Below are 121,189 nucleotides of genomic sequence, written 5' to 3' on the forward strand. Positions count from 1 at the left end.
AAATTTTTCTATAGGTAATTCAATTATTTTTTTAAATTTTAACAAAATTCTTTACAAAAATTCAATTATTTTTATAAATATTAAAATTCTTCTGACGAATTCAAGTATTTCAAAAAATAATAAAATTCTTGTAAAGAATTCAATTATTTTTATAAATAAGTAAATTATTTTAGGGGATTTCAATTTTTTTTTATAAATAATTAAATTTTTCAGGGGAATTCTTGTGAGGAATTCAATTATTTCAAAGATCTTAAACAATTTTTTGAAAAGAATTCAATTAATTTCATAAAAATAATAAAATTCTTCTGAGAAATTAAATTATTTTCAAAAATAATAAAATTGTTTGCAAAATTTGAATGATTTAAAAGATTTTAATCTATTTTTTGGTCAAGAATTCAATTAATTTTCTAAATAATAACATTTTTCTGAAGAATTTAATTTTTTTTCCAATTAAAATCGTTGCAAAAATTCAATTATTTCTATAAATAATAAAATACAATGGAGAATTTCAATTATTTTTTCATACAATTTTAAATGAATTCCGCGAAAAGTGCAATTATTTAAAAAAAATTTTATTAAAATATATTTATAAAATAAAAAATCTGATTTAAAAACGAAATTCATTTGTTCGAAAAAATTTTTGAATAAAAATAATAGAATTTTCAAATAATTGCAGAAATTCAATTATTTGAAGAAAAAATTCTTGTCCTAATTTCAATAATTTTTAACAAATTTTCTAATTTTAATGATTTTCAATATCTACTATTTTAATAAAATTTCCCAAAAAGAATTCAATTATTTAAAAAAAAGTTTAATAAAATTTTGTGCAAACATTTAATTATTTTCATAAATAATAAATTTTTTTTTAAGGAATTCAATTATTATTTTCATAAAAAATAATTTGAAATCCTAGAAAATAATAATTGAATTAAAATGATGAAAATAATTTTGATAAAGTTACAGTAACAATATTTTTATAGTGTAAAATAATGATTTTATCTCTCGATCATCTTTAATTATTATAAAACATGAAGATTTTAATTTTAAGATTTTAATTTTTTTTTAATTTTTTTTTTTTTTCTTCATGTTTTATAACAAATTCCTGTGTTAAATCCTGTTCCAAAAAAAAAGATTAAAAATAAGATTTGTGCAAATTTTTTTCTTCTTTTTCTAAAACAAAATAATAATTTTGTTTAAAGAAATTGTGACTCATAAACAAGAATAATGCAAAATAAATAAATTTTCTATTTCTTAATCACAGTTGTTTAACAATTTTCTAATTTTCTTTATAGAAGTAAAGAACAAAAATAATTTCAATTTGACAAAACATAATATTTTAGAAAATTTTAGTCTTTTAATGAAAAGATGTGAAAAAAATTCTGATGATTTCTATTTGTCATTATAATTTTGAATTAATTATTATAAAATAAAAATAATTATAACATAATAATATAATATGTATACAATCTTTCTAATGTTAACAAAAAACAAAAGTATAAATAAAAGACAACTTCAGAGTGTGAGGGACAGAAAAAGTGAATGAATGAATGAAAGAAAGAAAGAACTTTCAAATTAATATAGTTAATTAATTAATTAATTCTTAACGCTTAGTTGCATTCGAGAATCTGTTCTTTCTTTAAAAAAAGACAACTTACGTATTCTCTTGTTTTCCATGTATTTTTCACAAGATTCTCGTTTTTTCGATTTTTTACGAGCTATTTTGCGCTCGAATGCATCACCAGCCCAATGGTACCCACATTGTACCACAAATTCATTAAAGTCATCATGAATAAAACATTGACAAGATATACTACATATTTCCTCCTATGGCGGACTAAATAATTAATAAGTATTAATAACGATTAATAACATCAAAATATACCAAATAATAAGTATTAATTAGATTTACTTAAAACTTTTTACTTGGGGCATTTTGAAGGCGCTAAATTCGATTCTCAATTCTTTTCAAAATTAAAAATGAAGAATCCAATATAACGGATGAAAAAAATTAAAAATCACTCTGATTGACTTCAAAATTGATACTTAGGGACTTTTGGGCTTCCTGACTTCGAATTTGAAGTGAGAAATTTAAATTTCAAAATTCTAAGTTAAAAAGATTAATTAATAGTGTAACATTTTACCACAAAATAGTCAAATTTAATTAATTGAATTAGTTCACAGGAGTTTACTAAAATTATATTTGTTTTGATATAGATAAATTTTCAATAAAAATTTAGATAAATGAAAAAGTAAAATAAGAAATATAAAATTTTGATCAAAATATCTGAATAACGAAAAATAATCACATTGCCTTTGATGCAGTATGAGCTCCTAATTAGTACCTGCTTTGTTCATGTTGAAACTTGCATCGATATAGGTCACCAATCTTCTGGACTCTTGGTGCTCATGGTCAGTATTATTTTATCGATTATGAGTAAAACTTTGATTCACTTTCTTAAAATTTACTATATTATTAAATTATTATTATTGTTAGTGAAGGTGTCTTACAATGTTGAAAGTAGAACTCCTAACTTTATATCGAAAGATATTATCTTTAGATAAGATTTACTGGGGGGCTGAAAGAAAGATTTCTATTTACAATGATTTGAACTCATTTTACAAAAAAATTTGTACCTGTCAATTTTTTAAGGATGTAATCAAAACTATGACTTTCAAGTTAATTAAAAATCTAATATTCAATTTGTTTATATAAAATCCTTTGCCTATCCCGTAGTAAAGTATAAAGGGTCACTCTTCTAAAATAACACATACTTCATGAATGACCCCTAATCTACTAACGAAATTTTTTCTTCATTCTGATTTCAGATGATCCTGTCTCGTTTAATCATGTCCACATAAAAGAAAATTTTTTAAGTCCGCAAGGAATAATTGTATATTAATAAAAGACATTAATATTAAAATATTAGTATTTGAACATTTATTTTCATAAAATTTAAATAAATTCAAAGTAATTTAAAGACAAAAGTTGAAATGTAATGCCAGGTACTAAAAACCCCTCGAAGACGGGTTCGACAGATAGTTTTTAATATAAATATTATTGTATATATTTTGTACTTAATCTTTGTTAATAATTTTCTTAATTTGAATTAATAATATAAATTGTAAGAAAGGAAATAGGGATAAAATAATAACGAATTATTACAAAACCTTGCATATTATTTTTAATAAACGAAGAATCAGTTCTAAAACTATTGTGAGATTAATCATATATTCAATTTACTTTTCTTTATTGAAATTCTTTATATTTTCTTAATCAAGTGTGTTATTAATTTATTTTATCGTACTGAAAGTCTTCACCACGTGTTCCTTACAATAATCCGCTATTATTGTATTATTATATCCGCTATTATTATTCTTCATTTTACTAATAATTTAAAATATACACGCAGAGCACTACAAATTCCGAACAAATATTAATTTACATTACAATATTAATAATTTCTGATTTTATATACAAAACCTATCAATCATTCAATAAAGTAACGATGGAGAAAGGAAAATGATATATGCTAATTATGTAAACTTTTCTGATTCAACATTATATCTATTGTTAAATCATCATTCTTTTGTTCAAATTTCAAAAATGACTTACCTAATAAAGAATATTTTTAAACATAGAAATTAAATTCAGTCCTAAATATGCGGTAAAGATTAAAATAATTGTTAAAATTGAAGTAGGTTTGAAATATTTCCTTTAAATAAATAAAATATATATTAAAATTCCATTAAAGCATTAAAAAATTATCAAAAAGTAGCTTTCAAACTAAAAAAGTAGCTATCAAAAAATTAAACTTGCCGACTAAAAAGACTCCTTTTAGAAACTTCACAAAACTGACAAAAATTACATTCTATATTTTATTTTACAAACTTTTTCCCAATTTTCATCAAAAATATTTACTTCTCTCTTATCCTGCAAATAAATTCAATTCCTGCAACAAATTTTATTATTCATGAAAGAATTTATATATTTATAAAAATAATTTAATTCTTGCGAAGAATTTTATAAATTTTTTTAAATAATTGATTTCTGTCGACATATCTTTATGCAAATTCTAATTTAAATAATTAAGTTTCTGAGAAATTTTGATTATTCATGAAAATAATTTAATTCGTAAGAAGATTTTTACAAAATTTTTTTAAATAATTGAATTCTGCTTGGAAATTTTATGAAAATATTAGATATTAAAAATCATTGAATGGCGAAAAGTTTTTAAAAATAATTAAATTTTAGAGAAAATTAAATTAAAATTTTTGACAATAATTGAATGTCTGTGGCATTTTATTAAATTTTTTTGAAAATAATTGAATAGCTATAAAAAGCATTTTATTATTTATGAAAATAATTGAATTCTTGAGAACGATTATTTATGTAAGTAATTGAATTCTTGGGTACAATTTTATTCAAATCTAAAAGAATAATTAAATTATATCAAGAAAATTTAATTGAAATTGTATTTAAAATAATTGATTTCTTTCGAACAATTTTATTAAAATATTTGAAAATAATTAAATTTCTGTGAAAAATTATAATATTTTTGAAAATTATGAAATTCTTCCAAAGAATTTAAAAAAGACATTTTTTTAAATAATTGATTTTGTCGAGGAATTAAAATTAAATTTTTAAGAATAATTACATTTTTTGAGCATTTCCTGTAAAATTGGATTAAAAATAATTGAAATCCTGCGATGAATTTTATTATTTATGAAAATAATTGAATAGTTGCTAATAATTTTATTAAAATTTTCTAAAATAATTAAATTCCTGACAAATTTTAATTATTCATGAAAAAAATTGAATTCTTACGAAAATTTAGACAAAAAATTTTTTAAATAGGTAATTGAATTTCATTTGGAAATTTCATTACAATAGTAGACATTAAAAATCAAAGAATTGCGAAAAGTTTTAAAAAAATTAAATTTTACAAACAATACTATTAAAATTTTTAACAATAGGTAATATTGAATATGCATCGACGTAATTGAATTCTTTTGTAGAATTATTTATGTAAATAATTGAATTCTTGGAAACAATTTTATTATATTCTAAAAGAATAATTGAATTATATCAAGAAAATTTAATGGAAATTGTATTTAAAATAATTGATTTCATTCGAACAATTTTATTAAAATATTTGAAAATAATTGAATTCCTGCGAAAAATTATAATATTTTTGAAAATAATTGAATTCTTTCAAAGAATTTAAAACAACACTTTTTTAAAATAATTCATTTTTTCAAGGAATTGAAATTAAACTTTTAAGAATAACTACATTTTTGAGAAGTTCCTGTAAAATTGTATTAAAAATAATTGAAATCCTGCGATGAATTTTATTATTTATGAAAAAAATTGAATACTTGCAAAGAATTTCATTAAAATTTTCAAAAATAATTGAATGCCAGAGAAGAATTTTGTTTTTTTATGAAAATAATTGAATTCTGTGAAAAATTTTGTTATTTTTTTAAATAATTGAATTCTTTATAAGGATAATTGAATTCTTGTAGAAAACTTTATTTGTGAAAATAATCGAATTTTTTGATCAATTAATTTCAAATAGTATTAAAAATAATTGAAATTCTTCAATGAGTTTTATTATTTATGAAAATAATTTAATTATTGTGAAGAGTTGTATAAAAATTTTGTTAAATAATTGAATTTTTGATGAACTTTATTAGTTTCTTTTGAATAATTGAATTCTTTTGCGAAGTTTAATGAAAATACTTGATATTGAAAATAACTGAATTTCGAATATTTTTTTAAAATAATTGAATCGTTTTAAAGAGTTTGATTATAATTTTTTGATTTTGATAGTTTCTTGATTTCTAGTATTAGTGAATTTAAAGTAGTGGATATTTAAAAAAAAGAACAGAAATAGTAGCTTTTAGTGGGTGAAATCTAAAAAGAAAAGTATCCAAATAGTAGCTCAACGTAAAAAAGTAGTGTTAATATAGTACATATTGTGCAAAAATATTTTTACATTCTTTATATATTAAAATAACTTAACCAATGTAATTTCTCATAGAAAACTATTGAATGAATTTGAATTACGAAAATATTTAAAATTAAAGAATCGTTATAATTTTTTATATTCTAACTTGTAAATTATCGACATTTGCTGTTATCAACATATAAAAACTGGATGTAAATTTTGGGAATTAGTTGGAGAAAACTGGATGGCCTCTGTCCTACAGAACAAGATAGTCTGTAATTATTTGGCTTTGGTACTCCATAATTTTCTTTAATCACAGAACAGAGTCAACTCTCTTTGATGGTAGAACAAGGAATTCATGCGAGTCTGAATACACCAAGGGATCCACGACTAAAATGCAACGAATAAAAACTCTAGAACTGTAAATGAAAACTTTAAAAAATAAAAAATAGAAAGAAATGCGTTCCACTACTGACGGTGTATAGGAAAGTTTATCGAATTACAAGATCTTCAAACTACATTATTAATTTTTTTGAAAATGTAATAATATAACGTTTTAATTTACTTGTGTTATTCTTTTACTGAAAGTTTTATAACCAAAAGACTAAAGATTGACATTAAAAAATTGGTTTCTATCATTTTTTGCTCAAATTGCAGCATAACGCAAGGTAAAATGTTTTCATAGTTTAAAAATATTATTTTTATTCCCATTTTTGTACCAGCAAACGGTTTTTCCACGACTTTCTCCAAATATAATTTTGTAAGATTTGAAATTTGAAATAGTTTGAAAAAAATATTTTGGACAAGTGCTTTCTCACGCACGTGCATTGGAGGGTAAGAGTCAAACACTTGGCACCACCCGGTGCCGAGTGTGTGACATGAATATTTGTTTCTAATAAGATACGATGCAACGTTGTACCTTCATTGAACACAGCTCTATGTATAGGCACAAATGCAATGAAAATAGTATTAGTGGAAAATATTCTCAAGGAAGAATCCATTTATTTATTATATTTTATTAGTAAGAATTTTTTTTATCTTTTTTTTTTATCGCTCCTGAATTGCAGAAAATCAAAGAACTTTCCTTTCAGATTGTCCTAATCTGATAAAACAAAACACCGTTGAAACTTTGACGACATCCACAATCTCAAGATTGTGGTCCAAAAAGAAAAAGTTTGAATTCTAACTTTTCACTTCAAAATAACTTCAACAAGTCAATTCTGGAGAGGCTTTAAAAACTTAGCAAAATTGAGTAAACAAACGCACTTCAGTCAATGACAATACAATAAATAAAAATTAAATTAATAACTATTCTAAAAATAATATTTCTTTTAAATAAAAAAAACCATTTTTTTTTTTTTTGTAACCTTTTGAAGCATATATTTTTCTAGTCAAGGAATGTAATGACAAAAATTCCATTTCATATTTTTTATTCTCCTGACTTTTCCATAATTTTCATAAAAAATATTTACTTCTTTCTTATCCTATGCTAATAAATTGAATTCCTACAACGAATCTTTCTTCATGAAAGAATAAAAATATTTATAAAAATAATTTAATTCTTGCGAAAAATTTTATAAAAAAATTTTAAATAATTGACTTCTTTCGACTAATTTTATGCAAATTCTAATTATTGCAAAAAGTTTTTAAAAATAATTAAATTTTACAAAGAATTCTATTAAAATTTTTGACAATAAATGAATGCCTATGGCATTTTATTAAATTTTCTTGAAAATAATTGAATTCCTAAAAAGCATTTTATTATTTTTGAAAATAATCGAATTCTTGTTAATACGATTTTATTAGAATTTTTTCAAATAATTGAATTTCCAAAAAGAAATTGATTACTTTTAAAAATAATTGAATTCTGGTGATCAATATTTTTATTTATGAAAATAATTGAATTTTGCAAAGAATTTTATTATTTATCGACATCATTGAATTCTGTCCAAGAATTATTATTTATGTAAATAATTGAACTTTGGGAAGAATTTCAATAAAATTAAAAAGAATAATTGAATTATGACAAAAAAATTGAATTAAAATTTTATTTAAAATAATAGATTTCTTTCCAACAATTTTATTAGAATATTTGAAAATAATTGAATTTCTGTGAAAAATTATAATATTTTTGCAAATAATTAAATTCTTCCAAAGAATTTGAAAAAAAATTTTTTTTAAATAATTGATTTTTTCGAGAAATTGAAATTAAATTTTTAAGAATAATTTCATTTTTAGAGCATTTTCTGTAAAAATAGATTAAAAATAATTGAAATCCTGCGATGAATTTTATTATTTATGAAAATAATTGAATAGTTGCAAAGAATTTTATTAAAATTTTCAAAAATATTTGAATTCCTGACAAAATTTGTATCGTTCATGAAAATAATTTAATTCTTACGAAGATTGAGACAAAAAATTTTTTTTAAATAATTGAATTCCATTTGGAAATTTTATGAAAATAGTGGACATTGAAAATCATTGAATTGCAAAAAGTCTAAAAATAATTAAATTTTACAAAGAATTGTATTAAACTTTTTGACAATAATATTGAATGTCGGTGTGGTATTTTATTAAATTTTTTTGAAAATAATTGAATTCCTAAAAAGCATTTTATTATTTATAAAAATAATTGAATTTTGCAAAGAATCTTATTAAAATGCTTCAACATAATTGAACTTTCGGGAATAATTCTATTATTTTATTAAAATATTTGAAAATAATTGAATTCTTTCAAAGAATTTAAAAAAAATTTTTTTTTAAATAATTAAATTTTCGAGGAATTGAAAATTAATTTTTTCAGAATAATTACATTTTTTGAGCAATTCCTGTGAAATTGTCTTAAAAATAATTGAAATCCTGCTATAAATTAGCATTATTTATAAAAATAATTGAATAAATGCAAAGAATTTTATTAAAATTTTCAAAAATACTTGATTTTCTGTGAAGAATTTTATTATTTATGAAAATAATTGAATTATTGGGAAAAATTTCATTAAAATGTTTAAAAAGACTTGAAATTCTGTGAAAAATTTTTTTATTTTTGAAAATAATTGAATTCTTCAGATAAGAATTTTATAAACATTGTTTTAAAAAATTAATTTTTTCGAAATATACTAATTATTATGAAATTTTTATTTTAAATATTTAAATTCTTGTGGAATAATTGAATTTTTCGATTAATTAATTTAAAATAGAATTTAAAAATAATTGAAATTCTTCGGTGAGTTTTATTATTTATGAAAATAATTGAATTCTTGCTTAGAATTTTATTAAAAATTTTTTTAAGAAATTGAATTCAGATGAAAAATTTTATTAGTAAAATTATTTGAATTATTGTGAAAAATTGTATACAAATTTTTTTAAGTAATTGATTTTTTCGAAATGTTTTTGAAAATGCTATTCTAAATTAATTGAATTCCTGGGGAAATTTTATTATTTTTTAAAAATAATTTAATTTTGAATGAATTTTATCAATTTTTTTTTAAATAATTGAATTCTTTTGCGAAATTTTATGAAAATTCTAGGCATTGAAAATAATTGAATTTCGAATATTTTTTGAAAATAATTGAATTGTTATTAAGAAATTTGATTATAATTTTTAGAATTATAGTTTTTTGATTTCTAGTATTAGCGAATTTAAAGTAGTGGGAAATAAAAAATAAACAGAAATAGTAGCTTTTAGTTGCTAAAATCGAAAAAAGTACCCAAATAGTAGCATAACGTAAAAAAAGTAGTAAATAGTAGGTTTTAGTAGATGAGTGCGAAGCCTGAAAATAATTTTGTATATGTTGTCATGATTTCTACCCTTCTTTAAAAAAAACTAATTGAACAAAACTTTTAATATTGAAGTATTGAAAAAAATTTTGTCATTAATTTTTACATCTTTTTTAAATATTTGTTTCTTTTAGAGCCAGTTTCACCAACTTCCGATTAAAAGTTAATCAATGATTAAAGACAGTTTAAAGGCTTCTGATTGGTTAATTGAGGATTTTATCATTGATTAACTTTTAATCGGTGTTGATGAAATCGGCCCTTAATAAAGTAAATAGGTTTTTAATTAAAATTATGAGTCTGAGATTTTTTTCTAAATGTACAAACATGCAAAATTTTACATGGGAGTAATAGGAATAACCCCCTTGCCCCTCACCACCATAACTGTACATTAATTTCACAAAATTTTCATTAAATATAATTTTTAATTTGGTTAATCTTCTCTACAGATAAAATCAGAAGACTGTCAAAAAATATTTATTTCTGAATACAAATGCGTCTTTATATAAAATTATAATTTATTTAAAATTTTAATTTTTACTCTATATTGTTTACTCTATACTTGCTTTCGAAAGTAAATTTTTAACCGAATACTGGTACAGAGCTGCATTCACACTTTTTAGATTTTCGATTTCCTTTAAAGCCGTTTTCAACTTTTCAGAATCATTTTCTGATGAAGAAGCAATTGCAGTTTGATTGCTAAAATACAAATCCGGATTCAATAGAGTCGTAATATTATCATCCTTTAAAGCTACATGTATATGAGCATTTTGACTACTATCATCACTCGTTCTTTGCAGAGGTCTCACATTAACACTTGGCTTAAGAGTTCTTGTTCGAAAATTGTCCAATGATTTCGCAAAGAAAGCCGATACAATAGGTCCCTTGTGTTTAATAGTCTTGATAATTTCACGAGCAGGAATGTCCCAAATATGCACCATGCCATCTGTTCCTCCGGAGACGAGAGTCTTACAATCAACAGAAACCGATAAAGTCACAACACCTCCATCGTGGGCATTTATCACCGATTTTTCATTATCCTGATCCGTCGATGCAAAACGCTCAATACTACGAGGTGGATCGTGAAGATTAATTTGAATTATTTTTCCATTCGCAGTGCCAAGAAACAATCGACTTTCAATTATGTCCATTGTCACTGACAAGAGAGGAGCATCACATGGAACGTTTAGAAGAACTTTGCCAATACAAGCGTCGAAGATTTTTGCCGTACAATCAGCGGACACGGAACATAATCTACCTTTTAAGCCGAATTTACCAAAGTAAAGATCTTTTATTGCTCGTGAATGAACTGTGAACGATTGCATTGGACTCGTTTGCCCCGTTGCAACTTGTGCGAGAGACCAGAGGAAAATTAAACCATCTTCACCGCCACTTGCAAAGACAGTTCCGTCTGAATTAAATACCAGACAGGTCACAGTTTGGAAATGTTCAGCGAGAGTTGCGAGGAGCCTACCTGTGCAAACTTGCCAAACGGAAATTTTCTCTTTTAAACCTGCTGCAAGATAGGATCCATTTGGAGTGGAAGCTAAAGCAGTGACTTTAGCAGGAGTTGAGAGATGGAGATTGGGAACTGTATTCTGACTATTTAAAGGCCAGAGGTGAAGCGATGGCTTCATTGCGTCAGCTGCTAATAAATAACTATCGCCAAGAAGTTGAAGTGTGTGAAATCCAAGTGCCGATGCATGTTTGTATGTCGAAAGAAGTGATGCTGTAGTTGGATCCCAAACGGCTGCACTGTAATTCTCTCCGGTACTGTCACTCGTTACAATAACTTCCTTCACTCCCCTCATTTTTTTTTATTTATCGAAACTGAAAAATTAATAAAGTAGAATACCTAAATGAAATGAATATTAAATTTTATTCTGTTGAAGAAAGACGACAGTATATCGCTATTTACTTTTCTAGGGGAGTGTGTCTAGGTATGAGACGGGTTTTGTCTTTTACCCATAAATTATAAATGGGTAAACGAAATTGTAAATAAAATATACCGTTCGAAAAGTATCTTAAATACACGACTTTTATTCAAAGAAAGTATACTGTTCAGATGGACTCAAAAAAAGTTATGATCAATTATCCGAGCACATCGCTTTTGTCAACAGTGTCCAGTTGTGAGACACTTATTAAAAATTGATAAAATTTAAAAAGTTTGACATAAAACGTTATGTTTAGTAGAAATAATTAAATACATTAATAAAATATATTATTATATACTAAATAATAATACAGGGTTGCCACGCTTTTACTCATTTCAAATTCCCTGACTTTTCCAGGTTTTCCAGGTTAAAAAACGAAATTTTTCCAGGTTTTTAAAACTACATTTATATTTTACAAAATTTTTAATTCAAACCTTTTTGAAATTAAACATAAAATTGTTATAAAACATGAAAATATCGATCACTCCGAGTCTTCGACTCGGAGCAATCGATATCTTCATGTTTTATAATAATTAAAAATGTTGGACTGATAAAATCATCATTTTATACCTATTATAAGAATATTGCTACTGTAACTTATTCAAAATTACTTTCATTATTTTAATTCACTTATTGTTTTCCACAATTTTTAACTAAAATTCTTCTTTATAAAGTGTAAATTAATTATTATTAATAATTTCTGAAAAATTTATTTCAACATTTTCAAATCCTTTTGTTTACAATTCAATTTTACGAGATTTCATCGATTATTCACGTATTCGGAAATTCTTCAATCAAATATATATTAGAAAATAAAAACTTGAAATAACTTCAAAAAAATTCAATTCAACTTTTACAAAAAAATTAAATCTACACAATTTTAAGTTAAACGTATGAACAATTCAAACATTCAAAGATTATAATTTGAGACCTGCTTTTCAAAACTCAATTATTATCTAAAGTTTTAACTGAAATTCATATTTCAATCAATTATTATTAGAAAAAAAATTTATTGAAGAATTGAATGTTTTTTAAAATTCAACTCTCATTTAAAGAATTTTATCAACAAATTTTTAAATAGGTAATTAAAATTCTTTTGACGAATTTCAATAAAATTTTTAAGAACAATTTCATTTTTCGAGAAATTAGATTAAAAATGTATTAAAAATAATTCAATCTCTGCAAAAAAATTTCATTGAATTGAGAAAAGTTTTTGAAAAGAATTGAAAATTTGTCAAGAATTTTATTAAAATTTTTTTAAATAATTGAAATATTGCCAAGAATTTTATTAAAATTTTTGAAAATAATTGAATTTTAGAGAAAAATTTTAATATTTATAAAAATAATTGGAATTTCGACTATAACTTTTATTAAACTTTTGACCATAATTGAATTTCTGCTAAGAACTTTATTACTTTTGAAAATAATTGAATTCTTGAGAAGAATTTTTTAATAATATTTCTTTTTAAATACCTAATTATTTTTAATACAAAAATAAATAATTTATTGAATAATTGAATGTTTCTCAAAATTGAATTCTCATAAAAAATTTTATTAACAAAATTTTAAATAATTAAATTCTTATAACGAATTTTAATAAAATTTTAAGTAAAATTACATTTTTCGACGAATTTGATTGAAATTGTATCAAAAATAATTGAAATTCTGCAATGAGTTTTATTATCTATAAAAATAATAATTGAATCCCTCAAAAAAATTGTATTACATATAATTATAAAAATAATTGAATCTCTGTAAACATAAATTGAATATTTTTAAAAATAATAGAATTATTGCGAAGAAATTGATAAAAAAATTTTTAAATAATTCATTTTTTTTTGGAAAACTTTATTGAAATAGCAGATATTTATTAAAAATCATTGACTGGAGGTGAATTTTTGAAAAAAAATTGAATTTGTTAAAAAGAATTTCATTAAAATTTTTAAAAATAATTGAATTTTGGAGAAAAATTTTAATATTTATAAAGATAATTCAAATTTTGACGATAAATTTTATTACTTTTGAAAATAATTGAATTTCTTTGATGAATTGAGGCCTTGGATCCAATAACTCGCCCGACGCTCGGAGGAACGCGCAACTGCCAGTCAGTGAGCAGTGAGCGCCTCTGGGCCACTCACTGCTACCCGACTGGTATTAGCGCGTGGCTTCGAGCGTCGGGCGAGTTATTGGATCCAAAGCCTCAATTTTAATAAAATTTTTAAGAATAATTATACATTTTTCGAGAAATTCCATTAAAATTGTGTTAAAAATAATTGAAATTTTGCGATGAGTTTTATTTATTTATTAAATTAATTGTAAATCTATAATTTTTTTTATTATTTATGAAAATAATTAGAAAATTGATTTAAAGAAAAATTAAATTTCAAGAATAAGCACAATTACTTTAGAAAACAATAATTTTCAAGAATTCCAATCAAAATTCCCTGACTAGTATTGCGTGTTAAAAAAATCGACTATCTCACAACTGAACACACTCCCCTACTTATGTTTTTGGAATATTTTTTTTGCCTTGTAAATTAACAAAAGATTCAAAAAATAAAAAAAAAATTCAAATATAAAATTTTCCGATCGTTTTAACGAATCGAACCCTGCCATTTATAAAATACAAACTTAAATATCAATGTAAAAAGAAGTGTAAATTTAAATGTAAATGTAAATTTAAAAAAGAAGTGTAATATGAAGTAAAGTAAACAGTTGTATTGTATCTCAATATTCAGTGCAAGACAATTCTGTCTCAAAGTTGAGTGCAAAATAATGCCAAGTTAAGCTGCGTACAAAACAATTCTATCAAAAGGTATTCATAGCGGTTATATATAATATAATAGAATTTTGTATTATTAGTATAATATTCTAAACGCATTTGTATCGTATTACTTTTAGTAATAAATTATTAAATTTATTCAAATTAATTTTATAAAATATTACACTTACGCTATTCTGAAAGACTATGATTTTACTTTATAAAAGAAACATTATTTTATTTTAAGTTTCATTTTTGATTCTTTTCTCTTTATAGAAATCTAGATAATATTAATATAAAATAGTATATTTGGGGGAGCTTTACGTAAATAAAAAATATTTTTCTGCAAACTTTGAAAGTTAATAAATAAAGTCCTTAAAATTTCGAACTTGCAGCTCGAAATTCGTTCCATTTTTTCAGACTTCGCACTCGATAATTAATTTTAAAAAAGTAGCAAAAAGTAGCATTCAAACTAAAAAAAGTAGTAAAAAAAATATTGAAAAATTAAACTCGACGACCAAAAAAACTCATTTTAGACACTTCACAAAACTGACAAAAATTATATTCCATATTTTTTATTTTCCTGACTTTCTTTTAATTTTTATCAAAAATATTCATTTCTTTCTTATCCTACTAATAAATTTAATTCCTGCAACGAATTTTATTATTCATGAGAAAATTTAAATACTTATAAAAATAATTTAATTCTTGCGAACAATTTTATAAAAAAAATTTTAAATAATTAATTTCTTTCGATTTATTTTATGCAAATTCTAATTTAAATAATTGAATTCCTGAGAAATTTGTATTGTTCATGAAAATAATTAAATTATTCTTCTAATGAATATTGTTATTTATGAAAATAATTGAATTTTGCAAAGAATTTTATTAAAATGCCTCAAAATAATTGATTTTTCGGCAATAATTTTGTTTTTTATCTTTAATAATTGAATTCTTGTGTAAAATTCTAAAATTTTTGTAAATAATTGAATTCTTCCAAAAAATTTAAAAAAAAAACATTTTTTAAAATAATTATGATTTTTTTGAGGAATTGAAATTAAAATTTTAAGAATAACTACATTTTTGAGCAATTTATTCCTGTAAAATTGTATTCAAATCCTGCAATAAATTTTATTATTTATAAAAAAAATATTTGAATAGTTGCTAAGAATTTTATTAAAATTTTCAAAAAAAAATTGAATTCCTGAGATGAATTTTATTATTTTTGAAAATAATTGTATTCCAGTGAAAAATTTTATTTAAATGTTTAAACCGAATTGAATTTCTGTGAAAATTTTTGTTATTTTTGAAAATAATTGAATTCTTCAGATAAGAATTTTATAAATATTGTTTTAAATAATTAATTTTTTCGAAATATACCTAATTAAAATTCTGAAAAATTTTATTTTAAATAATTTAATTCTTGTAGGAAATTTTATTTGTAAAAATAATTGAATTTTTTGATTAATTAATTTAAAATAGTATTAAAAAAAATAATTGAAATTCTTCGACGAGTTTTATTATTGATGAAAATAATTGAATTCTTGCTTAGAATTTTATTAAATTTTTTTTAGAATATTGAATTTCTATGAAAAATATTACTATTAATAAAAATAATTGAATTATTGTGAAGAATTGTATAAAAAAAAATTTTGTTACTATTATATATAATATTGTATTGTTTGTTATTATTGTATTGTATTGTTACTACTACAAAAATTTTGTTGTTATAGAAACGATAAATCCATATTTTCTTATTCCGAGAAATTTTAAAATAAAAAATTTCCAATAATTTATTTTGATAACAATGTTTTTATATTTAAAACGTTTTGTTTTTCATTAAATTTGTGATATAAAAATAAATATCAACAACTAATCGACTAATCATATAAATAAAATACATAAAAACATAACCTCTAAAAGTGAAAAATTTTACCACATAATTTTTTTCACTAATCATTAATTACAGATCTTTCAAAAATATTTCTTCCTAGAATAATTTTCTATATTTATGGAAATCAATGTACAAATATCATTATATCTTTAAAAAGGAATTGTAAAAATTCGTAACTAGTTGGTAAATATATGAAATATGAAATCAAAACAATCATATAAATAAGAACTTTATTACAGAATAATTAAATAATTGGTTTTAATAAAAAGTATGTAAATAATAAAAGTGTATTTATTAACCAACAAAAGAATGTCTAAATACAAGAAGTATTGTATAATATTTTATGTATGTATATAAAAAGATGATATAATAAATTGTATTGTCAGACCATTTTTTAAGGAAAAATACATTTTTGAAAACAATTTTGAAATATGAAAACATACTCACATGTCAATAATTTATAACAGGACGCACGTGTATGACAAATAAATGTTTTTTTTCAAACAAGTTTAGTCATGAAACATTGCAAAGTATAAGATGTCTGCATGCAACTACTTTTTATACTTTCGACACGAACATAAATGCATACAATTCACTAGATGGAACTGCAGTCGTTTAACACAAAGTTTTTGTCATGGTGCATTTACACCTCGTCCGTAAAAAAAATACCAAAAAAAAATATTCCCGAATGCTTTACGCCTAGGTTGAGTCCACAATAGCAATCTTGACCGTAACGTAACGAAACAGTAAACTTAGCATTAGGCTGTTTTACTACATCGAGATATTTCGAGTTCGAGTATGACGTCAGAGCTGGAAAGAAAACAAGCAGACGACTCAATGTATTTCTCATGGGAGAAAAATTTGGAAATTTCTTTTTCAATGTTTTTCATATTTAATGGATTTTAAACAGTTTCTGTCTACATATATACGGAATTGAAAAGAATTCTATAAAAAAATTGTAGTGGAATTAACACTTTTTACTTCACAGGAACTTCAAAATATGCTAAAATATATGTTTTGAGGTTAAGAACCTTTGCTTACAACTATTTAAACCATTTCTATCTTGGTGATTTCTATACACAATTTGTCTTTTAAATAATTCTTAATTTTCTTTAAAAAAAAAAAACTTTTCGAAAAATTATACTGTTTAAAACAAAGAATTTTCATTAAAATTCAACATACAAAATTTTAAACTATATATAACGAAGTGCGATAAAATTTCAATACACCCCAGTGTATATATACACACCTTGCTAGAAATTATACCGATGCCACCTGTGTATGTGTTTTTTCAGATTAGAAAACTTAGAAATGCAAAAACCAAAAAGATTTAAGTTCAGTAGAATTGTAGTTATTGTCCGAACTAGAATTATTAATTTTTATAAAAAAATAACAATATAACAAAATGGAAAAATATGGTTTCGTGAAAAACGCGTTTAAAGCTTTTGTTGTAAATTTACATAGCTTCTATGATTGCGCTCAAATAGCAATGAAAAAAATATATTTAGAGTGCTGGGATCTTTCAAAAATTTTTATACATTTTTGAGAAATTTTACTTTCGAAATACGTAATAAAAATAAATCGATTTTTTGAAGTTGACAAAGTGCTATGAACCCTTAATAAATTCCTGTTTGCTTTTACCGCACGAGCATCTACATAGTTGAGTGAAATGCTGCCAGGGGGCTTCAACACTTCACTCAATGCAAAATGTCTCTCGCAAGTTGTGACACAAAGTCGATGGTTGGTATATAAGGACAAACTGAGTTCCACCTTTCGTACTTGCTTCGGCAGTACATATACTAAAATTGGAACGATACAGAGAAGATTAGCATGGCCCCTGCGCAAGGATGACACGCAAAATCGTGAAGCGTTCCACATTTTTTGCCATTTTTTATTTAATGATTTTCGTAATTTACAATTTTTAAAAGTTTCATCATTTTTTTTATAGTCCCCAACTCAATTGATCAAAACTTCAATTTAAGAATTGTCTTTAATTGTAAATTTTTCTTTTGAAACTTTAATTCACCAATGTTAATTTTTTTCTAGTGATTAAATCACTATGAATATAATCTATCTATATTAATAAAATCAGACTTCTGTCTGTACATTGCTCTAAACTTGAAAATTTTTATATATTTTTTCGTTTTGAGACATTAGAATTGGAAAAATGTGAAAAAAGAATTTCTGTCTGTATGCAAAATTTTGTTCGCGCATCAATTGAAAACGGTTTACCCAATTAAAGTGAAATTTGGCAGTTTATTAGGTATTAACGTAACTTAAAATCATAGCCTTATCCGATTAAAAAATATTAACTTGAACGAAAGTTATGACATTTTTCCAAAAAATTCGAAAAATCAAAAAAATGCAAATTTTTTATTTTTTGTAAAATGAATGCAAAACTATTCTTAGCTAACTTTTTCAGATAAACACAACCCATTTCTACAATAAAATTTTTAAAAAAGACGTATTTTGAAATTTTTTTTTGTTTTTTTAGATCAACATTTTTCTAAAAAATAGTAATTCTCAATTTTTAAGCAAGCATCAAGCTGGTATTGATATTTTCTGATTAATTAATTTGTATTTTTGGTAATTCTAATTTCAATTTTATCATATAGAAAAAAATGAGGTATTTTAAATCTAAAATTTAAAAATTCAAATATTATCATACCTATACAGAAATGAAAATATTGATAAATAATAATCATTTTCATTCTACTTCCCCAGTACCCAGTAAAAAAACTAATTGAAATAAATTAAAAAGAATTCACAAAGAGCTTCAGTGAATCCCGCTTTGTGACAAATACGAATTGGAGCTATGTTGCAATTTTCCTGAATTCGTCAAACTGTATTGAAATCCCAAATCTTCTATTCTTACTAATTCAATGGACAAAATTTGGGGCCTTTAATTTTTTCTAATTCGCCGTTTGAATTAGTTTTTTTTTACTGGGGTAGCACGTAATGTTCCAGTAACATTCGCAACATTAAATAAGTAAAGTGTTTTTTAAGAGCCCAAAAATAATTAAGCTAAATGCAGTAAATGAGAAGAAAAAATGTTCAATTTTAAGAAATTCGGTTTTACGAATATTTGATAATTTTTAATAATTTTTTATTTTTTACCAAAGGTTGGAGACTATTTAATAAGTAAAATCTTTTCAAAGAGCCCAAAAATAATAAAGCTAAATGCCACAAAAGAAAAGAAAAAATGGTGAATTTTAAAAAATTCGGTTTTTCAAATTTTTGATAATTTTTAATAATTTTAAATTTATTACCAAAGGGTAGAGACTATTATATAAGTAAAGTATTTTTGAAGAGCACAAAAATAATAAAACTTAATGCCACAAAAGAATAGAAAAAATGTTGAATTTTAAGAAATTCGGTTTTTCAAATATTTGATAATTTTTAAAAATTTTAAATTTTTTACCAAAGGGTAGAGACTATTAAATAAGTAAAGTATTTTATCAAAGAGCCCAAAAATGATAAGTCTAAATGCCACAAAATAAAGGAAAAAATGTTGAATTTTAAGAAATTCCGTTTTTCAAATTTTTTATAATTTTTAAAAATTTCTAATTTTTTACCAAAGGGTAGAGACTATTAAATAAGTAAAGTATTTTTGAAGAGCCCAAAAATAATAAAGCTAAATGCCACAAAAAAAAGAAAAAATGTTGAATTTTAAGAAATTCGGATTTTTGATAATTTTAATAATTTTTGATTTTTTACCAAAGGTTGGAGACTATTAAATAAGTAAAGTATTTTTGAAGAGCCCAAAAATAATAAAGCTAAATGCCACAAAAGAGAAGAAAAAATGTTGAATTTTAAGAAATTCGGTTTTTCGAATTTTTATAATTTTTAATAATTTTTTATTTTTTGCTAAAGGGTGGAGACTATTCAAATAGTAATATATACAAATTGAGGATTCAGACCTCATACTAGATTCTCTCTGCAAAACGATAATAATAATAATAATAATAATAATTTATTGATTATTTTTTGTTTAAAAATAATAATTTAAAAAAATTTAAATTCTATAGGTACTGAAAAAATGTTATATTTCCAGTTTCAGACCTTATTAAAATTGTGAATTAATTTTAGTATTTGGTAAAATTTTGCAAAAAATTTGATAAATTTAATTTAAATAATTGCTAAGAAACTTGACTTTTTTGACTAACACTATCCAGAATATTGCAGAATCATTTCCTCCTTCGCAAGAATTCGATTATTTTTACATGTAATACAAACAATATATTAAAGGGTCTAATTGTCATTGGAAGACAATTATTTTTCATTGAAAGTAAATATTTTAATGAAAAAAACATTCTAATTAATAATAATTTTCTTCAAACTCTGATACAATGAAAATATATATCCTACGGCCGGTTTACCCCACAGGCTCATTTTGGGAATTAATATTTGTTTAAAAAAACCGCTGTGCAAAATCATCAAAGTTTTGGTGGTAAATATTCCTGAGGTGTGTACCTTCAAAACCTAAGACCTAATATTTAGAAATATTACACGATTTCCTCAGAATTTTCTTAAGAAAAAATTCGTAAAAGTGTAGAAAAAAAATTTTAAAAAAACTTTTGCTCCCAGCGTTACACAAACAAAAGTTTGTTTTTGGTTTCAGTTTTTTTTAAATTTCTGTTTTTTAGGTTATCGATTTCGGTTATGCCATCCCTGCTTTTGATCAATTGAGTTGGGGACTATTAATAAAAATTGTGAAACTTTTAATAATTGTAAATTACGAAAATCATTAAATAAAAAATGGCAAAAAATGTGGAACGCTTCACGATTTTGCGTGTCATCCTTGCGCAGGGGCCATGCTAATCTTCTCTGTATCGTTCCAATTTTAGTATATGTACTGCCGAAGCAAGTACGAAAGGTGGAACTCAGTTTGTCCTTATATACTAACCATCGACTTTGTGTCACAACTTGCGAGAGACATTTTGCATTGAGTCAAGTGTTGAAGCCCCCTAGCAGCATTTCACTTAACTATGTAGATGCTCAGTCGATACACCATGTAAATAATTTAATTTTTATTTAGATGTAACTTTTGAATAATTTAATTTATAAATTTTAAGAAAATTTGTTTTTTCAAAAAATGTAATTAACATTTTTTGAGGGTAATTGAATTCCTGTAAACAATTTTAAAAAATTGAAACAATTGAAAATTCTATATTTTGAAAATTGAAAATTCTGTCTTCTGCATTTTTAGGTATTTTATTTTTTACTTTTTATAATTATTTAAAAATATAATCGTAGTTTTTGAAGAATTTTAACTAAAAATTTGGAAAATAATTAAATTTTAAAAAATATTAAAATTGAATATATCAAAATCTTATTTGACAGAATATTATACATTACGGCGTATTCTAATCTATCGAATTAATTTTAATTTTCTAGAAATTTTATCGAACAGAATGTCATTTAGACGAATTTTTAATAGACATAAAAAATATTTTAAAAAATTCCTGCTTGGCCGAATTTTTATTTCTCCGAAATATTATTTACCAGAAATTCCATTTGAGCAATTTTGTATACGTACAATTTTTATTTGAACAAATTGTTACATGGGAAATTTTCCACTTTACCGACATCTCAAGCTTACAAAAGTTTATTTGACAGAAATTTAATTTGTGCGACAAAGCCCTATTATTGAGATATGTTGTTCTATTACTAATTGAGCTTTGTCACACAAATTGAATTTCTTTCAAATAAACTTTTATAAATTTGAGATGTTGGTAAAGTAAAAATTTGCCAATATGACAATTCGGTCAAATAAAAATTCTATTAATAAAATTTCTAACATACACACGTAATTGTGTACTCTGTCAATTAAGATTTTAATTGTGAATAAATTTTGTACTATAGAAATTCGTTTAAATGAAAATCATAGTAAATACGCAGAAAAGAAGTATCGATTGAAGAAAACTTCTGATATGACATATAAAATTCTATATCTATAAAAAATTATAGAAAAATTGCTTTATAGAATAATAATGCGTCCCAATAAAATGTAGTTTCACTATTTTGGTAAATATTAATATCGTGAATAAGAAACAAATTTATAATTGATTATATTTTGTTAAAAAACGTCATATGTTTTAGTGTTACATGAAAAGTCTCTATAACCGACTAGAATTTGTAATTGATTTAGTAAATTTTTTTAAATGAGAAATATTTTAGTTTGGAAGTAATTTGTTGAACAAATTTAATATCAAATTACAACAATTTTATAGAATTGTATAAAAACTATTATAGGGTAAGTGTACCAATTGCCGAGGGTGTCCCATTTGTCGATGTTACCATATTATGGTAATAACCAAAAAATATTGTCTAAAATGTCTCATTTGTTTGTGGATATAATATTAATATATTTTTTTCACATTTATAACGCATAAGAAAATTGTTCAGATTTCATAAGAGACCTAATTATGCGGTAAGTAGAGAATAACTTATTTTAACATGTTAAGAATATCAAATACCTAAAATCATAAAAAACGTTCTCAAATATTTATCCTAGCCTATAAACTCGTAATGAGATAAAAGTTATTAGGAAAAGAGTCAAGCTTCATTTTGTTACTAACGGGAACTTGATTCATCTTGCATACTTAGAAAGTTATGGCCATTTCAATTCAAAACAAGTTTACATGTTGAAAATATCAAATTTCTAAAATCATAAAAAACATTCTCAAATTTTTATCCTATCATAATATACTCGTAATGATATAAAAGTTAGGAAAAGAGTCAAGCTTCATTTTGGTACCAATCGGAACTTGATATCTTGCATACAAGAAAAGTTATGGCCATTTGAATTAACAATAATTTTACATGTTGAAAATATCAAATTCCTAAAATCATAGAAAACGTTCTGAAATATTTATCCTAGCCTATACTCATAATGAGATTAAAGTTATGGAAAGAGTCTAAGCTTCGTTTTAGTACTAACCGAAACTTAATATCTTGCATACAAGAAAACTTATGGCTATAGCCATATAATTATATATGATTGAATTATCAATTAAATTATTTTTAATTCTAACAAAAATGCATTTTGAAAAAAAAATTTTTGGAAAATTAAATTTTTTCCGAATTATTAAATTAAAGTAGGAATTTTGCTTTTATTTATATTTTTTTAAAATTTAATTTAAAATGTAACAAAATTTGAATTTATTTTTTTTTATCTAAAACTTGATTTTTAAACAAACAGGTAAATGAAGCTTTTTCTGTGTTTCAAACAAGAGTAAAAATCGTAACATGCTTCGAATTTTGGTTCTTAGAAGAGCTCATAAATATTTTACTATCTTGACTAGCATTAAAGAGTTTGTCCGAACACTAGACGCGTCGTTACGGCATGCAGCTACGCAATAATAAAACCCCTAAGTAACTTTCAAGCCAATCCAATCGATTTTTGTTTTGTAGTCCGTCATATTGCATCCACCATTTTGAATTTTGAAAAATTAATGTCTGATTCATAATCAACGACCCTGAGAATCCCCAAGTATCCAGATTCATGCGAATTTGATCAATTTTGAAAAGATTTCCGCCATATTGGATCCGCCATTCTGAATTTTAAAAAACTAATATCAGATTAGTAATCATCGACCCTTAAAACCTTATAATACCAAGCTTCACAAAAATCCATTAAACATTTTTTTAACACATTTTTGGCCGAAACAGTGGGAGTTTCGTCGACCAGCCAAGGGGTTAAAATTTAAAATGGCGGATCCAATAAAAGGTAGACGAATTTTTTTAAATTGGTTGAATTCGCTTACAACTATGGTTACTCAAAGGTTTTTTGAGTTGCTGATTACTGCATCTGAAAACGTTAAATCTAAAAAAACCATAACTTTTATAATTTTTATCGAATAAAAAAATTAAAAAACACGAATTTACTTATTTTTCATATAGAATTCGAAAAAAGATGTTTCAATCAAAAAAATTTTTTGAGTGAAAATTACACTGATAATGCCCCATATGTAGAATATTGTTAATTATTTTTAATATACACTATTTATTAACATATCATAAAATAACACATAACATTAAAAAAGTAACAGAATAAATAATAATTATAAAAAAGTCATAAAATAATTAATGGAATTTAAATGGAATCCGATAAATTTGTAATCACTGATTACGAATCTGAATTTAGTTTTCCGAAATTCAAAATGGCGGATCCATTATGATGGCCGAATTTTTAAAAAAAATTATCGAATTCGATTAATATTCCTTGCTCAGGTGTTTTAAGGGTCGCCGATTACAAATCTGAAGTTTCATTTTTAATATTTTAAATGGAGGATCCAATATGCTGGGATATTTTTCAAAAATTCATCGGATTCCATTCAAATTCCATAAATTATTTTGACTTTTTTATTATTATTTATTCTGTTACTTTTTTAATGTTATGTGTTATTTTATGATATGTTAATAAATAGTGTATATTAAAAATAATAAACAAATATTCTACATATTTAATTTTTCACTTTTAAAAACACTATTTTTAATATTAGAAAATTTTAGTTTACTATTTGTTTCCTTTTGAATATTTATAAACTGAGTAATTTAAAAATTAAGTTTAATTTTTAATGGAAATTATTTATATTATGTTGAATTTACGATTTCTTATGTTAACTAAACGTAATTCGTTCTTCTATTCTTTGCAAAGATTTCTTCATTTTAAAAAATTCGCGCGTCTCATTTAATAGTTCCAATCATATGCATTTTATAGAAAAATTTCTACAGGGATTATTTAAAATTGGAAATGTTGATAAGATGAAAAATATTTTTTTTAAAAACGGAGTTAATATGTTTTTTGGTGCTCTCTCTTCTTAATATAAAAAACAAATCAGAAACGGCTTTTACAATTATACATTTTTCAACAATTATTCTTAAACTTGTTTCTTATATATAATTTTTATATAAGAAAAATTTTAATTTATTAAAATCTGTTTTTACAAATTTTAATATTTTTTTATAATTAAATAAATTTGTATTGTTCAGAACTTTTATTTCACCAACTTTTTTATTATATCGAATTTTCTTTTGTTTCAATTTTCATTTATTTAACTATGAATTCGTCATTTCAGTATATAAAAACTGTTTTTATGTAGATATAAAAATAAATAAACGTTCTATTTTCAATTTTTATATTTTAATAAAAATAATTTACAAATCAATAATTAAATTTATTAAAATTGATTTAATAGTAAATATTTACAAAAACAAATAATGATGTTATTTACTTTACAGTAAGTATAGAATTTGATCTTAAAACAAATTTTCAGGTTGGCTAGATAGGTAATCGTATTCTAATTTTGACAAGTCTGCAATTGGGGCACCGTAATTAGGTCAAGCAGCTTTTTCAACATTCGGTAATTGGAATATACCTATGCAATATTTTCATTGTCAATTAATTTTTAAAACTATTTTAATATTACATCCATTGAATTAACTCAATGACAGTCTCAACCCTGCATAATGCAGAGAGCAATTCAGTAATTGCAAATTTTAACCCAATTCGAAAGACATCATTTTTAAAGTTAAATCACTTTAAAAATTTTGCCTCATACGTAAATAATAGGTGTTATTGCAAAAAATGAACATGTACATTTATAAAGTTTTATTAAAAGAATATAGTATAAACTCTTAGGTCGCCAATGCGTTTCAATTTCTTGCGTATTTTATACACACTTCGATTTTTCACGCAAGCATCGATAGTCATAGCTTTTAATATTTATCGGTTTTATATATATAATAATATACAATGTACATAATATTATATAATATGATTATGTAATATTATATACATATACACTATATTATATAATATACAATATAATATATAATATTTCATATACTCTTACGTCACTTTCTCTAAGTAACTAGGGGATATCTTTACTGGAGAAATACTTGGCAATGCACGAGTAATTAGTTACTACGAAGCAATTTTCTGACCACACACGGTAACGCGCAAGTTGAGCGCACGTTTTGATATGTTACGTCCTTCTTATGTCAAATATTTATTTTCTTCTTTTTTGGAAGTTAAAGCGTAATGCAGTGAAAAAGTCATCATTTCTTCTCTGTCAGGATTATTTCCAACTGTTTGCTGAAAGAACATAAAAATACACCTGTTAATATTAGTAAAGTATGTACGTAGTACCTGGGAGATTTTTCTGAAAGTGTCATTTTGGATGTCTTCATTTATTTTAGAAAATCTACTTTAGAATAATTGGATTTGAATTGGATTTGAAAGAATTATTGTAATTTAAGTGTACATAAGTTCATCAAGTGTATCAACTTTCAGAAGAATCAACTGTCTGTGTGATAATTGTATTGACTTATTAATAATAGCGAGTAAGAAAATCAGCAGGAGGATTTAAAAATTGAACTATTGATTCATTTTGGCGAGAATCTAGAAATTGAAAAACTCATGTTTTTTTTATACAGAAGTTTCAAGAATATCTAACTAGTTATCAAGAGTTTCAAATTTTAAAGAAATATTTTTTCGTTAACTTAAGAAAAATATTAAAAATATAAAAACCAATCTGATGATTATTAAATTTTTTGATGAAATAGTATACAATAGATAGTAAATAATTTTACTTTCTATATAAAATAAGTTTTATTTGTAAATCGCTCATATTCCTTTCATCTTTTATAGCTCGAACAGTTTGAAATAGTATGGCTCATATATAACTCTTGTTACACTTTTTTACTTTGTAATAAAGTATTTTGTTTCACTCTTAAGGGGTTACACAACTCTAAGCGCAAGAAATAAATGGTTCAGAATTCAAATGGTTTTCAGAAGTTTTTCAGGAATTTATTAAGTATAGAACTTTTAATCATTTATTAGTATTTAATACGACTATTAAGATTTATAAATTATCAAAAGTGCTTCTAAAAAATTAAAAGTGATCTAGGTATATGTGAGCTTTTCAGGTAGTGCTGTAAAACTCAATCGCCTCTCTACTTATTCTTTTAATTAAAGACCCAGTTGGCAAGGGATAACCAAGGTTTTTTTTTGATATTCTGAAGACATCTTATGATTCAAAGATTTCTTTTGAACATAAGGTGTCTGTGGAACGTTTTTTAAATGGACATAAGCTCCTAAAGACATCGTGATGCTTGGATTATAATTATTATTAACTTAATTAATTTTTAATTAAATTATTAAACTCTAAAAAGTGCTTAATATTTTTATATTAAAGTATCAATTAAATATTTAAGAAATTTTAATGTTATATTCCATGCTATTGGGGTTAACCTTTTCTATTAAAAAAACCTACCTTTGTAGTACGCATCTCTGTGCATAGTTGGACAATTTTTAGGTCCCTAAAACAAAGTAAAATAAATTAATATAACCAATTCTAATATCCGTTATTTTAAAAATCTGGCTTTAGATTTAAGCGTTCATTTGTTTGAATTTTATAGGAAAAATTTCTGCAACATTTACTTCATCTTTTGAGTTACTTAAAATAAATTATGTAAACATATGTTCTTTACCTGCACATTAAAATTTATATTCGTTCGAACAGGTCGATGATGAAGAGGTTGCGGTGGTCTATAATTATTTCCAAGAGGCGCTTTTGGATTTTTCTTATCACCTTGCATTAATTTTCTCAAAGCGAGAAGCTGGGAAAACAAAACAAAAAATAGAAAAGATTAGATTTGATAGCTGACACAAGTTAAATTTTATTTAATTTTACTCGTTTGTCCACGTTTAATTTAATTTATTTGCTTGTGTGTTTATATTATTATTTATTTATTATTTTTTAATGTCTTGTGTGATAATAATGTTTTGTCTATTCATGGATTTTATTTTTTGTGATTATTGTGAATGGATTTTTTCTTTGTTGTTGGTTCGTAATTTTTTAATTTTTTATTATTTAATTTTTATAATTTTTAATTTTTTAAATTTTTTATAATTTTTTATTATGTAATTTTATTATTTAATTAATTTAATGAATTAAAAATTTTCTTTTATATATTAATTTCAAGTTATTAGTAGTTCCAATTTATTATTTACTTTAATTTTGATTTTCACTCTATTATTTTTCCATTTTAGTTATTATTGACTCCAATTCCTATTGTTTTCCAACGTTTATGGGTTTTACGTAATAATTGACAAATTTTATTTTTATAACGATTTTTATATTTTTATGTCGATTTGAAAAAGATGATGTAAACAATATCACTGATTTATTTCGGTAAGAAATTTCAAACTCTTATTATTTTGTATTTATTATAATTCATAATATTGTATTAATTTGTAAATTTGTTTATCACATTTTAAAATTTTTATATTATTGTTTGATAGACTCCCTGAAGAGGAAATCGTTGAGATTTCGAAACGTTGGAGAAATATATAAAATAACATTTGATCCGAATGAATTCGTTTTTATTTACCTTACAAATAACTGCTCGGACGTAAAAAATTGATAATTAAAACAAAAAATAGTTGTAAATTCGATATATGTCGATTGCTTTAATGTACAATATTTTCTAGAAAATAATAATCCGCATCCCTGGTAATTTAAAATTTACCTGTTGTTTAGTAATGTAGATTGGTTTATTTAGAATAATCCATGTTGTAGTTTCATGACAAGCTGGCAGAGTAATTGAACCGTCATATGTCATGTAATGATTCGTATCCGGCAAAAGTTCTCGTACAGCAAAATTCAAAATATCCATAGAGTCACCTGTAAAATAATTGCGATAAATAAATTATATTTTGAATGATTTTCAATAATTTCATATACATAATAAATAATCATACCTCCGTAAACAATTTTGTCTAATTGCTCAGTAAAAATTCTTAAGCCTGGATTCGAGAGATCGCCTACCTAAAAAAATTCAAAGTATCGTGACGTATCACTTAAACTGATCTCGTCGCTGAATAATAATCAGAGGAACATGCGATATGTATATTGCTGAAAGATAAGTCACGTACTTGTAGCAGGAGGGATACTGCTACTATGCCTTGTGCTCGATGTAAGGCTTCCGAAAAATTATTATACAATTGAGAGTTAAATCCAAAAATCTGCATCTGAAATTAAAATTTCGAACATAGTTGAAAATTTTTTAAATTTTACTTCAATCAAATTTTACTTCAATTTAAAATAACGTCATATATTATGAAAATGTTCAAATAGAAAACGTGAAATATAATTTTTAATTAATCAAGTTAACCAATTATTCACTGTACATAAAATTGCTTGGATGAAATATAAATAATAAAGAAATATTGACTCACTTCGGCTGGAAATGCATATCCATCGACTGTATGCTCACTCCCGCTTTCATCGTATAATCCATAGTGAAGGTGAATTTCATGAAATTGATATCGGTAACTGAGAGAGCCGCCAGAAATATTTACAGGATGTCTTGTTTCATTATCCACGGTAAAAACTACGCTGTGTCCGGTGTTGGTAAGAATGCCCTTTACGCGATGTTTATCCAAATGAAGTGGCTGAAGATTGGGGTCGAATAATAGTCTAGACGGTTCCAAATTTACAGGAGATTGTCTCCTTCCTTTATTGCAGAGTGACCATTCGGGATTTATAAGACCCCAGAAAGCAGGACCTGTTACATCAACGTTTTTATTAATCAAATTGATAAGAAATAGAAATTTTTGTTTTTTGCTTCGGATTTCTATATGAGTCTTATTTATTAAAAATTTTCAGTTTGTGTAAATCATTTATATCCCGAACCTAATCGGTTTGTTCCGAATGCATTGTTCAGACAATATTGCATAGAATATTCGACTAATTATTAAAAATTCGTCTGCCAATATAAACGTATAAACCAATATTGTCTGAATATTGCCTGAACATTGCAAGTAATATAATTTTCGCTGAAGATTAAAATTTAACATTTCCCTACACATGGACAACAACCACATAAGGCCTAAGCACAATAGGTTCGCGAAAGTCGTTCGCGAACGCAAAGCATGAGTTAGAAAAGGACAGAGATATATTTGTGTCCTTGTCTATCTCATGTGTCTCGTTCGCAAACGACTTTCGCGAACCTATTGTGCGTTGGAGTGTTCATGAGCTTCGCTACTCAATATTTCTAACCTCGCTGAGCGAGGTCCTATATTGGATTACAAAAAAATGGTCATGTCGTGTTTATTTAAAATTTACTGTGTTTATTGAAAGTTTAGGTGTCACTGAATAAGAATATACCAGAAAAACTTTTTTTCATTCGGTCATTCCCTTAAAAAACGAGTTTAAAGTCTCAAAAAACATTATTTTTAGCACTTTTTGAGGCAGCGTAACAAAGAAACGCAAAAATCTCTACAAAAGCTTAAATAAAAGCTTAAACCTTCAACTTTATGGCTCAGAACTGAAAAGTACTTAAATAAGCACTTCTATAGGAATTAAGATTCTCAAATTCAATAACTTATGAGAATATATTATAATTCTCTGATTATAATAAAACATGAAGAAATCGATCACTCCGAGTCTCCGACTCGGAGTGATCGATTTCCTCATGTTTCATAATAAATTTAAGATGACAGAGTAATAAAATCATTATTTTATTTCATAAGAATATTTTAACTATAAATTCAATTTTTCAAAGATTTTAATTTTAACCCTTTTCAAAATTCAATTATTTCTAAAAATTCACGCTATAATGTTTTTAATATTCAATAATTTAAAATTTTAAGTTTTTTTATCTTATTTTTTTTTATTTTTTTTTTATCAGTTTTAATTAGAAAATTTCCCGAGACTTCAATTATTTAAATACAAAAATAAATAATTTATTCAGTAATTGCATATTTTTTAAAATTGAATTTTTATGAAGAATTTTATCAAAATTTTTAATAATAATAATTGAATTCTTTCGGCGAATTTAAAGAAAATTGTAAGAATACATGCAATTTTCTATCATTTTATTTAAAATTTTATAAAAATAATTGAAATTCTGCGATAAGTTTTGTTATTTATGAAAATAATTGAATTCTTGCAGGCGAATTTTATTAAAAATCTTTTTAAAGAATTGAATTCATGTGAAGAATTTTATTTGTGAAAATAATTAAATTCCAGAGAAAAATATTATTATTTATGAAAATATAATTAATTTCTTGTGAAGAATTTTATTCAAATTTTTTTAAATAATTGAATTTTTCAGAATCTTTAAAAATAATTAAATTCTATCTAGAAATTTCATTAAAAAATTGAAAATAATTGAAAATCTTACAAAGAATTAAAAAACATGTTTTTTTTATATAATTAAATTCCTGTGAAAATGTTTATTTTTGAAAAAAATTGAATTCTTGGGAAGAATTTTGTTAAAATTTCTGAAATAATTGAATTATTGTTTAGAAGAATTTTATTTTTTATGAAAATAATTTAATTGTTTCGAAGAGTTTTACAAACATTTTGTGACAATAAGTGTATTTCTAGAAAAAATGTATTTTACGAAAATAATTGTATTCTATGACCGATTTTATTATAATTTTGCAAATTTATAAAGCATTTTATCAAAATTTTTAAAAATAATTGAATTCTCAAGAATGAAAATAATTGATTTCTACCAAAGAATTTTATTTAAATTCTTTTATATAATTGAACTCCCATAAAAAATTTATTTGTGAAAATAATTAAAATTCTTAAGAAGAAAAGTATTGAAAACAATTGAATTGTTTAGGGAAATTTTATTAAAATTGCAATTTAATGAACTATATCTTGTAAAGAATTTTGTCAACATTTTTTTAAATAATAGAATTATTAAAAGAATTTTATTAAAATTTTTCGAAATAATTGAAAATCTGAGACTATTTTTTTCAATTATCTTTTATATATTTGAATTCTTTCGAGAAACTTCATTAAAAAATTTGAAATAATTGAATTGATGCGAATAAATTTATAAAAAAAATTAATAAGTAATTGAATTTCTGTTAAATTTTTATTAAAATTTTGTTTAAATAATAGAATTCTTTTGGAAAATTTTATTAAAATAGTACCCAAGGAGCACGTAAGCTTATCTTGACATCACTGTAATATTACATTGGAGATTCGTTATATTACACTGTAATATTACAGTGATCTTACTGGGATATCAAAATGTCCGCCTGGAGGTAATATTACGTTGTTATATCAAGAGAATATTACCTGGTAATATTAAGGTAATATTAACGTAATGTTAAGGTAATATTCAGATAAAATTAGAATAATTTTATAATTTAGAAAAAAACATTTCACAAAGCTGGACTTGAACCCTGAACCTTGCGCACAGTAATCAAGAGTCTTACCACTGAGCCAAACTTACTTGTAGTGTATTAAGATTTTTGATAAAATATGAAGAACTTTAAAAAACTTACAAAGATTATATACCGTCGAGAATCTTAATACACTACAAGTAAGTTTGGCTCAGTGGTAAGACTCATGATTACTATGCACATGGTTCTGGGTTCGAGTCCAACTTTGTGAAATGTTTTTTTCTAAATTATAAAATTATTCTAATTTTATCTGAATATTACCTTAACATTACGTTAATATTACAGTGTAATATTACCTTAATATTACCAGGTAATATTCTCTTGATGTAACAACGTAATATTACCTCCAGGCGGACATTTTGATATCCCAGTAAGATCACTGTAATATTACAGTGTAATATAACGAATCTCCAATGTAATATTACAGTGATGTCAAGATAAACTTACGTGCTCCTTGGGTAGTTATCAAAAATAATTGAAATGAGGAAAATGCATTTTATTTTTGAAAATAATTGAAATTTTGCCAAGAATTTTATTAAATTTTTTGAAAATAATTGAATTTTTGAGAAGAATTTTATTATTTATAAAGATAATTGAAATTTTGACGAAAATTTAAAAAAAATTTTGAACATATAATTGAATGTATGCGAAGTTATTTAAAAAGAAATTATTGTCAAAAATAGAAAAAATTGAAGGATTTGTATTAGAATTCTTGTCAATTTCATAGTTTATAAGGCAAATAAAAAAGACATAAAAATTCAGAATTTTCCTATAAATTCCAAAAATTTAATTTTTTCCAGTAATTTTAGTAAAAATCCCTGACTTTTCCCTGAATTTCTTGACTTCCCTGACTTGTGGCAACCCTGTTACACATATAAATGTCCCGGAAAAATAAGAAATCTGTCCTGGAATGTCCTGAAAATGTCCTGGAATTTTAAGTCATATTTTCAGTAGACACCCTGTTATATCGAAAAATATTATATGTATATTAAATATTAATAATAAAATATTTAAGCATTTCATTATTATTTCATTTTTTTAAGGATTTTTGAAATATTCTCTTAGAGATCATAACAATTTATTCTCGTTAAGAATATTTTATATCATAGTATCGGCAAGAAGATTGTTTACTCTTCTATAATAAAAAGATTTATAAAGGCACACGTTGGAATTACCCTTATCAGAAATCAGAGACATAATTTTCTGATTTTACTTTAAAAATTCTTTAATGTCCACATGTTTTAAGAGTATTGTTCATCTTTAGTAAACTGCCTCTTGACTTTTCCATCCACTTTTTAAATGCGATTAAAGTGATTACTATTTTTTCAATAAATTATTGTTTCTAATAAATAATTAAAACACTTATATTTTTACCTGGAATTCTTAATACTTTACCCTTGTTTCTTTCTTTTAATTGACAGCAGAATATTACAAGTTATTATATTGCTTTATGAACAGAAGTTTTAAAAATTAGGCCTATTATTATATTCCGAGGGCCGACCTAAATTTACACCTGGGAAGTGGCGAGTTCGATATTCACTAGCGTCAGAATTTTTAATATGTTTATAAAATATTTGGGATATTGTTAAGATACATGCGATAATTGTGTGATAAATTGAGGTTCATTATCAATGTATGTTAATTGTACAATTACTTATTGATCAATACGCAGGTTGGCACGACTATTGGTTAATAAAGTTGCTCTGAGTGACAATTCACTTCTGGGAGATTGTTTTTTTTATGTTACTTCCAATTGATAGCTTGTTTCATTAAAATTTTTCTAAAAACAAAGTTAAGCAATGTTTTAGAATATAAAAATATTATATAGTGCCTCAAAATAAATTTGTAATTCAAGAAATACCAAAATCCTTACTTTTACCACTAATTTCAATTTTAATTGGTTTAATTTTTGACACGAACTTATCAGGACTTTCAAAAACCAGATTAATTCTGAATTATACTAGATTGTATACCAATTCTGCACATACGCCCGACCAGATTAATCTGGATTACAATGGACTCAATTCGGATTTACAGGCAGCCTAGATATATTTCGCACAATACTGTACTAAACCCCATGATAAAAACTTGATTCATTCAAGACTGATTCGTATATATCCAGAATAAATTCAGCTTTTATTTAAAATTTGTGGATTATTTTTTTAAGGGTTATTTTCATTTTTTTTACACCTACCAGAAATACCATCATATGTCCACCATTCTTCCCAACTAACAGGTTTCGACTCTATAAAAAATATATGAAAATTAAATTATGAAATAAAACATATATTATACGTGGAAAAAAATAAATTTCTTATAATTTCTCGTACCTTGAAGTAGAACTAGTATAAAAACTCCTAACACACTCAGGAAGACAGTACTATGTTGACACATTTCCAACGAAGACGTCAATTAATCATTATTAATAAGCATTCCTGAAACACAAATGGAATTCAAATATTAAAAAATAATTCTCAGCCTATTTCTAAATTTTCTTCTATAAATAGAATAATAATTATTAATAAAAGTGGAATGTAGAACAATGTAGATAACAATTACTGAGATTTTGAGTGTCATCTTTTTTATTAAATGTAATCTTTAGTAAAGTATTCCTGAAAAATGACAAATACAATAAAGAAACTCAAAATGTTAAGAATGATTATGGTATGAATACTTTATGATTCAAATTCTGAGTGAGAATCGTCAGTTACTAAAAATTTGAAATCCCTTTCGCGATCCTATATATCAGCATGAACTAAATTCATACTCAGCTCAAAAACGTGCTATAAAGTACAAAAATATTTTAGGTTGTTGGAAAGGGAATGAGAAAATGTCCAAATCAAAATTTATAAAAAATGGCTAGAAATATAAAAGCCCAAGTTCGCCATTTTAGTCACAATTTAAGAAAAGTAATAATAAATATTTTAACATAATTTTTTTTTATTTTGTTCCCCAGATGCCAAATTCATTTCTAAAAGAATCATTTTTTTTAAATTATAGGCCGCAACGTCTTTATTCAAAATATAATGCTCTGACCCAAATGACAAATTGAATAAATAATCAATAAAAGTTTATGAAAAATATTTTACTTGCAAAAAACTGAACTATATCTTATACATTTACCGATACCACGATATTCGTAAGAAATTGTTCAAATCTATTCCGCATGATGGTTGTTTACTGAATATTTCGCAATTAATACAAGAAGATATAAGATGAGTGAGTTCAATGAAATACAAGTCACTGTTTAAAACAAATGCAAAATTTTGTTAAAATTCTTGTTAATTTACAAGAACGTTCTTAGAATATTGTAATTTATTATTTTAGTCATTAGTATTCCAATAGTCGATTTCAATACCCAACATAATGACAGTTTATTTGTCAAAGTCTTAAACGGTCGATCGTCTCTTTAATTATCTCACACAGTTTTTTCATTTCCAAAGGGGACGGTTATGCTGTCGAAACGTTAAATTTATTGTTTTATTTTCCCAACTTGGAAAGATATTCACCAATTCTCATAAATAAAATTATATATTTAATATTCAGCTTTAATAATACAGTACGTAATGTGAAAATTAAAATTCTAATGTTAAACATTATATTGAACGGGAAATGTGAAACGTCACTCGGACGTTAATTTTGCTAGCATTAAAATATATAATATGTAATGATTTTACTATTTATAGAAAAGAAAATGTACATCTTATAATATCTACTTATTTCTCTTATTAAGAAGGATTAAGTAATAATTATTCACAATATTTTAATTCTAGTTCATGCTTAAAAGAAAAAAATTATTCCACTTTACTGATTTAATCAATCTGTAGAATTAACCTATTTTATTTGTTACGATAAAAAGGTCTTGTTAATTCTATTCTATATAAATATTTGGTTTATTTTAATAAATGCAAAAAAGTCATTTTATTACCCAAAAGAAAATTTTTATTTCAAGGTATTTGTTACTTTTAACTAAATTATTATTGTCTTGAATTATGAATATTATTTAGTTATAATTATAATATCCGCCATATTGGATTCGCGATTTTGAATTTTTAAAATCTGACTTTAAATTCTTAATCAGAGACACCGAAAATCACTGAGTAACAAGTTTAATGCTAATTTGAGTAATTTTGAAATAATTGGCCGCCATTTTGAATCCGACATTTTGAATTTTGAAAATGTTGCAAATCTGACTTCAGATTCGTTATCAGCGTCAAGGTTACCACAACATTGCAGGATAACATTTCGGCAACATCATTTCAATGTATATAATATTAACCAAAGTCCACAAATAATTTTCAAAAAATAAAAAATATATTATGTTTGAAAAAAAATTAAAACAATATAAAATTTTTAAAAAATTGCAAACAAAATTGCTTTTAACATATAATTTTTAAATAATTCGCCGTTTAAAGAGAGAAATGCCATTTCAATGGTGATATGCGAAAAGCATGTGGTTTCGAAAAAGTAGTGCAGAAAACTATGCAATTCCTACTGACATTTGAAGAAAGTTAATTTAATTTCGAAAAGGGACTTTCTTCAAATGTCATTGGCATAGTTGAACTTAAGTGGCATAGTTTTCAACACTTTCTGGAAAGCGGGGTATATTAATTTATCTTTTAGTCTAAACAGCATAGTTGTCCTTCTAAGGGATGGATTTTATTTTTTTTTGTCTGTAGATTCAAACATATTTCTAATCACGATTAACTAATTTTTTAAAATTTCAAAATTTTTTAAAAATCGTTTTTTGGTTATAAATTAAAAAAATATATTTACACCTACGTATAGATATTTTTCTTTGATTTTGATGAGTTTTTTAAAATCATCAAAATTTTACTATTTTCATTAAAATTGTTTTTATATTTTAATAATTTTTTCCTAAACTCTTTATACTAAAAATATACTCTAGTTCTAAATGTTTTTAAATCACAAATTAGCATAATTTTATAATTTAATAATTATTACTAGCCGATATAAAGTTCCTAAAAAATTGAAAAATCAAGTTTTTAAGTTAAAATTCTTATAAAAAGTGAAATGAAGAAAATTCTTTGAGCAATTTCAACCTATGCTTTTATGAATAAAACGGATCATAATTTATTCAAAAATTAAGTTTTTTATAGGTTTCGAGTGTGCTCTTTGTAATTCCGGTTCAAAAAAGGAATTCTGTTCAACCCAAAATTAATTTTAATTTTTTTAAATTTCGGTTTTAATTTAAAAAAACACTAAAAATTTTCATTTTTTCAAGTTTAATAATTATATTTACCCACAAAAAGGTGTATGAATATTGAATAAAATTCAATTCTCAACCATAGGTTCATAAAATAAATTGTACGCACTTTTAAGAAACGTAAACGTAAAATGTTATTGAATTCGACTAAATTTTGTTACCCGGGGGTTTTTGGGGTCGCCGATTACGAATTTGATGTTTGTTTTCAAAAATTCAAAATGGCGGATCCAATATGGTGGAAATTTTTTTTAAATTTATTCAATTGATATTGATTTTGTCACTCGGGAGTTTTCGGGGTCGCTGATTACAAATTCGATGTTAGCTTTCAAACATTCAAAATGGCGGATCCAATATGTCGGACATAAAAATTTTTTTAAAAATTTCATTGGCCTAAACCTTTTTATAGGTATAATATTGAATATTTAAGTATTTGATAAAATTTAAGTATATTTAACATTATTTTGTTAAAAAAATCAAAAATATTTGGCTTAATAAAGTCAGTTTATAAATTGAAGAAACAATTGCTTTTACACATGATTTAAAATTTCTGAGGAAAGCAATTTTAATGTTTAGTTTTATAATTAAAAACAATATAGTGAAGTTAAGCCTAAAGTCACACACTATGACGGAAAAGCTATCTCTGTATGTTATTACTCCGCCCCAACGATACTTGACTGGGATATTCTTAGATTAGGAAAATTCAAGTACACTCACTTCAACTATCGATCTATCTGCACCTGATCTCTCTTACACTCAATTTCATGCATCTGTTGCAAAAAAAAAAAATGAGAGGAAATTGTTTCCCTAAAATTAAAAGGAAATACGCTTTATATGTTTATTTTTACAAAAAAAGTGAATATTAAAAAAATATTCTTTTAAAAATTTACAATTTAGTTGAAAATAAATTTTTCTTTCTCAATTTTAATTTTTTAGAGAAATTTTACATTTTTTTTTGAAGCAACAACATCTAACACGCTCTATTTCTCAAGATAAACAGACTCATGACATGGACTGATTATATACACTTCAATTATATATACTTGAACCTTTACCTACAGAAAAAGGTCTTCTTTACACCTTGTCTGTGTTTTCTTTTTATTTTTATGTATTTTATCCAACGTCGTTTAAAATTACGTTAACGATATTCAAACGCTTCGTTTAGCATAAGGGAATTTTAAGCAACGTATAACTTTCAACGGACAAAATATTCTCATTAGAAGGTTAGTAAAGTTTCCTTGAAAATATGATGTTCATAAAACTTAAAGTTCATTAAATATATATAATAATTTACCATCAGGCACGTCGTTTTGGTCAAAACTTTTATGTCTTTTTTGTTAATAATTAAAATTAAATTTATTTATTCACTTTCAAGAGTCTTGTAGGTAATTGATAAATTAAATTTTTTATTTTTAGTCATAAAAATTAACTATATTAATAATCTCGCCGTATTCTTTTATTCATTCTGTCCGTAGTTTGAAGTTATAGTTTCTGTGTATGCTTTTGTTTTTTCTCTTTATAAAAAATATTGTTTGACAAATCGAAAATGTGCAGGTATTTTTTTTATTACGCAAATTATTCTCTTTTTTATTTACAAAAAATACTAGAAAATTGTTAATTGTTAAAAAATGTTGATTAAGTAGTAGGAAATATACCCATTTTATGCATAATTTTTATTTCTCAATAATAATATTGTTTAAAAAAAAATTTTTTTTTCCTTTGGGAAGAAGGTTTCTTAATATTCTTGTAGAAAATTCTCAAAATGGTTATTAAATTTTTTGAAAATAATAATAATTAGTATTGGTTTTCAGATTTTATAGAATTCGACTATTTTGGAATTAAATAAGACTAAATTTTATCTTCAGCGATCTTAACTTTGGAATTGAAAAAGAATTTATAAAAATTATTGTGTATTTTCAAAAAAGCAAAACGGAATTGATTGGAATTCATTTACATATGAAAATTGTTCTCGGTGGAGAATATATAAGGGAATTGGACAAAGCGATATTCTAAAGAATTGAATAAATTTCCTTTTCTGTAGAAAGATCAAAATTTTCAATTCTTTTTATAATACCTCGTTTTTTACTGGGTACTTTTTGTATAAAAGTGATTTGCGCGTCCTTTCGAATTTTTTTTTACAAGAACTATGTACTTTCATATTTTAGCAAAAAGGCGAATATAAATCTCGATGAGCAGTGAATAAAATTAAAAAAAAATTTTTTTTGCTGACCACCTTAATAAAGATCAGGGTAAAACAATGTTTGCAAATTTCATTCTTTATCATGATTAACACGTTTTTATGATTTCAAGAGAAATGTATAAAATTTATTAATTACATGAAAAATTTTCTGTTCATAAGCATTTGGATTTATGAGTTACATGAATGGTTTTATGAATAGTTATAAATGAATATGTTTTCGTAAGTTATGGGTTTTTTATGAGTTACATGAGAAACTTCAGGAGGTATTTACAAGTGTTTATGAGTTTATGGGTTATAAGAGAAACTATTCTTGAAAAAAAATAATTTAATTTAATTAAAGAAACATCGTAGACCAAAGAAGAATAAGTTCATTTTATGAACTACAAATTTAAATATTATATAGTTACAAAAGGAGTTTGTAATTTAATTTGCAATATTATCACTTGTTATTAAGAAAATTAAATACATATTTTAATGTGCAGAATAGTAAATATTGTTTAATAAATTAACGAATAGTGTTTATAACACTAGTATTTATAAATAAAATAAACTTTATACTTTATGATAGCGCGAAGAATAATGTAAAGATACTATAGTTAGTAATAATCATAATTTTCGTTTTTTTAGTAACTTAACTTAAAGAAATTCATTGTTGAATTTATATTAACGAATAGGTTTTTTCATGTTTTTAACGTGAATAATAATTTAATATTACATTTATAGTCATTTTTATGAAAAGCACTTTTTGTTTTTTTCAAATATAAAAACCGCTGCCAAGTGCTACTATATATTTAAATAAATTTTTGAGTACGTACGTTATTCTGGTGTTTACTTATAAATACATGATCTCATGCACATTAAAAAGTCAAATAATAAGACAATAAAAATCAAAACTCAAAAATATACTTACATTAAAATTTTAATTCAAAAACTATAAACAGTTACGTTTTTGAAAACGATTAATTTAAAAAAAAATGGTTTAATTTGGAATACAGGCCTTGAATCGACTTTAAAGTATAAAAAAAGTCGTTTTAGTTAAATAAAGATTTTTCTGACCATTTACTAATTTCTGAATTGAATTATTCAAAAATTAAGTAACTTTTAAAAATAAAAATATGTAAATAAATGTTATTTTTTTTTGTAACAAGAATTAAAATTATTTACATTTTAATTTCAAAAACATTGTACAATTTTATTATGTTTAAAAATTAAAATTACAACCCTTACAAAATTTAATTAAATTTTAAGAATTTAAAACTAAACTTTATTTTTAAATCAATAAATTGTTTTTAATAATTTTATGAAAGTTTTTAGAGAATTAAATTCTTTTCTTTTAAAGTTATTAAAATGAATTATTTATTAAAAATGTCTAACATAAAATATTAGAAATAATTAAATTTTTAAAAATTATAACAAAAATATTCTTAAAATTAATATTTTTAAAAGGTTTAAAATAATTTTTGAATGATAATATATTTTTTAATTAAGAATATACTATATATATAATTCAAAATTTTTTGAATAATAATAATTTGAAGAATTAATGAAACTTTTTGACGAGAATGAATTTTTTAAAATAATTTTTAGAAAATATTAAAATATAATTAAGTGTTTGCAGAATTTTAATTGAATAAATTATAAAAATAATGGTTCTCTATAAAATTTTTTTTTTTTATAAAATTTATAATTCATTTTTGTATATAATTATGTATTTACATTTTCAAAATATGTAATTGAAAATAATTGAATAGGGAAAGAATCTAAATATACTTTTTTTAAAGCTAATTTTCACTTTGACTTTGACTTTTCATCATAAAATTTTTGAGATTGAGAATTTAATGATTCTTAAAATTTTTTGAAATTTGATTTTCAAAAGCTTTCATAAAGTACTCATAAAAGCTAATACTTTAATAAAATTTTATAAAATTTTAATAAAAATTTTTTAAATAATTTGAAGAATAAAACATTTTGACAAAAATAAATTTTTATGCAAAATATTAAAATATAATTAAGTTTTTGGAAAATTTTAATTAAAACTTATGAAAAAAATTGTTTTATCTATAAAAATTTTAAAAATTCTAAAAGATTAGATTTTTGAAAAATTTTTAATGTATACTTGTTTTCTGTAGATATTTACATTTTCAAAATATGTAATTGAAAATAATTATTGAATATAAAATAATCTTTGTATACTTTACTTAAAGCTAATATTTTCATTTTGATTTTTCGTTATAAAATTTTTGAGATTGAGCATTTAATGATTCTTAAAATTTTCAATTAAAATATTATTTAAAATTTGATTTTTAAAAGCTTTAATCAAGTACTCATATAAAAGCTATTATTTTAATAAAATTTTATAAAATTTTAATTATTTGAAAACTTTTTCATTACATCCATTATCATTACATTACATTATCTTAGAAAAATTATTTAAAAATAAATTTTAAAAGATTTGACTAAAGTTATTTTTCACACTATAAAAATCGAAATGAAATTTTTAAAAAGTGGTATTTTATTGCAATATTTGAAAAAGAAGTCGAAAAAGTCCCATTTTTAATTTTTATAACCTTTATATAATTATAACTCTATAAATAAAATTAAAAGAGAATGTTCGATAATAGATAAAAAGATGCGTCTTAAAAAACTCCACATAATGGAAGAAAAATATTCATAAGTATCCTAGTATATTTTTAAAGTGCTATGCAAAAAAAATTTTATAAAAAAATCAAAGAATTAAAATGTAAAAAATATTTATAAGAATACAACAAAACTATTTCTATAAGTTGTCTTCCAAAGAGACGTAAAACATAATACAAAAATTTCCTATGGTTATTCTAGTTTCGAAGGAATATGATGAAGAATGTAATGTTGACACACTACACACACATAGGGACATTTTTTATAAACACGGTTTTGTATTCCTGAAAAGGAAAAATATTGAAATCAATAAAAAAATTAAAAATTTTCAATCATACAAAGCTTATGAGGAAGCAACTGTTATTAATAATTATATATTTACCACGGTAAGAAGGTAAATTGTATTAGGGATAGGCCATGCAATGACATTTTGGTTCTATGAACGATCTTTAAAAAAAATTTATGTTATAAATGAAAATGACTATTGTTTTTTATATTTAAACAAAAAACTAATTTTTATGATCAACAATTCACTACAACAATTGTCATTATTTGGTAACATACATTATTTTATATATTATTTATATTTTATATGATATTTTGCGTCAGGAGGACAATCCTTCCTATAAAATAAGTCTTGAAATTTTTTTGATAATTAACTGATTATTTTATTCATACATTTTACTTGCACTTATTTAATTTTTAGAGAAAATGTAAAATTTAGCTTTACTTTTAGTTTGCTGAACAAATTTTAAATTGTTTAAACGATAAAATAATTTAAAGAATTAGGAAGTTTATTACTAAATTATTACGAGTTTTCTGTTTAAAATTTATAAGAATTAAGAAAGCGGTTTTCCAGCTATGAATATTTGAACATTGTTAAGAAAGTTTAAAACTTAATTATTTTTCTAAATGAACTGTCGGGGATTTTTATTTTATATTCCCAAGAATCAAGAGACAAAATAAGACATCTTCTGTTTTTTCTCAGAGAATATATTCTTATAAACGGTATATTAGTAATTAATTATTATAATTCATAAATTTTAGTGTTATACTTACACAATTTTTAAAACTTCTACTCCAATTATATTCGCCATCGATTAAACGCCACGAAAGTTCGCCACCCACATGTTTTCGACTAATGGACTGGTTGATTATGGGGAAGTGGAACACCAAAAAAAAAGATTTTTTTTGACATTGTCGGAATTTAATTAAAATCTCATATAAATACACTTGAAAGTGGAAACAAGTGAAATGATAATTTTTTTTTTAATTTCGCGCACTTGAAAAATGTATCTTGGAACAAGATTTTATAGAAATCAATAAATGGCAATAGACTTTACAATGCCACCGGTGTCGACGATATGGCAGTATCCTGTCAGCAAGGACCTCTTATAGTCTAAGTTGCAAACATTTTTCATCTAAATGAAACGAGCTTAGCGAATACTGACCCCAGACAATGCAGAAGAGGAAGTATCTCTCTCTCCGCCTCCTTGGGGATGCTATGAACTCGCGAGGCTCGTGTCACTAAACTCGATTGAAATAATTTTGTTAAAAAACGCTGAAGGTACGACAAAGAAGCAACTAACTGCCCTCCGGACAACTGTGAGGTGCTGTTATCTCATCTGCGCAAGCTCCTGCTACCTTCGTTCATTCTAACTCCGCTTCGTCCTCCGAATTACCTTTATACTACACTTTTACCTTTTATTTTCAATTTATTACTTATTCTCACATGCCATAACATACTATTGAGGCAATGTTTCCTCAAAGTTACAATAAAAAGTAAAATGACATTTTCTTACAATATTGAGTCAATTATTTATTAAAATGTGCCTTGAGAGAAAATTGACCGTTAAAATTCAAGACCAGATGTACAAAAAATTAAAAAAATTTTACACACATCGATGAATATAAATGGATATATAAAATGTAAAAAAAATACAAGAGAAAAAAAGGCACATAAAATTGGGTCATCTTATAGATAAATCGAAGCCAGCGACGATAGTGCATATCTATCATTCATTTTTTTTTTATTAAAAAATTAATAAAAAAATTGATATTATTTAAATAATTCTGAACACATGAATAACTTCCTTATTTATATATCTACACAGCCCATAATATTTCCTAAATATTTCTAAGATTTAAAATAAGTTTTTGAAATATTTGTGCATTTCCCTGTGAGGAAACATCAGCATCACATCAATGTTACAGGAATATTACACTAAAAATTTTCTCGAAATGTAAGATTACAAATTACAGCAAAATTTCAATAAAAAAATTTTAAAATTTTAAAAAAAATTTAAAAGAATTTAAAATAATTAAATTTTTCTATTAAAATATTTTCATTTATTATTAATTTTGCTTCCTCATAGAAGCATTACCAAAAATTACCAATCTCGATTTTTTTGGCACATCTGTTATGTTTTTTGACCTCAGGAATTTAAAAATTAGTTTTAAAAAATGTCATTCCGTATATGTGTGTAAACATTACATTTTCATAAATATTCTCGAGACTGTGAAGAGCTTTAGGGGTGAAATCTTTTTAAATTTTAGGTCTCACGTGCAGACATAAAATGAGAGTATACTTTGAGCCAGATTAAGAAAGATTAACTTATTTTTTTGCATTTTGAAAATCTGAAAAAACATTCTTTTGCCCATAACATTTAACATTATTACTTTCTCATATATGATGTTAATTTAAGAACCTCATTAACAAAATATTACTTTTTACAGGGAAATTTTCGACAACTATTCGCCTTAGGACTTAGGTTCACTTTATTCATGATCTGGTAAAAAAGCGTCATAGAAAACATTAGAAAATACATATATAAATCTTCTTGTCCTTATCTTCTTGAGAGTTGCTGATGGATTATGTAATTTGGTCATTATTCCCCTAGGGTAATAATGAGTACTTTGAATAATATTTATTTGAATAAATTCATTAATTTCAATAAAGGAAAAAGTTTTGCCAAATTTCTAATTTGTTTTTCATGAACTTTTTTCCCCTGAAAATCTAACCACCTGGGTAGACTTATGTTTATCTAATCTGCCAGGAATTTCAAAGTAATTATATATTATTCTGATAGGGAAAATTAAACGGAAAGAACTAATTTAACGTAGGGAACTATTTATTTTAACTTGTCAAGAACGAGGCTTTACAAATACTGTTAGCAAGGAAATTAGAAGAAGCGTAAGGCGTCTATTTTAGGCGACATCTATATCTTGACTGGCGCCAAGTAAACAATAATTTAAAAATGAAATGTCATAAGTGTCTTTGTTGATTCTCCAACACTTCGCCTCAATTAAAACACTGATTTAAAAAAAAAACGAAAAAGTCCCTTTAATTTACAAAATTTTAAGTCCCAATTCACTAGCACATTTTTCGTGTTTCACTGCTGGAAGAGCTTTGGTCAGGACGTCCGCCGTCATCTTCTCGGTGGGAAGGTACACCAACTCTATGGGGTACTCCTGGATTGCGTTCCTCATGAAATGGTAGCGGATCTCAATGTGTTTCGATTTCGAGTGAAAAACGGGATTGAGGGCGAGTTTTCCGGCTGATTGATTAACGTTAAATAAAATAATTCTCGACAAGTTCTTCAGATTTAACTCCTTTAATTGTGTGATGAGGTAAACTGCCTCCTTTGCAGCTTCGCTGAGACTCATATACTCCGCCTGAGTCGACGACAGTGCTACGGTCTTCTGTTTTCGGGAACACCAGGACACTGCTCCGCCGGAGACGATGAAGCTATAGCCGGTGTATGATGTTCGATCGATTGGACAATTTCCCCAATCTGCATCGGCATATCCGGTTACCTGTTGATCATTCCGTGAGTAGACGAGCTTCATATCAGCTGTGCCTTTGAGGTAGCGCAATATTCGTTTGGCTGCCTCCCAGTGACGTCGTCCATGGTCGTTGTTGAATTGGCTGAGTAGATTCACCGCGTGGGCGATGTCGGGACGAGTCCCGATTGCTACGTATGAGAGAGCTCCGATCAATTCCCTGAATGGAAACGATGTCATCCTCTCCGATGCTGATGGTTTTTTCAGCTTGTTTCCGCAGACGAGAGGTGTCTTCACCGGTTTTCACTTAGACATGTTGAATCTGGATAAAAATTCATTAATACATCCGGTTTGACATAATGTTACCTTGTTTAGTGTTTGTTCGATTTCAATTCCCAGACAATAGTTGGCGGCTCCTAGATCTCTGATGTCCAAATGAGATGAGAGTTCCTTTTTGATGTCGTTCACCTTTTTTCGATTTTCCGAGATGATTAGGATGTCGTCAACATACACAAGTAGGTATGTCGGAGTTTCTTTGATTTTGTCAATGTAAAGGCACGGGTCAGAATTTGTTGGATTTAGACCTATGGATTTTAATATCTCGTCCAACTTTGCGTGCCATCTGCGACCTGATTGTCGCAACCCGTAAATTGACTTTTGGAGTTTGCAGACCTTGTTTCCAGTTTTTAATGCTTCGAGCATTCTCCTTGTTTTTCGAAGAATGACTGCGTCCTTTTCAGTTTTCACTATTTCTTCAAGAGATTCCTCTAACAATTCTGGATCTTTCATGAAAAGAAGGGTGTCGATTTCTCCGTTGAGGTAGGCCGCTGTTATATCTAATTGATAAATTTTTAGATTTGATTTTGCTGCGAGAGCTGCCAGCAAGCGGAGAGTTTCGAGCCTTGCTACCGGGGCGAAAGTGTCGACGAAGTCAATACCGGGTCTCTGGGAGAATCCTTGGGCAACTACCCTCGCCTTTCTCCTATTGACTGTACCATCCGGGTTGTACTTGTTTCGGAGCACTGTTCTGCAGCCGATGATCCGTTGATTAACTGGTTTGTCTACGAGTTCCCAGGTGTCATTGCTTATCAGGCACCTGGTTTCCTGATGAATAGCCGTCATCCATTCGTCGTGTTCGTTTCCAGTGATTGCGTCCTTTAGAGGCACTTCCGATACATTGAGGGCAAAATTGATGTCGAAGTATTTGTCGTCGCTGTTGCTCGAGCTACTGAGATCTTCCATTGGCACTGTATCTTCTGATCCACGGGAAATTGAGAGATCGTTGGTTGAATGTTCGTGATTCATTTGCCTTTCGAATCCGAGGAATGATGATCTGGTGCCTGAAGACAGCTCGAAATCACGTTCTTGTTGAGATCCGAGGGATGGTGATCTGGTGCCTGATGACAGCTCGTGATCACCTTCTTGTCGAAAACCGAGGAATGGAGATCCGCTGCTTATCGAGTTGTTTCGTTCTTCCACTGCGGGTGGATGTTGCTCATCGACTCTGGCTGTTGAACTTCGACTGACTAGTTCAATTTCGACGATTTTGGGAGCATCGATTGGAGCGTTGACTATTTTTGATGATTCTATGAGGTCCTCTTCCTTCAAAAGTGGTGAATGATTACTTTTCGGCTCAAAAGATTCGAGAAATTTTACGTCTCTGGATAAATCGACTTTTCTTTGCTCTGGTATCCAAATGCGATACGCTTTGGATTGATCTGCGTAGTCCACGAAGGTTCCTTTTATTTCCCTTGGATCAAACTTGCCTTTGGTGGGAGTTTTGTCCAGGATGAAGACGTTTTCCCCGAAGGTTCGCAGGTGAGAGATGTCGGGCTTTTTCCCAGTTCATTTTTGATATGGAGTTCCTTTCTCGATTCCCTTGGTGATGCAGCGATTCCGGACGTGGTTTGCGGCGGCCACGGCTTCGGCCTAGAATGTGAGTGGTTTTCCCAATTGTGACAGCATGCAGCGAGCGGCTTCGACGAGCGTCCTGTTTTTCCGCTCTGCAACGCCGTCTTGTTGCGGCGTGTGCGGCACGGTTAGGCGATGGTGAATTCCGAATTTTTTTAGCACGACCCTCAAACTTTTGTTCACATATTTACGGCCGTCGTCCGATTGAACGGCTTTTATTTTGGGGCGCATGATTATTCTCCAAATATCATTTTTCCGAAATGTCATTTTACCGAACTGCACTTTTGCGAATACTCATTTTTGCGAAAAGCCAATTTTGCGAAATGCCACTTTTGCGAATTGTCATTTTTTCGAAAAGCTATTTTTGCGAATTGTCATTTTTGCGAATCGCCATTTTTACGAATTGTCAATTTTCCGAAAAGTTATTTTTGCGAATCGCCATTTTTACGAATTGTAATTTTTTCGAAAAGTCATTTTTGCGAATTGACATTTTTGCGAATTGTCATTTTTGAGAAATGTCATTTTTGCGAATTGTCACTTTTGCGAATCACCATTTTCACGAATTGCCATTTTTGCGAATTGACATTTTTGCAAATTGTCATTTTTGAGAAATGTCATTTTTGCGAATTGTCACTTTTGCGAATCGCCATTTTTACGAATTCACATTTTTACGAATTGTCATTTTTGCGAATAGTCATTTTTGCGAAAAGTTATTTTTACGAATTGTTATTTTTGCGAATTGTCATTTTTGCAAATCGCCATTTTTACAAATTGTCAATTTTCCGAAAAGTCATTTTTGCGAATCGACATTTTTACGAATTGTCAAATTTCCGAAAAGTCATTTTTGCGAATTGTCATTTTTGCGAAAAATACAATAGAAAACTTGTAGGTCTATACATTCACTATTGTATTTTTCGCAAAAATGACAATTCGCAAAAATGACTTTTCGGAAAATTGACAATTCGTAAAAATGGCGATTCGCAAAAATGACTTTTCGGAAAATTGACAATTCGTAAAAATGTCGATTTGCAAAAATGACAATTCGCAAAAATGACTTTTCGCAAAAATGACAATTCGTAAAAATTGCTATTCGTAAAAATGGCGATTCGCAAAAGTGACAATTCGCAAAAATGGCATTTCTTTAAAATGACCATTCGCAAAAATAGCAATTCGTAAAAATGACTCTTCGCAAAAATGACATTTCACAAAAATGTCTTTTCGTAAAAATGAGTTTTCGAAAAATTGACAAATCGTAAAAATGACGATTGGCAAAAATGACTTTTTCAGGAAATTGACAATTCGTAAAAATGGCCATTCGCAAAAATGACAATTCGCAAAAATAGCTTTTCGCAAAAATGACAATTCGCAAAAGTGACATTTCGCAAAATTGGCTTCTCGCAAAAATTACTATTCGCAAAAGTGCAGTTCGGTAAAATGACATTTCGGAAAAATGACATTTGGGGAATAATCATGCGTCCCGTTTCTCATCGGCCCGCACAGGTCGGTGTGGATTAATTCCAGTGGCGCTTTCGATACACTTTTTCTTTTAGGAAAAGGAAAACTCGTGGATTTTCCCGACGCGCAAGTTTCGCAATTACTTAAATCGGTTGACACGTCAAAATTAAAGCCGGTCACGTGTTCATTTTTGAGCATGTCGATTAAGGAGAGTCCAGAATAGAGTCGAAGTCGGTATGAACGCGCTGATATTAACGCGCTCGTACATATGGAATTCATAGGACGAGCGCGTTGTATCAGCGCGTTCATACCGACTTCGACTCTATTCTGGACTCTCCTTCATGTCCTTTTTGTTTAAATGGCCGAGACGGCCGTGCCAAATTTCGGTATCACTTTTGGTATTTACCACTGCACTCACTATATTTGATTCACTCGGGTTTTTACACAGATAAAATAAATCGTCAATTCGGTTTGCCGTCAGTTTAACTACTCCTTTCGCGTCTAAGATCGTACAACAGTTTTTCTTGAAATTCACTTCATAATCGTTATCGACGATTTTCAAAACGGAGATTAAATTTAGTCTTAAATCGGGTGCGTATAGAGTATCTTTTAAGTTAACTGAATTCTCCGAATTATTTATATCGAACTTCACGTTTCCCTTCGCGATTCTCGGCGTCGTGGCACTGCTCGCGAGTTTGACACTTGATTCTGTTTTGACGATGTCGGTGAAAACACTTTTGTCGTGTGACAGGTGAGAGCTGCATCCACTGTCAATACATCATAGGTCACTTGCGTTTTTCGTCGTTTTTTCAGAAAGGAAGCATAGGGACGTTTCTGCTACACTCGCGGATTTATTTTCGTATTTTCGTTTACAAAAGCACTCACTTTCTCTGTGTCCTTTTCGATCACAGAAATTACACTTGCCGTTGAACTTTTGTTGTTTTTTCGAATTCCGCGTTCCTTTGTTTTGATTTCCGACTGTTCGTGTTCCGGAGTTTCGAGTTCCGTCGTTTCGCGTTTCGTTTTTCGCTTTGTTGAATGAGTTTCGATTTCGGTTTACAAACATAGCGGAATCGTCTTTATCTTCTTTTCGCTGTCTCGCGTTATATTCCTCTATTATTTTAATTTTTAAACTTTCCGGATCCGGCAGCTTTTTGCGGGATTCAATTGCGCAGCAAAAATTTTCGAAGCTGCTCGGAAGGCTGTAGAGTAGTATAATAGCGAGAAAGTCTCCGTTGATCTCGATTTCTAGTTGGTCCTTTCGATGCGTAGATTCTCTCGAGTTTGGTCCAGATCTCGTTGGATGTGACACATCCTTTGGTCTGTTTTAGTTCAGAAGGGCTTATGCAAAGTATGAGGTCTGATTTTGCCTTCCGGTCGGTTTTCAGCCATTCCTTGAGCGCGGCTTCGGCTGCCGGTCGCTCTGCCTTTTCTTCTGGAATTTCGGGTTGTGGTATATCTCCTGAGACATAGCTCCATGTGTCATTTTTAATGAGAGCTTCAGCCTGTATCCTCCATGTATCATAGTTGTGTCTTATGACAACATTTCGATTCGTATGGAGTTCGTGCTTCCGCCGTTCGCTATTTTCGACCGAAGTGAGGTTATGCGAGAACACTCTTGATAACGGGTGGAAACGACACTCCCGAAATTACTTTCGTATTTATATCTAATTCAATAATTAGGATACGATTTTCACGGGCCTGGGCCCATAACCTGATAGGGAAAATTAAACGGAAAGAACTAATTTAACGTAGGGAACTATTTATTTTAACTTGTCAGGAACGAGGCTTTACAAATACTGTTAGCAAGGAAATTAGAAGAAGCGTAAAGGCGCTAGCACAGCTCCTACTGCCTGCCTGCATGCCTGCAGGTTGACATGGTAACACATAGGAGTAAGAGAGTAAGAAAATTCAAATTAAATGTTTTTTCTCTCTCACTCTTATGGCGCCTGCCTGCGCAGGCAGGCAGGCAGTGAGGTGAGAGTGTACCAGGCATCTATTTTAGGCGACATCTATATCTTGACTGGCGCCAAGTAAACAATAATTTAAAAATGAAATGTCATAAGTGTCTTTGTTGATTCTCCAACATATTCAGAGCTTTATTAATTGCAATTTTTGATTAAATCGATTATCTATAAATATCCATTTAACATAATTAAAAATTTTTTCTCAATATTTCACCTTCTAAATAACTTTTTAACATTTACGATATGTCTAATTTAAAAGTCGACATATAGTATAAAACCTAATGCGCCAGGGCCAATTAGTCCAGATAATTAAACGGCAGATATTATTGTTAACTTCGTCTATTACGCCAGTATCAATAATTATAAGTGCTCATCATTATAATAAAATTTAAATTCACTATCATTAGACTGACTTTACACTAAATAATATACCTTATTAAAGCACAAACACTTCCAAAAATTATGAGGTTGATACTGAAGAAATAGAAAATTGAGATTTTACCGTGTTTATTTTTTATACATTATGAACTTCCCTTAACCTGCTATATTGTAACTTATATTTATTCTACTTTACATTATAATTTAAGTTATTATATAAAACGACAATAGTGTAAATGAATGTAAAGAAGTATCTTTTTATAATGATTTGTAACTTATTTATATGCTTGTCGAATTAAACTCTTCGAAGCCAAGATTTTTTTAATCGCAACAAGAATTTATGTGAGAGACCAGTTGCTAATAATCTTTTATATTTTCGTGCCACACATAACAATGATAAAAGATACAATTCGATTAACAATTTTAATATTAGTTTCAAGGAATACAAGTACAAATCTAGCAATACTATTTTTTTATAATAGTTTACGGAGTAAAAAGGTTTAATTTTTAAACCGAAGACTGTCAACTTTTTCAACTGGGTGATTTTAATTATCCTTTTTTCTCCATGTTGATAGATAAAATGCTTGGATTCATGATCACCACGCAACACAATCCTAAGAAACTATTTAGCATATATATTATAACATAAATAACTATTTTAATCGTTTCACCATTTAACCATATCCATAGCCATTAAACAAAAGTTTCATTTACTTTAAAAAATCATTTTGTTTTTAACTTTCTCAGTTTGATTTTAATTGGTTCACGTGGATGTGTGAAAACTCTATAATCCAATTTTACCTGGTCTAACGGTATGGTTTTATCACATGACAAAACATATTTTCGAAGAATAGAGGAAATAACAATCTTCAATGCCATTTCGGCAAATCTGAAACCTTTGAAACAGAGAAGAAATTATAATTAATTTTTTATATGTTAATTGTACTATTATTATTACTTGGAAATTATTTTATTTACCTACACAACTTCTTGAACCCATACTGAAAGGTAAGTAACAGCATGAAGGTCGTTTTGAGATTTCGTCAGGAAGAAATCTATCAGGATCAAATTTTTTTGGTTCAGGCCAAAATTCTTTATTTTTATGAACTTGCATAATTGAGATAAATACATTTGCCCCTTTTGGTATAGTGTATTGTTCTAAAAATGATATTAATATTTAAATAGAAATATATCGATTGCAATATATGATAAAAGTAAAGTTTGTTTAAATTTTTAGAAAAAAAAGAAACGAACTAATTTTGAGATCATTTGTGACAGTTCGACTAATATGTGGAGCGATCGGAAAGTATCGTAATGTCTCTTTGATCACTCTCGATAAATATTCCATTTTAATTAGATCGCTAGCATTAACTGGATAATCAGTAGGATCCGTATGTCCACAAATCCTATAAAGTTCTTCGTGTATCCTTGTCTAATAGAGGTTATTTAAGAAAAACATTAATATTTTAAAAAGTATTAAATAACAGTTGAAAATATTTTAAGTTTTTAATGCTTCTTCAAGAAAAATATTTCTAACTTTAGCTTACAACTTCTTTATTGCCTGTATTTCAGGATATGTTACTAGTACTAGTACAAGAAATGAGAAAGTAGCTGTAGTAGTATCAATTGACTGAAAAATTAAATTTAAGATAAGGAAAAATGTTAAGTAAGTCAAAAAAAGCATCGAAACAAATTAATTTTTGTTAATTTTTAATTACCCCAAAAATTATTGCAGTGATTGCCTGTGTCACATCTTGATCGGTGATTGAGTTTGTATGATCACATTGCTCTATTAATATATCCAGAAGTGTTTCATTACAATTTTCATCTGTTAACAAGATAAAGAAATGTCTCTCTAAATAAAGACTATATATGTCTTTTTAATTCATGTGTTTAGTGTTTTTTTATTTAAACAAAAAACCTTCACAACATTTGCTCCAAAACGGATCGACATATTAATTTTTACATAAAGAAATGTCGCATTAAAAATATCCATTGATGGAAGAATAAAAGAACTATGAGTCAATGACGTCTCGTTGCAGAGTTTAAGGACACTTGGAGAATGGAAAAAATGATCATGTACCTTTCTTATCCATAGTTTTCAGAATTGTTCTTCGCCTTTGAATGATCTAAAACAAAAATACAATTTTAATTCAACTCTGGGTGAAACTAATTCTATCGTATTTTATAAGAAATTCTAAACACGAATTTCGTGCAAATTTTTGCTTCAATCTCTTGTAGAATTTTGTTACTAATTTATATGTAGTTTTAAAGCTTTTTATCGGACAAAAATTCGTGTAAGTCGAGGTGTAAATTTTGTAAAAATCTGCTCTGATTTTCGTTCTTTTCCGTTTGAAAGTAAGCCATTTAAAAATATGAATTCCAATCTAAGCAAAATCAGACCAATTTTTTTTAAATTCGATCGAATTTTTTCACAAGAAATTTAATAGTTAAAATTATATTTAAAATTACCGTATTTAGCATATTTTTTGCTGACGTAGCATTTTTATATGTCTCTCTGGATAATTGTGTAAGGTTAAAAATAGAATCTGGTAATAACAAAATATTATTTATTCTTTTCTTTATAAGTGTGACAGATCTGAAAAAAAATTATTTGATTACATTGTTATCTATTATTTTATAATATAACTAATTTTAACCTATATATTTACTATTAAATTTATATGCGAAATTATTTTTAAATAAAAATTTCACGACGAACCTTGTTGTTAATTCAGCGAATTTCGATATTTCATCATCACACATATTATACCTAAAACAGAACGTAGTCCATGAATCTTATAAATCTTTGTTATATCGAATTCTTCACAATTTTCTTTACTTGATAAAACATTTATAAAGTTTAGTACGTTTTTGTTAATAATTTTGATATTCTGTTGCAATCTTTTAGTTTGAAATGCTGAAATTATTATTTTTCTCTTAACACGCCACGAAGTAACTAAAATAATTTTAAAATATATTAAAAATCAAACTCTTTACATATATAGTTGTATCTAGAATGTTTAAATTTTGTATTTCTAAAATGTTAGTTGTTTGTCTATAGAAATTGATAAAAATGCCCAATTTTTGAAAGCTGTAACTATAGGTATATTTATATTCAAAATCAAACTTACCCGTTGCCGTAAATATCCCTTTGCCTAACAATGGTTCAAAAACTTTATAGATTTTTGATTTTTCTAAAGCATTACTGTCATAGAGGAAAATCTTTAAAAAAATTTATTTATTATAAAGAAAATAATACATATAATCACAATATTACTAATTACTATTAATTTGTATTGCTAATAAAAGTTCTTACTTTAAGAAGTTCTGGATCGGAAATATTGACTATTAAATTGTTTCCTAACCACAATCTATATATCGATGGATACGAGTATGTCAGTCTGTTCATTAGTGCTACCACATCTGCAAAAATATATCAAGAAATAATTCCATTATACTATATATATATAGATGTTCAAATACATAATATAGAAGTTTGCGTAATAAAATGTTGAATCTTTCTATATCTGTAAATTTTTGATCCGTTGCTCGAAACTCTTATAACCGTATACTTCGAATGATAATGTAATACACTTCAAAAATTTATATTGAGGATTGACTAGGTAAAGTAAATTTAAATAATTTACTTAAAAAAATTTTTTATTTCATTTCTGTTTGAAATCAGTGAATATAGAAAAAGGTTTTAAATACCTAATATTGTAAAGATTTTTTTTTTTAAATAATATTTAATAATATTAATAAATGTAATATTTTTTATATATAATATAATAAAAATAGATTAAAAATATTTCCAACAATTTAAAAAATATGTATAATATACATCAAAGAAATAATACTCACTTCCCACCCGAGAAAAAAGAAAATTTGCATTGCCTAATATTGGAATAGTTTTAGGTCCAGGAAGAGAAGAAGCTTTCTTGAAATATGTTCTATTATCAATATAGCCCCTTGCGAATTGAGAACACCGAGAAAGCACCGACATTTTGGTGATTTTGCAGTGTTTTGTAAATAATATATAAAAAACCAAATAAAACCACAAATTTTATTAGAGGAATTGAAAGAGGACATTCCAATGAAGAAATTGATATAGGCACTTTAATAATAAACATTGATTTTCAATGTGAAAATAATTTTTAAAGTTGAAGTTAAAATTTAGAGTTAAAAATATCGTCGGTGATTATTTACATTGACACGGTGTTTTGTAAAATAATTATGTAAATACACTTACTTGAAACCTAAAAGTATTTAAAATAAAAAGCCAGTAAACTACAGAATAAATTAAAAGCAAAAAAATTACCAATTAATAAGACACTTATTGTAAAAATAAATATAAAAGTGAAAAGTTTGCTTCCGAATGTGATACAAAGAGAACGAGTAATTCTCTTTGTAGATAAATGGGAAAGTTAAATGATCATTTACCATAAGAGCTCGCTTGATAACATGAAAAAAAAGAAAGTGTTACCATATTGCAAATATTAACGTTTTTTCTCTCAATAGATGTCGGGCTGAAAGATTTCTAAATTACAATTTTCAATCATTCTGAAAAGTGATAAAGACAAATTTTTAATATTGCATTCAAAAGGTAAGTTTCAAAATTTTATTTATTAATTTATGGCAAGACATTTTTTAATTTAATACAAAAATTACTTAAATTAAAAATTAATTAAAACTTAAAACTTTTATTTAATAATTATTCAATAAAATAATACATGATATTTTTTAAATTGTTTATCTTTTTAAGAATAATAAAAAAAATTACTAATTGAAGATGGCGGACTAATACAATTTTTTGAATTCGCTCTAAACTTGTAGAAATTACCTTTAAGAGTTTTTTCTCCTACTGATAACAAATTTGTTGATATTTTTTGAACTAAAATATTACTAATTCAAGAAGGCGGACTAACACAATTTTTTAATTTTGCTCTAAACGTGTAGAAATTCATTTTTGAGTTTTATCTCCTAATAACAAATATGTTAATACATTTTTTTTAAATTTAAAAATTACTAAATAGCTAACTTTTAATTAAAAACTATTTTTATTAAAATTAAAAATGAATTGGAATGTAGTTTTAATACTAGTATGAGTACAATAATCATATGTTCTAATAACAGGGAATTTAGGGTTTTCAGGATGTCTACTGAAAATATGACTTAAAATTCCAGGACATTTTCAGTACATTTCAGGACAGATTTCTTATTTTTTCAGGACATTTATATGTGTAACAGAAGTCAGGGAAAAGTTAGGGATTTTTATTGAAAGTACTGAAAAAAATTTAATTTTTAGAATTTATAGAAAAATTCTGAATTTTGGTGTCTTTTTTGTTTGCCTTATGAATTATGAAATTGACAAGAATTCTAATACTACACGGAGAAAAATAGTTAGCTATTTCAGCTAATTTTTAGCTACCTTAGCTAACCTTAATTGCTATTATATGGATAGCAATTATTGTTAGCATAAATTCAATTATGTTCGAAAATTTTTAAAAATTCTCGTCAAGATTTCAATTATCTTTATAAATAATAAAATTCTTTTTAAAAATTCAATTATTTTTAAAAAATTTAATTAAATTCTTGTCAGAATCACAATTATTTTCAAAAATTTTCCTAATTTTAATTTTTTTTATATCTACTATTTTAATAAAATTTTCGCATCAATTCAATTATTTCAAATTTTTTAATAAAGTTTCTCGGAAGAATTGAAATATATAAAGAGAATTGAAAAAAATAGCTCGGAGAAATTCAATTACTTTGAAAAATTTAAATAAAATTCTTTTACAAATTCTAATATTTAAAGAAATGTTGACAAAATTCTTTACAAGATATAGTTTATTACATTGTAATTTTAATAAAACTTTTCTAATTTCCTAAAATTATTTTTACAAATAAATTGTTTATGGAAATTCAATTATTTAAAATAATTTGAATAAAATTCTTCGCTAGAAATCAATTATTTTCTTTCTTGAGAATTCAATTATTTTCAAAAATTTTAATAAAATACTTTATAAATTTAAAAAATTATAATAAAATCGGTCATAGAATACAATTTATTATTTTCGTAAACTACCACATTTTTTCTAGAAATACAATTGTCACAAAATGTTTGTAAAACTCTTTGACACAATTCAATTATTTAAGAAATTTTAATAAAAGTCTTCCCAAGAATTCAATTTTTTTCAAAAATAAACATTTTCACAGGAATTCAATTATTTAAAAAAATTTTTTTAAAATTCTTTGTCAGATTTCAATTATTGTCAATTTTTTAATGAATTCTGAAAAATTTAATTATTTAAAAAAATTGGAATAAAATTCTTTACAAAGAAATTAATTATTTTCATAAATAATAATATTTTTCTCTGGAATTCAATTATTTTCAGAAATAAAGTTCTTCATAGGAATTCAATTCTTTAAAAATATTTTTAATAAAATTCGTTTCCAGAATTCAATTATTTTCATAAATAACAAAACTTTTAATGATTAAATATGTCTTTAAAAAAGGAGTTATTAAGGACGTTTTAGGACATTTTTTCAAAATTCAGGACATTTCCAGGAATTTCAGAACTTCAAGGACCAGTAGACACTCTAGTTTTTTATTAAAAGTACTGAAAAAAGTTAAATTTTTAGAATTCATAAAAAAATTCTGAATCTTAAACATAAACTATGAAATTATCACAAATTATAATATAAATACTTTAATTTTTTTAATTTCAGACGATAATTTCTTTTTAAATAACTTAAATCTTGATTTAATTTCAATTTTCAAATTTTATAAAATTTCAATTTTGAATTAATTTAATTTTTGAAATTTTAAAGAACTTCAATTTTTGAAAATTTTTAATAATTTAAAATTTTGTAAAATAAATTAAATTTGTCAATATATATTTAATTAATTATTAAAAATAATGGATTTAAGGAAATATCGAAATTTTCATTTCTAAAAAAAGAAAATATAAATTGTAACGCGAATTTCTCTGGTTCTTTAAGGAAATTATTCACATAAGAGTTGAAATTAATTCAATTTATTCAAATAAAATTACAAAATTATGTTTAAAAAAAAAAAATTATAAATTGAATGTTCCTCTAGGATTAATCATTATGACCTTTTTCCCTATGTACGGACGTCCATTTCCTGAAACAGAGTATATTTTTATTTGTTAAAAGTAATTAAACAATATTTTCATTATTAACTATATAAACTACAACAATTCTGTATTTTCTTATTTTTCTGTCTCTCACACGCTTAAGTTAATCTTTTGTGTAAATTTCTGTTCTTTGTTAAATTTTAATTTGCATCATTTCTTTTTTAACAAAATTGAAAGCTTTTTTTGGAAATAAAAAAAATAATTTTTATAAATTCGATTTGTCACATTTATTTTTCAAGTTATTAAAAAAATCTTATAATTTGTAGAAATGATGTTTAACACCCCTAGAATTTATTTTTGAGAATTATTATCCAAACTTTTTGAATTTAACTTAGAATTCCAGGGCTCGAACCAGTAAAAGTATTTATAAATACTGACTTTACGGACTACAAAACATGCAGATATCGATAATGATCGATTTATTTATAATTTATAATAATTACAGATGATCGAGTGATAAAATAATTGTCAATTCAATTTTTATTTGCCACAATTTTTAACTAAAATTCTTATTCAAATTGATTATTTTTATTAATTTTTCGAAAGGTTCTTTGATAGTTTTCAAATCCATTTGTTTACAATATTTAACTTTGCGAAATTTCAATTATTCGTCAATTCGTCATTTATATATATATTAGAAAAAATAAAAATTTAAAAGATATAAAAAAATTCTATTAAAATTTTTCAAAAAAATTAATTTCAAAATTCAATTATTTCTAAAAATTCAAGGTAATGCTTTCAATATTCAATTAATATCTAAAATTTTAACTAAAATTCACTTTTATATCAATTTTTGGTTAAAAATTCTACTAGAATTCAATTATTTAAATACAAAAATAAATAGTTTATTGAATATTTTAATGTTTCTTAAAATTCAATTCCCGTAAAGAATTTTATCAACAAATTTTTAAATAATTGAATTCTTTCGACAAATTGTAATAAAATTTTTAACAAAAATTACATTTTTCGATAAATTCGATTAAAATTCTATTAAAAGTAATTGAAATTCTGCAATGAGCTTTATTATTTATAACAATAATTGAATGTCAAAGAAGAATTTTATTATTTTTGAACAACATTTAATTTTTGCCAAGAATATTTTAACTTTAAAATATAATTGGATTTCTGCAATAATTTGTAAGATTTCCAAAACTAAATTTTTTTTCATGTTTTTGACTAAAGTTCTACTATATATGCATTATTTTTTAATAATTTTTGAAAAAGATCTTTTAGAATTTTCAAATTCATTTGTTTACAATTCAATTTTACAAAATTTTAATTTTATTATTTATTATTATTATTTGAATTACCTCTATTAAAATTCAATTTTTTTCCTTTTTTTCTTCCTTTTCTTCGCCACTCTCCGTCACCTGTCTCCTTTCTTTCCTCTTCATTCTTCCTTCCATTTCTTCCCTTTCCATTTCCATTTCCTTCCCTTTCTTTTGTGCTTCCTCTGCTCCTCGATCGACTATCCCTTTTCTGTTCCTTATTCTTATCTCCTTTCCTATTCCTATCTTCTCTCCTTGTTCCTTCTTTTTTATTTGGATCGTTTCCATCATTCACGATCTGAAAGAATATTTAAATTTAGTTGGACAAAATTATAAGACTAGTGTTGCCGCGATAATGTCGAGAGACGAGACGAAACGAGAAAATAATTATACGAAATAAGACGAGACATTGTTTTTTAAATATCGTTTAGTCGATACGAGACGAGAGAGTAGTCACTAAGACGAGAAAACGTGATTTCCATGCATTTTTAACGTACGAGACAAGACAAGATGATAATGCATAGGGGAGACCGGGGCGTAATGGCTAACTTTTCACTCTTTGCTGTTTTACTCGGACATTTTTGTTCTAATTGAATGTTTATCTTCCGGAAAAGTTACTCTGGTATCTCAGCTTTCTTTTAAGACTACAAACGTCCCGATATGACTCTTACTTTTTGTTCTACAACAGTTTTTCTGGAGCAATGCAGAGCTCCAAAATACGCCCCGAGCCGGGGCGTAATGGATAACTCCCGGGGCGTAATGAATAATGATTGCTAATTATTATCTACAGTTTCCAATCTTATTGTATATTGTAAATTAAGGTTCCTGGGTATTCCGTGAATGCTATTTTTATTCAGCAATACTTCTCCTATCGCTTTTTCAATAATATTCTGTGATATTTGCACTCTCTCAATTTTTTTTGTAATTTCTCATTAAAATCATAGCTTGAAATCTACTATTTGTAAATTTTAGACCAAAACTTAAAAATTTTGTTAAAAACACCTAAACATACTTAAACTAAGTGACAAGTAACCGCGAAAACAAACCTACACTTCGCCGATATAGTAGGTTGCTTTTTATACATAGCATATTGCATTAGCCAACACGCCCCGGGAAAAACTAGCCATTACGCCCCGGAGGTATTCGGCAAATATTTGGCTTTTTTTAACAATACCGGAAGTGTGAATCAAAAATCTCGAATTGTCCCTTAAAAACAAACGTGTCAAGATCGAAACCTCATTTCAGTTTTTTTTTTAAAGCTATTTTTGAAAAAAATAGAACGAAAAAACGAAAATTTTGAAAAGTTACATTCGTATGTCAAAAATAGTTTTTCTACTATATTTCTTACAATAATGAATAAATATTAATGAAACTTCCGACAAACTTGCAGTATACCAAGTACAATAACTTGTCTATTGTGCGAAATTATTACAATTTACGGTTTTTAAACAAATTACAATTATTCATTACGCCCCTTAGCCATTACGCCCCGGTCTCCCCTACTCTCTAAATCTGAATTAGTGCGGATTCGTTTACTAATTTGAATTAGTAACATTTTTTACTAATTTTTAGTAGTTTTTTACTAATTGCTAGTAGAAAATCACTAATTCAATTAGTAGAACGTATTTTTTACTATTTCAAATTAGTAAATTTTCTACTAATAATTAGTAAAAAACTACTAAAAATTAGTCAAAACAGTTACTAATTCAATTGGTAAACGAATCCGCACTATTTCATTAGTAGAAAACTACTAATTCAAATTTAGAGAGTAGGATTCTTGACGTTCGAGGCGAGACGAGAAATCGCCTTATAATTACGAGACCAGACGAGATTGATAGAATTCTCGCCTGGTCTCGTATCGTAGCAACACTACGTAAGATTGATATCTTGTAGTCTCCAGCTGAATCCAGAATAAGAGAGAGTATGCACCGATGCGATGTTTATGGTTTTCGCTATACTAAAGCATGCTGCAATATACCTATAGCTATAAACATTGGTGTGCACCCTCTATCATTCTCGACTCACTTCCTGTCGTCCATACTATCTGAAATGGCATTTTCACTCATATCGAAGCCTTTTGTCGTCCTGTTACTTAATAAACCAGTCAAATTATCATTTTTAGACATTTTATCTCAGGACCGGGATTTTTTTAACCCTTTATTTTGGGGTCTAAATAAAGCGCCAAAATTTGGTATATATAACTCCGTCGGGAAAGACAAGAATTTTTGCAAAATCCTCAAAAAGGGTCAACTTTTAGAGATTGAATATCTAAAACTATTACAGCTATATTATTTTTCTTTGTCGTTAACTGTCAGGAATTTAGTCAGCTTTAAGTCCTCTGTCGGTCGTTTAAAAAAATCATTATTTTAGAAGTAGTTTTAAAGAAATTAAAAATAGCGAATTTTGGCCAAAATAACGAAAAAAACGGGAAAGCGGTTATTTTCAAGTAATTGATTTTTGCACCTATTTTGAAAAATTTTTTTTCCTTACCGACGGAGTTCGAGGTACCAAATGTAGGCACTTTATTTTGACACTAAAATAAAGGGTTTAAGCCAAAAAATTGCGGTCCTAAAATAAGATACGCCATCTTTTTTGACTACTTTGACTGAACTATAATGTTTTTCGCAATGTTTGATCTAAATCTTACTTTAAATGCTGCCGCTCTCGCTATTTTACTATTGCCGCCACTCCGTCCTCGTCCGTGACGTATTCTTTTTACCTGTAATTTTTTGTTTATAAATCAGCTTCTACTTAACAGTTAAAAAATCCTTTAAAGTATAAAAAATTATTATAAACAATTTTTTACATCTTCCTCTATTGAATTATCGTTTACGGCTACACGGTTTCTTTTGTAAGGAGAGGATATTGTATATTGCATTAGAATCGACAAAAAAGTTCAAATAAAGCTATTTTCTAGAATTTTTTTACGATTCCTATGAATTATATTGATTTTCGGATTAAAAAAATTGTAAAAATTAATATTTTAAAATAATTCCAGTCTTCACAGTCTGTCTCCCATTTCCCTAAAAGTCCCCTTTTTTAATTTTGGCCCCTAAACGTACTCGTATTCATGTGTTTAAAAAACTCTTAGTTTAATAATTAAACTGAAAACAAAATTTTATAAAAATTTAAATTAAGAAAAAAAAATTTCTGTAAGAATAAATATTTTAAATTTATGTTTGAACGACTAGTTAAAAGTAAATTGATATTTACCGTTTTACTCCTTATTGTAATAAAAAAATTCTAATACAAAACCTTCAAAACAATTTTCTATTTCTGCCAAGAATGAATTTTTTAATATTATTTAATTATTACAAAAGTTTTAATGCAATTATCTTGATAAATAACAAAATTCTTCACAGAAATTTAATAATTATTAGGAATTTTAATAAAATTCTTTACAGAATTCAATTATTTTCATAAGTTACAATATTCATCCCAAGCATTCAATTATTTTCAAAATTAATCAAATTCTTCGAAGAAATTCTATTATTTTTAAAAATTATCACGAATATCTCGTAAAAAATTCAATTACCTTCACAAATAGCAAATATTTTCGCCAAAAATTTAATTACTTTCAATTTATAAAAATCTTTGCGAAATTTCAATTACTTTTAACCAAAGATTTTTTCAATTCAATAATTTTCACTATTTACTACATTCATAAAATTATAAACAGATTTAATTCTAGAAAAAACTTTTTGATATAATTATACGAAAGGATTTAATTATTTTTATAAATAATAAAATTTCATTTACGAATTTAATTATTTTCATCGTAGAATTTCAAATATTTTTAATACAATTTGAAATAAATTCCTTGAAAAATGGAAAATAATTCAAATATTTTCATAAATAACATTTAATTCTTCGCGGAAAATCAATTATTTTCTAAAATTTTTAAGTCATTTTGCAAAAGAATTCAATTAGCTTGAAAGAAAACAAAATCGCATAAATTCTGCGCGTAAAATCAATTATTTTAAGGGATTTTAATAAAATTCTTTTCCAAAATTCAATTAATTATTTTGATAAATATCAAAATTCATCACAAGAATTCAATTCTTTTGAAAAGTAATAAAATACTTTGCAGAAATTAAATTATTTAAATTTTTTTTTAAAAATTCTTATCAAGAATTAAATTTTCTTTATAAATAGATAGGGAAATTCTTCTCAAGAATTCAATTATATTCAGGAATATTTATAAAATTCATTGTAAAATTCAATTATTTTTATAAATAATAAATCTCATTGTATAATTTCAATTATTTTCAAAAATTTTAATAAAACTTTTGACAAAATTTAAATTATTTTCAAAATTAATTCAAAATTAGTTTCTATTTTTAAAATTTTAACGCAATTTTTTGAAAATTCTCGTCAACATTTGAATAATCTTTTTAAATAGCGAAATTCTTCATCAAAATTCAATCATATTCAGAAATTTTTATAGAATTTATTGCAAAATTAAATTACTTTCATAAATTACGATATTCAGTATAAAAGTTCAATTATTTTAAAAATTTAATAAAATTTATTTATTTTGAAATTTTTTAATAAAATTAAAGGCAAAATTTGAATTATTTTCCTTAATAATAGTAATCATCACAAGAATTCAATTATTTTCAACAGTAATAAAATTCAATTATTTAAAAAAAATGAAATAAAATTCTTGTCAAAATTTCAATTATATTCAAAAAATTTTCTTAATTCTATGATTTTCAATATTCTACACTATTTTTAATTAAATTTTTCTGAAAGAATTCAATTATGAAACAAAAATTTTGATAAAATTTTAAACGAACATTCAATTATCTTTCAAGAAAATAAAAAATTCCACAGGAATTCGTTTATTTTTAAAAAATTTAATAAAATTGTTCAAAAAGTTTTCAATTATTTTCAAAAGTTGTTAATTTTATTTAACAGTTCTGTAGAATTAATTTTTTTTTGAAAAAGTTTAATTGAATAATAATAATAATTGATGTTATTGATTTAAAGTAGAATTTTTGTTATAAATTCTAGAAAATGTTAATTGAAATGATAGAAATAATTTTGAAGAAATGCAGTAACAATATTTTTATAATAATAAAATAATGATTTTGTCTGTCGGTCATCTTTATGTTTTATAATAATATTCTGATGAGTTGTTCAATTTGAAAAGGTTTGAATTTGAAATCTTTGAACATCTTAATTCCAATGAAAAAAAATGAATAAATATTTATTTTAAATAAAAATATTGATGTTTTCGAATATTTTTACTTTTGAAGAAATTTGTAAATAAATTTAATAGAACACTTTTTGAGTATCTAATAATTTTTAGAGTGAATCAAAATATTCTTTAGAGTCAGGGAAAAAGTGGAAGTTTTGTTTGGAAATCAAGGAAAAGTCAGAGAAAAAAGTTAAATTTTTGTGGCAACCCTGTATAAATAAATAATAATTTTATCTTTATTTAACCAATTTTTATGGTCCCCTAAAAGTCTCCTATTTTCTCATTTTTAGTCCCCTATTTCCCCTAAAATACTTTTTAGAGGCACTGTGAAGCCTGTAATTCTAGTTCCGACGATAGCCACACGTATAACGAAGATTTTTGTAAAAAAAAATTTAGAATCGGTCTAGAAGTTTCCGAGAAAAACATTACGCAGAGTGTTTTTGAGAAAAAAGCGTTTAAAATGATCAAATTCTTACTTCATCGGTTCGTTGACTTTCTGGCGGCAATGAACTGGTGGTAGATTTTGGTGACACCTATAAAAAACAAATTTTTGATTTATTTTTTGACCCTACAATAATTTTGATTAACTACAAAAATAAATACATAAACAGGGTTCAAACCAGTGAAATTATTTAAAAATACGGACTTTATAGGCTAAAAATGAAAAATTACGGACCAATTATTAATATTAAAAAATATACAGTCAGAGTCAAATAAGAAAAAATTTCATTTCAAACTATAAATTAAACTTTTTAATAACTATATAACATTAAAAAATCACTCACAGTTACAATAATTTGTAATTTTTCCAAAATTTAATTTTTTTAAACTAAAATTCTTCTTTACATCCATTACTTAAAACTATTTTTGTAAAAGTTCTTTGAGAATTTTAAATTTATTTGTTTGCAATATTCAATTTTATAAAATTTCAATTGTTTGGATATTTTTCAAAGAAAGAAAAATTTTTTTTTAAATTATTAGTTTACAAACTAATTTTTATTATAATTCTAATTAAAAAAAATTTAATTTTAAATATTCTGTAAACATTAAAATATTATTTATATAAAACATGTTTATTTGTGTATTATTTTTATACTCACATTTGGATCCGTCGAGCTCATGATGGATTTCAGAGCACCCAAAAACAGCGCTGCCAGTTTGAATCTGTTAAAAAACCTAATTATTAAAATAATAAGAATAAAAGAAAAGTAATGTGAACGATTAAAAATTAAGTTTAAGCTAAAAGCCAAAAATTATAAGCATTGACCATCTCTCTCAAACATTCCGGGAGAGATGAAAATATTTTTTCATAACGCGGTGCAAAAAAGGGCACTTTTTTGCACCTTGTTATGAAAAATATCGTTCGTAACTAGTGCTAGCAGTTGCCAATTTTTGAAGGAGCACTTTTTTTGGAACAAACTGTAGGCGAAGCTTCGCCTACAGTTTGTTCCAAAAAAAGTGCTCCTTCAAAAATTGACAACTGCTCACACTCGTTACGAAATATACTATATTTTTCGTTACTTTAAAGTTGAGATTTGAATGATTAATTATTAATAAAAGTTTACACAAAAATCGCTTTTTTGTAATTTTTACCGTGCTTTAAAAAACTATGAACATCTCCCCCCGGACTTTATTCAATTTTACGACATTTCAATTATTCCTATAAATTCTTCAATATTAATTAGAAAATAAAAACTTTAAATAGGTAATATAAAAAAGAATTCAATGTTAATTGAATTCTTTTTTATATTACCTATTTAAAGTTTTTATTTTCTTCTTCAAAAAAATTAATTTCAAAGTCCAATTATTTGTAAAAATTCACGCTATATTACTTTTAATATTCAATTATTATTTCATCAATTTTTATTAGAATTCAATTGTTTAAAAACAAAAATAATAATAATAGACTTATTAAATATTTCTTAAAATTAAATTCTCATAAAGAATTACATTTTTCAAAGAATTCGATTAAAATTGTATTAAAATTAATTGAAATTCCTTGATGAGTTTTATTATTTATGAAAATAACTGAATTCCTAAAAATAATTTTATTATTTACGAAAATAATTAAGGGCACTGTAAAAAGAAGTGTGTTACTGGAATGCACTTCAAGTGCATAAATTTTTCCCAGTTCTGAACACACTTTGAGTGCATTATTCTCATGCACTTTGACGTCAAAGTGTGTAATTCTTATGCATTTTATATTTTATGCACTTCAAAGTGCATTGAAATTACACACTTTGACGTCAAAGTCTTATAACATCCAGCATTCAATTTTATTGAATTCAGTAAAAATTGTATTATTCATGAAAATAAAAAATTTGAATTATTGCGAAGAAATTTATAAATAATTGAATTACTGTGAAATATTTATTATTTTATGAAAATAATTAAAACTTTTTTAAACAATTACATTCTTTTGGAAAAATTTTATTAAAATAGTAGATATTGAATATCATTTAAATAAGGAAACTTTTTGAAAATAATTGAAATTTTGCCAAGAATTTTAATAAAATTTTTGAAAGCAATAGCATTTTGAAGAATTTTATTATTTATAAAGATAATTGAAATTTTGACAATTTAAAAAAAATTTTGAATATAATTAATTTTTGCGAAGAATTTTATGACTTTTAAAAACTTTGTTTACAATTTAATATTTTACAAAATTTCAATTTTGAATGAATTTAATTAGACACTTTAAACAACTTAAATTTATGAAAAATTTCACTAACTCAAATTCTTCTGAAATTAGTTTAATTTAATTTTTTTAATTGGGGGGGGGGGGCTGTACTAAACGTGACACAATGTATTTTTACATGTGAAAGTTTAAGTCCACAATGTTGATCAACGAAAATAAATTTTCAATAAACTTTTGAAAATAATTGAAATTTTGCCAAGAATTTTAATAAAATTTTTGAAAGCAATAGCATTTTGAAGAATTTTATTATTTATAAAGATAATTGAAATTTTGACAATTTAAAAAAAATTTTGAATATAATTAATTTTTGCGAAGAATTTTATGACTTTTAAAAACTTTGTTTACAATTTAATATTTTACAAAATTTCAATTTTGAATGAATTTAATTAGACACTTTAAACAACTTAAATTTTTGAAAAATTTCACTAATTCAAATTCTTCTGAAATTAGTTTAATTTAATTTTTTTAATTGGGGGGGGGTCTGTACTAAACGTGACACAATGTATTTTTACATGTGAAAGTTTAAGTCCACAATGTTGATCAACGAAAATAAATTTTCAATAAACTTCATTAATAAAAAATATTGCAACTATATCGCAAGAAAAGTTTATTAAAAAAGGTAGTAAAATGCAAAAGAAAAGAAAAAAGTAATAAAATGTTAAAATATTTCACCTTTTAAAGCGCTGTTTATCCGTACTAAATTTCGCAGCACTGCGAACGACTACAAATGATCAACTGAACGACTAAACAGCGAAGATTGTATTAGAAGCGTTAGAAGATGCCGAAAACACTAACGATATGGAGGGGGAGGATAGACCTGTTGTAACATGGGCGGCACGCGCCACAAAAAATGCACACAAGTGGCTGAAGTGCCCTAATGGGAAATCCACACTACGATCTAAGATGCGTATAAGCGGGACGCTTTTTCGTTACGCTCTTATGTATATAGATAGTGTAAAATGTAAGAAGTGCCACGAAAAAACGTCCTGCCATACATGAGATAGAAAAGTACAGAGAAATATTTGTATTTTTTCTATCTCATTCATCACGTTCTCGCGACGCGTTTTCAGAAAAAGTTTTGTTGTCAGTTGATGAACGCGAGCGGCCCCCACTCTCACGGCAAACTTACACCTTCCTAGACCACACACATACTATCATACGTGAGAGTGGGAGCCGTTTGCGTTCGCCGTCTAGTCCACCGCTGATTTCATTATTCCAACGGGAGCTTCTTCGGATTGCGTTACTACCGTTAATATTGAGAAAAACTGAAATTATTGTGCTTTTAATCCTGCGAGTGAATTTTTTGTATTAAGAAGATACTCTGCAGTCGAGGAATCAAAAGACAATTGTTGAAAAGCAACTGCTTCAACGAAAGGTTGGTATACTTTTTCATCTGTGCGAATGATGCGCGCATAAAGTTTCTCGTTTTTTTTCTTTTCTGATAATTTGTTACCTTCTTCGGTTTTATAACTTTTAAATTTTGCAGGCTTCGCACTCATCTACTAATATCTACTATTTACTACTTTTTTTGCGTTATGCTAATATTTAGGAACTTTTTTTAGATTTCAGCAACTTTTAGTATATTAAGCAAAAAAGGAACAAAGGCAGCTATTTGTTTACGGTGATTTTTGTGACCCCAGTGGAGGTCGAGGGCGCCATGGTCACGGCAACCTCCACTCGTGTCACAAAGATCACTGTAAACAAATTAGGTTGTCTTTGTTTCCGGGTTACTTACGTGTTACTTACCCCCCTTCCCCCCCCTTTGTAAGATATTTTACATACATTAGCGTCATTTTTTTTTGTTCGTAAGATCTGGCAGACCCCCCTCACCCATTTAAGGGGAAGGGGGGTCTAGCTATTGATTAATTTCACTAGAAAAATGGCGCTAATTTATGTAAAAAATCTTACGATTGGAAAAGGAGTGGGTCTAAAAACCTAAAATATGTTTGCGTAATACTTGAAAGGCCCCAAATCAAAAAAATATTCCCCAAAATAATAATCATATTGTTTAAAACGATTCAATTATTTTAATTCATAAATAATAAAATCTCCACAGAAATTCAATGATCCACAATTTTTGAGAAATTAATTTCTTTTGGAAAACTTTAATATAATTTTTCGCAAAGTATAATTATTCTTGAAAATTTAATTTTCATTCCTCGAAAAAATCAATTTAAAAAAAAATGTTCTTTTAAAATTCATATGAAGAATTCAATTTTATCTTAATTCAATGATTTTCAATATCCACCATTATTTTAGTAAAATTTTCCAAAAGAATTTAATTATTAAAAAAAAATGTGATATAATCCTACTCAAATATTTAATTATTTTCAAAAATAAAAATTTCACAGAAATTCAATATATTATTTAAAATTTTTTTTATAAATTTCTTTACAATAATTCAAATATTTTTATAAATAGGGGAGACTGGGGCGAAAGGTCAAACTGTCAAAACAGTTAAAATTCATTATCTTTCGAACAGAAATAGTTAGAGCATTGCAATTTTAATTATAGAAGGGTGTTATCATTCTAAATAAATGTCCTGAATAATGTGACATTCTGTTTATTTTTGTGGTTTTCATATTTACAGGCCTCGGATATTATATGTTTTTCGTCTAGATTCAAAAAATGCGATTTCATTTGACTTCTTTTCAAAAATTACGACTTTTTCGACTTTTCTTCCAAATATTGCAATAATTTTTAGTATAAAATGCAATTTCTTTCGATTTTTCAATAGTTTAAAAAATAACTACAGAAAAATGTTCAAAAATTATTGTTTAATAATTTTTCTAATAAATTTCCGAAAATTAAAAATAATTTATCTTTTTCAAAGTGTTTTATAAATATTTTTAAAAATCAAATTTTATAAAGAATTTCATTTGCAAATTTTGTGAATAATTGAAATTGAATTCAATTTTATTTGAATTCCTCACAATTTTCTAAAATCTTAATAAATTCTTCGAAACAATTCAATTACATATTTTTATAAATTGTAAAATTCTTCGCAAGAATTCAATTATTTTTATAAATAGTAAAATTTTTTGCAGGAATTCAATTACTTTCAAAACATTTTTAATTGAATTTCTCGGAAGAAATTAAATATTTTCATAAAATTAAATTATTTCCTAACATTTTAATAATTTCTTCGAAACAATACAACTATTTTTATAAATACTAAATAAAATTTCAAAATTTACAATAAAAAAGAGTTTTAATAATTGAAATTTTGTAAAATTTAATTGAAAATAATTGATTTTTTCAAAATGTTTTATAAAGTCTTTTTGAAAATCAACTTTTAAAGAATTTTAATTGCAAATTTTGAAAATAATTGATTTTTTAAAAATTTTAATAAAAAATCTTCAAGTGTGAATTTAAAAATGGTTATTAATGAAAACTTAGCTTCTAAAAATTATATAAATTTCAAAAAATTCAAATATCTACTTACAAAAAATAATAATAAAATTTTTTACAATTATTTTTAACATTTTAACAACATATAACAGTAATTTTAAAATTTTTTTATCAAAATTCTTGGAAAAATTATTTTTTTGTAAATTATAGAAAAATTCTATTAAGAAATATTTTTACTTTTTTAGATTTATTAAATTTTTGGAGATATCACATTTATATTAATAATTAAAATTCTTTAAAAATTCAATTATTTTTTGGAATAGAATTTACCAAATTTCAATTGCTTGGAAATTTTTCAATTGTATATAATTAAAAAACTATTGTCTTTCATAAATTATTTTTAAAATATTTTTGAAAAATTAATTTTAAGAATTTTTTTATTATATAATTTCTTGAAAATTAATTAATAACTTAAAAAAACCTGGACAGTTTGAATCATTATAAAAACCGAATTTTTGTATTTAAATAAATTTTCTAAGAACTTTGGGAAAATTATTAAAAATAATTGTTTTCGAGAAGAAGTTTGATTAAAAATTGTAGAAAATAATTGAATTTTAAGAGAATTAATGTTGTTATTTTTAGAAGTTATTAAATTTCAGAAAGATTTTAAATAGGATTTTTGAAAATTTTATTCTTATTCAAAACAAACAAGAAGTATTTAAATATTTATTTAGTAGTAGTTTTTTTTACTAATTATTAGTACCTATTATTAATAAATGTTACTAATTCAAATTAGTAAACGAATCCGCACTAATTTAGATTTAGAGAGTGCAGACATATATCCTAATGTTTTATAATAAAAATTATCAAGTGATTAAATCATTATTTTATATTTCAAGAATATTATTACTGTAACTACTTCGAAATTATTTTCAACATTTTAATTCATGTATTATCTTTTAGAATTTTTAACTGAAATTCCTCTTTAAATAAATTATTTTTTATAATTTTTGAAACCGTTTTTTTGAGAGTTTCTAAATCCAATTTTGTTAGAATTTCAATTTTTCGAAATTTTGATTATTCGGAAATTCTTCAATTAAATGTATATTAGAAATTTAGAGATTAACCCAGGCGGAAAAGACGGACGCAGGGCTCGGATTGTGCGACTTTTTCGACTTTTCTAAGGAAATGTGACTTTTTTCGACTTTTTTGTGAAAAAATGCGACTAATCGACTTTTTCAAGATTTTTTTAGTACAATGCGTCTGAAATTAAATTTTTTTTAGAAAATTAAAGGAAAAAGTTTTAGTCAAAAAATGTTCTGTTACATTTATTTACAAATTTTTCGAAAACATCAATAACTTCTTTTTTAAATAAATATTTAATTATTTTTCCATAGGAATTAAAATTCTTCAAAAGTTTAAAATTCAAAACTTTTTGAAATTAAACAAATTATAAAAAATTGTTATAAAACATGAAGATATCGATTGCTCCGAGTCGAAGACTCGGGAGTGATTGATGTCTTCATGTTTTATAATAATTAAAGATGACCGAGTGATAAAATCATTATTTTATATTATAAGACTATATAATTAAAAAAATGTTTAAACTATTGTTTATGAAAATAATTGAAATTTTGACAAGAATTTTATTAAAATTTTTACAAATAATAAAAATTTCAGAGAAGAATTTTATAATTTATAAAGATTGTTGAATTTTGCAGAAGCATTTTAATATTTATAAGGATAATTGAAATTTTGAGGAGAATTTAAAAAAAAATTTTTGAAAATAATTGAATTTCTGCAAAGAATTTTATTACTTCCGAAAATACCTAATTGAATTTTGCAAAGAATTTTATCAGAACTTTTGAAAATAATTAAATTTTCATGATGAATTTTATTATTTATGAAGATAATGATAATTTTGACGAGAAATTTGGAAGTAATTGAATTTCTCCAAAGAATTTTATTACTTTTGAAAATAATTGAATTTCTATCCGTGTGGAAAAAGCCCCCATCAAGCCCACACGACGTGAGGGTCCCCGGCGGGGGCCGACGAGGGCTGATCCATGTACACTGTAAATAAAAAGTTCTAAATTAGTGCTGATTTTCGGTATTAAAATAGAACTAAATGACAATTTAGTACCCAAAATTGGTACTAAATTAGTACCTTTCTTTTTACAGTGTAGGCAAATCCATGAGGGCCACGCAGGGGACCCGCATGGATTGCCCACATCATTGACTTGCAAAAATTTCTAAGTCCAAACCTCAAATAATTTTTTATTATTTCAAAATTAATGTTTATAATGATTATAAACAATGAAAAACACATATTTAACATCAAATTATTTACATTTTTTTGAAAATATTGAACTCACATGGGGGCAAATCCTTGAGGGCCCACGCGAGGGGCCCGCATGGATCACCCACATCATTGACTAGCAAAAATTTCTAAGTCCAAACAAAAAATATTTTTTTACATAACAAAAATTAATGTTTATAATGATTTTAAACAATGAAAAACACGTTTTTTTGTTATGGTTTATTAGTGTCAATAATGTTTTATTGAATCATCAAAAGCAAGTAAGCTAGTCACCTACTATAAAGAAATAAATTTCAAGTAGGTCCCGTAGCACAGTGGTAAAGCGTTTGTCTGATAGTCCGTAGGTCGTAGGTTCTATACCTGCGTGCGTCAGATTTTTTTTTTTGGTCAGGATTTAATTAAAAAAAGTAAAAATCGTTAAGTAACAATGTTATTTATAAATAATTGAACTTGCTTGTTATTAATAAATAATTAATTTATTAACTTAATTTTGAAAAATAAAGGTGAGGGTAAGTCGAGGGCAAAGATGAGGGCAAACGCGAGGGTGCCCGCGTGGATCGCCCATGCGGGCGCCCTCATCGATCAGCATGTCGTTTCCATGAGGGGCCTCGCCTGGATCACCCACGTGGGCCCCTCATGGATGTGGGCGATCCATGCGGGCCCCCGGCATGGGCCAACACCACTTTTCCACACGGGTAGTATGAATTTTATTATTTATAAAGATAATTGAAATTTTGACAAGAATTTTACTAAAATTCTTTGCAAATAATTGAATTTCAGAGACAAATTTTATTATTTATAAAAATAATTGAATTTTGCAAAGAATTTTATCGGAACTTTTGAAAATAATTAAATTTCCTTGATGAATTTTATTATTTATAAAATTTTGACGAGAATTTAAAAAAAATTTTTGAATATAATTGTATTTCTGCGAATAATTTTATTACTTTTAAAAATAAATGAATATCAGAGAAGAATTTTATTATTTATAGAGATAATTGAAATTTCGACAAGAATTTTATTAAAATTTTGTTTAAATAATTAAATTTCGGAGAAGAATTTTATTATTTGTAAAGATAATTGAATTCAACAGATTTTTTAAGAAATTGTTAAAAATACCTAATTAAAATTTTGCTATGAACTTTATTAAATTTTATTAAATATTATTCCGGATTGTTTGATATTAAAGTATGTGTTGTCGAGAAATGTAATTTCTTTTACATTTTTGACAATTTCGTGTTTCCTTCATAACGTTTTTTCTAAAATTTCATGCGACTTTTTCCGATTTTTTCGGAAATTTTATGCGACTTTTCGTGACTTTTGTTGTGAATTTATGTGACTAAAGCGACTTTTTTGAGTCTTAAAGACGATCCGAGCCCTGGGACGAATACCGGATCGTCCAACCGTCTAGCGTCCGCGCTGATTGAATTGGAGAGTGAATGCGAGTGCAGGCAGTCTGTACCGATTCGAATTTAACAGCGGTTCCACATGGAGGCAAAATCGCAGCGAAGTTGCGACTGTCATGCTCCCACCATCCCATCTACTCAATGCTTTCCTCCCATGACGTCACAGGCGTCTGCTGGCGCGGTGCAAAGACGGATCCGACTTTCGGTACAGTTTTTCTACTGTCGTCGGTACAGGATTTGGTCCGACCGCCGGTTCAGAATTTATACCACCTCGCAACCGGTGTTGTACTGGCAATGCATTCGTCCGTCTAGCAACTGGAGCGATACAGGCTTTCTACCGACTGAGATATTATATAATTTATATTATTATTAAGATATTAATTAATTTAATTTACTTACTTACTTATTTATTTTACTTATTTGTTTATTTATTTACACCGAAAAAATCTCGTTGGTATTATTGACTATTTTAATTTATTTTTAAAAAATTCGCTTTTTACTTCATTTTCATTGATGTAATATTTATTAATTAAATATAAACCCGAGTCAAATTTTAAGCTGTACCTTCTTCTTTATGAGAACATAAAGTGGATTTAGGACAAACGTTTCTTATTGACAAAAAAATTTGTAGATTTCATTTAAAAGTAACATTCCATGGTTTAAAATGTAATTAATTAAATTTTTGGCCTCCTCTGCTTTCACAGTAAAAAAGAGTCTTATTACCCTTCTAATAAATTGCATACATTTGGAGCTTATACTTTTCATCGAAGATGCTTAAATAAGACACTTATTTACAAAATACGTATTTTTAATAGTCCAAATGTCTTTTTTGATACATAAAAAAACACTGATAAAAAAACACTGATTTTTGCAGTGTTATACTCATAAAATTGGATAAGAATCCACTTATTACCAAGGTAAGTAAAAATAACAATACATATTACAGAGGGACGGTAAACAAATTCGCCAAAAAATCGTTTTGTTAATGGCGCCAACTGACTGTTTATAGTATAAAATATACAGAGCCACCACTTCTTTGCTTAAACTAGAAATAGAAGAGATTCTGCGCATCTGAACACGCGTTTCAATGCTCAAAATACTATAATTTGTCCACCCGTTATTATACTTTTCCAAAACCAACTCTTGTTAAACCTATACTTGTGGTCCCCATTGCTCCCTAAGCAGCTAATATTGCTATCTCTCCTATTTCTAGTCTTCTTCAGTCAGACCAGAACCAAAAAAATTTTTCTCTATACTATAATTTCCTAATACTATAATTTTCCTCTATATATATATATATATATATATATATATGGGGGATTTCACGGGAAGTGATCCGGCCTCATGCGTTTACAGGTCATACTTTGATGACTTGTAGTTTGCTTTAAAAAAAAGATGAAAATTAGATAAAATATGTTTTGGAAAGGGGTTTTCGTGTACTTTTTAATAAATATTTTAGTTTAAAAAAAAAAAAAATTTTGACCTTGAAAATTAAAAATTAAAATTTAATTTTCATTTTTTTGTACAATCGGTATTTTAAAAAAATTTTTTTTTTATTTAGTATGAAAGCTGAGCTCTTTTCCTATCAAAAACATATCTGCCCAAAATGGGACTAGAATTATTAATACTAGTTAATTAATTTTATAAAAAAATTAAAATTAAATTTTAATTTTTAATTTTCAAGGTCAAAAAAATTTTTTTTTTTAAACTAAAATAATTATTAAAAAGTACACGAAAACCCCTTTCCAAAACATATTTTATCTAATTTACATCGTTTTTTTAAAGCAAACTACAAGTTATCAAAGTTTGACGTGTAAACGCATGAGGCCTGTATCACATGTTGTACAGGACTCATGCGTTTACACGTCAAACTTTGATAACTTGTAGTTTGCTTAAAAAAAAAGATGTAAATTAGATAAAATATGTTTTGGAAAGGGGTTTTCGTGTACTTTTTAATAAATATTTTAGTTTTTAAAAAAAAAAAATTTTGACCTTGAAAATTAAAAATTAAAATTTAATTTTAATTTTTTTGTAAAATTAATTAACTAGTATTAATAATTCTAGTCCCATTTTGGGCAGATATGTTTTTGATAGGAAAAGAGCTCAGCTTTCATGCTAAATAAAAAAAAATTAAAAAAAAATACCGATTGTACAAAAAAATGAAAATTAAATTTTAATTTTTAATTTTCAAGGTCAAAATTTTTTTTTTTTTAAACTAACATCTTTATTTAAAAGTACACGAAAACCTCTTTCCAAAACATATTTTATCTAATTTTCATCTTTTTTTTAAAGCAAACTACAAGTCATCAAAGTATGACGTGTAAACGCATGAGGCCGGATCACTTCCCGTGAAATCCCCCATATATATATATATACAGTTACAAGCATTCAGCCGCTCACTGTTATACCTAACTGGTATTGTCCCCTTCAACCACGCGTTCGTTCTCTTATTGCAGCCAGCCCTGCAATTATCAATAACATTCTGTTAGATCTAAACAGTCATAGCATTAGTCTTTTTCAATGATTAACCATTAAAAAAATTATTGGGAACTTTTGCCATGCATATTGAAAATTTCAGTTATTGTTTAGTTAGTTAATCAGTGAAAGATGAGTACTATTTTAATTATTTTAAACTGTTTCTCAATTAAATTCTATTAATTAAAATCGTAAGAATAGAGTCACTAAAAATTAGTCAACCTTCAGTGATTAATTTCAGGTAAAGCATGGCTTTGCTTCAAGCAGCAGTTTTACAGTCCTAGGACGAGAAAGTAGTCTTTACCGTCCACTTGTTGCGCAAGCAAGTGCACGGTAAAGACTACTTTCTCGTCCTAGGACTGTAAAACTGCTGCTTGAAGTAAAGGCATACTTTGCGTCTCAAAAACGCGCCGAGTAACCGCGGATTACATTCTCATTTTGTATACAAAATTTTGTAATAAAGTTTACTAAATTATTTGTTGTAAAATTGTTATTTACACAATATAAGTTTTTAAAATTTTGCATTACTAGATGGAAGAACAGAAAAATACTTCATCGACTCCCTCAGCTCATCCAGATGAAGCAACCAGGGAATTGGAGCCTAAATTAGGACGGGGGCAGAGGGGTAACAGACCTCAAATTAGATTTACCCCCTCCCTATACGATGCTCCCAGGCCGACTGCAAAATTGGATGTAATGTTTTATTAATAATGTTTATATTATTTACACCAAGAAAAAAGTATTCTTGTACTTACCAGAGAAATTCTTTTATACCCTTCAAAAATTATTCCATTTGGATGTAAAATTGGTTTTAATCTTTGGTGGTTAATAATAAAAAAATTTAATTTTTTGAAGTTTTCATGTTAAAAATATTGATTTTTAATGAAGTTAAATAAACAAATAAAGTTATCAATTATTCTAAGTAATTAAATATTAACCATTAATTATATTTATTTTAGTAAAATTATTTAATTTTGTGTATTTTACAATTGCTTTTTTATTTGCTTAAAAACATAATTAGCAAGTAGTATACCAACGGAAAATACTCTCAAGTAATGGTAATGAATAGGGGAGACTAGGTGCGGTTGTTCCGCTGTGCAGTTGTTACAATGTACACGCTGTCACTCAAATGCTTCTAGTTAATTAAATAATAGATATAGAGCTCAATCAATTATGGCCTTTTGAAAGTAGATATTATACCTTTGTATTAATAGTATGACCAAATAAATTGGAGTTAAACTCAATCACTGTTACTGATTTGATCAAAATTGTAACAACTTCACCTACTCTCTCCTATTATTTTTGATAGGGGAGAGTGGGGCAAGACGGGGTACCGGCCTTATTTAACAAACGAATTAACCAATCGCGATTATATTTTACATAATACTGCACCGAGACGATAGTATCTTGTTTATAAAACCTAAAAGTCATGAGAACAAATCTTTTATCTGTTTTCCTAAAAAAACTGTTTTCGACGATTTTCTTGTTATTTTTTCACTTTTTTTAGGAGGTGTTTATTATTTAATAATGACAGTTAATGGACTGTATAAATTTTTTTTAACTGTCAAGGGTTACAGGAGAAAGGAAGCATATGTTTTTTTCTTTGTTGAATCGTAAATAGTAGTAATTAATCTTTTTCTTCAATTTCGTAGGTGGGGGCAAGATGGGGTAGAAGAGGGTGGGGCAAGACGGGGTTCACAAATTAAGCAAAAAAAGAGAAATAAGAGAAGTTAAGAAAACTACTAAAATCAAGACTGAATAAAATAAGAGTGACCAAAAAGAAAAAAGCTTTTCAGGTTAAATCATCAATTAGCGATGGTAAAGTGGAAAATACACCTTGTCTGTATTGTAATGGTTATTATTTAGACTCAAATGAAGGCTGGGCTGCTTTTTTTGTCTGCGGCCAATGGGCTCACTGCAGTTATGCATGAAGATGAAGATGCAACCTTCACCTGTAAAATTTGTCGACAAAAATAGGTTGTTTCTCTTAGTACCCCATCTTGCCCCCTGGTGGGGCAAGATGGGGTGATTTGCAATTTTTTCTATATTATTAATTATGAGCTATTTAAGAATCAGATGGCCTTTGTACGCTTTTATTACGAAAGACTGAGGCTGAGTCCACAACAGAGAACGTTAAAGAGATCAGCTTTGCAAGTTGGTTAAAGAGCCTATGTATTAACATAGGCTCTCTAACCAACTTGCAAAGCAAGTTCTCTGTTGTGGACTCAGCCTGATTCCCAAAGATGATTAAAAAAATAATAATGAAGTATATATTACATAATTTTCGTTTTTTTGCGCTTTAAACCTTAAGTACCCCGTCTTGTCCCACTCTCCCCTACTACATATACACTGAGAAGAAAAAGGTTGAATATAACCAAGTTTTACTTAAAAACAACCGAGCGATGTTACTAATATAGCACTTGCAAGGTAAATTAATTGCAGTAATCGATCAAATAAGTACGATTATAAATTTCGGTTGAAACTTTTTAAGATTACTCGGTTACGGTAACAAACAGTCAGTGATTAATGATCCAAAAGCGTTAATTAACTTAATCGGTTATTGTAGTCACTTAAAAGGACTACAGTAAGAATATGAACTTGAAAACTATTCAATTAACTCTGTTGTAATAAAAAACAGTTCAATTTATTTTTACCACCCACCCAGATAACAATATTGTTTACACGGAAAAAGGCATCACTTTTGGATGGAACACAAAGTTCTTCAAATTCAACAAACACTGTTCGTCAAAACTTCACTTTATACACAAAATAATACACTCACGAACAAATATTATGCACTGATTCTAAATAATAACTTAAATCAAAGACTGGTCTTTCCCGAATGTAAAAATCGACTGAATCATGAAAGCTTGATCAGCAATATTTGATGCGCATTGCGAACTGCGCGTACTACACTGAAAGAATTTTGGAGAGGGTGCTGACTTTTCATGTCCGAAATTAGTGCCCCTTGCTCAGGGCTCGCAGCTCACCTCAAAAAAGCGAGCATCTATTCCCGAAAGGTGAGCTGCTGCCCCTGAGGAGTTGCTGCTTACCTTTCGGGACTAGATTGTCGCCTAACTACTTTTTCCTTACACATTTCGTCAATCATTCATTAACTTTGTTTTAATTTTTCATTAAAATTCGTCATTTTTAATCAAAAGTGAATGAAAAATTTTAAATTTTATGTCTCATTAAAAAGTGATGTACTAGTTCAAAAGGGTTCCGTGAACTTTTTCTTTCCGTGTAGGATCAATAAATTATTCCCTTGATAAAAATATATATAAATATATATAAAAAATATATAAAATATATATAATAGTAATATATAATCAAATAAACCTCTTCCTAATAAAATATTAACTCGCTCAAAAACTCAGAATTCAACGTAATTACATGCATAAATACATTATGCACATTTCAGATTGGTTAACACAATTCATGGGAGGATTATTTTCAACAGATGTATTTTAACTATCGCAGCACGGTTGTTAAATTTTGGAACTTAGCCCTAACCGATAAGCTAAACAAGGTAAAAGTCCCAGTTATGAAACGCTTTCATAATTTTGTCCCTATTATGGAACAGTATTACAAAAATTAAAATAAATGCAATTAAAATTGCTGTTAAGAAAATTCTAGTTATTTCAATAAATTTTACACGATATAAGAATTATTATTTCTGCATAGTATTTAATTTAAAAAGAAATGTTTAATTACATTTTAGCTTTTAAATTAAGGTTAGCCAGGTTTTTGTCAAAATACCGTTTCATATTAGGTATTCAACAGTTATTATTTTTATACACTTATTATTTGCATGTCCCGCTTGATGGAACAGACAAAAAATATGCAGCAAACATAACCTCAAATATTTTCAGTATTTTCGCATTACTTTTCTACCAAAAAAATTGATTGTATAATTATCTATTTAACTTGAATTTATTCTTCGTATTTAATTTTTTATAGTCAATGTTAAAATTACTGGGATAAGTCAATACAATTTTAGTTATTAATTGAATAAAATAGGTGTTTCATAATCGGGACATTAATTTTGAAACACCCGTACATATAGGAAACCATCGTTTCATAATCGGTACTAGTGCAGGGTTCCACAATTTAATTAATATTATTTTTATTTCATGATAAATAAACATTTTAGGGCCGAAATACTGTTCACAAAAAACCAACCTTTCAATCTATACCAAAATTATTTATATTAACACTCCTACTTCCAACAAATTTATCATAGAAATTTAGTTAGCTTAAAAAGCGTTTCATAATTGGGACCTTTACCTTAATTAACTATCAAGAAAAACAATCTTGCCTTTTACCTGGAACCCATAAAATTTATTTCCAAAAATTTCTCATCAATGTTAAGTGGGTGTCAGAAAGAACTTTTAATTAAAAAAATAGAAATATTTTTCTTTATTAATTTGAATCTCATTTTTTAAAAATTGCTTCAAGCTTGATGCAAGCTTCTAACAACCTTGCAACACACTTGCGGCAACATTTCTTGCAACAAGCTTGCAGAAATCTTGTGTAATAAGCTTGCAGCAATCTTTTCTTACAAGCTTATAACAATATTTCAATGCAAGATTGCAAGAACCTTTCACAGAAAGATTACAACAACCTTTCTTGAGAAGCTTGCCATGCACTGAACATCTCAGACAAGCTTGCCGAAATGTTGCGCTGCAAGCTTGGCAAGATTGCATGGAATCCTTGCCGCAAGCTTACGTGTTATCTTGGATCTTATTTATTTTTAATTACTATTTTTAACCGAGCTATCCCTACCACTCGGATAAACGAATTTTTTCTCAGTGTACGATTACTTTTTTTAGGGCGTAAAGTTTGTAGTTTGAAGAAAATTATTATATCGATATATGTTTAAAATTTCAACTGATAAATTTGATTAGACTCCAGTCACGACGAGGGAAGATGACACAAAACGTAGGGAGAAAAATATTTTAAAGAGCAAAAGGCCTGCAAATGCAGACTCTGATGAGGAAACTGCAGCAGCTTCATTATTTCTAGTAAGTTAATCTTCTACTTAAACATTTATTCGTGACCGTAAGCTTCAGTCCTGTCTGGAAATATATTTTAAAATCATAAAATAAAAGTTTTCTCAATTAGCTTGTCATAATTTTGCGTCAATCTTCCTGCAATAATTAAGCAAGCTTACCAGACAATATTGTAGCAAACTTATAAGGCAAGTTTCCTATATAGCAATCTTGTTGCAAGATTACGTGCTATTTGTGTTACTTTTTTAAAGGAAAAAGTTGTTTGATATAGTATTAATCTTTTATTTCCAGAAAAAAGTAAAACAAGGAAACAAGCAAGTCACAGATTCGAATGACCATGCTTGTCACGATGCTGCTTTTGGGGTTAGTATAAATGTCTAGAACCTATAAATTAGAATTAGTATCATCTACTTCATTTCTCCCGCCACTTTTCTTTTCTCTGTCTATTATCCTAGTGAAATAGTAATAGTTATTTATATTATTTAGTTGGTAATATACAGCATTAATCCGTTTTTGTCTTTAAACTATAGGACATTGCAGATAAGGAAAAATCTGTGCGAGATTTATTAACCAAGGCTGTTGTTACATCATCCGAAACGCAGGTAACTTTGAGTAATATTTTTTCTTTTAATAAATCTCTTTAAACATAAACTTAATTGTAAAATTATTCATAGACTGAAGAACATGGTGATCCATATCTTGAATTGGAACAATTGCGCAAAGATAACCTTAGATTGACGAGAATTGTAATGGATCAAAAAGAGGAGATAGACGCCTTAAAAAAATCACGTACCTCTGAAGTGAATAATCTCCAACCTTTACCATACGTAGGTCCAAGCCTCGTCGAGATTCGAAGAATTATTGATGAAGCAATTGCTCCAATACAAAGGGACATCAGAATTATTAGAAATAATTCTGACAATCCCACGAATGCAGCGTTAGAGGCATGCGGTAGGGCCGACAGTGTGGTATGTATACAAAATTTTATGCTGTATTTATCAAAATAAATGTAAATATTAATTATATATTACATTACCAATTGAATATTTAAAAATTAGTTTAATGTAAAATCTAAATGTAATACTCTTAGGAAAATGAAAAACCTTCATGCAGGCACCGAATGTTTTCATAAAATGCGATTTTTTCAATTTTTTTTAATGACAGAATAAATACGTTGAATATTATAACTAATAATTATTTATGACTTGCTCATTTATTTGTAGGTTTCTTGTGCTGGTGTCAACATTTCAAATGATGTATTGCAGAAAGTGATAGGGTGTGACAAACTGTCAAGTAGGGTAACCTGCTTATTGAGAGGCTATTGGACAAAGGAGCAGTTGGCTATAGCGTACTATCAAAAACCGAAAACAGTCACTGGCAATTATGTTCAAGTTACAGATAATGATATAGACAAGATTAGAAGTAAGAATTTTACATCAATCGAATCCCATTTCAAAGTTTTAATCCTCTTTAAAGTATAAAAGATCAATTCTTTGAAAAAAAACTTGGTAGTCAGGGAATTTTCATAAAAATTTCTTAAAAATTTATTTCCCAAATTTGAATAATGTAAATTTGAAATTCTCAATGTTAACATTCATACTACACATTTCTAAGGACATAATTTGTTTTAAAATTAAGCAGACAGATCACTGGTAGTCTTTTTATTACCTAATTCCCTCTATTTAGATAAGAGGAATTTTTTATTCGGGGAGATAATTTCCGGGTATTTGACATTAATTAAATGTACAAACGGTATTCTATTCTGAAAGGTTCTTTCTAGACAACAAACCTCAAAAATTATTTTTTAATGTTCTACAACTTTTTATACACATGCTTCTAATAAAATAGATGTTAATGTTAATGTTAATGTTAATGTTAATGTTTCTGGGTTAATTTACCATCGTAATAGATACCAGACGGTAAAAGTTTAAAATTCGTTAGAATTGTTCTCTAATCTCTTTAGATGAAGAATTTGAATGTATTTTGGTTTTTCAAAATGGATTCAGTAGATTTTGAGAAAAGTATCTACTTATTTTCAAAAAAATGTTGACGTCCGCATGAAGAGGGACCACTTTGTCGGTTCTAGATTCAAAAATAATCGCAACTTACAAATTTTGAAAAAAATGTCGAAACCTTTTTTATTCTTTTTTCTCAATTTACAGGCTCTCACACGTCGAATCATACATTTTTCATTAATTTATTGATTTGACAAAAAAATGAAAAGGAACCATTTTGTCGGTCTGTTGCAAAAGTTGTTTCTGTTTCAAAATGGAGGAGGCGGAAAAATTCAAAACCGCTTGATTTTTTATCTTGAGGGTGTACTAGAATTATAACAACTCTCATCTAAATAACTTCCCAGAAGAAACAGAGAAATTCGCCTTAGAATTTTTAATTTCGATTTTTTAGAAATGAAAATTTCGATATTTTCTTAGATTATTGACAATAGTCCCTTAACATTTTTTTGTATGTCTACTTTCTATTTTTTTGCATTAAATAACTCAATAAAATAACATATATACGGAAGCTTCTACGCGCCACCATGTGGCACTCACTCGTGTTGTGCGGCACGTAGAGAGGAACCGGCCTGTTCGTAAGTTCCTTGATGCGTGCCTCCCTACGTGCCTAGTAGCGTTCCTAGTTGTAGCAGAAGAGTTTTGAAAATATTTTGTTACTGAGTATTTTACTTATGAAATTGGAATAAATCTAATGAATTATGTTTTATTAATATTATTTCCAGTCTTTTATTTTGCATATATTGTCGTTGGTTTACTCGAAAATTACAAAATTTCAATTCAATACCTTGACATAAACATAACCTCAAAAGTGATTATTTTGAATAGCAAATAAAAGTATATTATATAATTTTAATTTATTTCAAAAATATCAATTGCAATGTTTCTTGTAATTAAGATGTTTTGTTTGTATTTAAAGTCGATCTGTAATTATAATTAAGGGAATTTTAAGGTTTTGGTAATTTTTAATAAAAAATGAAAATTGCAATTCATTTAGGTTATGGGCAGAATTGAAGCAAGCGAATGTATCAAAGATTATAAAAAATTGAATTGAATTTATAATTGAAGAACAATTTTTCAAAAATCGATAAATCAATGTACCTATTTTTAATAAGAAAATTGAGATGAAAGCAGATTTAAAATATTAAGGACCTTCTGAATCGATTTGTCACTGTTAAATTAAAAAAAATATTTTGTTATCAAAGAATTTTTAATTTTAAATACCTCAATTGTATTTATTTAAATTAAAGGTAGAACACAAATTTTCTAATTTTCGAGCAAACCAATGACAATATATGCAAAATAAAAGACTTGAAATAATATTAATAAAACATAATTCATTAGATTAATCCTATTAATCAAAATAATCACTTTTATTTACTTTGAGGTTATGTTTATATCAAGGTATTGAATTGAAATTTTGTAATTTTCGAGTAAACCAACGACAATATATGCAAAATAAAAGACTGGAAATAATATTAATAAAACATAATTCATTAGATTTATTCCAATTTCATAAGTAAAATACTCAGTAACAAAATATTTTTAAAACTCTTCTGCTACAACTAGGAACGCTACTAGGCACGTAGGGAGGCACGCATCAAGGAACTTAAGGCGAGAACAGAATAGCCTACGTGAACGTGTAACGTGCTGACGTCACAATGTTAACTAAATGGGTGACGTCATACGTTTACGTCGCTCGCGTACCCATGGATTGTGTTCTCGCCTTTACGAACAGGCCGGTTCCTCTCTACGTGCCGCACAACACGAGTGAGTGCCACATGGTGGCGCGTAGAAGCTTCCGTACATATAACCATTAACTTTGCAAAAAATCAGGTTTATTAATTAAAAAAGGCAATTTTAGACAAGGGACCACTTTGTCGGATGTCCGTTATTTTTTCAAAATGGAGGGGAGGACTCAAAACCTATTAATTTTTCATCTTAAAGGTGTGATGGACTCAATACAATTCTTATCTGAATAAATTCGTAGAAAAACAAAAATTATTCACATTACAATTGTTTATTTCAATTTACTCGAAATGATGTTTTTGATATTCTATACTTTGAAATTCTGTAACTAATCAAATTTTTCACTAAAAAGGTTCTAAGACCATTAAAAATTTTCTAAATTTTTTCAATGAATTTGCCCATATAGATAAGTCCATCAGTGCCAAAGTGGTATGATATTCTGATTCTGATTTTTTTATTCTCTCTTTGAGCAAAAATTTAAAGTTTTTCACATTGAAAAATCAAAAGAGAATAAGGCATAGAACTTTGAGAATTAAAACTTTGATTCGAAATTTTATTTATTTGTTTAAAATAGACAATTTATACATACTTTTTCTTTCTAGACATTATTCTGGAACTTCAGATGACTGAAAGGACGAAATTAAAAGTGGAAGAAAGCGTTTTAACTTTGTCAAAAATAAAGTCACATATTTTACAGTCCTTAAAAAACGAGAGGAGATATTATAATGATTCACTTCAGGATGACAACTCATCAGCCTCAACTGTTGATTAAAATCTTTTCTGCTCATTTTTAGGAAGTAAAGTATTTCCATCCAATGAAAAGTAATACTTGCTTTGAGATTCGCACAATGGATAAAAAGTTATGTACATTGAAATCTGTACGATAAAAATAATTTTCTTACCTGCGCTGAGTTTCGCGCAATAGAAAAATCCTTTTACTTGCGTTGATTTTCGCGCAATAGAAAAATCCTTTTACTTGCGTTGATTTTCGCGCAATAGAAAAATCCTTTTACTTGCGTTGATTTTCGCGCAATAGAAAAATCCTTTTACTTGCGTTGATTTTCGCGCAATAGGAAAATCCTTTTACTTGCGTTGAGTTTCGCGCAAGAGAATAAGTTAATAATACAAAGTCCTACAGCTTGCGATGAGTCATCTCGCAAGAAAGTAGAACTTTCAATTGTCCAAATTTCTTGTGCTGAATTTTCGCACAAATGTCATTGGGCATACACTACATTTAATGTGAGCAAAAATGGTGGTTTTAGTGGGTAGGTCCAACAATGGAGAGTCCCACACTACCGTACGGTGTGCCTAAATGCATTTCCACCAGGAGAAAAAAAAAAAAAAAAAAAAAAAACGAATACAACTACAACAACAACCAAGCTAAAAATAAATAATAATATGGTACGTATGAACGCAAATAATTTTAATCTGAAAGTTTTTTAGTATTAAAAAGTTTCATAAAAATAAAATTCAAATTTTTGAAATTGTGAAAATGATAAATAACAATTTTTTTAGGACAATACTTGTCACACAATATACTAGAGTGAAGAAATCCACATCGTTTACGAATTTTGAAGAAAACTGTATTGAGTGGAGAGAAAATGAAAGTGAAAAGGACGAAATGTAAGACATCAAATAAAAACATATTATAAAGACCACATGATTTTAAAGTCTTTTATTTTAATTTCTTATGATTGTAATTTAGATATTGTAAGACACTAATAGTGCAGTTGTAAAATTGTGAAAATGATTTGATATCACGCGGACGTGATATCTTGTTATTGCGCTTCATTGTACAATTACCACAAAAGGATTATGTTCTTGACTATTCAAGTTATCTCACCATTTGAGTAAAAGTTGCAATTATGGAAAAGCTATAAAATTTTTAATTATCATCTTAAATATAAGAAATGCAAACGTTACCTTGTTTCTTTGTAAGATATTTATTATTAAACACGAAAAAAAAACTATTTTAAACGGCTGTAAGTTTCACTATTTTAGAGAAATGTTTAGTTGCCACAGCAAAGACTTTTACTATTATAGAGAAATTTATCGCTTTTACAAGAACAGAACATTATACAACAGAAGGTAAGTAAGTCCGAGTTCTTCAATATTGGGCGAGGCACATAAACAATTTTGCTGCACACTATATTATGTAACATACTGAACTTTATGCAACAAAGGCGTATTTTGGTCACTTTATGCTACCTTTGACAGTGCATTTTAATATCTCCATATGACATAGCTGCCCAATAAAGAATTAATTTTTGTCCTACGGTAACAATGAATACTTAATTGACCGCTGGGTTAAAAGGGGAAACTTAGTATGCGCCTGTAGTTGTTGTTGCATAAAAAGTTTTTTTTTAATATATGAAAATAAATTAACAAATTTATAAAAATTAATCAAAAGTTTTTCGTATGAATACTTGTTACATACGAAATTTCAAAAACCTTTAAATAATATTTATAGAATTATAATATTAAATATTATTTTTAAATTTCTAAATTTATCACGAGAAACTTTACGCGCGCTTCAGCACTAATTTTCTATTACTACTTATAACGCGCATGTAAATAATATAGTCAAATATTGGTTTACTTTTTCTAGTAAACATTAAATACGGTTTGTAACAATGTATGAATTATTATTAATTTATTATTTAATCAAAAGTATTCTTTTATCTTTTTTATAACATTATATTCTCCGCAAATAATATTTTTTAGTTAAGCGACTTCTCTAATATGTAAAAATCCAATTAAAAAAAATTTTTTTTGTTAATTTCTCTTATTTTATAAGTAACAAGCAAGGACAGCAAAATAAAACTCGTAAATTACTTAAAATACATTAAATACATAACATTCTTTTTTATGTATTTTTGTTGTAATTTTTAAAAATGTAATTTTTTGTTTTTACTGCATTTTACGTAAATTACGTCTATTAAGGTCATCCGGGATATAATAGTGGTTTCGTAGAATACACTATATTAAAAAAGAAAAGCATATTTTGGTTTAGGATTTTTTTGAATTAATAGATGACGGAGCCCTGCAGGGGGACATCTCGGTATTTTGCATAACTATTATAAATAATTGTTAACAAAATTGTTAAAACATTCGGTTTTTCGGGAAAAAAGACTTTCGTAGAATACACTATTCGTTGTTTGAATAGGATATTTGGAATTAAAATTTATTTGGAATGATAAAGGAGAGTATTCTGCAGGGGGTCATCTCCGTTTTGACAATAATTTGTCGAAAGAAAGTAGAAAAAAGAAATTACTTGGAGTAATTTGCGGTTAAGACATTTTCGTAGTTCAAGTTGTGGTCACTCCCTATGAATTGGCGCCACCTTCTAGGCCTTTTTATATGGCTCGCTACCATATTGTTTCGCACTCTCACCAAAAATCCAACTTTTTAATTTTCTTTTTCAATACGAATTTCAAAAGTTATTAGCAAATTTCGTGAATATTCTTTAACAGCACGAATTCTCTTATTTTCCTGATAAAACCGAACAAGCTATAAAATCTTATTTATCAGTGAGACGAAACGCGAGAAACCACTTTTTGAGAGGGACATTTCCCGGATGCCCTTACCTTTTAAATTTTCTAGTAATATTTTTAGAAATACGACAGAACCCATGAAAAAGAAATATTACGTATATTACGTGATTTATCTTGCTGACCCTTCTAGTTACTTATGATATAAGAGAAATTTACAAAAAAAAACAAAATTAGAAGCTCTAGATTTTTAGATACGATAGGAGCCGTGTAACGACATAATTACCATATTTTTTAATACTTTAAAATGTATTTCAGAAGCTGGTAGAAAGAAAGATCATCCATTGCTGTTAAACATGGACGTCTGTTCTGAAGGAGAGATCCATGATGGTATGGATCAATCCTTTGAGAATGAAAACCGCAATGAAAATGATGGCATGCGACACGAGGAAGAAATAGAAAATGCTGACATCGGAGTTGAAAATATGCCTTCAAGAGACGATGTAAATAGAAATGATGAAGGTAGTGCTGAAAGAGTTGATGTCAATGAAGAAATGGAGGTTTCAGAAGAATCATCTAATGATTCTGAAGATGATTCTGAAGATGATTTTGATGTTGATCCTGATGGTGATCCTGATGGTGATCCTGATCGTGATTCTGATGTTGATTCTGATGATGATTTAAATGGTGATTCTGATGATGAATTTGAACGTCCAGAACGTCCAATTTTCCAAGGGTTTGATGAAAATTTCAGAATGAATGTTAACCTACAAAATGACATCAATGTAAGAGCTAAAGATATCCTGTTAACATGTTTAGCGCGAAATGTAAGACACAAAGGCACCTACGAAAGTTTGATATCTGACTTTCAATGTTCCAAAGATTTGTATATTGAATGCAATTTACCAACAACGAAAGAGAAATTATGGAAAGTGTTGAAGAGAGATAGGTCAAATTTAATGTATTCAGTATATTGTACCCTTTGCAACGATAAAATTGGTGATGGAAAGAAACCAACCAAAGACTGTCACTGTGGTGATTGCGGACCTGGCAAGGACAAAGACAATTTAGGTACGTTTATTCTTCCACTTCTCGTTCCTCAACTACATGATTTCTTTAAACTCCCAAACATAGCTGCATCTTTGCGCTATAAGTATGAACGGGTTAAGATAAATCATGATAATAAGGAGGACATTTACGATGGAGAAAGGTACGTTAAACTTTCTCAAGAAGGTAGGTTCTTGAACAATCCATATAATTACTCCTTCACATTATGGGTTGATGGTGTATCTTTGGCAAAATCATCAAACGCTTCTGTGACTCCAATTCTGTTACAAATCAATGAATTGCCACCCCATGCTCGTAATAAACACGTTCTTTTAGCAGGGATTTACGTAGGTAAGAAAAAGCCAAATGTCACTTCTCTTTTACTTCCAATTGTTAAACAATTGCGACACTTGGAGGAAGAAGGCATAAAATGGCATCCAGAAGGACCAGATGGACCCGAAGTTGAGAGTAAGTTTACAACTTTAATATTTACTGCAGACGCAGTAGCAAAGGCAGAAGGTTTACGAATGTGTCCTCACAATTCGTATTACGGTTGTCCAAAATGCTACATACAAGGATTTTGGGATAATACTAAAATTATTTTTCCCAATGAAGAAATTATCTTGCGCAAGCACAATGAAATATTGCAATGCATGGAAATTGTATTTCAGGATAAAGAACCGTTCTTGGGTGTAAGAGGATGCAATGCTTTTGCATCCTTACGCCATTTTGATTTAGCAGAAGGCCCTATACACGATGACGTTCACGGCTATTTTCTAGGATGCGCTAAACAGATTACCACACACATTTTAGAAGATGTTGGAAAAGAGTGGTATATTGGACAAAAGAAAATTATGAAAAAGATTGACAAGAAACTCAAAAAAATACAATTGCCTTCAAGAGTTTGTAGACAAGCACGAAGTATATGTACTTTTCACAAATGGAAAGCAAGCGAATGGCGTAACTGGCTATTTTACTATGCTCTTCCATGTCTTGAAGACATTTTAAAAGAACCTTACTTTACTAATCTAAGGTTACTGAGTGAATCTGTATTCATTTTAAATAATGTATCAATATCTGAACGCGACTTGAATCTTGCACAAACTCTATTAAGGCAGTTTGTGGCTACCTCAGATATTTATGGAAACGCGAATATGACATATAATGTACATACAGCGGAACATGGTCCAAATTCCGTAAAATCTTGGGGACCATCATGGGCATATTCCACATTCCCATTTGAGAGCTTTGGTGCAAAAATAAAAGATGATGTAAAAAGTCCGCATGATCGTGCAGATCAAATTGTCGATCGCTTTTTTTTGAGAAAATTTGTTGAATCTTCTATTAACGCAGATGACATTGCTGAAAAAACAAAGAGAAGAGTAAGAAAATTGCTGGAGATCAAAGATGAACCTATTCCACAAAATATGTCACCAGGACATTATTATGTTGGAATAGGTAAAGAAAGACAGAGATACCCTAGCGAACTGTTACTCCGCCTAATACGAGAAGCAGAAGAGGTAATTGATGAAAATACACTTGTGCACATTCACAAGCAAGCGAAAATTCACGGAGTAAAGTATAGAAAGCATGACATTGTGAAACGAAAGTTCTGTGACAGTATTGCTTATAATGGAAAAGATTTTTTTTCTATTATGACTTTCTTGTCATATAGAAATGGAGAAAGAACAGTTTCTGGACTTATTGGTAAACAGTTTCAAGTCATAGAGAATCTGTATGGAACAGAGCACATAAGGAGAGTACTTCCTTCTGAAACATTGCGCTTTGTGTCCTACCATGACATAACAGTTCCAGCAACAGTTTTTTGCATAAAGAAGAAGTACTATGCAATTCCTTTGTCAAACATTTCAACAGTAGATTAATATCGAATACAAGAAAGTAATTTTATTACCTCCGATGACGTTCATTTGGAGAAAAATGAATTTATAACTTGCGTTGATTTTCGCGCAACAGAAAATTCCTAATTCTTGCGCTGATTTTCGCGTATAGAAAAAACTTTTTACTTGCGTTGAGTTTCGCGCAATAGAAAAAATTTATGTGCATCGAGAGATGCGTACATTAAAAAAAATATTACTTGCGTTGAGTTTCGCGCAAAAGAAAAAAATGTACGTGCATTGAGATCCGCACAATAAAGAAACTTTTTACTTGCGTTGAGTTTCGCGCAAGAGAATAAGTTAATAATACAAAGTCCTACAGCTTGCGATGAGTCATCTCGCAAGAAAGTAGAACTTTCAATTGTCCAAATTTCTTGTGCTGAATTTTCGCACAAATGTCATTGGGCATACACTACATTTAATGTGAGCAAGAATGGTGGTTTTAGTGGGTAGGTCCAACAATGGAGAGTCCCACACTACCGTACGGTGTGCCTAAATGCATTTCCACCAGGAGAAAAAAAAAAAAAAAAAAAAAAACGAATACAACTACAACAACAACCAAGCTAAAAATAAATAATAATATGGTACGTATGAAGAATGTTTAATATTTATTAAATTTTGAAAAATCATTTATTTAAATAGTATTGCTAGCAGTAATAATTATCTACGCTGTTGTCAATAGCTTACGTTTCTTATGTAGTTGAGTAATCAAAAATGACGTTCGTTTTCAAAAGGAACTGTCGTTAGTGCGACGAAGGCGAAACGGAAACGAGCCGCGCAGGCGAGTTGGAGTCAAACCGAAGTCGCACTGACAGCGAGTATTAAAATCATCAGAACCTAAAAGTTTGCGAGCCGCATACGCTATTTTTTCGACATTGATATGAAAAAGTTAACCTTTTAATCTTTCAATCTTTTAATCATTCAATCCTTTAATCTTTCCATCTTTCTAAAATTTCATAATTTAATCTTTCAATCATTCATTCTTTAAACCTTTTAATCTTTCAATCACAATCTCTCAATCATTCAATTTTTCAATATTAATCTTTTAATCATTCAACCTTTCAATCGTTCAATCTTTCAGTCATTTAACCATTCAACCTTTCAATTTTTCAATCATTTAATCTTTCAATCATTCAATTTTTCAATCTAGTAAACTGACACAGGACAGTTCTGCACAACTGCCGTAAAAAGACTTAATGGCAACTAACTGCCGTAAAAAGACTTTTTACGACAGTTAGCTGCCATAAAGTATTTTTCCGGCAGTTGTCTAGAATTGCTTAAAAAGTGCTACTTTATTTGCATAAAACAGGTCCCAAAAAGATACTTTCTCATGTCTATGGCGAAAAAAAATTCACAGAACCACTATTTCTGCTCATTGCATTTAACTTTTTAAAATTTCCATTAGTTCCTATTATCCGAGTTTTCGATTATCGCTGTTCTACTGTTAAAAACTTCTTTATTTTAATTCCAAATAAAACTTCATCACCAGGGAAAAATTAAGTAGAACAACAGATTACATATATTTCTACTGTCCAAATATAAATAAAGTGATTTCCATCCTAATTGTAGTATTTCAAATAAGACATTTCATTTAACTGAAATAACAAAATTTTATTGCAAATTAATCTTTATTTGAAAATTAAAAAGGTAATGAAACAAACGAATATAAATATTTTGTAATATGTTACTCATTCTTTATATTACAAAAAATATTACAAACAATGCAAATTTTTAATTTTTTTAATTCATGTTTATATTTTAAACTATTGTAAACTAAGCCATTGACAACTGCTGTTATAATAACGCATTAACTTTAATTTAAATAAAATTATGAAATAAAGATTAAGTAATAACAAAAGTATTAGACCACTAATGTTTCATAAATTTTTTTGTTCGAGGAAACTTCAATTTCATACTGAAGTGACGCAATCAAACAACAAAAGAAAAAAAGTATATTCAACAATATTAAATCTTAAAATGTGTCGACTTTCTGAATACATAAATATTTTATCCAAAATGAATTGACACCGGCAAGCAATTTCTGATGAGCAACATCTGAAGGTAATTTTTTTGGGATAAGGGACTATTCACTTATTATGTAAACATTTGAGGGGGGATCTAACTATTGTTTACTTTTATCAGAAAAATGGCGCTAATGAATGTAAAAAATCTTACAAGGGGGAGGACAGGGTCTCTAAAAACCTTAAAAATATGCTTACGTAATACTTGAATACCCTCTAATGAAGTATAATTTACTGAATATATCCAAAACTTTTCAATTTTTAATTTTGTTGTAAAAATAAATTGTGGTAAGTGGGAAGATAAAGCAATTAGGCTTCATATTAAAATTATTAAACTGACTCACCAGCCGTTTTGAATGGGTTTCAAACTTGAGAAGAGAACAACACTTAAAACGAACTACGTAAAGGAAAAATGTAAAAAAAGTTGTTCACATATTTCGTCTAAATTGCAGTGGTCATTATTAACACAAATATTTTTAAAATTCTAATTTGTTACCCTAAAAAAATAATTAACATAAATAATTACAAGGTTAAGATTTTTACAGTATTGAGAAGTTTCATAAACAAATTCTAAATTTTTGAAATTGTGAAAATAATAATTAATGAAAAATGGTTTTCCAGGAAAACAATACTTGTCACAAAATAAACTAGACGGAAGAAATCTACATCGTTCACAAATTTTTAAGAAAACTGCATTGAGTGGAGAGAAAATGAAAGTGAAAACGACGAAATGGAAAAAATCAAATAAAAACATAATTGTAAAGACAACATGATTTTTAAGTCTTTTATTTTAATTTCTTATTATTGTAATTTAGATATTGTAAAACATTAATAGTGCGAGTAAAAGAAAATCTTATTTTAAGAACTGTCTAAAATTAAACAAGTCTTGAAAGTAATGGCAGTCTTAATGTAAACTCCTCTTGCATGAAAATAAGAACAGGCAATATGAATTGATAGTTCCAACTTTTTAAATTAAGTATACAACTGCTATTTTTTAACATGATTGCAATAAATTCAGTACATTCTTTTCCGATAATATGCATAATTTTCTCTTTAAATTCAGTGAAAATACATGATTTAAAATTAAACAAAGTCATGGTCAAAGTTTCATGGATGAAAATAAGACTGCCTTTTTACTGTGTGCAGTTGTAAAATTGAAAAATGGTTATTGAGAAATTCTGTTTTATTTATGTATTAAAAAGAAACTAAAATGTATTATCAGAAATTGGAAAATGTCCAGTAAGTAATTTAAAGAAATGTGATGAACTGTCTATTATTCCCAGTTAGAAATTACATTCACATACACTGCAAAAACTGGTATCTCACTCGTGTCTCAAAATGAGTTGCTTTAATTGTTTAAACAATTGAGATACAAAATCTGTTTTATATTGAAACATTTCATTTCATTTCGTGTTTCATTTTAAATGTGACTCAATGTGTATAAGATACATAAAAAATCTTTGTACTGCCCAGTAAAAAAAGTTCGATACACGGACCGCGGAGTTCGTATACGAGCTCGGTAGCTCGTATGAGAAATCTCTCATACGAGCCTTTTCCGTAATGAGAAGTGTATAGATGCTTGTATACGAGGTGACTTTTAAAGCATTTTTATTAATGTAACACTATTTTAAAGTAAATGTAGATAATAGAAATGAATTTTCAAAGTAAAACGAAGCTAAATTTATAAGGGAAATGAAGTTTTAAGAAAAAAAGGATAATTTTGTTCAAAAAATTTATTCACACTGAAAAAAGGTTAGAATTTGATAATTCCTTGTTACTCTTACTTACCGACATTAGATATTTCTCGGATGCGGTAAGCACGATTTTGTATTAAATTTAAATATTTTATATGAACATTTATATAATAAGTAAATAATAATATATTATTAATTAGCAATGAAGAAAAACTTATTTATTCTACCGCCAATACAAAATCGTGCTTACCGCATCCGAGAAATATCTAATGTCGGTAAGTTAGAGTAACAAGGAATTATCAAATTCTATAACCTTTTCAGTGTGAATAAATTTTTTGAACAAAATTATCCTTTTTTTCTTAAAACTTCATTTCCTTTATAAATTCAGCTTTGTTTTACTTTGAAAATTCATTTCTATTATCTACATTTACTTTAAAATAGTGTTACATTAATAAAAATGCTTTAAAAGTCACCTCGTATACAAGCATCTATACACTTCTCATTACGGAAAAGGCTCGTATGAGAGATTTCTCATATTTCTCATAAGAGCTACCGAGCTTGCATACGAACTCCACGGTCCGTGTATCGAATTTTTTTTACTGGGCGCAGAAAAAATCTGTTAGTGTGAGTTTGCCGATGTGAATTCTCAATGCTTTATATGTGGTAGGGTAGTGTGTGTTATTATGTTATGAAGAAAATTTAGAAAATCCATTGTTGCCTATCATTGAGTAAAAAAAGGGAGATAACAAAGAGTTTGGTCGTCTACTGTCACGACCATATACTATAGTTCTGATTTTTTGTTAATAGTTTTAGCAAATTACGAAAAAGTGGTTTTGAATTTTCGTACATAAATTTTGTAAATAACGAATGGACGCGTCTGTTTACTATACTACTACTTTAAAAGCTATTCGTAAAATTATATCAATCTTTGATATCAACCCTGAATGTCCTACTTTTGAAAAATAAAATACTAAAACTTCCTTTCAGCTATATCATATATTGTAAGAAAGTTTATTTTAGTGTGTGTGAGACATTTTATAGCGTCTAAAAATGAGACACATATCTGTTTTAAATATGTGGACACAAGACAACTCATGTGTTTTAAATATGTGAACAAAACGTCTCAAAATAAGTCACTTGTTTTTGCAGTGTATACTGAATACATTCTTAATAAATTTTACTACTTTCCTTAGTTCAATAAGTCCACAAAAATATTCCTTAACTTGTTATTTGTTGATTTCTTATTAAGAAAATATTGTAACAGCCAATTAAAACAATAAAAATAAAAAATATATCCATAAGATACCCATCCCCTCAAAAGTTAATTAACCTCTACGTCATGACATTATGGGGAATTATCGTATGACTTTACCTCCCCCTTATAATTTTACAAAGAGTTAACCCTAGTAGAAATTTGTCATGGAGCCACTCGATTGTTCAAGTTACTGGACAGTTTTTGTCACCGACGCTGATTCTAGGCGGACTTGTAAATAACTGTAAAGTTACTGACCACCGCTCTTTGTCAAAGATTCAAGTTGAATTTGATATTGGCTAGATATAATTTCCATCTAGTCTTTTTAATGTTACTTTAAAGTACTCCTACCCTGTTTAAAAAAATTATTAAAATGGATAGTTTCTGGGTTAACTTGAAAAAAATTTGCAAACGGGCCGGTTTGCCCCACCCCCTGGGGTAAACCGGCCACCCCCATGGTGCAAACCGGTCACTTGGGTTTTTTTATCTGTAATATTGCATTTGTATAATAATCTACAATAACAACAAACATATAGAATCATGTGAACAATGCTTGTAATAATGTAAATAATAATACAGGATCAAATTTTAATTAAATAAAAAATTTTTTTAAATAACAAAAAAAATGTTTGAAATTATCAGAGAAACAATATTAAAGGGTCTAATTCTCATTGGAAGACAATTATTTTTCATTGACAGTAAATATTTTAATGAAAAAAACATTCTAATTAATAATAATAATTTTCTTAAAACTCTAATACAATGAAAATATCCTATGGCCGGTTTGCCACACCGAAAACTGGCCTCTTTGCTCCACAGGCTCATTTTGAGAATAAATATTTGTTTAAAAGAAACGCTTTGCAAATTCAACAAAGTTTTTGGTGGTAAATATTCCTGAGGTGTGTACCTTCAAAACCCAAGACCTAATATTTGGAAATATTATACGATTTCTTTAGAATTTCCTTAAGAAAAAATTCGTAAAAGTGTAGAAAAAAACTTTAAAAAAACTTTTTCTCCCAGCGTTTCTCCCACTTTTTCTCCACAAACAAAAGTAAAAATTGCCAAATTGAAAAATTAGGTATACTACACATGGTTGTTTCAAATTTCTAAATAGAACTTTTGACAATCTCGCCATTTCAGAGATATTGACACCTGACCGGTTTACCCACCGTGCCGGTTTGCCCCACTCTCCCCTATTTATAAGAAATGTTTAATTACATAAAAAATATTAAAAGTATATACCAATGCTTAAAATCTCTAGTTACGGCACTGAACTGAAACATGTGTGGTTCTTAATCCTCAGCATTTACTGCGTTGAACGTTCGAGTGCGTTAAACGTGCGACTTTAGTCCAGCGGGACCCGAATTCGATCCCCATTACCCCTAAAGATTTTTTTCGATGAAATTGCGTTATTCTTTTAAGGTTTTTATAGATTATAATGTTTATAGCAATAAAAAATGTTTGTTTCAGTGTTATTGTTAATAATAGCTTAAAAAAATTAAAGTTGTTTGGAAACAGTAAATATTTAGAATATTCGAATTTAGAATTTTTTTGTAATTGAATTAAAAATCAAAAAGTAATATAGGAAATCACATGTAATAATTTACTATTTCCATTATATTTTTATATAATAATTCAACTAATTAATTAAAAATTATAAAATGTTAATATATAATTTTTTATTGTATTCCATTTATTATGTATACATTATAATGGATACAGAAATTTTTAAAAACTATTTTTATTGTATGTTTTTGGTGCTAAATAGAATTTTTATAGGGGAGGATGGGGCAAGGGGGCAAGGATAGTTAGTGACTGTATTGCTTAAACGGTTTGTTTAAATTAGCGCGTCATTCATGATATTTTCGAGTCTTAACACCAACAGATGATAATAAAAATTGGAAGCCAATCTGACACCATTTGCGAAGTTAGGAGTTTATTTTTAAAAACACCTGTTTTTTAAAAATGTCAACGGAATCTTTGTCACGTGTTATCACATTGTTTTCTTTATTAGTGCTTCCGAATATTTATTTACGTAAATGTTTTCTGGAGTTCTATCGTTCTTATTTTCAATTACATTCACGTCGTTTTACAAAAAATTAGGAAAAATTTGAAATATGGGTCCTTTTTCCCCCACGGGGCAAAGATAGTTAGAGCTAATATAGCACGGTACAATCCTGCTAATGCGACTGTAAATTATAAAAAAATTGTTTAATTGTTCTTTTTAGGCTGATATACATAATAGTGCGTAATTATATACGGAAAACAAAGCTTATTGACCAACAAAATGGTAGTTTTCTAAAGAAAATTTGTTAAAACTGAGATTCAAGTTGAGACGAATTTTAATGCAATAATTAAAATTAAGAAAATGTTCAAAAACATATTTTTAATACTTCAGATATCAATATTGAATAGTCTAAATCAAATAAAATAAAGTTAACGAAACTCTACTGATTTTTTATAACATTTGAATTCTTTAACTATACTTGCCCCGGTGCTGGGGCAAGGATAGTTAAAAATTTCGTTTACTTTTTCATTCGTATCTCGTAGGGATTTGTGTCTACAGTAAAATAATGTATTGCAAAATTATAGCCAAATAATCAGGCTTTCTAAAAATAATTTTCGTTTGCAGATACATATTCAAATTTGGCCGCTAGATCCAAAAAGGTCTTACCTAACTATCCTTGCCCCATCCACTCCTATTAATTGCGTGAAATAAATGTGTTAATTACAATAAATCTTAATATTAAACAAATTTTCAGTACTTTAAAAGGATTAATTTGACTCCATTCCAGTTATTTAGCCAGTTGGCAAGTAAAGTAACTATAGACAATTTAAAGCACGACTAGCCAATTCCTTTATAATAACTAGGACAAATTTCTACTAGGGAATATGTTGCTTTATTAGTACCCCATCTTACCCACCAGTAGAGCAAGATGGTGAGATTTGCAATTTTTTCCATATTATTAATTTTATGATTTTTTATGAAACAGATGGTCTTTGTACGCCTTTAGTACGAAAGACTAATATCCAAAGATGGTTATTAAATAAAATAATAAAATATATATTCGATAATTTTCGTTTTTTGCGCTTGAAACCTTAAGTACCCCGTCTTGACACACTCTCCCTTATCTCTTTATAAAGATAATTTAATTCTTGACGAAAATTTAAAAAAAAAATTGAAAATAATTTAATTTCTGCAAAGTATTTTATTACTTTTCAAAAGAATTGAATTCTTGTGATAAATTTTGATATTTATCAAAATAATTAAATTTTGGAAAAGAATTTTATTAAAATTCCTTACAAAAATTGATTTTATGAGAAAAATTTTGTTGTTTATTTTCTAATATAAATTTTTTCAATTACTTTCATAATCAAAATTAAAAAATTCACTTATTAAGTACAACATTAATTATTACTGTTCATATTTTAAAAAATTTTAATATAATTTCACGAAAGAATTCAATAATTTTCAAAAATTTTAATAAAACCTTCTAAACAATTCAATTATTTTTTTAACAGTAAAAAAAACACAAAAATTTAATTATTTTCAAAACAATTGTAATTAAATTCCTCGGGAGACTTTAATTTTTTAAAAAATTTAAACACGTTTCGAAAAAATTCCATTTTTTTCCATTTTTTTCTACCCGTGCAGAAATCGCCACTTTTGTTCCCGATTACCACCCTGGCCCCGGTCGGGTTTTCATGATCTGGCCCCGACTTCGTGGCCACGACCAGGACCAGGCCGGGTTTGTCCAAGGATCTACAAACAGCGCACAATGGGATTTTTTTACAATTTACTGTTCAAAACTGTCTACAGCCTACAATTCTTAACCGGTTTCAGTATTCTTTATTTTAAATTAAAGGCGAATAAATTCTTAAGACATCCCTTAAGGTCAATTTTTTAGTTCTTAATTGTTTATAATTTTTATTTTCAATCAAAGTTAACAAATTAATACAATTTTTCAAAAAAGGAGGCTTATTTTCTTATTCCGTTGCTGCATATGATCTGAATCAGTTCAAATTAATACAATATGACCACCACACAATTAATAAAACAGAAAGTAATTTATATCAATTGTTATAAACAATATTAATTAACAAATAGTTAACTTTGATTTCTTTCCACTAAAAAATGTTTTTCTCACCTTTTCTTTTTAATTTAAGTTCATTTAAAGAATATTTGTCCTTTTTGATTATAAAATAACTTATTTAAATTGTTATAAACAATATTAATTAACAAATAGTTAACATTGATTCCTATTCCACTAAAATTTTTTTTTTACATTTTCTTTTTAATTTAAGTCAATTTTAAGAATATTTGTCCTTTTTGATTAAAAAATAACTTATTTAAATTGTTATAAACAATATATTAAATAACAAATAGTTATGTAACTTATGTTCCTGTCCACCAAAAAAAATTTTTTTCACGTCTACTTTTTAATTTAAGTTCATTTTAAAAATATGTGTCCTTTTTGTTTAAAAAATAACTTATTTAAATGGTTACAAATAATATTAATTAACAAATAGTTAATTTTTGTTCCTTTCCACCAAAAATTTTTTTTCACGTTTACTTTTTTTTAGATAATGTTAAAAGACCACGGATATATAATATTAAATATTTAAATAAGTTATATTATAAGCAAAAAAGACATATATTCTTTAAAAGAACCCAGGCGCGAAAGACCAATGCTGACGATGGATTGAAGATTTATTGAGCCTTGAACGCCCAGCCTGGGTAACCCAGTGTTGAAGCAGTCTTTATACCACTGACACTCAATGTTGATTCAGCATTGGACACCAATGTTCGTTCCATGCTCGATTCAAGACTCGGTCAATCTTCGTGAGTGAAGCTCGAACATCTGATCTTAATTCAAGCCTGAATCAATCTTGACAGTTTATTTATTGACGTGTGCACTTAAAAATATTAAATATAAATATTTATAAATTAATTAATATTAAAATATTTTTTATGATAATTTTGTATACTATTTAAAAATTATTATTAATTATTATTATTAAGATATCAATTGGTAAATAAATATTAATATTTATTTAGTGTATAATATTTATATTAATTATTAATTTATTAATAATAATGATTATTATTATTATTATTATTATTATTATAAAAAAATATTAAATATTATTATTATAATTATTATTATTATTATAATAATAATTATTATTATTATTAATTATATAAGATTTATATAAATAAAGTTAAATTATACATTATTATTTTTTTCTTGCACAGTGTCAAATAATTGTTTTCAAAGTTCAAGAGTTTCGTTTGTCTGAAAAATTTTTAGTGAAAAAAATGTTCATTAGGGTGTAATAAATATTTATGCCTAGTAGTTTTACACTAGGATTAACTGTTTAGTAAATATGTATTATCAAAAAACTATTTTTTGTCAAACGCGTGCGATTAAACACAAATAACCTTGAGACTTTAGCATTGCCAACTCAAGAGTTTAACGTATGTGTTGAGTTGGTAATGCTGGAGTTTCAAGGTTATTTGTGTTTAGCTGCGCGTGTTTGCCAAAAAATAGTTTTTTGATAATATTTACTAAACAGTTAATCCTAGTGTAAAATTACTAAGCATAAATATTTATTACTACCTAAAGAACATTTTTTTCACTAATAATTTTTCAGATAAACGAAACTCTTAATCTTTGTTTAATCGAATTGGTGAAAAAAAATTTATAAAAATTTGGTAAGTAATTAAATTCCTGTTAAATTTTTACTAAAATTTAATTTAAATAATTGAATTCTTTTGAAAAGTTTTATTGAAATAGTAGTAAATATTAAACAAGTTGTAAATCCAGATGTTCATTAAATGAACATTTTGCTTCCTCTTTACAATCAGCAAAAAAAAATTGCTTCCTCGTGGAGGAAGCATTAATGATAAATATATTTCATTTTTAAATAATTTTTAATACAATTTAACATTTATAAAATAAAGTTAATTCGTCTTAATAGAAAGAATAAAATTTTCTTACATGTGAATCGAAATAAACAAAAAATTTTTTAGTATAAAAGTGAATTTTTCAACTTTAATTGAAATTAATTCTATAATTTTCCAATAGAATATATACTTTATATACATCAATCGATTCGTCTTAATGCAAATAATAAGATTTTAGAAATAAATGAGTAAAATTTTCTTATACGGCAACATTACATTGCGGAAAGAACTCATTTTTTGATAAAAATGCGAATTTTTCATCTTTAATTGTGATTAACTCTATAAATTCTCATACAATTTATACTACTTTGTATATACCAATCGATTCGTCTTGATGCAAAGAATAAGATTTTTATTATATATCAACTTCAATAACCAACTTAAAAAAATTTTTTTTAGAAAAAAGTCAAAAAAATATTTTTTTCTGAGAACTTTTTAAAGTCTATTAATTCATTTCGAGATATTTTTATGACAAATATACCTGGTAAATTTTAGCCAAATTCGTTAAAACCTATTCGAGTTATCGTGTCCACAAAAATCGGGATCCACACACACACACATATACATACATACACACACCAATACATACATCCGGACAATTGTTTAGGGTCTTATATACACGGAAAGAAAATTATATTAAATTGTGTAAAAGTGCTTCTCAATTTAGGGAAAAAATGCGACAAGGCGAAATTTTGGTATCAAAAATACTAAACAGTGAAAGGAATAATATGAAATTTAGTATAATAATATCAAATATCAAGAATTTTAATCTAACTTTACTAAATTTCAAATTATTTCTTTCACTGTTTAGTATTTTTGATACAAAAATTTCGGTTTGGTGTACTTTTTCCCTAAACTGTAAAAACTTTTACAAAATATATATGATATGTGTTAATATATGTAATAAATTTTCTCTCCGTGTAACATAGTCCTATATAGAAGAAAATTTGTTCAAAGGATTTTTAAAAACTTTGTAAATTAAACGACTATAAAGCTTCCTTACGAGGAAGCAAAATAATTGAAATGAGGAAAATTGTTGATAATAATTGAAATTTTGCCAAGAAAAAATTATTTTTTATTACATTTTTTGAAAATAATTAAATTTCGGAGAAGAATTGTATTATTTATAAAGATAATTGAAATTTTGAAAATTTTTGGAACTTAATTGAATTTAGGCGAAAAAATTACTCACTTTCGAAAATAATTGAATTTCTGTAATTAGTTGTTCCTAAAATTCCTATTAAAAATTTTAAATTCATTAAAAATTAATATTTTCTAAAATTTCAAATTGTTTTCTTTGAAGTTGAACTATTTATAAAAATTGTAAACGGAACTCTTTTGAAGTCCAATTAATTTTGAAATTCTGAAGTAACATTATTCATTAAATAAGTTATAAGTAACAATTTTATGATAGTTGTACAAGAATTAAGTTATTTAAAAAGAAACTATTTTCAAAAATAGAAAAAATTGAAGGTTTTGTATTAGAATTCTTGTAAATTTCATAGTTTATGAAGCAAACAAAAAAATACACAAAAATTCCGAATTTTCTTATAAATTTTAAAAATTTAATATTTTCCAGTACTTTTAATAAAAATCCTTGACTTTCCCCTGATTTCCCTGACCAATTCTAATTTACCTGACTTTTCCCTGAATCAGCCGTGTAGGAACGAATTATTTTCCGGGGGGGGGGGGGCAAACTACATATATAGATATATTTAACAATGTAATATGTATACAACTGGGGGGCAACTGACCCCCTTGCCCTCCCGTTCTTACGCCACTGCCCTGAATTCCCTGACTTCGCTGACCTGTGGCAACCCTGGAGGAGTAAAAGTAAATAAAGATGGCCGGCTGTCAAATGAAACACGATTACAATTTTTTTAAAAAGAAATTAGCGAGCGACATAAAACTCAAATATTAATTTTTAGAAGTGTAGCAAAATTTAAACATTTTATTAATCCACCATCTTTAATTAGTAATTTTTTAGTTTTTTTTCAGAAAAAAGGATATCAAATTTTATTGTCAACAAGAAATTAAATTCCTAAATTTTAGTTTTTATAATTTTTAAACTAAATTTTATTTTTTAAAAGTTTAAAGTTTTCTATTTAAATAATTATTTAATTTAAATTAAATGTCTTGCCGTGAATTAATAAATTAACTTTCCATACTTACCTTTTGAATGCAAAATTTAAAACTTATTTTAGACACTTTACAGCAACATTGAAAATTGTCACTTAGAATTCTTTCAGTCCGCCACCTATTGAGAGAAAAAACGTTGATATTTGCACTATGGTAACATTTTTTTTTCCATGTTATCGAGCGAGCTCTATTGGTAAATGATCATTTAACTCACCCATTTACCTACAAAATTTGTATCACACTCGGAAGCAAACTTTCCACTATTTTATTTATTTTTACAAAAAGTGTTATATTAATTGGTAATTTTTTTGTTTCTAATTTATTCTGTAGTTTACTGGCTTTTTATTTTAAATACTTTTAAGTTTCAAGAAAGTGCATTTACATGCTTATTTTACCAAACACCGTGTCAGTGTAAATAATCACCGACGATGTTTCTTACTTTAAAAATTATTTTCACATACAAAATTAACATTTTTTATTAAAATACTTATATAAATTTGTTCATCAGAATGTCCTCTTTCAATTTCTCTAATAAAATTTGTGGTTTTATTTGGTTTTTTATATATTAATTACAAAACACCGCAAAACCACCGTATACGGTGGTTTCTCGGTGTTCTCAATTCGCAAGGGAGTAGGCAATAATTATGAACATTGCAATAATGATCAAACAAAGAAGTATACCATTTGTTGAGAACAACATTTTTAGCTAAAAATAAAAAGTAACTTTAACAAAGAATAACTTAGTGCACAAAAAAAAGTATATAGTTTTGTGAAATAATAAAATTGAAAAAACTTTAATATTTTACAGGTCGAATAAAGTTACGACGCTATACACTGAAAAAAAAAGTTCATTGAATCAAGTAAATGCATTTTCTTGACCTGATTTATTTGAAACAAACCCCCCTATTGAAAACACCTACATGGGATCCTACATAGGATCTTACGTGGGTTCTTATACAAAAACCTATGTATAAAATCCCAGGTCCCACGTAAGATCCTATGTAGGATCCCATTTTAAAGCACATGGGTATTTGGGATAGGATTTGGAGTAGGAATTCATGTGGGAATTTAAGTCCACATGGATTCCACATAGGAATCCACATAGGAATTCACATAGGAATCCACATGGATTCCTATGTGAGAACACATATAGGATCCTATATAGGTCAGACAATAAATTTTTTAAATAAATTATAGAATTTATTCTATAACAATTTATTGTAACTTAGAATTATATAGAAATCTTAACATTTCAGAGAAAACTTTGAAAATAAATTTGGTGGGACGGGGATTCGAACCTGAGATCGACGAACGCACGAGACTTACTAAGCAACTACCTAACCAACTACGCTAAACGAGCTATTAATGTCAGCCAAAAAAATCTTCCTCTTAAGGTGCAATAGATTTAAAGGTTTAAAGGTTTCTGGGGTCCTCTGGTTACAAATTTGAAGTTATAGTTTAAAAAAATTGTAAATGGCAAATCCAAAATAGCGGACAAAAATTTTTAAAAAATTATCAGATTTTAATGTCTTTTGACATTTAAGCGTTTCCTATTTTGCTGATTACGAATTTAAAATAATATTAAAAATGTAGATATTATTTTGTATTTTATGTAAATAATTAATTATGGATAAAGAAAGGTTTACTTATTGTGGTTACTTATTTATTAGGTTTTATTGCTTTTTAACTATAATTATTCCCAAAATTTTTTCTAAAATATGCAGAAATAATTAAAAAATCCCTACGAAGCTGGAATCGAACTCGGATATCTTGGTCTTGAAGAACTGCGCCTAAAGCACCTCAGCCGTTCAAGACAGATACATATGAACCTCTAATACAAAGTTAACGATTTCACTTGTCAATGAAATGAATTTAACTTAGAAAAATTCTAAGGAATTTTACATTCATGAATTTCTAAGTCCAAGTTGAACTTAGAAAATATTTTCTATTTATGAAAATTTTTCTATTTTCAAAAGTTGAATGAATAAGACGTCTTTACACTGCAAAAACAAGCATCTTAAAATACATTGTACTCACTTTTAAAACATCTTATTTATTTTCCCAACTTCCATCTTAGAAACTAATGAGCAATAGAGAGAGTGAGAGAGAGTAAGAGGGAGAGAGTGAGTGACTTCAAATTCGTAATCAGCGACCCCAAAAACCCCCGAGTAACAATTTCCAAGCAAATACGATCGAATTTTATAAATGTCCGCCATATTGGATCCGCCATTTTGAATTTTGAAAATCTGACTTTGGATTTGTATTCGGCGACTCCAAAAACCTCTCAGTAGCGAAATCCAAACAAATTTTCTTAAATTAAATCAATTTAATCACTTTAATTAATCAATTTATTAGAAAATTGTTACGTTTATCCGCCATATTGGATCCGACATTTTGAATTTTAAAAATCTGACTTCGGATTCTTATTCAGCTACCCTAAAAACATTTCTTTATCAAGTTTAATTAACATGCATTAAAATTTATTAAAGTTATTTAAGTTTTTTATTACTACTCTTTGAATGGTTGATTCCATAACTTTTGTGGTACTATAACACTTAACTGATTGAACATTTATACATCTACTATGAATTTTTTTCAAGTTTTTCAATCCCTTAATACAGTAGTATACTTAAAGTAACTTTTTTTAAAAACCTTTCTTAGAATAACTAAGCTGTCCGAATTTACCCCAAATTTTAGGAAACTTTCTAAACCTTGGAGTAAATCCGGACAGTTACTTTTATGCGAGCTTATCTAAATTTTTTCTGCTCCATAAAATTAATGTAGGGAATTCAAGGAAAAAATTAATGCAATATAAAACCGGAAGTATTGCTTTTTATAATAAAATACTTACGTCATTTGTGAAAAATAGATATTTTGTCCGGATTTACCCAAACTGATGACCCTAATTGCCTTCCTGTAAAAATTTTATTTTTTATGAAAATGTTTGCGTAGAATTTTATTAATTTTTTTTTTAAATAATTGAATTCTTTTGGAAAATTTTATTATAAAGTAGTAGATATTAAAAATCATTAAATTGAAGAAAAATTTTGAAAATAATTGAAATTTTGCAAAGAATTTTATTCAAATTTTTGTAAATAATTGAATTTTGGAGAAGAGTTTTATGATTTATAAAGGTAATTTAAAATTTGACGATAATTTTATAAAAAATTTTGAAAATAATTGTAATTTTGCGAAGACTTTTATTAAAATTTTTGAAAATAATTAAATTTCAGAGAATAGTTTTATTATTTATGAAAATAATTGAAATTTGGAAGAGAATGTAATTAAAATTTTTAAAAATAATTGAAATTTTACCAAGAATTTTATGAAAATTTTTGAGAGTAATTGAATGTCGAAGATGCGTTTTGCTATTTATAAAGATAATTAAAAAAATTTTTTTTACTTTTTGAAAGTAATTGAAGTTCTGACAAGAATTTTATTAAAATTTTTTAAAATATTTGAATCACGGAGTAGAGTGTTATTATAAAAATTTTATTTATTTATAAAGATAAATGAAATTTTTTACTTGATTTTTGAAAAAAGTTTAATATTTCCAAAATAATTGAAATTTTGACGAGAATTTAAAAAAAATTTTAGAACATAATTGAATTTCTTTTTGTCGAGAATCACCCTTATAAGTTCATAAATAATTTTTTTAATTCACAAAGAGTATAAAAATTATAATTTTATAAAATTTTTTCCTTTAAAAGTTTATTAAAATGATTTTCAAAACAAGACAAAAATTAAATAGTAACGTGAAGTCGATCGATTCCGTAGAATTGCCCATGAACGAAAAAACAATTTTTTGTCTCGAAAATAAGATTTTTAGAATTATTTAAGATAATAATTATTGTTTTCTTCAAATATTTTTTGTGGACTGTCAGTATATCATTTTTTTCGTTCTTTCCTAATTTAAAAATCTTTTTTTATGTAAAAGATAGTTTAAAGTTTTCTTTTTTATACGACCATTAAGATCCTTAATTTTAAGTGTCTTACTACTATTATTATAAATAGCAATATTCAATCAATAAGTGAAATTAATTTTACAAATATTTATTGTGATTTTAATTTTAATATTTTATTTTTTTTACATATTTTTATTACAATTTGTGATTTCTACGAGAATGCATTGAATTTTAGTAAAATGTTTATTTATTTTGGGTATGGGTCCAACCCTAATTTCACTCTATTTTTCGCAGAACTGATTCCTTCAATTGGATTCATTTCAATTGCCAACATACGCTTCATTTGTGCAAGCCTATTCTCTTCTCTGAATGATTCAGGCAATGGTGGATAAACTGAAAAAGGAAAAGAGTATTTTTTATATCCTCTGAATAGACAATCACTAACTAAGCTGCTAACGAGTATATTTTAATATTAAATTATTACTTTTTTTTTAATAGTAAATTTCAAGTTTTACAAAATAAAAAAAGTTCATGTTTGTCAATTTATAGATATTGAATTTCAAAAAGTTTCAAATTAAATTTTTGGAAAAGATGAATTTTAAAAAAGGTTTAATTAAAAATTCCGAAATAAGTTAGTTTTTTAATTTTTATTAATATTTTTTTTAAATTAGTTATTTTTCTAAATATATATTTAATTAAAAAATTTTCTAATTATTCGTTTCATGAAATTGTCTTGTAAAGTGGATTTTAGAAATATTATAGTTTAGATGAACTTTTTTTGAAATAATTGAATTTTTAAGGAACTTTCTTAAAAAATATTAAAAACAATTGAAATAGAGAAGAATTTTAGTTAAAATTTCTAGAAAATAATTGAATTGAAATTTTGAAAATAATTTTTGATAGGCTACAGTAGCAATTCTTATAAATTTAAATATTTATTTAAATGTTAGTGCTTACCAAACAATCTAAAGTAAATAAATAGCCAGAGTCCCATACTGACTCCAAGGGCCGTTAGACCAAGAATAGATTTCCATTGTCCAGTGGGGGCATCCATTTCAGCCATAGTTTGACAAAAGCTTGCTCTATAAAGTTCTTTCTTCTCATTCACTGAAAGTTTCTTCCAATCGCCTTTCTCTTTCTCCCTCAGAGCCTAATTAATTTTAAAAATAAAAACTGAATTATTAATTAATTAATTAATATTAATATTATTATTAATTAGCCCTCTTGTAATCTTTCTTGTTGGTTTTTGAATAAAATATGTTCAAGTTACCATAACGTCGGGAGTATTCTCCTTAAATCTTATGGCGGGCATTGGACGGTCAAATCGATCAATGTAACATTCTGTTCCATTCAAGCCGAATCCAACAACTTCGCGATTTCCAATTCTATCAACATAGGTAGAAGTTGAATGCGATCTTGAGAATCCCTGTATCATGTTTACTCTTTGGAGACAGCCCATGAGCTTTTTTCCGGCCATGATGGCTATAAATAAAATGTTAAATTATTTTTACACAGAGACAAATATCAAAATTTTCTATAATTTTTCATTTCCATTAATTACTATTTAAAAATTTAGTTTTTCTCTATTTTCGGATAATTTTAATATTTTTAGTTACAAAAAATCTTATATTGGAAAGTTTATGGGTGAATACATTTTCTTTCGACTAAGCTGGTGGCCAGATAATATTTCAAAATTAGAATATTTTATAAGAATCATAAGTTTGATGTTATCAGACTTCCAACTCGATAATTAATTTTAAAAAAGTAGCAAAAAGTAGCTTTCAAACTAAAAAAAAGTAGAAAAAAAGTAGCTATCAAAAAATTAAACTTGACGACCAAAAAAAACTCGTTTTAAACACTTCGCAAAACTGATAAAAATAATTTTGTTATTTATCGACATAATTGAATTCTTTAGAAAAATTATTTATGTGAATAATTGAATTCTTGGGAAGAATTTTATTAAAATCGGAAAGAATAATTGAATTATTTCAAAAAAATTTAATAATTAAAATTTAATTTTAAATAATTGATTACTTTCGAACAATTTTATTAAAATATTTGAAAATAATTGAATTCCTGTGAAAAATTCTAATATTTTTGTAAATAATTAAATTCTTCCAAAGAATTAAACAAAAAATATTTTTTAAATTTTATTTGAGAAAATAATTGAATAGTTACTAAGAATTTTATTATTTAAGATTTTTATTAAATTATTATTTTATTAAAATGTTTAAAAAGAATTGAATTATTAGATGTCCAATTATTAGGCATCTAATTAATTATTAATTATTAGATGCCTAACAATTTTCAAAAATTTTAATTTACTTTGTTTGAAGATAATTAAATCTTAAAAAATGAAGATAAAACAATTCTAAGAATTAGTTTTTTAAAAATATTGTAATGTGATTTCTCGAAAATAATTGAATTTTTAAGAAGAATTTTTGCAAAATTAAAAAAAAACAAAATTAATTTTTTTAAGAATTTTAATTAAAAATTTTAAACATGATTGTTTTCTCAAAAATTTTTTAAATAATTCTAAAAAATTTTAAAGTTATTTTTTGAATGTGTTTGAATTTTTTGAAACATATAATTAAAAATATTGAAAATAATTGAATATTAAAAAATTATAATGAAAAAATTCTAAGAATTAGTTTTTAAAAATAATATTTTAATATAATTTTTAGAAGCTAATTTTCATAAATTTTCATTTTTAAATTTATAATAATTGAAGATTTTTCATTAAAATTTTTAAGAATTGAATTATTTTCGGCAATAAAAAATTATTTATTTATTCAAATTATTTGGATTAATATTTTTAATAATATTTTTAATTAATAGTTTTAATATTAATATTTTTTAATATATTTATTTTAAAATTATTGTATATTTCGAAAATTTATTCAAAAATAATTTATTATTTTTTACATCTTATCAAACTTAAAATATTTTTATTTCCATTTAAGAGGTTAGAATTTTTGAAACTCATTATTGTCACAATTTTATATTTTTAGTTTCATTAAAAAAAACCTCAAGTTTCAAATAAAAATACAAACATTTTGTTTAATGGGGAATAAGGGATTAAAAATGAAAAATAAGCGTTTATTTTGTAAAAAATGAGGTTAACATTTTTTTTGTAAATACTTTTTTTATCATTAAAATAAGTACTTGGAAAATTCTTTAAAAAAACTCTGCATAAAAATTAAAATCCATAAAATTTTTGTCAAAATTATAAACAATTGAATACAACAGTTTCACTTCAAATCGCAAAAGTTTAACAATCAAAATCAGCGTGCTAGTGTTCTTTATTGTTACTTGTCAAAATGTTACGTTTTATATACACACGTATTACATAATAAAACAATATATAAATATACATGCAATACAACAATGGTGATTTAATAGTTGTGAAACAATTGACTATCAAAATTTACTCCCATTCATTGAAAATTAATTGCACACAATTTACTAAGTGTTAATATATCCTTTTCAATATATTAAAAAAAAAGAATACTTTTTTTACCATATTTTTCAATTTATATAAATTTTAAACCGAAAACACACACTATCATGCAATTATCTTTCATAAATATTGTCAAATTAGTTTTGAATTAAAAATCAATAAGTAAACAAGTTAAAATAAAATATTTTCTACACTGAATTTTAAATGGTTACCTAATCACACAATATCAAGAAAATGAACATCGTTTTTTGAAAGAATAAAAAGAAAATTATCAATAACAATTATCGAAAAAATATCTAAATTTTTTGGTACGTACGTTTTTTAAAAAATCTATTTTTGCAAAATTTTTCACTTGCTGTTAATTAATTATATTCTTGGGTTTTTCTATAAAACTAAATGTAATGGATCACAGAAGGTTCCATTAGAGGAAAATGCAGACAGAAATTCTTTAAATATATATAAAACCCAGGTGATCTTAATCAGCGCTGGGAAATATGGGCGAACGCACATTGAAAATCGTAAGACGTAAATCGTGATATTTGTATGAGATAGAAGAGGAAAGATATATACTTTTGTCCTTTTCTATCGCAGGTAAAGGAGCATTTACACCTTCAGTAAAAATTTCCAGAACGGAAAATTTTTCATTGGAGTAAGAGAGACAGACTGTGTATCCGTTCTTACGCTTTGACGCTTTTAAAGGTCAACGCACAATAGCTTCGCTAACGTCGTTCGCGAACGCAAAGCATGAGATAAAAAAGAACACATATATATCTCTGTCCTTTTCTAACTCATGCCTTGCATTACATTTTTCAAGGAATTCGATTAAAATTGTATTAAAAGTAATTTATTTTAATAAAAATAAAATATAGTTTTAATAATATTATAACTGTTAATAATCATATATTCTGACACAGGGAATTCAGAGAAAAGTCAGGGATTTTTATTAAAAGTACTAAAAAAAATTAAATTTTTAGAATTTATAAGAAAATTTTTAATTTTTGTGTGTTTTTTGTTATTGAAAAATTTTAATAAATTCAAAATCTTCTAAAATGAGTTAAATTTTTAATATATATTTAATTAATTATTAAAAATAATGGATTTATAGAAGAATTTCAGTTAAAAACACTAAAAAAATTGAATTTTGAAGAAATTAGAAATGATTGCAAAAATTCAATTATACTTTCAAAAGTAATAAAATTCTTATCACAAAATTCAATTATGTTTAAAATTGAAAAAAAAATCTTGTTAAAATGCCAATTATCTTTATAAATAATAAAATTTTCTTCAAAATTCAATTATTTTAAAAAATAATAAAAATCTTCGCAGAAATTCAATTATGTTCAAAAATTTATAAAAATTCTCGTCAAATTTTCAATTATTTTCCAAAATTTCAATTACATTTTGTTCCAAATTTCAATTATCTTCATTTAAATATAATAAAACTATTCTCCGAAATGTAATTATTTTCAAAAATTTTAATAAAATTCTCGTCAAAATTTAAATTATCTTTAAAAATTCGATTCTTTAAAAAAAAAAATTTAATAAAATCCTACGCAAACATTTTTATAAAAAATAAAATTTTTACAGGAATTCAATTATTTACAGTTTCTTTTTAGTTTCTTCTCAATAATTAAATTATTTTAATAAATAATAAAAAAAATTTTACAGAGATTCAATTATTTTGGTAAAAATAATAAAATTCTTTTTAGAAATTCAAGTATTTTCATAAATAATAATTCAATTATAAAAAAAATGCAATTATTCAATAAACTGTTTTTTTGTATTTAAATAATTGAATTCTAGTAAAATTTTCTAAAAAACATTGATTTAAAAATAGATTTTAGTTAAAATTTTAGATTATAATTGAAAATTAAAAGCATTATAGCGTGAATGCGTTAATTTCTAGAATTAATTGAAAATTGAATTTTTAGAAATAGTTGAATTTTAAAAAGGTTTAAAATTAAAATCTTTAAAAATCTGAATTTTTCATATTTTTAACTAACAATTATGTGGAATTATTTTTTTTTGGAAAAAGTTGAATTCAATTTTTTATTTTCTTCTAAGTATTTAATTGAAGAAGTTCCGAATAATCGAAAATTTTTGTGAAATTTAATTGTAAAAAAATGTATTTAAAAATTTTTAAGGAACGTTTTCAAAAAAAAAAAATATTAAAAATAATGCATTTATAGAAGAGTTTTAGTTAAAAACATGAAAAAAAAAATTTAATTTTGGAAAAGTTACAAATTATTGCAGAAATTCTAATTCAATTATTTTCAATTTGTTTGATAAAATTCTTTATGCGGGAATTGAATTTTAAGAAATATTCAATTATTCAATAAATTATTTATTTGCATATTATTTGTATTTAAATAATTGAATTCTAATAGAATTTTCTAATAAAAATTGATTTAAAAATGAATTTTAGATAATAATTGAATATTAAAATAGCAATTTAGCGCAAATTTTTAGAAATAATTGAATTTAATGTTTTTTATATTATTTGAAGTTTTTATTTTCTAATATATGTTTAATTGAAGAATTTACGAATAATTGATATTTCGTAAAATTGAATATTGTAAAAATTATTTATGAAAACAATTGAATTCTTACAATTTTATTATATTTTTTTAAACAATTGAATTCATGCGGAAAAATTTTATTACTTGTAAAAATAATTGAATTCTTGCGAAGGATTTTATTAAAATTTTTGTAAATAATTAAATTTTTTTTTTTGAAAAATTTTATGGAAATTTAAATTATTATAAAACTTAAATTAAAAAAATTAAAAAAAATCAAATTAAAAAATTATAAAATTTAAATTATTATTATTGTTTTATTATTATTATTATTTATTATTATTGTTTTATAGTTATGAAAAACTAAATTTATATTTTTAAGTAAAAATGTTCTCTTTTATTTGACTCGGACTGTTATATTTTTGTCAGTAATTGGTCCGTAATTTTTTATTTTTAATCCGTACAATCCGTATTTTTAATCATTTGTTAAAATTTTATTCAAGCAGTGAGTTTACTTTCTATATTATTCGTAGATAGATATTGACAATGCAGCATGTGAATTACCCTTAAGGACAACTGAGGCTTGTATACATCAAATGTAGTGTAAATGTACCTTAAGACTTGAGTTTCTGCTGAGCTGGGTTGAATGTTTACATCCTGAGAATCATAATTTGTGATAATTTGCATATCATTCTGTCACAATAGTCTTCTAAATTTAGAATAGAGAAATATTATTCATTTTTTTTTTTGCAAAGTATACTTCTCCTTATATTCAAGAATATTCCCAAATAGTTAGCAGTAGAAAAAAAAGTGTTAAATTTGTGTTTTTTCATCATATTTCAAACTAAATTAAAAGGTTCTAAGAAAAAGCCTTCAAAATGAAAATAACAGTAACAACGTTGAGCGATGTTATTTTTATTTTAGATGTAAGTGAAGATTTGGAGCTGGAAAATTTCAAAGCATTTTGTGAAGTTGAAAGTGGCCTTCCAGCACATGAAATTGTTATTATGTTTAACGGTCGACCTTTAATGGACGATAAAAAATCATTGAGACAACTCGGTATAAATGACGGTGATGTTGTGATAATTCAACACATGCATCAAAGTAGTAGAGCTGATTTAAATCTACATCCGTTCAATGCTTGTAAGACTTGAATAATATTTATTCATTGTTTACGTACTTAAATTCGAGGCATTTAATCTTTGGTTTCAAATTTTCTAGCTATTCCTGTATTAGACTTTAGTTCTATAAGGATACCGGGAGCGTCAACAAGTCGAGTCGCACCAAGTACAAACAACATCTCAGCACAAAGAGTTCAAAATCCTCGCAGTGAAGACGATCCTTCAATGATTCGAGATATGGTTTTGGCAAATCCCGATCAATTGGCATTATTAAAGCAAAATAATCCCAGATTAGCTGATGCTTTATTGTCAGGGAATCTTGGTAAGAGATGCATTTCAAAAAATGTTATTTATAAATTTTATAAATTTCATTAAAATCCATGCTCTAGAATGCATCAAAAATACACATTTTGAATAATTAAAATTATGGATTTTTATAAAACAATATAATATCACACTAAAATTATAAATCCGAACAAAATAACAGCACAAAAAAATACACATTGTTTATAAAATTGTTATTAAAAATTAAATATTTTTGAAATTTTTTTTTATAATTATTATTTAAAAGAGGGAATATTAATTAACTACCAAAAAAATTCCATTAATTTCTAACAAAATAATTTCGAGTTATTATTTTTTTTAAATAATTCAAAAATTTGTTATTTTAAAAGTTATAAAAATTTTAAATTTCTAAAAATGGTTAAAAGTAGTCTTAGTAGAGTTGATATGTTTTTAAGAAAAACTAATAAATAAATCCTTGATTCCTGTACAATTTTCTGTGACGGTAAATTTTTTGTTCAATTGGTTGTAGAAAGATTTGCGACCGTACTGAAGGAACAAATAAAGCTTCGAGAAGAAAGACAAGCACAAAGACAAAGAATGATGAATGCGGATCCATTGGACACTGAAACACAACGATTAATTGCAGACGAGATACGACAGAAGAATATAGAGGCTAATATGGAGGCTGCTATGGAATATAATCCAGAAACTTTTGGCACTGTTGTCATGTTGTACATCAACTGTAAAGTTAATGGATTTCCAGTAAAAGCATTTATCGATTCAGGTGATTAAACAACTTTTAATTATGAAGCTTATATTTTCTAAAGTTTCATTTAAATATGAAACCGAATCCTCATTTTGATGAATTGTTCATGTTGATTGTGAATCTTCAAATAATGCTCCAGCAAATTAATTTTTAAAAAATGTTAATTTCATTACTTTTTTCTCCTTCTTCTATAATTGAACCCCTTGATCCAAGAACCGGACGCAGCCCATTTAATTTTAATGGTCTATGTCTGGTTCTTTCATCAAGGGGTTCAATTACATTTTTAGCTTCGCACTCATCTACTAAAACCTATATTAGTTACGTAGTTTTTTTTACGTTATGCTACTATTTGGGTACTCAAAAATTATAATCAAATTTCTATAAAACGATTCAATTATTTTCAAAAAATATTCGAAATTCAATTATTTTCAATATCTAGTATTTTCATAAAGTTTCGTGAAAGAATTCAATTATTTAAAAAAAAAAGTTGATAAAATTCATTCGAAATTCAATTATTTTCATAAATAATAAAATTTCCACAGGAATTCAATTAATTTATAATACCATTTTCAAAAAAATTTCGAAAAAATCAATTATTTAACAAAATTGATATACAATTCTTTATAATAATTCAAATACTTTCACTAATAATATTTTTTATGGAAATTCAATTTTTTAAAAAATTTTTTGATAAAATTCTCAGCAAGAATTCAATTATTTTCATATATAATATAACTCATCGAAGAATTTCAATTATTTTTAATACTTTTTTAAATAAATTAATCGAAAATTTAATTATTTTCACAAATAAAGTTTTCCACAAGAATTCAATATATTTAAAATAAAATTTTCGTAATATTTATTTTATTTAGAAAAAATTAATTATTTAAAATAATATTTATAAAACTTTTATGAAGAATTCAATTATTTTCAAAAATAACAAAAATTTTCACAGAAATTCAATTCTTTTTAAACATTTTAATAAAATTTTTTGCAATAATTCAATTATTTTTGGAAATTTTAATAAAATTCTTTTCAAAATTCAATTATTTTCATAAATATCAAAATTCATCGAAGAATTTCAATTTTTTTAATACAATTTTACAGAATTTGCTTGAGAAATGTAATTATTCTTAAAAATTTAATTTCAATTCCTCGAAAAAATCATTTATTTAAAAAATGTTTTTTTAAATTCTTTGGATAAATTCAAATATTTACAAAATTAGTAGAATATTTAACAGGATTTCAATTATTTACAAATATTTTAAGAAAATTTTGCAAAAGAAATCAATTATTTTAAATATAATTTTAGTTATTTTTTTTTTTATTCAATTCTTCTTTTAGATTTTAATAAAATTCTTCTCAAGAATTCAATTATTTACATAAATAATTCTTCGTAAGAATTTAATTATGTCGATAAATAACAAAATTATTCCCAAAAATTCAATTATTTTGAGGTATTTTAAAAAGATTCTTTGCAAAATCCAATTATTTTCATAAATAACAATATTCATCACAGGAATTCAATTATTTTTAAAAGTAATAAATTTCTTTTGGGAGATTTAATTATTTTAAAAAATTCTTAATAAAATCGTTTGCAAGAATTCAATTATTTTGATAGATAATAAAATGATTTTTAGGAATTTAATTATTTTCAAACAAAAAAAAAAAAATAAAAAAATTTAATAAAATATTACACATACATTCAATTATTGTCAAAAATTTTAGTTGAATTCTTTGTGAAATTTAATTATTTTTAAAAACTTTTTGCAATTTAATGATTTCCAATATCTACTATTTTCATAAAATTTCCAAACAGAATTCAATTATAAAAATTTGTTTGTAAAAATCTTCGTAAAAATTCAATTCTTTTTATGAATAATAAACATTTCCCAGGAATTCAATTATTTAAATTAGAATTTGCATAAAATTAGTCGAAAGAAATAAATTTTTAAAAATTGTTATAAAATTCTTGACAAGAATTAAATTATTTCTATAAATATTTAAATTCTTTCATGAATAATAAAATTCGTTGCAGGAATTCAATTTATTAGCAGTAGGATAAGGAAGAAGTAAATATTTTTGATGAAAATCAGAAAAAAGACAGGAAAATAAGAAATACGGAATGTAATTTTTGTCAGTTTCGTGAAGTGTCAAAAACGAGTTTTTTTGGTCGACAAGTTTAATTTTTCGATAGCTACTTTTTTACTACTTTTTTCAGTTTGAAAGCTACTTTTTGTTACTTTTTTAAAATTATTTATCGAGTGCGAAGTTCGTTTTATTATAAATAATCATTAGTTTTTTATAAAACTGTAAGTGATACGTAATCGTAATTTGTATATGGGGCATTCCAGGCCAAATCGGAAATTATTTTGCTTTTGCATCTCAAATTTTTTTTAAACATTTTTTTTTAGTACTTTTTAAAATGAGCTACCTTGATTTTTTTCAAATTTTTTCATAAAGCGGTTCAGGAGATACAGATTTTTGAAAAATGACGTTTTTTACGTAAATTTTTGTTTTAAATGCTTATAACTCGGTCAAAAATTGATCAAATTGGACGTTATTATAATGAAAAGTTTTGTTTTCAAGCGTAGTTTTTAATAAAAATATTTTTAAAAATTTTTTAAATAATTTACGATAAGATTTAAAAATTTTTAAAATAAAATTTCATTTTTAACAATGTATGTATCGATCAATTTTTTTCAAAATTTTTTGTAAGAAACTAGCACTAAAATAACAATTTTTAAGCCTTATCCGATCGTGGGCAAACGATGGGATCTATTTATTTAAAAAATTTTAATTTTTATATACGCAGTGGTGGCCAATGACTAACTTGCCATTTGACAAAATCACACAAATTTTTCACAGCAAATGTGTTTTTAGACTA

General features: G+C 26.1%; 8 protein-coding genes and 2 non-coding genes across 18 annotated transcripts in view; 4 read left to right on the forward strand and 6 right to left on the reverse strand.

Annotated features, from left to right (window-relative positions):
- Nucleotides 1–10,127: 10,127 nt before the first annotated feature.
- Nucleotides 10,128–16,926, reverse strand: LOC122512342 (WD repeat-containing protein 18). Its single transcript, XM_043628116.1, has 2 exons — nucleotides 16,759–16,926; nucleotides 10,128–11,552 (listed from the first exon to the last, which is right to left on the reverse strand). Exon 2 carries the CDS (start codon nucleotides 11,531–11,533, stop codon nucleotides 10,274–10,276), a length of 1,260 nt encoding a protein of 419 aa, XP_043484051.1. The 5' UTR covers nucleotides 11,534–11,552; nucleotides 16,759–16,926; the 3' UTR covers nucleotides 10,128–10,273.
- A 1,160-nt stretch (nucleotides 16,927–18,086) lies between these two features.
- On the forward strand, nucleotides 18,087–18,193 carry LOC122512374. Its single transcript, XR_006302621.1, has one exon. It is a non-coding gene; the product is annotated as a U6 spliceosomal RNA (small nuclear RNA).
- Nucleotides 18,194–21,075: 2,882 nt separating this feature from the next.
- LOC122512375 lies at nucleotides 21,076–21,182 on the reverse strand. The gene has a single exon (XR_006302622.1). It is a non-coding gene; the product is annotated as a U6 spliceosomal RNA (small nuclear RNA).
- A 4,368-nt stretch (nucleotides 21,183–25,550) lies between these two features.
- Nucleotides 25,551–44,374, reverse strand: LOC122512286 (carbonic anhydrase-related protein 10). Of its 2 annotated transcripts, none has more exons than XM_043628036.1 (10): nucleotides 44,043–44,374; nucleotides 34,861–34,965; nucleotides 34,725–34,775; nucleotides 29,561–29,889; nucleotides 29,258–29,353; nucleotides 29,084–29,150; nucleotides 28,852–29,006; nucleotides 27,811–27,939; nucleotides 27,594–27,639; nucleotides 25,551–26,413 (listed from the first exon to the last, which is right to left on the reverse strand). In XM_043628036.1, exons 2-10 carry the CDS (start codon nucleotides 34,922–34,924, stop codon nucleotides 26,397–26,399), a joined length of 954 nt encoding a protein of 317 aa, XP_043483971.1. In that variant the 5' UTR covers nucleotides 34,925–34,965; nucleotides 44,043–44,374; the 3' UTR covers nucleotides 25,551–26,396. The 2 variants fall into 2 exon arrangements, with proteins under 2 accessions (XP_043483971.1, XP_043483970.1); XM_043628035.1 differs by having other exon boundaries at nucleotides 43,651–44,372.
- A 7,840-nt stretch (nucleotides 44,375–52,214) lies between these two features.
- LOC122512289 (cytochrome P450 3A19-like) lies at nucleotides 52,215–56,577 on the reverse strand. Of its 5 annotated transcripts, none has more exons than XM_043628039.1 (10): nucleotides 56,407–56,511; nucleotides 55,405–55,511; nucleotides 55,220–55,310; nucleotides 54,808–54,858; nucleotides 54,558–54,684; nucleotides 54,169–54,214; nucleotides 53,804–53,913; nucleotides 53,340–53,517; nucleotides 53,064–53,243; nucleotides 52,215–52,981 (listed from the first exon to the last, which is right to left on the reverse strand). In XM_043628039.1, exons 4-10 carry the CDS (start codon nucleotides 54,849–54,851, stop codon nucleotides 52,809–52,811), a joined length of 858 nt encoding a protein of 285 aa, XP_043483974.1. In that variant the 5' UTR covers nucleotides 54,852–54,858; nucleotides 55,220–55,310; nucleotides 55,405–55,511; nucleotides 56,407–56,511; the 3' UTR covers nucleotides 52,215–52,808. The 5 variants fall into 5 exon arrangements, 4 of the variants coding, with proteins under 4 accessions (XP_043483974.1, XP_043483976.1, XP_043483977.1 ...); XM_043628041.1 differs by having other exon boundaries at nucleotides 56,338–56,487; XM_043628043.1 differs by having other exon boundaries at nucleotides 52,809–52,981; nucleotides 53,068–53,243; nucleotides 56,407–56,561.
- A 2,553-nt stretch (nucleotides 56,578–59,130) lies between these two features.
- On the reverse strand, nucleotides 59,131–69,217 carry LOC122512315 (translation initiation factor IF-2-like). 2 transcript variants are annotated; one of them, XM_043628075.1, is made up of 6 exons: nucleotides 69,090–69,217; nucleotides 66,820–66,883; nucleotides 66,196–66,252; nucleotides 63,164–63,235; nucleotides 60,559–60,814; nucleotides 59,131–59,235 (listed from the first exon to the last, which is right to left on the reverse strand). In XM_043628075.1, the coding sequence occupies exons 2-6, from the start codon at nucleotides 66,838–66,840 to the stop codon at nucleotides 59,168–59,170; spliced, it is 474 nt and encodes a 157-aa protein (XP_043484010.1). In that variant the 5' UTR covers nucleotides 66,841–66,883; nucleotides 69,090–69,217; the 3' UTR covers nucleotides 59,131–59,167. The 2 variants fall into 2 exon arrangements, with proteins under 2 accessions (XP_043484010.1, XP_043484011.1); XM_043628076.1 differs by lacking the exon at nucleotides 63,164–63,235 and having other exon boundaries at nucleotides 69,090–69,210.
- A 184-nt stretch (nucleotides 69,218–69,401) lies between these two features.
- On the forward strand, nucleotides 69,402–94,773 carry LOC122512314. Of its 2 annotated transcripts, none has more exons than XM_043628072.1 (2): nucleotides 69,402–69,792; nucleotides 90,552–94,773. In XM_043628072.1, exon 2 carries the CDS (start codon nucleotides 90,590–90,592, stop codon nucleotides 93,161–93,163), a length of 2,574 nt encoding a protein of 857 aa, XP_043484007.1. In that variant the 5' UTR covers nucleotides 69,402–69,792; nucleotides 90,552–90,589; the 3' UTR covers nucleotides 93,164–94,773. The 2 variants fall into 2 exon arrangements, with proteins under 2 accessions (XP_043484007.1, XP_043484008.1); XM_043628073.1 differs by having other exon boundaries at nucleotides 90,555–94,773.
- On the forward strand, nucleotides 78,360–88,096 carry LOC122512264. The gene is made up of 7 exons (XM_043628003.1): nucleotides 78,360–78,662; nucleotides 82,877–82,993; nucleotides 83,273–83,344; nucleotides 83,512–83,583; nucleotides 83,656–83,949; nucleotides 84,205–84,403; nucleotides 87,345–88,096. The coding sequence occupies exons 1-7, from the start codon at nucleotides 78,501–78,503 to the stop codon at nucleotides 87,512–87,514; spliced, it is 1,086 nt and encodes a 361-aa protein (XP_043483938.1). The 5' UTR covers nucleotides 78,360–78,500; the 3' UTR covers nucleotides 87,515–88,096.
- Nucleotides 94,774–110,286: 15,513 nt separating the features above from the next.
- Nucleotides 110,287–114,086, reverse strand: LOC122512299. Its single transcript, XM_043628055.1, has 4 exons — nucleotides 113,931–114,086; nucleotides 111,425–111,636; nucleotides 111,112–111,304; nucleotides 110,287–110,547 (listed from the first exon to the last, which is right to left on the reverse strand). Exons 2-4 carry the CDS (start codon nucleotides 111,629–111,631, stop codon nucleotides 110,402–110,404), a joined length of 546 nt encoding a protein of 181 aa, XP_043483990.1. The 5' UTR covers nucleotides 111,632–111,636; nucleotides 113,931–114,086; the 3' UTR covers nucleotides 110,287–110,401.
- Nucleotides 114,087–116,758: 2,672 nt separating this feature from the next.
- Nucleotides 116,759–121,189, forward strand: part of LOC122512335 (protein DDI1 homolog 2) — a 6,919-nt gene continuing 2,488 nt past the window's right edge. For both annotated transcript variants that reach the window (XM_043628108.1, XM_043628109.1), the window contains exons 1-3: nucleotides 116,759–117,273; nucleotides 117,352–117,573; nucleotides 118,066–118,320. In XM_043628108.1, coding sequence (XP_043484043.1) covers nucleotides 117,009–117,273; nucleotides 117,352–117,573; nucleotides 118,066–118,320 — 742 coding nt within the window. In that variant the 5' untranslated portion in view covers nucleotides 116,759–117,008. The remainder of the gene's footprint in view (nucleotides 117,274–117,351; nucleotides 117,574–118,065; nucleotides 118,321–121,189) is intronic.

Source organism: Leptopilina heterotoma, unplaced genomic scaffold (assembly GCF_015476425.1).
Source record: "Leptopilina heterotoma isolate Lh14 unplaced genomic scaffold, ASM1547642v1 Lhet_97, whole genome shotgun sequence".
Taxonomy (NCBI): Eukaryota; Metazoa; Arthropoda; class Insecta; order Hymenoptera; family Figitidae; genus Leptopilina; species Leptopilina heterotoma.

Excerpts from the sequence above, each read along its gene's own strand:
- LOC122512342 (XM_043628116.1), bottom strand. The coding sequence starts at position 11,533 with ATGAGGGGAGTGAAGGAAGTTATTGTAACGAGTGACAGTACCGGAGAG.
- LOC122512315 (XM_043628075.1), bottom strand. The coding sequence starts at position 66,840 with ATGAGCTCGACGGATCCAAAT. Across the intron at positions 66,253-66,819 it reads TGAGCTCGACGGATCCAAAT|GTGTCACCAAAATCTACCAC; the intron begins GTGAGTATAAAA and ends TGTTTTTTATAG. Across the intron at positions 63,236-66,195 it reads AAAGTCAACGAACCGATGAA|GTAAAAAGAATACGTCACGG; the intron begins GTAAGAATTTGA and ends AAAAAATTACAG.
- LOC122512286 (XM_043628036.1), bottom strand. The coding sequence starts at position 34,924 with ATGTGTCAACATAGTACTGTCTTCCTGAGTGTGTTAGGAGTTTTTATA. Across the intron at positions 29,151-29,257 it reads CAGTATCCCTCCTGCTACAA|GTAGGCGATCTCTCGAATCC; the intron begins GTACGTGACTTA and ends GAATTTTTTTAG. Across the intron at positions 27,640-27,810 it reads ATATAAATTTTAATGTGCAG|GGACCTAAAAATTGTCCAAC; the intron begins GTAAAGAACATA and ends ACTTTGTTTTAG.
- LOC122512289 (XM_043628039.1), bottom strand. The coding sequence starts at position 54,851 with ATGTGTGATGATGAAATATCGAAATTCGCTGAATTAACAACAAG. Across the intron at positions 54,215-54,557 it reads CAAAAAATATGCTAAATACG|ATCATTCAAAGGCGAAGAAC; the intron begins GTAATTTTAAAT and ends TTTTTGTTTTAG. Across the intron at positions 52,982-53,063 it reads GGGTTCAAGAAGTTGTGTAG|GTTTCAGATTTGCCGAAATG; the intron begins GTAAATAAAATA and ends TCTGTTTCAAAG.
- LOC122512314 (XM_043628072.1), top strand. The coding sequence starts at position 90,590 with ATGGACGTCTGTTCTGAAGGAGAGATCCATGATGGTATGGATCAATCC.
- LOC122512264 (XM_043628003.1), top strand. The coding sequence starts at position 78,501 with ATGGAAGAACAGAAAAATACTTCATCGACTCCCTCAGCTCATCCAGAT. Across the intron at positions 78,663-82,876 it reads GGCCGACTGCAAAATTGGAT|ACTCCAGTCACGACGAGGGA; the intron begins GTAATGTTTTAT and ends AAATTTGATTAG. Across the intron at positions 83,584-83,655 it reads TTACATCATCCGAAACGCAG|ACTGAAGAACATGGTGATCC; the intron begins GTAACTTTGAGT and ends AATTATTCATAG.
- LOC122512299 (XM_043628055.1), bottom strand. The coding sequence starts at position 111,631 with ATGGCCGGAAAAAAGCTCATGGGCTGTCTCCAAAGAGTAAACATGATA. Across the intron at positions 111,305-111,424 it reads AGAATACTCCCGACGTTATG|GCTCTGAGGGAGAAAGAGAA; the intron begins GTAACTTGAACA and ends AAAATTAATTAG. Across the intron at positions 110,548-111,111 it reads TATTTACTTTAGATTGTTTG|TTTATCCACCATTGCCTGAA; the intron begins GTAAGCACTAAC and ends TTCCTTTTTCAG.